General features: G+C 37.4%; 6 protein-coding genes across 10 annotated transcripts in view; 4 read left to right on the top strand and 2 right to left on the bottom strand.

The window, feature by feature from the left end:
• LOC103046005 (major histocompatibility complex class I-related gene protein-like) overlaps positions 1-2,889 on the bottom strand; it is a 9,669-nt gene extending 6,780 nt beyond the window's left edge. The window contains exon 1 of one of the 2 annotated variants that reach the window (XM_007257476.4): positions 2,707-2,889. In XM_007257476.4, coding sequence (XP_007257538.3) covers positions 2,707-2,761 — 55 coding nt within the window. In that variant the 5' untranslated portion in view covers positions 2,762-2,889. Of the gene's footprint in view, positions 1-1,037; positions 2,372-2,706 lie in introns of those variants that run through there. The other variant, XM_007257475.4, reaches the window with a different exon arrangement.
• A 5,207-nt stretch (positions 2,890-8,096) lies between these two features.
• On the top strand, positions 8,097-23,955 carry LOC103045500 (major histocompatibility complex class I-related gene protein-like). 2 transcript variants are annotated; one of them, XM_049466657.1, is made up of 8 exons: positions 8,097-8,814; positions 10,028-10,150; positions 12,760-13,020; positions 14,504-14,815; positions 16,178-16,489; positions 17,803-17,917; positions 18,019-18,079; positions 23,836-23,955. In XM_049466657.1, exons 2-7 carry the CDS (start codon positions 10,096-10,098, stop codon positions 18,029-18,031), a joined length of 1,068 nt encoding a protein of 355 aa, XP_049322614.1. In that variant the 5' UTR covers positions 8,097-8,814; positions 10,028-10,095; the 3' UTR covers positions 18,032-18,079; positions 23,836-23,955. The 2 variants fall into 2 exon arrangements, with proteins under 2 accessions (XP_049322614.1, XP_049322613.1); XM_049466656.1 differs by lacking the exon at positions 23,836-23,955 and having other exon boundaries at positions 18,019-18,918.
• On the bottom strand, positions 23,488-36,209 carry LOC103035368 (saoe class I histocompatibility antigen, C alpha chain-like). 2 transcript variants are annotated; one of them, XM_049466688.1, is made up of 4 exons: positions 35,804-36,209; positions 26,282-26,539; positions 25,664-25,922; positions 23,488-24,073 (listed from the first exon to the last, which is right to left on the bottom strand). In XM_049466688.1, exons 2-4 carry the CDS (start codon positions 26,336-26,338, stop codon positions 23,622-23,624), a joined length of 768 nt encoding a protein of 255 aa, XP_049322645.1. In that variant the 5' UTR covers positions 26,339-26,539; positions 35,804-36,209; the 3' UTR covers positions 23,488-23,621. The 2 variants fall into 2 exon arrangements, with proteins under 2 accessions (XP_049322645.1, XP_049322647.1); XM_049466690.1 differs by having other exon boundaries at positions 25,664-25,913.
• A 1,420-nt stretch (positions 36,210-37,629) lies between these two features.
• micu2 (mitochondrial calcium uptake 2) lies at positions 37,630-65,656 on the top strand. Its single transcript, XM_049466649.1, has 12 exons — positions 37,630-37,858; positions 39,334-39,469; positions 39,964-39,995; positions 40,585-40,660; positions 42,107-42,154; positions 46,553-46,635; positions 53,221-53,268; positions 54,522-54,622; positions 57,264-57,435; positions 59,727-59,835; positions 62,144-62,301; positions 63,595-65,656. Exons 1-12 carry the CDS (start codon positions 37,664-37,666, stop codon positions 63,694-63,696), a joined length of 1,260 nt encoding a protein of 419 aa, XP_049322606.1. The 5' UTR covers positions 37,630-37,663; the 3' UTR covers positions 63,697-65,656.
• Positions 65,657-70,629: 4,973 nt separating this feature from the next.
• On the top strand, positions 70,630-123,805 carry nova1 (NOVA alternative splicing regulator 1). Of its 2 annotated transcripts, none has more exons than XM_007257470.4 (4): positions 70,630-71,362; positions 97,607-97,750; positions 107,317-107,483; positions 111,824-123,805. In XM_007257470.4, exons 1-4 carry the CDS (start codon positions 71,230-71,232, stop codon positions 112,838-112,840), a joined length of 1,461 nt encoding a protein of 486 aa, XP_007257532.1. In that variant the 5' UTR covers positions 70,630-71,229; the 3' UTR covers positions 112,841-123,805. The 2 variants fall into 2 exon arrangements, with proteins under 2 accessions (XP_007257532.1, XP_007257533.1); XM_007257471.4 differs by lacking the exon at positions 70,630-71,362 and adding an exon at positions 80,734-81,384.
• Positions 123,806-132,221: 8,416 nt separating this feature from the next.
• alkbh6 (alkB homolog 6) lies at positions 132,222-140,392 on the top strand. The gene is made up of 6 exons (XM_007257469.4): positions 132,222-132,716; positions 132,832-132,900; positions 134,938-134,998; positions 138,027-138,178; positions 139,040-139,138; positions 139,402-140,392. The coding sequence occupies exons 1-6, from the start codon at positions 132,663-132,665 to the stop codon at positions 139,669-139,671; spliced, it is 705 nt and encodes a 234-aa protein (XP_007257531.3). The 5' UTR covers positions 132,222-132,662; the 3' UTR covers positions 139,672-140,392.
• The last annotated feature ends 3,787 nt before the right edge of the window (positions 140,393-144,179 follow it).

The raw sequence follows: 144,179 nt of genomic DNA, 5'->3' as shown, positions 1-144,179 counted from the left end.
TACTCAGGAAGTCTAGGGTGAAGCAGATTTCGGTCAAATGATGAAAAGTTCATTAATGAGTTTTTTTTTTTGTTTGTTTGTTTGGTGGATCCCGGGCTGAGACCAATAGAGAACCCCTGGTTTAGAACACAGTGTCCTTCATTCCAGTCTATAATCAAAAAATAAACTAGTAGTCAGATTATCAGACTATGAATCCATACTATGAAGCATAGTTCTTCATATTTTAAGTCAAGTCAAGTCAAGTCAAGTGGCTTTTTTTGTCATTACATCTGAGTACAGGTACACAGTGCAGTGAAATTACATTCCTCTGGAACCATGGTGCAACATGGGACAACAAACAATAGACAACATAAAGAGCAAGTGGTAATGATAGTAAGCAGTCCAGTTTAAAAACATATTGATATTACACAGTGGAATATTATGAGGTTTTGTGGCTGTTACAGATTCTAGATCACCTAGCATGACTAGATCACCATGATCAAGCTGTTCACCACGCTGGTCAAAACGGTTGACCAGTTTGGTAAAGCTGTTCTTCCTGTTGGATCAGCATAATCGGTCTGGTCATGCTGGTAATCAAGCTGGCTGGCCAGCTAAACCACTTTGCCTAAATTAATGATATACCCTGTGCTGAATAAGAGTTGAGATGATGGACTAGCTTGACCAGTTTGAGTTCGCAAAGCTGTTCTTTAAACAGAAATAGGTTTTTGATATTCTTTTGAAGCAAATAAATGAAGACTTATGCACTGTATTTACAGAGATAAGATATACAAATTTAACTGTGCCAATCTAACTAATTGATTCTTTTAATTTACAGTTAAATACCCATTATTAAAGGCTCAGTCTTAAGAATAAGAGAAAATCTGTTTTGTGATTAATACATTTTTTTTATCGATTCACACCACTAATAAAAATATGACAAATGGTACATTACTTGTACATTATGTAAAATGTACATGACAGACTGACAGAGAATTTACTAGGCGGTTTATAATCCCAAATTTTAACATTTTGTGTTATAAAAGCAAAATTGTGCTCACTGTGTAATTGTGAAGGATTAATCCTCTGTTTATCACGCTGTACATGGATACATTTCATATTAAATCTCCTAGTTTATCATAGTCTAATCTTATCTATTGATCTGTTATTGTTTCACTTCCCCTCTCGTTTCCTTACTGAAGAAAGCTGACATCACGTGATTTTTCTGAAACACGAACCAAACACTGATGTAGTGATTCAAAGTGAACTGTGTTCGACACATGATCCGAATCTTCAGAATCATCACTATTTCACCAGCAGAGCTAAACAACACTACAGCAGCACCAACTAAACGCTGAGTCGTTCAGCTCCCAAACGACTCTTTATTTAGCATCACCAAAAGTGTCAAAAGTATTCACAATAATTACCTAGGTACAAGTATAGTACTGGATTCAAAACTACATAATGTAAAAAATAAGTAATGTAAGGGAGAAAAATACAATTAAAGACAAAAGCTAAGGCCACACCACAGGAGCTTAGTAGTGCACTACACTCCTCCTCCCCAAAACGCATTTTTCTAAAATACACAATGACTATAATGTTATATTAAAATGTTTATGTTGAAAACTTCAGATGTTTCACTTTTAAAGTGCATCAACAATAAAATAAAATCTCAGTAAGCATTAGCTGATACTAACGATGGCACAGATTGTCTTACAAAACCATTAACACTACAGCGTCACGAGATCTAATCAAAGAAAAGAGTCGACTCAGAGTCTACTCGCGAACCAGTCAGCAACGATGCAAACGAAACTGAAAGTATGTTAATAACGGGAGAGAAATACGCGAAATAGTGCTCGGTTTACTGTTCTGTGGGAAAACCGGTACTCGTCGGTTAAATCCTGAGGAAACCTGACATGCATTAGTCTAAATGTTGAATAAAAAATGATATTTGTAGCTCCACTGTTGGAAAAACACAGTTAACCTAGTTACGATAGTTTAGCTTATCTTAGCTTAGCGTTAGCCCAGCTTAGCGTTGGTTAGCTTAGCGTTAGTTATCTTAGCGTAAGACTAGCTTAGCGTTAGTTATCTTAGCGTTAGTTATCTTAGCGTTAGTTATCTTGGCGTTAGTTATCTTGGCGTTAGTTATCTTAGCGTTAGTTATCTTAGCGTTAGTTATCTTGGCGTTAGTTATCTTAGCGTTAATTATCTTAACGTTAGCCTAGCTTAGCGTTAGTTAGCTTAGCTGCCACAGTTAAATGTCGAGGGGGCTGCTAACGCTGCCTGACTGTGTTAGCTGGTTCGAATACAGGGTCGGCGGGCTAGTTCTGTTAGTGGAGGAGGGTATAAGGTGCGGCATGACGTGTCAGTGTGTGTAACTATATCAGTTATATTACAGTAAGTGCGCGTTTATTGCAGTATTACAGCCTGTCCATGTTTGAGTCACATGACCACCATCTCCCTGTAACTGAGCTCAGCCACACTCCAGCAGTAGAGCGTGAGCTGAAACACTGTGATCAGATAAATAAGATAAAGAGCCCCAGTATCAGTTCAGGGGTGTTCAGCGTGACAGACAGATCTTCAGTTAATCCGACTGAACGCCTACATTACAGTAAAGTGTTTAAAAGTGTATGACCAGTTGTTAGCCCAGCGCTTATAACACAGTCAAACTTTTATATAAAAAAGACCCCCCCCCCCCCTAAAAAAAAAAAAAACTATCAAAGCTTTTACCCGCAGTGGCAGCAGAGCAGAACAGTAAGCACAGAGTGAGGCACTGGAGCTCCATTGTAGATTAGATCAGACCTTGGCCACTTTCTCCTTTTAACAGCTTTGTTTCAGAGGAAGTTTGCAGCGAGGCATTGCGAAATGCAGGGCTCTCAATTTCTGAAGTCAGATAGGAAAGGGCAGGGGTGGTGTTGGTGAGGTCTGTCGGGGAACAGCGGGGGGTGTGTGTTTGAGGGGAAGCTATGATTGGTGCAGTGTTCATTTTGACAGATGATTTGTAGTCTAAGTCTTTTGACTAAAATATATAATAGTTTTAGTCATATTATAGTTATGTAGTTATTATTAGTTTTAGTCGAAAGGAACGAAAAACATTTTAGTCTAGTTTTAGTCAAAGAAGAATAAAAAGTATGTATTGGGCATTTTTTATGGTTTTACTACTTTAGATTTATGTAATTATTTTGAGATTATTTATTGCTAATTTTCATTTATTACAAGGGAGAAGAACAGGCTTTAGGTGCAGGGGCCTCACTTATAAAGGGTGCGCACGCATAAAAACAGGTCTGAAATGTGCGTGCGCAACATCTCACGCGAGAACTGGGATTATAAAGAGATACTTGGCGTGAAAACGAGCGTATATTTAAGCAAGGTTTGAGGCGTCCGTATCCCTTCAGAAGATTTTGGAGAGAGCGGGCAATAGTGACATCGTGTGGTAAAATACGGAATTGCTGGCAAATGCGTAAACCTTCCTCACGTTTATTAACTCATACTGCATAAATCAAGATTAAAAACGCTAGAATAAAGAAGTTAAAATATAAAATATTAATATACGTTTCCAAATATATTTTGTCTGCATGTATATAGTTTAATGCTTGCCATATCTTATTCGCCTTTTATTATTTTTATGCTAATTTGTGTGTTTCACTTGTAGATTATTTCAATTTTGTTTGTATTATCTGGTTTGTTTTATTTCACTATTTAAAACTCTAAAGGTGCTATTATTATTATTATTATTATTATTATTATTATTATTATTATTATTATTATTATTGCAGCAACAAAGACCTAGACTACCAACAAATACTGCAAAAACATGTTTTCAGATATCGTTCAGATTGTGAGGTAATTTAGGTTTCCAGTAGCTATTCTCATGAAACTGTGTGCTGAGTTGGGCACAGATGTTTAGAGACCAATCTTACAGAATCAGGTAATAAATGAACACTTACAGGTGTTCACAACTCTTGGAATTTTTTTAAATCTGAAGACTTTATTTAACTTTATTTAACCTTAAAAATCGGTTGATTAACCAGTCAGCATCAGTCTTCATGATCTTTGAATACACGTTGTCAGTTTATCAGTTGGCTAGGTTTTCGAGTAATGTATGTATATATATATATATATACAAATCAAATCAAAATGCAAATCAATTGGAATACACAAGTTATAATAATACTAAAATGCACTACATAACTAACTTTTGAAGGTATACGGATGCCTCAAACCTTGCTTAAATCCGCGCTCGTTTTCACGCCAAGTATTTTTTTATTAATTTCAGTTCTTGCCTAAGATGTGCCACATGCACATTTCAGGCCTGTTTTTGTGCATATGCAATGTTTATAAATGAGACCCAGGCGCGCTGCTGCGTTCTGGATCATCTGTAGTGGCTTTACTACACAGGCTTGCAGTCGAGGCGTGAGATGACCACAGCTTGGGTGGCCTGTCGCGTTAGAAATGGTTGAATTTGCCCGATAATCACAAAGCGGCAAGACCGATCAATTCAGGCAACATAGTGTACAGGAGAGTTGGTCTTCAATCATAACACCCAGGTTAGTAGCAACCTTGTCAGTGAGAGTGAGTCAATGATAATGGTGTAAAGTTGTGTTGTATGGATTGTTTTGTTGGAAGAACCAGTAGTTGACTTGGACTTGGATAGATTTAGTTGAAGGTGGTGTTTCTTCATGTGAAAGGCACTGCGATATCTGCATAGAAATCAGGCAGGAATAGCAAATAGAGCTGGGTGTCATCAGCAAGCAATGAAAAGAGAAGCCATGTTAGTGGATAACCTGGCCTAGAGACCTGGTGTAGATGGAAATGTAAGGGGTCCTGGTACCGAGCCCTGGGGAACCCCAGTGGATGGTCCACCATGTCTTCCGAAAACCCACGGGAAGATAGATTTTTGATTTTGTAGACAAGCCAGCAGAGAGCAACACATAAGACTATCTCTGAAGACATTTTGTGCTACAGTTTTCCAAGTTGACTATAGAGCGGAGGCAGGTAGAGCCCTTAATGACCCAATGCAGAGCTGTGAAGGGAGCATCCCAGTGTTGTTAATCAGTCAATCAGAAGAGGGATGAAAACAGCATAAAACAGGACCACTGGAGCACTTTTTACAAAAACTGGCTCACATGCATTCATCCATAATTGAATAAACAAAATTGACTGGATATCTGGGGAAATAAGTTGTGTGAATGTGATTTTGTTCTCCATTTCTTTAAAGTACAGTTACTGTCCATCTAGTGTACACTAAGAGATAACTAGCTATGCTATTTAAAACATTAATAAGCAGAGTGGAGGAGGGTTCCCTCTTGAGTTCCAGTGTGTCTCAATCACACTGTGGTGATTTCCTGCTTACAGCAGACACCTACCTAACTTAACCACAACCTAACCAACCAATTATGTGTGTATGAGAAGGGGAAGCACTAAACACCAGCCAGCAGCTGCCTGATTTAGAAATTGTGGTGACAAAGTCAAACAAAGCTTACGTGAAGATTACACTTTAAATTCAAGACCTTTCTATCGTAATCAATAATCTACTGTATATCAGTATTAGTAGCTGGGGCATGCTTTGTTACACCGAGTACAGGCCAGTAGAGGGAGACAGTATTAAAATAATTATTGTTAAGGGACGTTTATTAAATGTGTCCATTTAATAATAATAATAATAAGAAGAAAAAAAATAAAAATAAAGAAATACTGATAAATACAACCATTGTGTATGAGTCGTGGCCTTTCTGAGGTTTGTGAATTGACCTGTTCTATAACTCTGTTTCGGTTCTGCTGGACTTTTTTTTGTATATATAAAAGAGAACCTTTGCAAAGGAAAACAATAAACATTAATTCTGTCAAGCGACTAAAAATTGAATCTAAATAACTACATGCTCTACGATTAATTAATCTAAATAAATCACATTTATCACTTTTGTTAAAAAGTAGCTGAAGAGCAAATGAATGAATGAACAAATAGTATATAGACTGATGTATAAACATACCTGCATCTTTATGCCAAAATTATAACCTGAATAAAACAAAACACAAAAACGGTCTTTTCCACTTTCAAACTACTTCTCAGACACTGTATGTGGCAAAACAAAACTGGGCAACATTTAATTCTATTGACCACAGACCATCAAAATAAATCAAGTTCTCAGTATAGGGTTATTTCCCACAGGTTGACCCATTATCTCACTTCTTGTGTCTACATTTTCACCAGTTGCTGAAACAAACAAGTCTCCATTATGAAGACTGATTTATACTGTTGCTCATACTGTGCTCTACGCTGTTGTGCATTGGTGTGTTTGTGTTGCTCCCCATGGCAGAACAGGCAAGTGTGTGTGGAAACACAAAGCCTGGCAGACCAATCACAGCTGCTGGTGAGCCCTACTTCACATATTTACATTTCTTAGGAGGTGTGCATCAGGCTAAGGTACACAGCAATGTGTAGGCTATGGCAAAGATTCTGCATAGTCCTACTTCTTTTGGACTGTTACCTGCAAGTGAGATAATGTGCCATCAAGGGGGCCAAGCAGAGCCGTTTCATTTACCTTCATCAGGTTATATTGGCCAGAACTGTAGTGCTGGATGAGTGGCGCTGGGTTAATTGGAGTTACTTTTTAATTTGCTGTTTCATCTGTGATTAATAAATTGAAATGGCCGCGTTGATTATTGTGTAATATAACATGTTATTGTAGGTATGAAATGTTACAGCAACTGTTTGCCAATTTGAGTGCTGTTACAGTAAATAATAATGACCCACAGCTAATCATGCTATGTTCTGATAAACGTCTTGTAAATATCTAAACAATCAGAAGCATAAACACTCAGAAGACATCTATTCTGTGATTTATCGCGATGAATCATGATTATCATCACACTACTTCTTCTTCTTTAGACTCAATCTAATCTTATATTAGATATTTAGATGTACAGTGGTATGAAGGAGTTTGGGTACCACTGCATGCTGGAACCACCGCCAAATTTTACTGTGGGTAGCAGTAAAGTGTTTATATTGGAATGCTGTGTTCTTTTTTAGCCATGCATACCGCCCTCCAAATAACTAAAGTTTAGCTTCATCAGTCCACAGCACCTTATTCCAAAATGAACCTGACTCGTCCAAATGTGCTTTAGCATACCTCAAGCGAGGAAAACTTGCAATTGGCCACATTAACCCTTTCTCATAACTGGATTTACCTGTGTATGCAGATCAAGAGTCAATAAGCTTATCAAATACATTTTGTGTTCCAGCAATTAGTGCTAAAGGTATTCAAATCAATAAAACGACAAGGGTGCCCAAATTTATGCACCTGCCTAATTTTGTGTAAAGAATTATTAAACACTTTGTATAAATCCTAAAAACATAATTTCACTGCTCACATATCACTGTGTTCATCTGCTATATGAGATATTTAACTGAAATTTCTGATCCAAACAACCAATGATTTATAAAGAAAAATCATGAAAATTATCAGCAGTGCCCAAACTTTTTCATACCACTGTAAACAAAAGTAGAATAATAATTCTTATTTATTTTACTTATAATATCTCAAGGTGAGAATGGTATGTTTTAAGAGTGGAGCAGCACCTGTGTGTGTGTGTGTGTGTGTGTGTGTGTGTGTGTGTGTGTGTGTGTGTGTGTGTGTGTGTGTGTGTGTGTGTGTGTGTGTGTGTGTGTGTGTGCATGCATGTGTGAGAGAGAGGGACAAAGAGAAAGGGATTAGAGAAGGTTAGTTATTTTATCCATATTTCACTGTAAATAAAAAGTGATCTTTCTTCTCAAGTCGTCAGTAGAAGCACTGGGTTTACACCACTAAACAAACAGCACTGTACAATGTTAAATCTTACTTACAACATAACACCTCACAAATTATACTAAGCCATCCGCTTAGGTAACACCTCACTTCATGATCAGGGTATGAGTCCAGTTGACCTAATAAATTAGTGTATGGGCCTGTAAGTACTGAAACTGATCATAGCTGTTAATTATGTTTATTTGCCAGTCATTTTATTTTGTGGCTATTGGTATGAGACGTTTTTACTGAATTAGACAATTTTTAGTTTGTGTAATCTTTAGATTTAATCTAGGCAAATAAGTTTTCCCTATGTGTTAGTTCATTGTGTGGTACTGCAGTCTCAATGTAAATGGTTACTGTCTCTTTAAAACAAACGCTATTTTGGGGGAAAGCAGTGAATTAGCGTGTGTGGGGAGAGTTTGTTAGGAGCCATCAGCTGTGGAAGCACACGGTTTTCTTAACGTGGTCAGCGTTTTTGTTGGATAATTGTACTTGTGGAAACGTGGAAATAAAGTTCGTTTTTTTCTTTTAAAACATCCTGTGGAGTGGAAAATGGATAATTATCTGACTGAACGACATGGCGCGAGTAAACCGTTGCTTCACCTTAACTAAAGGATTTGCCTCTACAATTAGTTTATTGTTGAGACAGCTGGGTTTGAGGATCACAGCATGTGACCTCCATGTACCAAATTCTCCTTATTTATCAATATCTAGCTCTATATATCTATACATTCTACACCACGTTTAAGCGGTTAAGCATTGAGGAATATTGTGTAACATATAGTCAGCCAAATGATAGAGAGTTTCATTTCTTGGGAACAACACCAACAGGAGTGTGGTATTCCCCTGTTTATCACATGATTTAAAAAGTAGACTGAAACTGCATTAATGTCACAAGCCAGTTTGGCAAAGAATCATGAGGTGCCAACAGTACATTCCTTCCTGGTAAATGATAGAGAAAGTAAAAGTGGCTTGGCAAGTTGATTGATATCAATGTACCTGAAATTCATCCACTCCAGATAGAGACTAAACACAGGCAGACATCACAAGTGTGAGTATAATTTAATATTACTGCTTTAAAACTGCTATTTAAAATTGTGAATTTACTTCTTAAGTATTTCCTTTTTCTGGTTTAGTTTTATTTCTAGATTTTGTTAAATATACAGGTTTTTATACCTTTTATACTTTTTAATGTATTATTAGTCAATATCAAGATCAACCTAATAAAAATAGCAGTGCAAGCTTTGTTATAATATATTTTACAGAGTAGCAATGTAACAAAATATGGACTTAAAAAAAAAAGAAAAGTAAGAACAGAATTATAGCACTACACATTTGTGTATTTAAACTGGCATTTAAGAACTTTGTAAATGCCTGGCCACAAAGTCACTCTCCTAAAAAAAAAAAAACGTGTTTTTAACTCTTTTTTAAAATACTGTAATTATTAAGGCTGTATTTTAAACTGTAGTTTACTTAAAACATTTCTTTTTTTGTTTTAGTTTTATTCCTACATAGTGTTTAATGCCAATAAAGTATGAAAATCCAGAATATTCAGCAACGTTTTTGGTGACACCTATTAAAAACTACACTGTAAACTTTTTATAAAACAAAAAGCGTTTAACATTTTTTACTGTCTCAGACATTTGTTAATGCTTTATTGCTTGATCAACCTGATACAAACAGTCAAGCAATCTTTGTTAAGATATTTTACAGTGTAGAAACGTACCCCTATGTGGACTCTCCTAAAAGAGAGCTTTTTTTCTGTATATGCTGTTTAGTAATAAGGCTGTATTTCAAAGTTTAGTTTTCTTGTTAACACACTTTCAGTTTTAGTGTTATTCCTAGATTTTGGTAATTTATAGGTTTTTAAAGCTGATAAAGTAAACAAGTAAGAAAATCCACTACATTCAGCTGTCCACCTTTTTTGTTTGCATCTATTTAACCTACATTGTAATTTGTTTTAATTTCTTACTGACTCAACTTAAAATGTGTAGTTAGTTAGACTTTTGTTAAGGTGTTTTTGCTCAAAAAACAAAAAAATAGTATAAGATATTATACAATGTAAGAAAAAAATTTAAAATAAGAACATCCTACAGAATTATAGCACCACAAACTGTGTTACTAAGCAGAGAAGAACTTTTTAAATTCTTGACATCAAAGTCACTCTCCTAAATAGAGCATGTGCTTTTTAAGCTTTTTCTGTATGTGCTGTTTAGTATTAAGGCTGTATTTCAAACTGTAGTTCTGTGTTATTCTTCCAACAGCATCTAGAATACAGAAACTAAGCTTTACTGACCTGCAGAGCAGCAGGACTACCTCAGACTGAGCGACAATGAAGATGAAGCTGCTCTTTCTTCTCTTTTCTTGTGTGTCTTATACAGCAGCAGGTAAAATGCCTTTTTATACATATTATATGTATTCTTGTACACTATTGCAAACACTGAGATGTGTATATCATGCATGTGATGCATTATTTGCGAAGGACTAAAAGAAAAGAAAGAAAAACAAACACAATCAATCATGCATTAGAACCAGAAACAGACGTTAAGTGTGAATGTGAACCTACAAGACGTACAAGATGTGGAAACATACAAGACTCAATAAAGACAAACACAAGCTTAGATGTACTTTATTAAAATAAATACGGAACTCTTGACAACAGTAACAACAGTAGCAGGGCTGTGAACAATGAATGCTTAGAGACACTTTAGTAGGAAGGTAAGCAAAGGTGGGCTAGACAGAATAACATTGGTGTGTAAACAAAAATGAACCCTTTAATGTTCTGTTCAACTTTTTGGTAGAGCGCATTTAGAGAATTTATATCTAATCAAAAATGTTATTTAAACTTTTTTATGTTGGATTTTTTTGTACCACATGTATGTTAGGTAAAAACATGCAGCATTTTCTTTTGTCTGAATGCAGATTTTTTTTTTTTTTTTTTTTTACAGTTCATTCTTTTGTATTTGTGGTGTTTTTTGTAAAGTGCCATCTTAAACATTTGGTGGAGCTGTGTGAGGTTTTAAAAATACACCAAGGGTTGTTTTCATGAACATGGTTTTAAGCCTAGTCCTGGACTGTTCAGCAATTGTAACGTACAGTACCCATGATAAACCCATTTCCCCATGGCCCAACAGCCATATACTGCTATAACCATTACTGGTTCTGTTCACTTAATTCAGTGGTTCAGCAGCAGTTTTGAGCTTGCTCTGTTGTTTCAGGATCTGGGTTGGGCTGGAGGCAGGGCAGCCGTCTCTTATAGAAACAACATTTCTATGGCAACATAATGGCACAACGTGTTCTTTCAGTTTCACTTTCATGCCTTTCCGAGCAAAACCTCATCTGCTTTCTTTTGCCTTTAAGTCACCTGATCAACTCAGTATCAGCTCATGATCTACATTATGATTTTGATCATAGGCTCTGTGAGAGCTGCCCAGAGTAAAGTACAGTAAAGCTTCCACCGAGAAACATGAAGAAGTTAGTATCCCCCTGTATTATATGTTCAAATTATTCAAAATACTCTACCAATTTAAAAGTGCTGTATATGATTCCAATACACTATTTGTGCACAATACACACAATACACAATGTCAGGTGTTCTTAGTCAGTCCTGACTCTGTATTAAATACAAACAAATAAAGTTGTTCAACATAAAAAACATAAACATATTATTACGGTATTGTTTAGTCTTATTTTTATCAATCCATTTGATAGATAATCACAGCTGGTTTACTTTGCTCCAGCAACTGTAACCTACAATATAACATCGCTGTCCAATGAAAAACACTTATCTCCAAAACAGCAACTTTACAGGAGAGAGAAAAAACCTTGTAAACTTTCAGTGGAAGTCAATGTAAAAAGAGTTTATTCCAGGTCATTTTGAAGAGTTTCTATTGGTCCGTTCATAAAATTTTGGCAGAGTGTAAGGGACAGTTGACTGTTCAAATGATATATTAAACTAAAAATTGACAAAAATGGAGATAAGTGTTTTTTATAGGACAGCAACGATAAATGAATGTTGAGTTTAAACATTAATAGCATTCTCAAAAATGATATATAGCACCTTTAATGAAAATATTATATGTTTAACTTTTTTAAGATGAATTTTTTACCATTCTAAGATTTGTGCCATTTTACTTCGTAATTACGTTTACTTTATCCATTGCACAGCTGTTTAGACTGATTGTGTAAAAATGTTACTTGATCAAATATTTGATCAAAAAAGAGTACATCCCTCACATTTTTGTAAATATTTTATTATATCTTTTTATGGGACAACAATAAAATTGAAATGAATCTTGGATATAAGTAGTCATTGTAAGGCTTGTATAGCAATATAGATGTTCTGTCCTCTGAATATAACTTAACACAAAGCTGTACATGTCTAACAAATGTGTTATAAAATAGATAAAATATTTGCAGAATATTTACAGGAATGTAAATATGTATTACATATATTTATATGTGTATGTTGTAGTAATTTTATTTGTATTACTTTAAAAAATGATGCATAGAACTGTTTTCTTCTGTGTCAACAAAAAAACGTTTCAGAATGTATGAAATCAGTTGATAGAATCCCAGACCATGCTGTAGTCTCCCCACATTACTCCCAGTGTGATGTTGGTCAGCACAGGTGTCTGTTAGCTGATAGCTGATGTGTCAGAGCTGGGTCGCAGCGCTTTCCTCTGAGTGAGCTGACTTCACATCAGAGGAGAAATGTGCAAGTCTTTGGGGCATTACTACTGATAGAGGGAGTCTTAGTGTGTGTGTTGGTTAATTGCTCTTCCAAATTGTAATAAAAAAATATTATGTAAAGTAATTAAAAAAAAAAAAAAAAAAACTCCCTGCTTTAGAACTGCTTTAAAACTCTAAAGTGTGTAACCGCTGAGTGTTATACATTCAGGGCTATCAAGAGTTTTTTGAAAGTTTGACGTTCTCCCTTTTCCAACAGTTGTTGAACATTTTTTTGATTTATTATTTATATTCTGAAATATTTCAGAAATCTACATTTACAGCGTCAAATACACTGCAGCTGTAGGAATATCAGGCCTGCCCGAGTTCACCGCTACGTCCTTTCTTCACGGAAAACAGATAGATTACTACGACAGTAAAGACCACATTCTCCTTCCCAGAAAGGACTGGGCAAAGAGAATACTGGGCGAGCCTTACTGGGAGAAAACCACTCGACTGCGCTTTTCAGAGTCTGTTCAGTTACAGCAGGAGCTCAGTTCTGTGATGGAGAGTTCTGGACACACAGAAGGTTAGTAGATAAACCTGAAATGCAGGAATGGGTGCATATTAATAAATACAAGTCTGTGGTGCCTTCAGAATAGCTTGTTTTTTTACACCTTGGTTTTACACACCTGTGGTCAGAAAAGTGATTGGAGTTCAATGATTTGAATGGGTGAGTGAATACTTTTGACAATATAGTGTATATCAAAACTGACTTGCATATTGTGACCAGAGCAAAATTTCTTATCTTTGTTTTTGCTTTTTTTTCACTTTAAAGGTAAAGGTACTGTTTGGCTGTGTGAAAACTTCTCAATTAATGGACCAATAGAAATGGTCCAAGATGACAGGAAATACTTTTTCATAAACTTCAACTAGAACAAGAAAGAATGTTTTTTGTATGGAAATACAGAATTCATTTGTTTTTGTATTTATGTTAGTGTCATGAAAGCTGGTGCTTATTGTTCTGATTTAGCTTACACTGTAATGGCCAATGATAACGTGAAAAAGTTATTACAACTAAACTGGAAGTTGATTTTTTTTTTATATTTGTTATAACAATTAATTTGCCCAACAATTCTACTTAATTTCTTGAATTCCATATAAATGTAAATAGTGCTTTTTCTTTTTACTTTGCTTTTAAATTCCATTTTACTTTGTTTTTTAAATATTCATGAAAAACAGACCAACAATTATTTTCGTTCAAAAGAATTTACATGAAATACAACAATCATGTCTGCTGTAGCCGCAATACTCTTATGCAATTTAACAAAGAACAATCCTCAATAAATAAGAAACAATGCCCATTTCCAGCCTTATACACTGTAAGCCTTTTTGAGGAAACCTGTTGCCTTAAAACGTTTAAATAATGTTTACTAAAAACTGAAAATGCTTTAATTAGACTTTAAATATTTAGTTGTTATGCCTAAATTAAATGCATTTCATTTATTTTAATTTTTTGTTATATTAATTGCTTTGCATAGTAATCCTTTATAATACTTTGAGTGTTATGGTCACGTGAATAAAACAGTTTTTTTTTTAGTCTTCTCTTTGGTTTTATTTAAATAAAATATAGATTTGAAATACAAGAAAACACAGAAACCAGGCAGTTAATTATAATATATAAACTTTTACCTAAGGTAGCCCGGGGTAAATCGCTTCACACTGATCGTGAGTCTCAGAAACTGGGAGACACACCCAGTATGTACTTACATTGTGCCAGAGGCCATTGAAAAGAAGCTGCCAAAGGCAACAGACTAAACCCAGTTATTAAAAATTGATTTACCACAAAGATTCCTGTGTGAATGTGTGTGCCCTCAAATGTTCAACTAATTAAAAATATTGTAATGTTGCAATTGTTATGTTTGAAAATATCCAATTTTACATAAACAGACTTTATTTGTTTAAACAAATTGTGGGTTTACAGCAGATTAGCTACATGCAATTACTTTGAAGTTATAAGGAGTGTTTTATCCTAACTATTATATTATTATATATATGTTTATACCCCTCAGGTATGCACACATTTCAGAGAATGTACGGATGCCTGTGGGATGGCAAGACTGGTGAATCTGACGGCTTTGACGTGTACGGGTATGATGGAGAAAACTTCCTTTCTCTGGACGTGAACAGCAGGAAATTCACAGCTTTAACACCACAGGCGAAGTCTATAGTACAGGAGTGGAACCGGAACACAACCCGGCTTGAGGTCCTGCAACTGTACTATAAACTTGAGTGTGTAGCCTGGCTGAAGACTTTCTTTCCTGAGAACTACAATCAAAATGAACCTTGGGGTTTTACACTCAATTCTGAACTTTATGGAATAGGTACAGTTTCAAAAATCTGTAGGGAGAAGTGAAGCACAAAAATATTTGTGATTTCTCTAACATATTTTAGCTGGATTAATATAAACAGCACTACACAAATGAAGGGCTAATTATTGTAAAGTGTTACCCTAGATTGTATTGTAAATTACCCGCATTTACCCAAGTTGTACAGTACATTCCTAATGAATTTGAATATAAAACACTCAGAGAATTAGCCTTTATATATAGGGGAAATTGCACATCTGCTGATGTCATTTCCCTGTAAATGATTACCCTTGTGAAAAGGAAGTATACTTTAGAGCATTAAAAGTGTGTTTAAATTAGGTAAAGATTACTAAAGTGCATTTTCAATTTAATATACTTTATGAAAATACAGATTCAATATACTTTCTTTGTATTTCCATAAAATATATTTTTAAGCATTAAATACTGCTTAAAGTGCATGGTAGTGTATCTTTTTTCCAGTAGCATTAAGGTGTAGACAATAAGGCATTTAAAAACACATATTTAAAATCTACAGAAGTCCGCAGAAGTTGTATTTAAAAAGCACTCGAAAGCACAATTTAATGCTTTTATGTTGTGTTTAAATATAGCTTAATTACAACTGAAATTTAAATTTTAAAAAGTATGTACTTTTCCTTGTTAAGTATACTTAAAAAATATATACCTAATGCACTTTTCTTTTACAAGGGTAGCATGCTGCTTGATTGCAATATGATGTAAGTTTCTCCATTTTTGTTGACTGCTGTCAATGTTTACAGCTCACATATTTATTACTAGAAGACACAAGAAGATGGCCAATCTACTTGAAATGCTTTGGCACTCTACATCTATTTTCATATTTTGTGTCTGCATCGTTCAAATAGCGACTGAGCTTATTAATCTATTTACGCCGATGGTGTGGTGTTCTAAAAGTGACATGTGTTCTGGAAATTGCTATCTTGCCAACGGAAAACACAGGTGCGCCACTGACTGAAAATTAGTCAGATGTTCATTGCTATCTTGGCAACACAGGCACGTACACCTCAGCTCAATAGACATATACACAAGGGCATGCAGCAGAACGCAGTCCCAAAACAGACACGCTAATTGGTTTATTGCTCGTTACACCCGAGAATTAGTTTGTGCTTTTCTATGCATTTCAAGGTACGCAAGATGTACTTTTCACGTCGTTACAATAGCAAAGACGCACTCACGCCATAAATCAAGCTGTGTAGTGTGCAGTTGATGGTTCTCCTACAGATTGCTAAAATTGGCTTGTGCCCAATTTACCGTAATATTCACATTTAGTGCATTTAGCGTAAAAAGCGTGTTCACACTGTAAAATGTTCTAATTCCTTTTCTCTCTTTCTCTCTGTCTAGTCATTCCTACATTTAATCACTACCTGAAGAGAAGTTATCCTCCAGCAGTCATGTGTCACGCAAGAGATCTGTCCTCCAGTTCAGTCCGGATGTCGTGGCAGAGGAATGAAAAAGACTTTAATAATGATGGCTTTGTGGTGATCGGAGACACCCTGCCCAGTGGAGACGGAACCTTTCAGAAGACTATCTACCTGTATGTGGGGGTTGAGGATCTGATGAGAAATCAGTACAAATGTGCGCTGGAATTTGTGAGCTTGGCTGGAGAGTCCATTCTACAGATGTCGCAGGACACTAAACTGCAGTTCAGTTACGGTACAGAAAGTGTAAAGTTTAATGTATTTATTTGATTAGCTAGGATATACAGCTTCTGTAAGAGGGTTACAGTTATTTTTAGTTATTTGTTTCTAGGGCAGATGTGGAAGGACGTCTTGTACGCTTGTGCACAAGTTCATTTATCATTATTTTTTAATTAGGTTTTCTGAAATCAACACAGCATAATAATAAATCCAGTACCATATATACTGTATACATACAGCACAACTAATCTCTGTTTTAATATCCCTCAGCAAGTTGTGTCTTGGCTAGACATCTGTCATTTTTTAGTCATCAAAAAACTTCTGGAAAAATTCTCATTGGGTATAAATAAAAAAAAATTCTTAAGTTTGACCATCAGCATATGCTAATTTGGAAAGAGTCTGTAAGAGAGAGGGGTTTTAAAAACTTTGAATGGCTTCTGATTAGTGTTGGAAAAGGAACCCCTCCTTAGAAGGAGAGATAAGGCAGAAAGTTAAAGGGAGATGATGTGGTGGCCGGTGGTGAACAAGCTACAGATGTGATTTATAAGACATTAGTTTAGGAGAAGGGGGGCTTTAAGCATTTAGCACCACTAAATCAATAAGCTAGCTGGGTGTATGTACTGCATATTATTGATTTTAAAAGATAAAGAAACATACAATTCTATTGTTTTTTTTCTATTAAATATGTATGTGGTAGTTAATACTGCCAAAGAACAAGAACAGTTCCAAAAAATCAGTGCAATGTTACCATGAGATTCATCTCCGTGAAATCGCTATGAGAGAATATGATGAGAGTAAATAAACTTAATGTTTTGCTAAGCCAGTGAGAAAAAAAGGATTTACTGTTTTGAAGCACTCAAAAGTGCACATGGTTGCTCCACCTACTGGTCACTAGTTGTGCATACATTCCAAAACCTAAAATTCATCAGCCTATTTTACTGGTTGTAGTCAGTTTTTATACTAGTAATGTTGTTAGAAGTTGCATGGTCTTGGTTCAAAGGCACTGATTTTATATGTGTTTTTTAAAGTAACTATGTGAAGATCAGGTCAGTTCCTGACCAGTGAAGAACAGAATGAAAGGAGGATAAAATAAAGTAACAGAAGGGCTAGAGCCTGTAATCATAGAACTGTAATCATGCTGTAGATACAAGAAGGTGGTCATAATGTCATGCTTGATTCATGTACATATGTTTTTATGAAAAGTATGTAATAAAACAGTGAAAAGAAATATAGCAATACTTCTCTTATACTCTTTTTCATTTATAAAAATGGTGAAAATAACAAACGTTTGTGTGTGTGTGTGTGTGTGTGTGTGTGTTTGTGTTTCAGGAGCTCAGTCTCACCATCGTGCCAGTCATGATGAGGATGAATATGATGATGAAGATTATGAGGAGGAAGACTATGATGATGATGATGATGTCTGGCAACATCCTTACTTTCATAAGTATGCTATTTTTTAATTATCTTGCTGAGCAGCATTTTAAGTTGTCCTGAATAAACATTTTGCACCAGAACAACTGACTGTGCTGTTTGTTTCTATTTCAGGGAGGAGTTCTGAACGCCGATGGAAAGCAGCAGTACTGATCTGGGGTAACTTCGTTAACTGGTACTTAAGATTGATCGTAAATTTTCCAAACCCGTGCGTAACTAAAGTACTACATAAACTCGCTCGCAGATTAACGAGTAACCTGACCCAGTCGTTATTCTTAACGTTCTACTTAAAGTGAATTTTGCTTGCAGTTCACCACCTTAAACACCAGGGACCGCCAATTTTGAGGGAGAAAAAATATTATTTCCGTGGTTGAATCTATATTGTATTATTTTATATTATAAAATTATATTTTAAAATCACATAATAATATATTATAATGCCATATTTTATCTGTAGCTTGTAGTCTAACTGGGCATATTTAAATCAAACTCACAAATAAATCATTAAATTCAGGTATTGTTATTTGTGAACCTTATTGTAAGGCATTTCCAAGAACTCTCTTCTTTCTGATTGATTTTAGGAATTAACTTCATTTTAATCTTTTTTCAAAGAGGAGTGAATGTGGGACAAACTCTTCAGGGATAAAACTCTTCTTTTATTTCGAAATTTGTGCTTTTCATAATGCATCAATGTTACCTCAGTATATTTACTTTGTGTACATTGTAAAAGGTCTTAAACAGCTTTGTGTATATTTGTGTATATGTATATTTGATTGACTGAATTTTAGACTGATGGATGAAAACCTCTTAATTATTACTGAAAATATACATATAGGTCTAATGTCTTCTGATGTTGCAAAATGTTTTGGTTGTCTCACATTAAAGTGATAATTAAAATATAATGTAAGTCGTAATTAGTGTTTTCATCAGGGCTGCAACTGAGTAAACTTTTGTCAAATAATTTAATGGGGAAATGTTAAGGTCTGTAATAAATAAAAGAAACATTGAGCATTATTTATTTGCCATATTTGTTTAAATGTTTTATTTAAATGTTAGCATTATTTTATTTAAATTCAATTGTGTATGATCAGCCCACATGTCAGCAAGTTTATAATAGTTTTGAATTTTTCATTATAGTTATTATTTTTTTGACCTTTCCTCCTCCCATTCAGTTACATTTAATTCGTTTTTAGAGTGGGTATGCTTGTTTTTATTAGTTTGTATTTTTTGTTTTAGAGTAAATTTCATTAGTTTTAGTTTAATTTCAGTTGTTTCATATTTGAGGTTTAGGATTCAAAGGGGTATTAAAAAGGGTGTAATAAAAACTCAACAAAATAAAGCATTAAAAAAATTAATTCCTGTTAAACTGTTCACAAAAACAGTCCACAGGATAGCAGCCTTAAGCACAAAAAGCACATTTTCACCAACATTTTCAACTCAGAAACAAAGACAAAAAAGAAGCATATTCTATCTATTATATGCGTTTGTTTTAGTTAGTTTTATAAACACTCAATACATCGAGTTACATTTTCTTTCTTTTAATTACTGTTTATATTAGTTTCAGTTAACGAAAACGTTTTTTTCACTTTCAGTTTTTATTATTTCGTTAATTTTCGTAAACGATAATATCCTTGTATATCAGTCACATTATACAACAATTTTCCCAGGGTTAAATCAACACGACTAGTTTTTAAAATCACCATCAAAATGGTTTATATAGCTCTGGCAAATTTATTGTGTTAACACCTTAACTATGTAGAAGCACTGTTTACCATCAAATGCTTTTGTGTATTACTGAATTTATTAATGTAAATACATTACTGCTGCATCTCTAGTTCGAATGTTCAATGGCCAATATCCTGTTGAATTGTGAAGGTAAATGATTTTGATTATTTAATCAGCATCATATTATTATTTTGTAAGATGCTGCACCCAATGCTGTCATAGATTTCTTAGTGTCTCTCACTCCAACAGCTTTTGTGGGTAAAGCTAAAAAAATAGCAAATGCAAAACACCCTTAAAATTACTTGTTTTAATTTGATACATAAAATATAGTTTTAATGCTTAAATATACTGTACAGCACAAACTTGCAAATATGTCCTGACTCTCCATTCTTTTGAATCTTCACAAGATTTTAATAAAAAAGCATGATGAAAAGCAGATAAAAGACGTACCAAAAGTAGACCTGAACAAACATGTTTAGTTTATTTTTAGTTTTATATAAAGATATACAAAGAAGACATATTCACAACAGAAGTTGAAACATTTTATTATTTCAATTAGCTTCTTCAATTAGCTTCTTCGCTCTTGGATAGTCAATTAGCAGTCTTAGAAATCATAAATAGAAAAGGTATAAAAAAGTGCTTTTTTTTATAATTTTATTTCTAATTTTTCCCATTTTCTCCCCAATTTACACGGCCAATTACCCAACCCACTCATTAGGACTCCCCCTATAACTAGTAATGCCCCAACACACCAGGAGGGGGAAGACTAACACATGCTTCCACTGATACAGCTTGATGGCAAAGCTGCATGAGCGGGGGTTTGAATCTGCAACCTCCCGCTCATAGTGCTCATAGATCTCATAGAGCATTTTGACAATCATGGGTTTTAAAGCTTACTGGTGACTGGTGCCAGAGCAATATTCAAGTGTAATAATCAAGTAAAAATAATTAATCAATAATCATGAATAGTTTTTTTTCTGGCTGTTGTCATGGCCAGAACATCAAGACATACTAAAACACTGTTTTATTACGAAACGGAAAACAATAACATTTAACAACACACACCACAGAATATAAAAATACACTCTGTTGTGATAATTTCAGATGTTTTCAAATTTAGCACTTTTTGCTATTTAAATTGCATATCCAACAGACAATTTAGTGTAAACAAATTTGCAAAAAGTAACTGACAACTGAGGGGAGAGGTAGTTTTGGTACTGTAAACTGTAAATCTGAGTCCTACTAGGTCCTAGAGCAGGGGTTTCCAACCTTGTGCAACTCATGGCCCATTTAAACCACCACAACATTTTCCACGGCCCCCAAGAATATTTCATTTGAATATTTTGTTTATTTAAAACCAAATACAGCACAACCAGCAACTTCGTTGTTTTCTGTTTCTGTGCACATGAAGCCTTGTGGTAGGTTCTTGCTGCAGTATAAAGCAGCAACTACTGATTATTTTAGTAATAGACTTATATGATGATTATTTTATTGATTAGTCGATTATTTCTGTCCTTCATCTCTAAAAACAATAGAAACATGAGATTTAAAAGCCATTTAAATGTCTGGATGTTGTTTAAACGTGGAAAGTACTGATATTTAGTGATTAAATATGTAATCTGCTGTGTTTGAAAACTTTTGGAGACACAGACTAAGTTGACTTTAACCTGCGTGAGCGAGCCATATACCCATCTCTCATTGCGTTTCTGTCCCCAGCACTTTGTGTAATGTGTTACTGTTACAAATTTACGAATTGTCGACAATTAAATTTGTAGTCAACAATATAAATTATTGACATTGTTGATTACAGTGGTGTGAAAACGTTTTTGCTCCCTTCCTGATTTTTTGCATGTTTGTCATACTTAAATGTTTTGGAACATCAAACCAATTTAAATATTAGTCAAAGACAACACAGGTAAACACAAAATGCAAAAATGCATGTTATTATTAAGGGAAAAAAAAAAATCCAAACCTACATGTCCCTGTGTGAAAAAGTGATTGCCCCCTTGTTAAAACATACCTTCACTGTGGTTTCTAAAACAACCCAGAGAACCACAGACAGAACCATTGTCCACAAATGGCGAAGACATGGAACCGTGGTGAACCTTCTTAGGAGTGTCCAGCCGCCGAAAATTACCACAAGAGCGCAGCGACGACTCATCCAAAAGGTCACAAAAGACCCCACAACAACATCAAAAGACCCATCACAAAAAACTGGGCAAAAATGGTCTACATGGCAGAGTTCCTAGATGAAAACCACTGCTGAGCAAAAAGAACATTAAAGCTCGTCTCAACTTTTCCAGAACACATCTTAATGATCCCCAAGACTTTTGGGAAAACATTCTGTGGACTGATGAGACAAAAGTTGAACTCTTTGGAAGGTGTGTGTCCCAGTACATCTGCCGTAAAAGAAACACTGCATTGCAGAAAAAGAACATTATACCAACAGTTAAACATGGTGGTGGCAGTGTGATGGTCTGGGGCTGTTTTGCTACGTCGGGGCCTGTAAGACTTGCTGATAAATGGAAACAAACTTGGGTTCTGCAGCAGGACAATGATCCAAAACACACCAGCAAGTCCACCTCTGAATGGCTGAAGAAAAACTAAATGAAGACTTTGGAGTGGCCTAGTCAAAGTCCTGACCTGAATACGATTAAAATGATGGCATGACCTTAAAAAGGCCGTTCATGCTCAAAAAAAACTCCAATGTGGCTGAATTACAACAAATCTGCAAAGATAAGTGGAGCCAAAATGCTGTATAAGACTCATTGCAAGTTATCACAAACGCTTGGTTGCAGTTGTTGCTGCTAAGGATGGCCCGACCAGCAATCACTTTTTCACACAGGGTCATGTAGGTTTGGATTTTTTTTCTCCCTTAATAATAAACACCTTCATTTAAAAAAAAGCATTTTGTGTTTACCTGTGTTGTCTTTGACTAATATTTAAATTGGTTTGATGTTCTGAAACATTTAAGTGTGACAAACATGCAAAAAAATCAGGAAGTGGGTAAACACTTTTTCACACCACTGTATATACTGCAGTATTTTCTTTGTTTGAATTTATTACATTTTTCTCAGTTCTCTCGGTTAGAGATACAGCAGTTGCTGTAGAATGCGAACTACAGAACAGCTTCACTCTTACTAATATCATAACTAGCTTGTTAATCTACTATCTACGGTCATGTGACAGTTCTATGCCAAACCAATCAAAGTTACATTAACTAAATGTCTGTCACGTGTATCTGTAACAAAATAGATAAATATGAAAATAAGAACTTTGGCCTTTGCCCCACTTGCAATACCTCTGTGGCCCACTAGGGAGGGGCCACGACCCACAGGTTGGAAACCCATGCCCAAGAGAAAAGTGGGAATCAGTCCTTACACTGAGAGAAAACAGCAGCAAGACGTTCATTTAACATTAAACTTCTCATCGGTTTTAAAGGAGTCGGTAAAGCAGCACCGAGATTAAAGAGCAGCCAATAAAAATGAAATTATAAAGAACATTAATTTAAAATTAGGAGAAAATGTACATAAGTAGAAGCAGCTAAAATTCTTTTACTTTTACAAAAGTTATTAACTAAGTGTGTCCCTGAGGAGGGGAGGTAATCGCTTGTTTTTTTTCTTCCTTAAATAATTACTCCACTCTGCTGTCTACTTTTAAGCTGTAGAGAGAGAGACAGAGACAATCACAGGGATCAAGTGAGATCGAGATGGACCCTGATTTAAAAATGCTGTCCTAGACCTATATATAATACACTTTACTTACGCCATACTTTCAATACAAAAAACAGAGTAAGTAAAAAGGAGATGAAGGGAACAATGATCCACAAATGTGTCCTTTTCTGGTCACAAGGTTTTAGTTCTGCAAACAACAAATTACACACAACTCTGATCAATATGACTGAAAATGGCAAAATGCACAGAATTAATACAGATAATCCACCAGGGTCCAAATGTCCAGAAGAGATAATTTTTTTTTATTATTTAAAACATTTAATTTAAAATTAACTGTGCTCTTTTTTTGCACTCTCTAATATATATGTGTAGTTTGAGGAAAAGCCTTTTTGCAAGTTGTAAAATGCATGTGAGGGAAATACTGGTTCTTACTTTTGTACACAAAAATGTTTTTGTTTTATGATACTTAGAAACATCTTTACCTTTCTTGATCTCCTCCTCAGTTAGGTTTTTGATGATCTTGTCTTTCCAGTTCTGATCAAAAACAACACAGCTGTACTGGTGGTTCTTCCACTCTTCAGGCTTCACTCTGAGGGAGCTCCTCTTCTGGAAGGTTCCATCACCATTACATAAAGTCTCTCCTTCATCCACATTCTCATGGATGTCCTCACTGTCCTTTTGCCACATCACCTTTGTTGTTTTGGAGTAAACGCCTGTAGCAAGACACACCACTGAGGAATTTTTCTGCCACAGATAGACCTCAGGAGGAACTGTAGTCAGAAACAGAGATACTGCATGAGCTACAGTGTTCCTCTCTTAGCATTTGAGTATGGGCAATTAATGTGACTATTTTAGTAGTCGAATAATCTGCCAATTATTTGTTCAATTAGTCATGAATATTTTTTGCCATGCCCTTCATTTGTACTTCATACTGGTGATGACAGCTAAACATTTTAGGCCTCAATAACAATTTTGCCGTGCATTTTAATAATTTGCCTATATAAAACAAAAAAATTACAAAGTATATTATAGGAAACACTTACACAGACTCAATGTTATTTTCAGAAGAGTGTAGGATACTTACATATTATTAAAGTCTGAAGTTACTATAACATATAATTTAACTCATCACGTGTAATATATAAGTTAGGGTTTAAACTGCACTAGTAAAGACAGACTGTAGAGTATTGTGGAGTTAAATGTGTTTAATGGACACAGCGCTGATATAGACCACTGAAGTCGTGCCTCATGCTGTTGTCCTAGTACGGCTTCCGTGTCTAAGCGTTTTTTCCCTATGAGAAAAATGAATGGGCTTTTCAAAAATCCGTCTCCGTCACATTCTGTGGTAAATAAATCTGTTCAGACTCCTGTACGTTTTATTCTGTGTACATTTTACTCCTGTAAAACACTGGATCCTCTGAATTTCGAGATCGTTTAAGAGTCGTAATGAGAAAAATGCTAACTTTAAGCTAATGCTACAGTGGAGTAAACTGACCTCCCAGCCCAGCTGCAGAGATCAGCAGGGGACCCTTTTTGGCGCAACACCAGCGAACTCCGGCCGTAACTATACAGCGTATTAAACACAGCTGAGCCAACTAATGAACTAACTGCCCTTACTGAGGAGAGCAGAGAGTGTAACAGCCTAAAATCCCTAAAACAGGTCAGTGCTACTCCAGAACCAGCTGTAACACGTTTTAACATTTACCGTCTTTATTACACAGTAAAATAAATTGGTGTTTCTGGTTGGTTGTCGCCTCAGTGAGGGCAGGTAGTTAGTTGATTAGTTAGTTGTTAGGTGATTATTTGGGTCAGGTGTTGTAATTAGTATAAACTAATGACCGTAATTAAATACTAAACCTGCAGGGAAGCGCTGCCGAACTGAGAGCCACTTTCTCTTATTATCTGCCTTTTAAAGCTCTAACACAGACTACACTACTTAACATCACACTGCTCAACATTACTGAAAGAGTTTTCACCTGTTTAAATGCTATTCAATGTTTTTATTTCATCTCAAAAAATATTATATATTATAGTTTCAGTATATCCTGTAAAGCGCTGAAGGAGGAAAGTCTGGGAATTATTGGAATACTGTGAATTAGCTAAATGTAACAGAATTTCATTTAATAAATTATGTATGCTAGGTTTGTTCAGACATACAGTAAGATGAAACAAATTGACCTTAATCATTCATGCTGGAATGATAAAAAAGTGATAAATAAATGTAGAGTTTATTTTACTCTTTAATAACGTTCTGGTTCTGTTGGTAAGGATTTGATGTTAAGGTTTTAAGAAGGCATTACTGCCTGCAAGAAACAGAATCATGATCTATAATATTAGAAGGGAAGAACTGCCCTAAGTACCTGCTCTCTGCAATTTGGGGACAGATATCTTCACTAATTTAGCGCATGCCGAGGTGTAGTGGTGTATTACAGACTCAAGCCTGGCCTTGTCTTTGTTCCATAGGTCTGTGATGTGGATGGCCTCTGGTGTGTGAGAGATGTAGCTTCTCTTCATTACATCCAGTGTAATGAAATCTTTTCCATTGCGTCCGTACTTCTCATACCCGCTGCAATCACCACTTTTATCATCCCATGTACAGTTACATATCCACTGAAATATCTCCAAATCTGAAGAGGGAAAAAATATTGACAATTTTTTTTTTTGTCAGTTTAATTTTTCCACATTTTCATGTAAAGTTAATAAGCAAAACTGATCACTGACCCTAGGCACAGTCAATCAGCTAAGACATGTTTGATATCTGATGTGTGGTCTAGTTTACAACAAGAGATGCTAGGCTAACACTGCAACCCAACACTGGATGTTGCCTGTTTAAATCTTTTCTCCAAAAACAAATACCCATATGCATCATGTGGAATATATACTTCTGTAGCCCAGACTTGACATTAGACGTGGTGCCAACAGGTTTGTGTTTATTTTGCAATACTTATTAGCTACATTCTATAAGTCATACAACTCACCTTCCTTACTTCTAACGTGCTCCAAAGCAAGGTTGAAGTCATGTTCAAGTCTTCCATACTCCGATAAATAGAAATCTTTGAAAAGCTCCCAAGATTTATTCATGGATTCCCTCACCCACCCCCAGGAGCTTTTAAAGGTCTTGCTATTACTGTCATAGTAAGAAATTTGCAGTCCATCAGTAAATGTTGTCGCCATGCATTTAGGAAGGATTGTGGTTCTAGTTGTATAAATGAATGTGGCTTGATGAAAATGGACTCCTGAGGAAAACAAATAAAACAAGCAAGTTACTTTGTGAGAAAACAAAAGGCTTAATATGAGCATAACAGACAGATTTGATGTAATGATATAACTGAATAGAAACAATCACATAATCATTCATAAATCCCGATATTCTATTCTAATACTTCTTCTTTTGTTTACACAAGGTGTTTTACATATTCGTAACATGAGTAAGGCAGATGTTTAACAAGATGTGACAAGTTAGAACCAAAAATGGTTGTCCACTGGGAAACTGCTTCCTGCAACCAGTATCTGATGTACATAGCTTTACAGTTGGTAATAAGAGCGTATTGTTAAACAATGTGTTCCCTTCCCAACATATGGTTGGGCGACATAGTAAAAAATATTATATCACAATATTTATCTCAATACACATGATCCCAGTCAAAATACATCAGTAGCAGCAGACATGATTCAAATACTATTCCAGTACTGAATTCCAGTATTCTTAGAACAGTGATGTTTATTTAAAATATTATGTCCTTTGAATATAATAAAATATACTGATGATATCCTTGAATTGTTAAAAAAGTATATTGGTGATATTTTAATAACATTTATAAGGATAAAAATGGTACAATTATCTTAATGCCCACCTCTATAGCAGCGGTTCCTTAACTGAGGGCCGCAGAAAAATATTAGAGGCTGCATGTTTCATATATATATAATTTTATCATTCCCTGACTTGACAGTTAATTTAAAAATAGTGCCTGGTAAAACAAAACAACGACAATCACAGGTTAGGGGGCTGCAGCCGCACTTACCAACCAGAAAAGGGGGCTTTTAACTAAAGGTTCCAATTTACAAAGTTACAGTTGGGTCAGTGACAAATACGAGTTGGCATGATATCCAAATCAAAAATATGCTTTAAACTTGTTAAAAACAACATGTTCATGTTAAATGTTTATTTAAATGTGTAGTTTGCATTTCTGTTGGTGTCATAGTATTGTTTATAACATTTTTACCATTTTTAACCAATTAAAGACACACAGTCCCTTTAAACTGTCAAATGGTGTAACCACAAAGCATGCCAAATATGCCAATTAACCTTCCTAGAAGTTATGCAAGAGTCCTGATGACAATAATGTATTTATTAAATTTTTATTTCTAAACATTGATAATATAGGGTTTTTGTTGCACTAAGCAAGTCAGTATGCAATAGACATTATTGTTTTCTTTTTTTATTTTTGGGTCATTTGGTTTAAAATCATTTAAAATTTTATTTTTACAGTGTAGTATAGACAGAGAGAGTAATTGTTAGTCTTACATCCAGAGCCTTTATTCATCATTAATTTTAACTTCACATCTTTCACAAAAACTAACCTTTGAAGAAATCTACATCACTAATTTTCATTTCTCATTAAGCACATGTATGAACTGTACCTTTACCTTTTTTAAGTAATTTGCCCTTGCATTTACATTAACATGTAAGGTATTTAGCAGATGCCCTTATCCAGAATGACTTCCATGTTTCTCTATTATTTTTTGGCATTAAAGAATACTTATTTAAGTTTATGCCAATCAAGATAGGGGCCCAAAGAAAAACATATTTAAAATGTTAAATATAACTTTATTACAGAATTTTTACATTTTTAAAGGTATTCAAACTGCAGGGACAAAACAATTAGTGGCATGTCTTTTAGCCGCTTACATGTTTTGTTTGGATATGAAAAAAGATGTTCAGAGAACTAATGTTGTAATTGGACAAGGAACACTTACCCTATCATTATTAAAAATATTAGTTAGTACTTCAGAAAAATATTTTAACTAAGTTTAATCCTCACAGGTCCAAGGGCATTTTTTCTGTTCTTCCATATATTATTAAATTCACCTTAAAAAACACTTGCCTATGCTATAATACCTGTATGTTTAATATAAAAATGTACACGGTAATCTACAGAATAATGAGGTGTTGTGTGACCTAGAGAAGTGTGAAAAGGCAATCTGTATGCCCTAAACTTGAAAAAATTATAACAATTATTCTTAAAATGTAGCAATAAAATAGTATATAAATGTTTATATCTTTTATTTTTATTTTATGTATTTACATTATGAGCCCTGGGGTTTTTATTATAAAGCCCAAAATGGCAGATTAGCCATAACCATGTTTTCTGAGTTGAATTAATTGCTGATGTTGTGCTGGTTAGATTAGTAGGTTCTGGGTTTTGGGGTGGATTATGGTTTTAGTTCACTTCAGTCTTTAGTTTGCTAAGTGCGGACCACGCCTTATAGAAGTAGAAAAGGAGGAAGAAAAAAGGGGAGGGAACTCGGAAATTTGGGCTGGAGTTCTGAACTGCGTGCTGAAGAAGCGTGCAGTTATATCCCCAAAATATGGAGCTTATAATGAAGCTAGTTTGAGATGAGCCTGTCTCAAATCGTCTGGTTTGGAATGGATGTATAAGTGGTACGCCTGAGAAGACCACCGTCCGAGAAGCTTGATGACGTGCTCGGGGATTCCTTGTCTGGAGGCGTTGGATGCTGCACCGATGCGGAATGAGTGGGCGGAGAATTGGTCTGGTGAGTAACCGATGACTGAAAGGATGCGGCGGAAATGTGTGTGGAACCAGTGCCTTGTGATTATACTACCAGATTCCGTAGTGAACAGAGTATCCGAAGGTGATGCTTGTTGAGAGAGCCGGAGATTTAGGTGGTGGACGAGTGGTTCGCACGGGCTGAGGGGTGAGTCAAGTTTAAACAGATGGAGGATCGTGGTTTTGCCAAGTTGGTCAGTTTTGCTTCGCTTGATTTTAAAGGTGAGAGTATCCGAGTCCAGGATGCTGAGATCTGATATGAGGGGGTATGAAAAGGAGTTGAGGGAGATTTTTAGTGAAGTGAATTCTGAGCATCTGAGGAATCCGAAGTATGCCAGGAGAAATAGCGATTGGAGCGTGGAGGATGTTGTCGGAGGGTAAAAGCCTGATCGGAGGGTTTGAATGCAACGATGGAGGATTTCTGGTGAGATGGGAGCTCGTTCGTGTGAGGATGGAGTTTCTGATTTTTGGATTCCTTTCAGGAGAAGGGAAATTTGAGGGTGATTAGAGGAAGGGTGTGGTATGCCAGTAATTAGTTTAGTGAAAAAATTGATAGCTGCCAGATGGACTCTGAGTGATGAGGAACGGGCTGAATGTTGAGTGTGAATGAAAGTAATATAAGCTGCTATTACGGATGGATGATGAGAAGGGAAAGATATATTATGTGTGGAGTGGAAATTTTTGTATGCTTTCCAGCTTGACCAGTAAGTAGAGAGTGTCTGTGGGGAAACGGCTGAAAGGATGGTTTGTTGTGCTTGGAGGATTAGTTCGTTCAGACGGGGGTTAGGTGTAGTGTAGTTAGTGAAAATGGAGGTACCGGCGTTGGGTTGCAGTCTGCATGCGGAGCCAAGGATCTGAATTTCTGGAATTGAAAGCGAGAAAGAGAGTCAGCAATAGAGTTGGATAAACCTGGGATGTGGACAGCTTTAATTATAAACTGATGCTTAATGGAGTGCCAAGTGAGGCGACGGATAAAAGGCATTATGTCTAGCGATTTTGATCGACTTTTGTTGATGTGGACCGCGGCGAGATTGTCTGAATGGAGTAAAATTGATTTTCCTGACCATTCATGTCCCCAAAGGAGGGCAGCGACGAAGACCGCATATAAGTCCAGAGAGCGCAGAAGAATCGCGCGGCTGCGCGGCGGAGCACATGAAGTTCTCCGGCCAAGCAGAAGCGACCAGAGGAAGGAGCGGCATCTGTGAATAGCTTGATATCAAAAGAGCTGGAAGCTGCGTTGGCGTAGAAGAAAAACCCGGTCGATTGCAGAGGAGGCACAGCCAGAAATGGAGCTCTGACGTGCAGTATCAGTTGAGCATAACGAATGGTGGAGGGCTCGGACGAAAAGCCAAGCGGAGGAGACGGGAAATGAAAGAACGACCCTGGGTTAGATTTTGGGTTGTGAATAAAGTGGCCGAGGGGGGGAAAGACGGTGCTAGGTACGGGCGGGGAGGCTTGAAAGGAGGCGGAGTCCAGAAAGATCCCAAGAAACTCGAGAGATGTGGAGGGACCAACGGAGTTCTCCGACGGCGGGGCACGGAGGCGAGTGAAAGCGCTGGTCGTGGCTTCAAGACCCATCAAGAGGGGCGAGGAAGGAGGACCGACGACGAAGTTACCCAGGAGGTGGAGCACGAACTGGGGCCCGTGTTAAGCAAATCCAGCAGAGCGCCTTAGCAAAGGAATCGAAGCTTGGGGTTACTTTGCACCCGAAGCAAGGTGAACTGAAAAACGGACTCTGAAAAGGCGCCAGGAGTCAGGATGGAGAGGGAGGATGGAGAGGGAGGATTTTGAAAGCCGAAACCACGTCAGCCTTAGACAGCCAGGCCCATCGCGGGATGGGGAGCTTCGTCCCGCAAACATACGTCAATGAAGTTCCAGATCCGGGGCGTCTTTGAATGTAGCAGGGTTCCAGTGTTTGAGATGAACCGCAGCGCGAGCTGAGAGGGGGCGGCGCTGTAGATAGAGAATGAAGGTCATGAAGCTCCAGCAAGGAGCTGAGCGGGTGCTGCAGCCCGGTGAGAAACGGCGAGAGAGGAGGCGGGAAGAGAATTGACGGAGTAAAGGAAGGAGAAAGGCTGGCTGGAAGGGACGGGTTGGAGAATAGTGTTGCCAACTGCTCAGTAAGGAAAGTAGCCATTGGCTGCAATTCGTGATGAAAACCCCTTAAATGTTAGAATGTTACAAATGAACTCTAACAAATGAACTACGTCCGTTGCTTTTATAAATAGGCAGAGACTTCTGAAAATAACTCCATTTTAACGTAAATTACATGATTAAGTTTTTTTTTTTTTTTTTTTGACAGTCAGCGGCGGCTTTAGGTATGCGCAGTTCGTTGCAGCGTGTTTGAAGAGCGGTGTGAGTGTGTGGTCTGACTGAGACTGCGCTGTGAGTGTCGTGGGCGGGGCTCGCGGCAGCACCTGCTGCTCGCTGAGGAGAAACTGAAGAGCACGTGTGTTCATTTAAACTCTCAATAACAAACAAAAACTACGTTGGCAAGTCGGCAACACTGTTGGAGAACAGCAGGAGGAACGCAGAAATGGAGAAGGAGGATGACAGAGGGGGTTCGAACGACTGAGGGGAAGAGGGAAACGAGAGAGACGAGAGAAACGAGGCGCTGAGGCGAAGTTGGTGTCGCGCCAGGGGTGCGAGAGCTGCAGCAGCGGCGAGGGGGTTTGGACGACTGAGGGAGGGGGAGTTGGACGACTGAGGGAGGGGGAGTTGGACGACTGAGGGAGGGGGAGTTGGACGACAGAGGGGAAGAGAGACGAGAGAGACGAGAGACGAGGCGCTGAGGCGAATTTGGTGCCGCGCCAGGGGCGCGAGAGCTGCAGCGGCAGCGAGTTGAGCGGGTGACGTCATCAGGCCGCGACGCCGGTGCGGCTCATGTGCGCTGTTCAGAGGTCCAGTGAAAAGTTCCGCTTTTGGAGCAGAACGGGGGAAAGGGACGCCGCGGCCCTTCAAAAACCCGCTGCAGCTTAACAACAGTCCAATCGGACATGCGAGAGAGGGGCCCGAGGCCGGCCGAGGAAGACGGGCGTCCGGAGCGGCGAGCCCGCGCAGGAGGAGTAGGGGAAGGGGTAGAAGAGCGGCGGGAGTGCCGAGATCCGGGGGTGCACTGGTGAGGACGACCGACCCGGGAGGAAGAATAAGCAGTAGCCGGAGTAGAACAGGAGTAGTCGGAATGGAGATTACGGAATTCAGACGACGAGCCCGGCGAGGTGGAGTAGGGGAAGGGGGAGAAGAGCGGCGGGAGTGCCGAGATCCGGGGGTGCACTGGTGAGGACGACCGACCCGGGAGGAAGAATAAGCAGTAGCCGGAGTAGAACCAGGAGTAGCCGGAATGGAGATTACGGAATTCAGACGACGAGCCCGGCGAGGTGGAGCAGGAGTGGAGACAGGCTGGCCAGGAGGGAAGAGGTCCTCGTCGGAGGCGGTGAGTTAAAGGTCCATGACGGAGAACAAGCTAATGCTAGCAGGCGGGTGCGGCAGATTCGACTGATGCGAAGTTTTCGTCACGAGAGGTAGTTAGTTAGGGGAGGTATTTATAGGACGGTTGATTGATACGGGGTGGAGTTAGAACGTAGAGTTCGGGCGTGGTCCTTCTCCCAAAATTTTGTTATTACATAACATCATTTAATGCTCTCAGAACAACAGAACGCAGATATCAGCCTAATACTAGCTAACAACTGTACCCCAGCACTGTTGGGTTTCAGCAGCTCCTGAATGTGTGCTCTGAGTTTGGGGCTGAGTTTGATGTACAGTACAATGCAAAAAAAGAGTTTTGTGTTGATATGTAGAGCCAAGGAGGATCATAAAGTGCCCTTTTCAACGTTTTAGCTGTCAGGGCAATCAGTATGTGTATCAAGCAGTACAAAATATCTTGGGCACATGACAAGTTGGAAGATGATGCTGACATGTATAGGCAGAGACGAATGTTGTATGTCCAAGTAAACATGTTAGTAAGAAAATTTCATTTCGGTTCTGATGATGTGAAAGTAAGTCTGTTTCGTGCCTACTGTACTCCCATGTACCCAGAGCACAATCTCATTCCCAAACATCACCATATGATCCACTACCCCAGCGCTATTAGAAGAATTGGGCCACTAATACACATTTGGTGTATGCGGTTTGAAGGGAAGCACAATTTTTTTAAGAAATCTGTAAAAAACTTCAAAAATATTGCTAAGACTCTAGTTAAGAAACACCAGGCTCAGTTGGCATTTCATTTTGAGAACTTTACTTTTCAGAGATTACAGTTTGGTCCTATCTTAGAAGTCCCGGTCAGCAGTATAGAGGGTGGAGAGGTGCTGAATGAAGTGTTTGATGAGTCATCTGTTTCCACCACTTCCTGGATCAAAAACTATGGCACAGAGTATCAAGTTGGGATGTATGTGATAACTGGAGTTGAAAATGAGATGCCCTTGTTCAACAGGATTGACAGTATCATTGTTAAAGACAGAAATGGCTATCTTTTGATTTGTAAAGTCTCAAATGTTTTTTTTTGATGAGCATTTAAATGCATTTGGCATTGAGGAGAAAAATGAGGTTTTCTCAGTGATCTCTGTAAATGATTTGTTATATTACAGACCTTGTGATAGGCAATTTTCAAATGACAGAGATGATCAAGTGTACCTTGTTCCATATTGTAATTATATGTGAATCCATGCAAACTGTTAATTGTTAATGTGGTGTGGTGGCCATTTAATAAGATAAAATTTCTAAAGAAGTTTTTGCCTTGTGTGTTTTTGAGATGGGTTTAGTGGGTGGTTGTGTTGGTTAAGGGTGGGTGGGTTTATTAGTATAATAAACACAGTAGTGTAACATTTTATTAAAATGACACTAGTGGAGAGTACAAGTGACACTAGCTGGTGTTAGATTTTAACTCCCAACAGTGTTGAAATTACTAGATGTAAGTGTATAAATATAGTAGTGTGGTGTAAAATTAACACTTAAATGTGTTGATTTTTAACTCCTTAAAGTGTGGAAACAACTATGGCTGAGTGTAAAAATATTAACACTTGACACTAGGAAAGTGTTAGTCAGTGATAATGCTAATTCCCCATAGTGTTAAAAAAATAACTCTATCTGAGTGTAAAAATATTAACACTAGTGTTAGTGTAACATTAACACTGAAAAGAGTGGACGCATATACACACTCACTCAGTGTTAAATTTAACACTCTCCGAGTTGATTTAACACTGGCATTTTTGCTGTGCAGCCCCACTATGGGTCAGCTACAAAAAAGAGACCCTGCATACATTTCAAGTAGTATATAATGGCTGGCTGAGGGTATTGCTGAAAAAGCCTAGGAGTTGCAGTGCTAGTAAACTATTTTGTGACTCAGGACTAGGTACTTTACAGGCACTCTTGAGGAACCTAATGTTTAAGTTCATGTGTCGTCTGGATAAGTCTCAAAACTGTATTATAAGGGTTCTCACAAGCCCTAGATGCAGCTCTGTCAGAGATCAATCATATATGTGGAAGCATTGGTATGGCTGCCTTTTAAGACTGTCATGACTGATAGTATGTTTGTACATGCTTATTCATCTTTTTTTTCTTTTCTTATGAATATGTTGTATGTCTTCCTATTAGGCCGAGAGCCTGTATAAAAGTTTATATATATACTCAGCAAATGGATGCCAGATGTTCTCGAGTACTCATGTCTGTGTCCCTACTCTGGTGCTGTGGAATGCTTATTGGCGTTTATGCAGAACTAGTTTGGACTTGCCTAGTGAGTTAGCATAGTTATATAATGGGTTGTGTGCAAGTGTGTAATATCTTTAAATGCTTTTAAATCAGTGACCACCTCTATTTATACAAAAAAGGCCTAATGAATCACAATGTTTACATCAGCATGTGTAACTAGTTTTAATACATACAGTACTGTACTTGAATTGTAAAACTTTGGACAGCAAGTCTCTCTTTGCTTTACACTGTTAACATTAATAATAGCATTAATTCTAATAACATTAATTAAAAATTATTTTTGTCTGCAACTCTGTTCAGTAAAACATTTCCCAAGCTCCCCTCGTGAGAGTCTAGTGTTATTTTTCATTATCATCCAACACCTATCTTGGGATCAGTACCTAATAACAATAAATTATGCAAAATCCATGTGCTCACTGAGCTAATTAACAAGGATTTCATCAACTTTTTTAAAATTGTGATATCATTTTTACATTTTACTGTAGGGCTACTATAGTAATTATAAAGTAAATATTGTTAAATTAGTCATATCTGGTGATTATTGATTATTGTCTTAATATAATAATTCTATGTCGTTGACAATGTTTCATAACCCATCATTTCTACAGTCTTCTCAGAGGAGAGAAAACAATCATCATGCTGTATGTATATATATATATATATATATATATATATATATATATATATATATATATATATATATATATATATATATATATTATTTTGCTGTACTTTTGAAGTTTCCACATCATAAAAGTGCTGAGCACATGAGAAACCCCACTTAGTTACTTAGTGGGCGTATGTCTCATGAGAAGCAAGGGGCTTTACCAAAGGCGCCAGCCATTTTTATGCCCAGTAGCTAGGTTAAGTATTTAAGTGCAAGCGGAATTTAGACATAAAGCTGTTCGTGTAAACTCACATATAGGGTAAATTAGTAGGTACAATTCCCACATCTAGAAAAAATCTGACAAAAGAGAACAAAGCCAAACTGTAACTTCCTCCTACCTGACGATTCAGAAAAGACACTGAGGAGATGCACTGCGACGAGCATCACGGTTCTTATCCTGTCTGTCCATCGTTTCTTCGGGTGTAAGCACCACATTCCTGGATATAGAACATAAAGTATAACGGCTCCTAGCAGGTTAACGGTAGCACAGATATCTAGCTCGATTCAATGGGGCAGCGACAAAGTGAAAGTAAAGTAAAGATTTCTACTTCTAGCGGGGTTGCCAGGTCCAACAAAAATATCCAGCCCAAAGTCAGTCTAAAACACGCCCTTCAGAAGCTAAAACTAGCCCCAAATATCTGTCTGTCACACGAAGCAGATGGCAAAACAACTTTGAGTGTACCACGAATATTTTGAGTTTTTAGGATCAGTATTGCTATTTATCAGAAAGTCATTAATAATATTGTAAAATTAGTGATTTATTCGTTCTTTTAGAACAGTTTTACATAATAGTAACATAATTATAAAAATTATGAACATTTTAACATTTTTTTCATGTTTTCATCTGCTGTTTATATTGTGATCCATCCAAGGAAGATTTTAGTGTGGACTTGTCCACCTTTGCCTGCCGTGTTGACGTAACATCCAAGGCAACACGCTCCTTCTTGTGTTTTTATTTTTGACGGCCGCGTAATTTTAAAAAGTAGCCCAAAAACGCACCTCGCCACTCCTGAATTTTCACACCGCGACTGGAATTTCAAACAAGCCCAATTTGGAGGTAAAACAGCGATCCTGGCAACTCTGTCTTCTCCTCTTCTACCCTGCAAGAAGGTGGAGGAGGGGTGAGAGGAGGAGGAGGAATAGAGAGAAAGAGCGGTGATTGGTCAGCACAAACAACACAGTTTATGAGTGTTTGTAAGTTTTTATAAGTTGTCCTGTTTGTACACATAAAAAAAAAGTAAAAACCTGTGCTCATGTGCTCTGTGGGCGTGGCCACAGTGATGTCACTCCAAAATCCCTAAAGGACATTCTGGGTAGGATACTATGGTGTATCCTCCGCTGGAAAAAAAGCTTTGAAGATGATTTTAAAGCCACTTCTTTTGTCTCCTCCGGTATTTGGACAAGCGGGAGGAGGGCGTGACTAAGTCAGTTTCTGGGTCACAGCGGGGAGGAGTAGTATCAGCATTAAAAAGGAGGAACTTCTGGACGCAGACCAGCTTTCTTTAGATCTCCCTTTAACAACTAACTGCTAACTACAAGCGTTTATTAGCCTATATGCCATCTTGATACATCATTAACATTAGCTTAATAAACAGTAGGCCAAACAATATGTATATTGTTTATTATGCTCCTTACAAAGGGATATCTGAAAAATGCATGTTCTGTGACATAATAGTGGATTTTAAAAATAAAGACTAATTTATGTCATATTGTACGGATAAAAAAAAAATTAAATTGAGTGAACGATATAGCAGTTCATGCTCACGTATTCTTCAATTCGAGTGAACGATTTGCAATTCGTGCTCACGATTTCTGTAATTCGAGTGAACGTTTGGGATGGCTTCAGGAGCATCATGGCTCCCATCAAAACGAATTTCACCTTTTTATATCCATGTCTGGTAAAAAAAAAAATAATAAAATTAAATAGAGATTTTAGTACTGCCCACGGGGGACTAAATTATTGCAAAAGGCATGTTGAGGTTAGTTTTAATGTATATACTCAGGTCCGGGGGTACCTCCTGAAATTATTTTTTGCAGCTTGGGATGTCTGCCACACTGAGAACCTGTGTGTAACTGTGAAGTACAGTAAGCTGAGTGTAGGCATGTCGCAGCTCATTTGAGTCGACAGATGGCGCTGCAGGTCTGTAGTTTGGTGTGAGACTCCGCCTCAGCGGACAGTGAAACTTCCCGCTGTAGAAATGGCGGCGTGGGGCAGGTTGTCTCTGAGTTTGAGGAACTTTCTGAGGCGGTCGTGGTCGGTCAGGAATATCAGTATATACCCCGCTGTGGGCGGGGGGCTCGTGGGCTGTCTGGTAGCGGGTGGTGTTCTCCGGTATGGGGGAGAGCCGCGCTGGAGCGTGTTCCCCCGGGCTGTGTGCTCTGAGCTGCAGAAGGTAAAGTACTGAAGTTCAGTCAGTGTGTTTATCAGACTGTCAGACCGCTCCCTCTCTCTCACAGCAGATCAGGGGCACTCAGTTTCCTGAGTTTCCTCTTAATCTCAGTTTAAACAGTTCAGGAGGATACTGTAGCTGTGTGTGTGGAGTTTAATTAGTCTGGTCTCAGGTAAACACAGTCAGTTTGGTGGTTTAACGGGTTTTACTCACCTGGTTCCTCAGGAACATTCATTTTACCTGACACCTGAGAACTAGTAGCTAGGTTAAAGGTTAGCTAAATTGGCTAGCGTTATTTTAGACGAGATGTGACCGTTGACATCTTTCTATCCATCGATCCATCCATCTATTCATTTATTGTCATTGAGAAAGTACACGCACAAGTGAGTGAAATGCAGTTACATCTAACCACAAGTGCAAAATAGTGAATATGTTGGTAAATAAGGATAATAAAGTAGAATGAATGTATCGGTTCATATTGTAGACAAATGAGATGCATATATAAAACCATGCAAAAGTAAATATTAAATAAAGAAAACAAATGCATGTATAACAGTATATGCATATATGTAGGCAGTAATGGGCAGTTAGTGCTGTAACTTACAGCACATGCAGTTTTGATATAAAGACACAACATATAATTCAAAATATTACTTGTATGTTATATAATTTTTTAACTTAACTTTTTTACTTTGTTAAAAAGTGAATGGGCTGCTCAACTAATACAGTCTTTAGTTTAAAGGTGTAATTTCGCTGGCTACTCGGAAATACTGCATCAGCAGCAGTGTGAAAAGAGGCGGACTCTGACTTCACATGTATTGGAGGAGGCATGTGTTAGTCTTCACCCTCCTGGTGTTGGGGCATCACTAGTGAAAGGGGAGTCCTACTGAGTGGGTTGTGTAAGTGGGCGTGTAAATTGGGGAGAAAATGGGGGGAAAACATAAACACAATTTTTCCAAAGATGACAAGACTGAATAATTTATACTAAAGCATGACTTTTTTTTATTTCACATCATATTTTGCTTTAGTGTCAAAATGTTCAGTGGTCAATACATATTTTCATTTGTAATAGACTTTTCTATGAAAAGCAAGACAAAAACATAAAAATAATATTTAGGGTGTTTCATTTATGTGGTGTTAAAAAGTGTAAAAAACAGTGAAAACCAGTGTTTGTACCAAATACATGCTTTTGTTAGGTTTCGGTAAGTTTATATGGAGGTGACAAGTCCAGTGTTTGTTAGTAGCCATGGCCTGATGAACATCTCTGGTTGTAAACTAAAGTAGCACATATCAAATTACAATCATGTCCAGGCTGAACTGCATTTGGAGTTGATGACCAATCATTTAAATTAGTTTTTCTGTCAAACTGACCCTTTAAGAATATAGTTGTCATGGTGCAATTACAAAAAGTTCTGTATGCTTTTTTTATATCACCTGTGTCTGTGTTTGTCTGTGTGTGTGTGTTCTGGGGCAAAAAGGATGAAGTGGCTCCAGTCCCTCTGGTCCCCATGCGGCGTTTGCGTTTTAACCAGTTTGCCTCCGTGATTTATGAGGAGGAGCTGTATATGACACCCAGAGACTTCCTCTACTCCATCATGCTGGATGATGTGAAACGTGAGTGACTGGACACCACACACACACAGGATTTATCTCCTTGGATATTTCTTCATTTGTTATTTATTAAGGGAATTGTGGTCAGTATAATTTGCCATGGGTATATAAGAATTTTCAAAATTGTTAATGTCAAAGTGTAAACAGATTTCTACAAAGGAATGCAAATGAAAAAAAAAAACAGGAGGGAAGCAAAAACATGGAAAGCTTGGTTAAAAACAAATTGCACACAGTTGGCCAGAGAGTATGCACAAGTCTTTAACATGAAGAATAGAAAGTAATATGAATAGACATTTTTGCTCTCCATATAAGGGATGGATTTATATGGGAATTATGGGCAGATATGTCAATGTTTAAATGTGATCATGTATAATCTGAAGATGCCGATACATAAACGTTTAATACATGTTTTAAATGTGACAAAACACAGCTTGACACACCAGTTATTCAGAATTTCATGGTTGTCCTCTAAGACCTTTATGTTTTCCCTAATGCAGGTAAATTTAAAAACAAGCATCTGACCAAGTCGGTAAGTATAAACTAAATTCTGACATTTTTGTTTCTTCTTAATTAATTTAAAGGTAAATTGTTTTAATCTTGTTGTGTTGTGCTGGTTTTATATCTTCTAAAGTAGCTTATGTTTATTGTGGACTTTGCTTTTTTACACTGGTGCCCAGTCATGCTGGAACAGCAGAGGACCTTCCCTAAACTGTTTCCATAATGTTGAATTAATACAATTGTCTAGACCTTTTTGGTATGCTGAAGCATTAATCGTTCCTCTCACAGGAACTAGGTGGCCTAGGCTGACCCCTAAATAACAACCATGTAGCATTGTCCCTCCTCTACCAAACTTTACAGTTGGCACAGTGCAGTCATGCAGGTAATGTTCTCCTGGCAGCCACCAATCCCACACTCGTCCAGCAGAGTGCCAGATAGAGAAGCGTGACTCAAACCACATATCATGTTTTCACTGCTCTAGAGTCTGTTCTGACTTTTTTGACCTGTAGACATGTGCAGTACATGTAAATAACTTAGTTTAAGGAAAGCAGTATTTATTATTTATATACAGAAATTTTGTCATTGACACTGGTGCTGTAACGTGATTGGCTTCTTTACAGGATGTGGAGAAGATGCTGAACGTGGCTTCTAAAGCAAAGGCTGGAAGCAACCTTTTCAGAGGAATCGGAGATGGTGGTAGGTAGATGGATACTGTATGAGTCTAAAGTTTGGACACACACCTTAAATTCAGTGGTTTCCATTATTTAAAAATATTCTGCATTGTATAATATGAAGAAAAAACATATGGAATTATTTAGAAAACAGGAAAGTGTAAAACAAAGCAGAATATGTTTTATATTTTGATTCTTTAAAATAGCACCTCTTGTATAGATGATAGCTTTGCACATCTTGGCTGCATTTTCTCGGTCAGCTTTATGAGGTAGAGTCACCTAAACTTGTCAAGAGTTAATGTTTTAAATTTCTTGCCTCTTAATGTGTTTGAGATCATCAGTTGTAAAGTTGGTATACAGTGAATAGAATAATTTGAGAAATTATGGAACTAACTACTCAACTAAGTAAAGAAATAAATACTTGAAGAAATAAAGGTCAGGTAATTAAAAAAAATATATAGAATTTTGAAACTGTCCTCAAGTACAGTCGCAAAAGATCATCAAAAATGTTATGATGAAACTGGCTCTCATCAGGACCACCCCAGGAAAGGAAAACCGAGGGTTACCTATGCTGCACAGGATAAGTTTATCAGAGTTACCAGCCTCAGTAACTCCAAGTTAACAGTACCCCAGATAAGAGCACCTAAATGCTTCACAGAGTATTTTGGTTGTATAACTCTTTTAGGTTTACTGCATGATTCATTATGTGTCCCTTCATAGTCTGGATGACTTACTAGTATTATACAATACAAAGACAGTATCAATTTACAATGTAGGGAAAGAAAATTGAATGAGAAGAAACCTTTGAAACCTTTGGTACTGTATGTGCATGTGATAATATGCATCTCACTCAATATTTGCACACACATATAGAATTCACACTACTATATACACCAGTGAGCAATGGCAGTATGATCACTCATAGACTAAAGTTATAGAATATAAAATTACATATCTTATTGTGACTGTGCATCTGAATGTCTGAATTATTTGACCTGTAACTAAAGAATTGTAATGGTACCTTCTCCCCCCAATTTACATGATTGATTGAGGATATTGGGCTTACGATTGAATATTTGAACAAGATTTAAATGAAAGTCTATCCCATCTGATCCAAAACTAAAGAATGTGACACAAGTCTCAAAAATGTGACTTAATGATGATTATACAACACACAGTGCTGCACCCTTTTCTGTATATAGGACTAAGTGCACACAGTCCAGTCAGGTTGCCTTACAGCAAAGTTCCAAGGTCTTGTAAAAAAGTATTGGAAGTAACAATGGATGAACAGGGGTCCCTAAACTTTTGTCCATGTAATGTATGTGTAGTAATGTAAATACATTGTTCTGAAATTAGTCACACATTCAGTTTATATTGAGATTGTGCATATTCCTTTATTACTGGTGATGTCTGTGACTTAAGATTTTATAGGGTTTAGGTTATTTATTCTACCTTACTTCTCTTATAACAGGACTGATCTCCTACACTGAGTACCTGTTCCTCCTCACCATTCTCACCAGTAAGTATCCTGAATAGATTATGTTTAAAATAAGTGCTGATCTAGTCTAACAAACCAGTCCAAAGAGCTCACATGTAAATAGCACCCAATTAGGTCTGGGTGTTCTTTAAAAGAAAACTACTCTTCTGATATGCTTAAGAGAAATTACATTACATTACATTTGGCAGACGCTTTTGTCCAAAGCGACTTACAATAATGAAGTACAAAAGTAATAGGAATTAAGATAAACCATTTTAGATAGGGCTCAAAGGAGGTCGAAGGGAAATAAAGGGATAGAGAAGTGAAGGAGGGGAAGAAGGAAATGGGGTTAGAAGTAGTTAGTGTGTTAGAGGTGTTAGGAGAGTAAGTGCTCTTTGAAGAGCTCTGTCTTCGGGAGTCTCTTAAAGATAGTGAGAGATTCTCCTGATCTGGTAGTGGAAGGTAGTTTGTTCCACCATTGGGGAACTCTGTATGAGAACAGTCTGGATTGCTTTGTGTGAGTGTTTGGCAAAGCGAGGCGACGTTCATTGGAGGAGAGCAGCAGCCGGGAGGTAGCGTAAGCCTTCAGGAGTGATCAGTGCAGGTAGGAAGGAGCCTGTTCTGTCATCTCCTTGTAGGCCATTGTAAGAGCTTTGAATTTGATGCGAGCAGCAACTGGTAGCCAGTGGAGCTCAATGAGCAGAGGGGTGACGTGCCCCTCTGCCCCTCTTGTCACAATATACAATACGATATGTAAGTAAATTAGATTCATAGCTAAGTAACATTTGTTAAAAATAATAAGATAGATTATGTTGTTTGAAATGGTGAACTTTAAGTTGTCATGTCTGATTTTTTTTTTTTTTTTTTTTTTCATTTTATTTGGACATATTGATTCTGATTTTTCCAATTCTCCCATAAAATAGACACTGCCTGGCCCAAAAAGAGATCGCACACGGACTGCCTTTGGCACACATTTGCTGTGGCACCGTTTCCACAAGCTTCTACAACGTCACAAAATGTATTTCTGTCCAGAGTTGTGTTTATTTTCCCCCAAGATCTTGTACTGATGATGGGAGATTAGGACCTCTGCGCAAAGTCTTCTTCAGTACATCCCAAAGATTCTCAATAGGATTCAGGTTTGGACTCTGCGGAGGCCACTGATAAGTGCAAAACTGTTTAGTCCCGATCCCTTGAGTTCCCTTCGCATCGTCTGTGTGGAAATGCTCCTACTTTAGTTATTAAACATATCCCTGAGTACTAGCGTTGTTATTCTACAATTTGATTTCACCAAATGGTTAAGTAATTGCTGATCACAATCATTTAAGAAATTTGAAGATGATGTTTCTCAACTGTCCTTCCACTCTTTAGTAATGTATTAGACTGTTACGATTTTAGTAGTTTTAGCAATCCCCATTCCCTGCTTGATGCAGGCCAATAATTTGACCCTTCTGAAACAGATTAACATATCTACGACCATTAAATCCAGGTAGAGGCCTTTTTTGGCCAGGCAGTCTATGTTAAATACGTTTTAATTTACGTCAGATCCTCAAATCTCATAACAATTGCATTATGGTATTTGACAAGCATTTTCTTTTTACAAACTAAAAAATGTATTTAGTGTTTGTATGGGCTAGGGTCTGGTTTGTAATAAGCTGCACATGGGCCTCGACATGAGATTAAATCATTCTGGTGAATTCTGGTTTGTACTCTTTACATTGAGCTCTGATAAAATATATATGTTTAAACCTTTAAGATTACAGAAACTGTCTTGTCATTTAGTGCTATGAATTCCATTATTTGCATTGCTGTACAGTGTTTGTGGACTGTATATCTAGGAGTTCAGTGTAAATGACTTCTTGAATAAAATTATTTTGGTTCTACAATAACTGAATAATAAACTCTGCTCATTAAAAACATTGATTAGTTTACCCTCACAAATAATTTTAAACAAAGAGAAACTGTACTAACTTTACCATTCATTATAAAAAAGGAAAGCCTCCACATTAACCATATGATTTAGTCATTGTCAGTAAGTTTAATTTTTTAGGTCTAGCAGATACAGAATAAGGACTGGCACCAGGACTTTGCAATAAATAAAAGTAAAAAAAAAAAAAAAAAAAAAAAAAAGGGGAAAGTTAGCTAACTATCTAGCTTGCTAGTAAGACAAACAGCTAGCGATTTTTTTATTGTGCTTGTTAAGTTGAAAATGGCTATAAAACATTGAAACTACTCATTAAACTATGGAAATAATGTGGTAATCAATATTTTTTTTTTACAAAGAAAATACTTAAATTATGAGTTTCTTTGGTTGCTTGTGCTGCCATCTTGCTAGGGATTTCTCATTGTTCTCTGTTTGGAGTGTGCCTCTGAAAAATCTCTGTTTAAAGGGACATGAAGCCCTAACAAGAATCGAAACACCCTACCCCTAGGCATGCACACGCAAAACAGCAGGGTGGGGCTAGATGGTAGGGCACAGGGGTGAAATGGATTGGGGCCTTACTCATCTCTGTTTGTGCTTTTTTAAAACTCTGCTGGCTGGTGTTTCAGCCTCTAGATAGATTCTAATCATTTAGAATCATCAAAGCCACTTTAATTAATGTCTCAGAAACTGACCCTATATGTTGGTTTTGTCATTTTGAAGAACAGTTTGTGGACACACAGCTCCCTCATGTTCTGAATAATGATAGTAATGATGAATCAGAAAGTTCTGCATTTCTGACAGTGACTGTTGCTAATCATGTTTGTTACTTGCTACAGTTGTGGATGCACAGCTCCTTCGTGTGAGCTGCATTTATGACAGTGACTGTAGCACTATTGAGACTTAACTGAGAGGCAGTCAGTCATCTGTGGCACTTCCTTCACTATACCCTGCACTCGAGTTATAAACGGCCAAAACCGCAAACCACTAAATATCACTATACTCTTAAACAAAGGGTTATTTGACCAATGCTATAGAACTCTTGCTTCTATAAAAAGACATTTGTTAAACAGGCCTGTTAGTGTGGAGAACCTTTTAAAAGTTTGAATTTCTTTCACATTCTTCAATTCTACAAATATTCTAAACCGATTTAAGAATGCTTCTTGGACCTTGACTTTAAAAAAGTAAAAAAAATAATACTTTCATATCTCATGCACAAATGCTTCCTCAAAGAACCAGCTCTTGAGGGGAGGTTAACCATGAAATAAAGAAATGCAACACACCACCCAAACACTCTTACAAAAGAGGTTATTCAGAAGGTTATTTCATAAAGGCAGTGGTTTTGCACAGAACAATCTCAACTAAAATATTGTTTAAATGTTTAAATGGTTCTATGCCTCTTGTACACAATGTAAAACCTTGAGTTGTTCTAAACAGCATCTTAAAACTTTTGATAGTTGGGAGTTCATTCGAACCTTGCTAATGCTCTTGTTGCTGACGGCACTTAAATCCTCACAGCAATGCTTCAGAGTCTAATAGATAGCCTCCCCTGTACAGTAGAGATGGATGCTTTAACAAAAGCGGTAAAAACTCTCTTTAATAGCCATGACTGATGAATGAGCAGGTGTTCGGATACTTTCGTTTGTATACTATACAGCTCTAGAAAAAAATAAGAGACCACTTTAGTTTGTGAATCAGTTTCCCTGATTTTGCTATTTATATGTATATGTTTGAGTAAAATGAATATTGTTACTCATTTAAAGCATTTATTTGCAGAAAATGAGAAATGGCTGAAATAACAAAAAAGATGCAGAGCTTTCAGATCTCGAATAATGCAAAGAAAACAAGTTCATATTCATGAAGTTTTAAGAGTTCAGAAATCAATATTTGGTGGAATAACCCTGGTTTTAATCACAGTTTTTATGCATCTTGGCATGTTCTCCTCCACCAGTCTTACACACTGCTTTTGGATAACTTTATGCCACTCCTGGTGGAAAAATTCAAGCAGTTCAGCTTGGTTTGATGGCTTGTGATCATCCATCTTCTCCTTGATTATATTCCAGAGGTTTTCAATTTGGTAAAATCAAAGAAACTCATTTTTAAGTGGTCGCTTAATAATTTTCCAGTGCTGTGTATACCAAAATCTCGTTATTGAACATTGAACATTGCCATTGTTCATACAGAGTCTGATAAACAGTTTATTTTTTAAAGACTAGTTCTGACTGAGCTCTGCCATCTGAATGTTTATTTAAAGTAGTATGAAGATCCATCTTAGCTGGGAGTTTAAATCAGTCATCTCTTATTTAACTCACCTAAACCTGGAATTCAAATGCCCCAGTAGATCTTTGTTCTTGTGCTGGATCTGGTGTGTTGAATTAGGGTTAGAGCAAAAGTCAGCAGCAGTGTTGTGTCCCACATACAGCACTGGACATCTCTGGGATGGTAAATGTTCCAGAAAAGCTTCTGGCTGCCACTCTGTTCACTAAACAACTGAAACAAATGCTTTGTTTGATTGATTGCAGAGCCGCAGACAGGATTTGACATCGCTTTCAAAATGCTTGACATTGATGGGAACGAGCATGTGGACAAAAAGGAGTTTGAGAAGGTACAGTATCTTCTCCATTGCCTCTATGTCACGTGACTTCAGTTGTAGTTTTTTTTTTCTAAACAGCACAACTACATTCTTTGTCAAAGAAATAGTTGCACCCAAAAGAAAGGGTCACATTGAATATTCAATTTGATTTTATTTCTATAGCGCTTTTTACAACAGAAGTTGTCACAAAGCAGCTTTACAAAGAAAACGGATCCATTCCTTTTATGAGCAGCACCACAGAGATATAAATTATTATGGTGACACAGTGGCAAGGAAAAACTCCTTTACATTAGGAGGAAGAAACCTTAGGAGAAACCAAGACTCAGTCAGAGTCAGTCAATACTCTTCGGTAGGAAGAACAGTAAATAATAACAAATTTAGACTGATATGGGCGTCTCTATACGTGCAGTAATTACAGTGTATAACACGTGTAAAACAACATTTGATATAACATTTGAGACGTCTCTGCATGGAGTTGTAGAGGTTCCTAATGGTCTCCTGCAATAATCCATTATATGCAGCTTGAATATTCTCACAGTTCCTGCAGATTTTGCGGTAGGGATGGAGCATTTCCACACATCTGATCTGATGATTTGGTTGGCCATGGCATATCACCTTTGTCTTCAGAGCAAGCTTTCAAGATGCATCAGTATGTGGACGAGCATTGTCCTGTTGGCGTAGCACAAATTGTGAGTTCAAAAAAGGAAGGGCCACCTCATTAACGTAATTAACGACCATGATCTGAACACAAGGTGATCTGGCAACGTATAAAATTACTCCCCACACCATGACAACACCAGGCCTTCTGGTGCGTTCTGTCAGCAAACTGTCATCACCACCAAGATAAAAGTGGGGTTTTCACTGAAGATGACTTGACAGTCCAGCATGACTACCCACCAAGTTTCTTTGCTGTCATTTCTGGTTCTTTCTGAGTGCAGCTATTTTTTTAACGATGAGTGTATGTTAAACAGATTTAATCTTATGAATTTTGTAGATGCATATAAATATATATTTTCAGATAAATAAAAAAAGTCCATGTTTAGCTTGTTTAGTCCCTATGGCATCATATTGGCATTTCTTGTCTCAATTTTGCCACATACTGTCTAAGAAAATGAGAGACAGAAAGAAAGGACATCATCCCTCATTTCCCCGATTCCAGTGGCTCAGTGGTGGTCTGTCTCTTACTCTTACCAAGGTTGGAAATGTTCCCCATGTTCTCGGTCTCCATGGCAACTGTTAAAGCAAAACCCAGGGGTGATTATAATTATTTATTTTTTTCCCCTCTCTCTTGCACCAGTGTGTTGTCGGAGCGGGCCGTCCCTTTAAGAGCTTGATTTAAAGGGAAAGTCTGGACGTAGCAGCGCCATTTTAGCATGGGGCGAACGTACAGCATGCAGGCATGCAGCCTGTTGGCCTTGGTTTCAAATGGAGAGTAGCGCAGCATGCCGGCACCAATGAAGGCTGCATCAAGTGCCTGCAGAATTGAAATAATGAGAGAGAATCATATTTCTTTCATAGCTGTATGGATGTTAACTCGTGTTAACACTCTGAGGGCCTGTGCTGTTGACTTGAAAAGGGAATTCCATCAATTTTTCAAAAAAGCTGCATAATTCAAAATAGGGGTTTGGTGTAAAATGGTTCATGTTGAGACACTTGGTAACTCTAATTGATTTACAGTGGTGCTGACGGGAACAAGGGGTTACCATAACTACAACACTAATATAGCCATTTTGTTTATAATCTAAAATGTTTTCATGTTTTCCCAGTTTCATACAGTAGTATTTATTGCTTTTGATGGTAAAATAAATAAGTGGCAAATTTATGCAAAATCATTTTACTTAGGGACTATTTTCTTTAATGCTGTGAACGTATTCCTCCACCATGAATGTATTATAAGGTCAAAATCTTCTCAGATGATGGTAAATCTTTGTCTTAGACATCAAATAGTTCATTTATTACTATTTGGTGTAATTACTTTGTGAGAGGGCAATAATGGTGCTTTCACATCTACCTTGTTTGGTCTGGACTTTCAGACTTTTCAAATTTGTCCAACATTTAGTCTGACCATGAAGGGTGATTCATAATGGTTCGGTTCATCTGCAGTGTAAAATCATTTTTTTTAGATGATTCAGGCTTTCGGACCAATATATCTCCCATTTATGTGCATCATTATGGATTGAACTGGTGTTGTTCTGAAATCCGACTCGTCTTTCTGTGTAGTTGAGTCACGCAGCAGTAGAAGCAGATCACCGTATCTACTGTAACTGTAGAATAGCCATTATTTATAAACAGACATGAAAGCACGTAGAGTGTGCACATAGAGGGAAGTCAAATCCTTGCAGGGAGGCAAAACTCACATCACTGTATAGGCAATTTGCTGACCTGACAACATTCAGGGAAATGTAGTCCACATATGTGCCCACAGAAAGCAAAGCTAGCTAGATTAAGATCTTTAGTGTGCTCACTAGGAGTGTGCCATATCGTTTCGCACTCAATATCATTGCCAACATTTTTCAATATCGTAAACAATATTATACCCTGAAACATCATACCATATCAACCACCCATATTTATTATATGAGTGTATTAATTTTTTGCTGTTTTAGCAATGGAAGAATTTACACTGTTCTCATTTCCTATAATATATCTACTAGACAGTTAGATATATAATCTAGAGACATATTATATCTGTCCAGTATCATTTAATTTACTTTAAACCTAGATATTCGTTACTTCTGTTACAAATCTTATAAAAATCTTGTATTTTTTAAAGCTGATGTCTGTAAATTTTGGGATTTGGGGGATTTAGGGCCCTCTCTGGTGAGAGTGGGTAATTGCACCGATCACTTTTAAAGGCTGTGCATGTGACGCAATTACATAAAGACGTGTGACGTGGGCATAAGAACTCCTGCGAAAAGCAACTTGACACCCCAGTTTTTAGAATGAATATATTACGTTTACCATGGATGGTCATTCCAGCACACTATTAAATGGTACCAATAAACACAATATTTTATCCCTTCTCCACTCATAAATGCTTCTTTCAGTTTAGAAAGGCTGCAAATTTAATATAGTATGCATTGCAATAATAAAATTTAATTTTTATTTTGTTGCAGTAGTGTTCTTGAAATGATTTTTTTTAATACAATGTTTTGTCATATGGCCAAGAGTATCACCATGAAATATTGTGATTATTATTTTAGGGCTATATAACCCACTCCTAGTGCTCTCTAAACTGCATTGTGAAGCCTAAAATAACTGGCCCAAATTTGTTCAGTGTATTACAAATATGCACATTGGTTCAGACTTTGGTCTGAGCTTTAAGGCGTGAAAACCTCATTTTCCATTCCCCACCACTGTGAACAGTTATGAGCATTTAATTATTAAAAACAATCATTTTAGAAAAATCGATGGAATTCTGAGTGAATTTGTGATCGTAAGCCAGTAAACAAGTAAACCCTGGTAAGTTCATTGGCATGTACATTATGCAGTGACCTCAGTGAGGGAGTTAATGGGAAATGTAGGATTGTGGCCGCTGTAATGTGTAGATTGACTCATGCTGCCTTGTGTCTTTGTTAATGCTGGCGAGGGATTGCTGCGATGAATGAAAGGTATGTGGTCAGGCATGGCTCCTGTTAAATGTACAGTAAGTGTCCACATGATGGTTATAACATGAAGCTGAATTCCTGGAGATCAAGCTGAGTGGTTCAGTGTATGATAGAACAGAGCTTGGCCATGATTAAATGTCCTTTTCCTGATCTGCACAGCTTTCACATTTACTCCAAAGGTAATCAGCCTGCCAAATTTGCCTTTACATTATGGAAAGTGTGTCAGATTAATTCATAATACACAGTTTTATTAAAAATATTATGGCCACCTCCTTGTTTCTACACTCTTTGTCTATTTGATCAGATCCACTGAACCAGGAGAAAGATTGTACAATTACAAACTGTAGTCCTTCTGTTTTTCTGCATAGTTTTTTTTTTATTATTTATTTAATTATCCTTCACCCTGTTCTTCAGTGGTCAGGACCCCACAGGACCACCACAGGGCAGCTGTTATTTGGGTGCTGGGGTCTCATTCTCAGCACTGCAGTGACACTGGAATGGTGGTGGTGTGTTAGTAGTGTGTGTTGTGCTGGTACGAGTGAATCAGACACAGCAGTGCTGCTGGAGTTTTTAAACACCCGTGTCATTGCTGGACTGAGAAAAGTCCACCAGTCTGTCTCTGAATTTACTTTATCTACAAGGTGGAGCAGATAGGTAGTAGTGTCTAATAGAGTGGACAGTAAGTGTTTAACCCCTTAACATGCCTTGTATCATATACAGGCTACAGGTGTAGGTGATACAAAACCCTTTTTTTTCTGCAGTAAAATAAGTTATTTACATTACAGGGCTTTAAAATGTCCTAAAGAGCATTTGGGCGGGAAGCTGCCTGTTCACTCTCTACTCTAAATTAATTTGTATTCAGGAAAATATAGATTTTTTAAATAAAATTCAGTCGATTTTATTCATTATATTTTAGCAGATTTATATTTATTTTTACATTTTTTTTATTACAATTACAATTATACTTTTCAGTAATGTTCCTTATCAATCATGAAAGCTTTTTATGTAATGCTTGAATGGAAATCCTCAAGATTTACTGGTGTAATGTCAGGCAGACAGTTGACAAAAACCTGGCCTGTTGGGGGTTAAAAACTCTAGCAGCACTGCTGTGTCTGATCCACTTATACCAGCACAGAAAAATTGGCACTAAGTGTAGAAGCAAGTCGGTGGTCATAATATTTAGATATGACTGTGTGTAATAGTACTGATGTTGGGAGTTGGGATATATACAGGTGTATATGGAGTATCTTTATACGGGCTACAAATATATCCATAACTACTAATTCAGAAGTCATATTGAAAAAAATGCATATGTATATCAAACCTGCTTCTGATACGGCTCTTTTGCACTTTTTAAGACATTCTGCAAAAGAGAAAACAGGATTTGCCTTGCGTTTATTTGGAAGCAGATTAATACTGACCCACTAGGGGTCTAGAGCTCTTTGTTTGGTGAACAGTATTCTCAGAATAATAAAACTGATAGAAGTATAGAAGACTTCTGTTAAAATCTATTATTATTAACTACACCAGCCTACAATAGCTCTAGTGTAGAATCAGCTCAGACACAAACCATGTTTTGACTAATCAGTTAAATTTTGGGCCATGTGATGAGGAAAAAAGATTTTTGTAAAAGAAAATTTAGTTAACACTGAATGCAGCTTCATGATACAACCTTTAAATAGAACTCCAGTGTAAAATGGACTTTTTGTGTAGTAAAACAGTACTTACCTTTGATGAATAGCACACCTATATTCTTCCACAGCATTCTGAGATCCAGAAATTTTAACAGTTTGTCCAAACACCCTTCAGACTGGGTGACACGGGGCATAATTTGCCCTGATAAATCGCTTTTTCCACCGTTATCCAGCTCAAAGTAGCTCAAAGTTACACCTCCTTGCTAGCATTCGGAGAGCCCTGACATTTAAAATGAGGCATTAATAACTTAAAAAGGCACAACAAGCTTATTAAAAACCACCATCACTGTACTGATAATGACAGACATATATACATAGACTCCGCATAAAGTAGCAGCCGGCACCAGGAGGCAGGCTATGTGGAATCAGTGATGGCGGCGCACAGAGCTGAAGCTCGCATTATAGGATGTAAACAGTGTCTTTAATAAGCTTCTTGTGCACTTTTTAAGTTATTAAAGCCTTGTTTTAAATGTCAGGGCTCTCTTGATTCTAGCAAGGAGGTGTGGAGCTACTTTGAGCTGGATAATGGTGAAAACAGTGGAAATAGTGGTTTATCGGGCAAATTATGCCCTGTGTCACCCAGTCTGATGGGTGTTTGGAAAAACTGTTCATTTTTCTGGATCGCGGAACGCTGTGTGAGAACAGAGGTGTGCTATTTATCAAAGGTAAGTACTTTTTATCATGTTTTACTACACCAAAAGTGCATTTTACACCGGAGTTCTCCTTTAAATTGGAAAGCTGGCTTTAGTTGCTGCAAGAAATTTTGTGAACACCAGACCTGGACTTTTGTCCACCTTGTTTTAAGGAATCTGTAAAGTCTGTCTTTATTTCTTCCCAGTCCAATATTGGCATTATTTGGACATTGGCCGCTCTCCTCTTTAAGTATTGGCATCGTCATCAACCCTTGAAAAAGCCCATATTGACTGGTCACTGGTGAATAACTTGCCGGCCAGATCAGGCAGTTGGAACTATTGGCAAAAGACACTGCTGAAGAGTCCTCTCTGGTGTTCATTAAACATCTGATTGTAAAAGTGCTCCAGTATACCAGTACTCTCTCCATTTGTGCAGAGTGTCTGTGATGGGTATCTGATCTGATCTGGAACGAGTCTACAGGGAAGCAGAAGTCCAGTTCTGGAGAGCCACAGCTTGGTGATAAGCTAATGTGCTGAATGAGCTGCATTAAACAGAGCAAGCTGGTGGCTTCCAGAACTGGAAGGCTCCTGTGTGTCAATGCTAAAGAAAAGTCTTGTGTTTTTAAAGTGCTGAAGTGATTACACTGTTTTTTTCTTTTTAAGCTGAAGATGATCATCGGACAAAGGAAAGTTTCAAAAGATGCTGCAGAGGTTGGTCCATTGTGTTTATCTTTTAAAGATCATTCACACTGTGCTGAAATTATGATTAGAATTTGTTTAAGTTTGATCTGTATGAGCTAGTGTATGATCCAAGAGCAAATGTGAACCACAATACTGAAATTAGGCATGCAGCAAATAGTCAGCAACCAACCTATTTGGTGTAAAACTGCAAAGAAAACACTTTCAGTGTTCAAATAAGTGACATGGCTGTCATATTTGATAAAATAAGATATGTGCTGCAGTAGTATATTCTCGAAATGATTTAAATATTTTTCAGTGTTTAGTCACACCTTAAAAAATATTGTATACCTTGAAAAATCATGGCATTATTTAGGGCCACCCCTAGTATTCAGTATACAGAATTCATCAGATGTTTAATTTTGTTCAGTTTCTGATTCAGACAAAAATGATCATTTCAGTGCATCCATTTTTTTAAGTTTTATTTTCCTTTTATAGTCGTTAAAACTTATTTTTACTGTGTTTTTTCGGCACAAAAGATTTTATTATTGAAATTAAATGTTAAATATATAAATTATTTTTTTATATAAATGAAATAAGAACACAAACATGGTTCCAATTGTGTATCAATTTCTAAATTCCTGTCTGAACAGACCTGAGCTAATATCACTCCCTAAACCTTACAGAAGTCAACCAGTGTCATATAAATGCTATTGATTATACACACTAACCAGTTATAATGACCCTTTATTGAACATCTCACAAAATTAATATAGTTATTTTTTAATTATGTTACCTTTCCCATAAAATGATAGATATAGAATAAAAAGTAAAACATTATGTTTCCTTGGTTAGTGATCAGCATTTTGTAACCTTATTGCCTTAATTTGCCCTAATTGAAATGATTTTTGAATAATATTCAAAAATATGTCAAAATTGGATAATTAAACAGCATATAAAATGGTGCCGTTTATAAATACAAGCTGAACTCTATATGCTTTCATAATTCAGCAGTAAATGAACCAATAGAAATGCTCAAAAAAAACTGTCCTATGCTCTCCCTGTAGTTTACAGATAAGATATTTTGTGTCGACACAACAATGTCTTCATTACAGGGTAGTGTGACCTAAATAAGGCTGGCACACACACAACAAAGAGACCTGTAAAATGTAGTTATTAGCTGTAGTGCAAAGTGAGGGTAGAGTGCAGTGGTTGTTTAGATGGGATCTTGTGTAAATTGTGTTGGGCTAATGAAGTAATTAGGTCATTACGTGCTGTGTGTCCAGAGTGCTGCTGCAGAAGACAGTGATGAGCCCAGCACCACACTCCAGGCCTTCTTCTTTGGCCGCAAAGGACAGAACAAACTTCAGTACAAAGAGTTCCACAGGTTTGTGTTTGTTTGTTGTTCAGCTTAAAGATATTTTACAAAATGGTTAAACTGAAGTGACACATCAATCTGTCCATCAGAAGAAGAGCTGAGGTATTCCTTTAGTTTAATCCTTTTGGCTAAGATGTGCTATTTGAAGGAAGATAAAAGTTACCAGGAACAATAAATGATTTAAAGCAGCACTGGGAAGGATTTTCTTGATTTTTGATCTTTTTAAAGAAGTGAAATCACAGCTTGAAACTCACTGCAGCGCTGCATTGAGGTGTAATAGGAGGAATAGTGGTGCTCTCGTGTCTGTGCCGGAGCTCCTCTGAGCTCAAATCAGACTCTGTAAGTTTTCCGAGGCGGCCGAGATCAACGCTCGCGAGAACTGTGACCTGCTTTCCGACCTTTAGTTCTAACAGTTCTACAAGGACTACTGGTTCATTCTTTACAAACTTACATACAGACACTCTGGCAGAAGCTGGAAAGAGACCGAATATGTCTGTGAAAGCCGGAAAACAAGAAAGAGAAACTAATCCGCCTGAAACATTTATAACACTCTGTAACTGTACCTAGTGGAGCTTTAAAGTACAGATTAATAAGACTCTTCGTCCCTATCCGGTTGGGACTTGTTTCTCAGGGGGTTCTCGGGTAATTTTATTTTTTATGGGGGTCCTGTTTTTTTATTCCTGTCCGGAACGACCATGAATTTTAGTCCTGTCCGAACGGAGTTTCGTCACCTCCCATTTAATAAAAAAGCTTTTTGTCCACTGCCACGCACCGTAATTACACTTTGTATGTGCCTTTTTTTACGGAGATCCAAGTAAACACAACAGAGAGTGGAAATGAGCACAGCTCACACATGCGTTTCCATACAGACTCCCACTCTTTGTGGTTGTGAACTGTACTTTCGAATTGTTGCTAAAATTTGGCTTCACCCCAAACCAAAATAAGAGTCTGTGTCTCTTCTTTGCTCCAGTGTCTTTTAGAGCGCTTAGACGTCGCCATCGTGATCCGTGAGCAAAACCTGATATTACTTGACAAGGCAATATCATGTGACTGAAAAAGCCAAAAAAACTCACTGGTCCTTCTGTTTTTTCAATTGCAGTCCGGATTCAAGAGTTTTATCACTGAATAGAAGTGTAAAATATTTTTCACAGACGCCCATCTGAGAAACTAATTCCATCCGGACAGGGCCTTGGTCATATTTATTGAGCTACACATACAGAAGTAGCTTGTAACACAAGCATTGCCGGTTCTGGGTCTCTGGATCTCTTCAGGAATCTTGCAAGGCAGGAATTTATAGACTTTGTGTAAGTGTATAGTAGTTAATTAAAAATAGGATACTTGTTCATTAATGTGCGCTTGTAATCATTATTAGTTATACTGTACAAATGTATATATAAAAAAATTGTACAAGTACATTTTTCATATCAACAGGAAATTCCTACAATCCTATAGTATATTATGTTTTTCATAATTACCTCCTCTTTTTAAGTATAAAAATAAGGTTTATACTGTAGAAACAATCTGTAAAAAGAACAATTTCTGGGTGCAATTCAGGTGAAGAATATTTTAGAAAACACGTCAAATATAATTAGGTTTATTTTCTTCTTTTAAAAGATCAATATTTTATTTTACTAATCATATTTGTATTGTCACTTAGTTCTATTTATTTATTTATTTTGAATATTATATTATCAGCCTATGTCTGGATACTTTTTTCACATAACAGAGTTGTTCTATCAGTAAATAATCACAATTAGATTAATATGCAATTATTATGCTTTACAGGTTGAAGACACATGCAACATTTTTATTTTACTTCATACATCATTTTTAGCCAGTATTATTAGCTCTAGGTTTAAAAATATCATGCCCACCCATTATGTTCTAGAACTGGGCTGAATACAAGTAATGCAGCGTCGGAGGTCTTGACATGGAGCTGTAGAAGTTTTCTGAAGGTGTCCATGCAGTTTAAATATATTTGTGCAGTTCCTGCTAATTTTGCAGTAGGCGTCTTGATAGAGTTGATTGAGTTTGGATAGCATGTGTAATAGAATGCAATGCATTTTTATTCAGGGATAGGTCTGGTGATGCAGATGGCCATGGTGTAGTGTCTGTCTGTGTCAAGGCAAGCTTAGGTGCACTGTTGGAATTTTGCTGTTGCTTTTAGAAAATGTAAGGCCACTGTCTGCAGGACCTTACTAACATAAAATTAAACTGTCAAATTGCCTAAAATGAAGACCAGACGTGATCTGTCATTGTACAAAATTGCACACCACTACATGTGACACCAGGACATATGTACCATGACAACAAACCGTTGATCTTTGTGCTGATCAGCTGCTTCCACAAATAGAGCTGTTGTGTTTCTACCAAAACAAAACTGGAATTTATCATTGAAGAAGAACCTCTGCCAGTCTGTCACTTTATGACAGTCTGGAATGAAAACCCACTAAGTTTAATTCCAATCAGTCAGTTCCTTCTGCGGGCAATTTTTAAGACGATGAGTGTAAATAAAATATTTTGTGAGCTGCTGTTGTTACAGTTGGACTATATGTATGCTTTGATTAAAGCTCTATTTTGATGTAAAAATTTGATAAATAGTGCAGCAGTAGTCTAGTTATTTGTTTATTTATTTGGTGGTGGTTTGTAGGTTCATGGAGGACCTGCAGGCAGAGGTTCAGGAGATGGAGTTCCTGCAGTTCTCTAAAGGAATGGACACCATGAGGAGGGAAGATTTTGCAGAGTGGCTGCTGTACTACACTAACGAAGAAGACAACGACGTATATCTGGAAAACATGAGGAAAAGAATACCCACAGGAGAGGTGACGCACCACTGACATGTTTTTCCATAATCCAGATTAGACTCAATGCAGTCATAACAAACACACTGAGATTTTACTTTAGAGCAGACAATATGACTGAGGTTTAAAGAGGACATGTGCAAAACTCACTTTTTGTCTGCTTTTGTATTTCCACTTGGGTCTCGACTGCACCTATAAACACTCCAAACAGGAAAAAAAAATCATCCGTAATCTGTGAATTAGATAAGAGAGTTTGGTGTCAGGAATCAAAAGCTTTTAGAAGCCATGTTTGGATGGCTCCCTAATTTTGATGTTACAATAAGAAAACCTGCATAAAACTACCCTGGCAACACCCCAGCCTGTTAACCCGCACCAGAGCCCCACCCACTAGGTTATTTGAAGAAACACCATTTCGATCATTTTGGTTGAGAACCTCAAATAGATCTCATCAGTACACAGACTAGCCAGCAGACTTCGTCTGAGGGAGGGATCTATATTTACAGTTCTTTAAATAATGAGTGTTGAGCTTCTATCACAGTTAAGTGTGAATCTTGTTTTTGTTTTGCCATTCATCATAAGCAAACACTTACGTGTGGCAATAAACCCTTAATTGTTTTATTGGGTCAGATATAAGGCATATTTAAACACTTAATTTATAACTTCTTGTTTTTGCCACTGTGGTGTCTTTTTGACACTGCTTAAAGATATTATAAACACAGCTGCAGGGAGAAGCGTTCTCAAATGGTTTACATTCAACAGTGTGCAACTATTTTACAGTGGAACTTGAAAACTGGTTCTGTATCTGGTATATCTGGTTTTAATGTTCATTTCTGCCAGAGCCATGTTTTTTTCACTTTTGAATTATGACTGATTAGAAACAAAACTATTGCAGACTAATGGACACACACTGTAGAAAAAACAAATCATAGTGCAATCATGACACTTCCTAGCAACTTTACATTGCTAGTAATAATACTATTACTACTGTACACTGTACAGGTATTTAACATGTGGTGACGTTTTACTACAGTGTTTATAGTCACTGGATGCTGAATGATATTAAACATATACTGACATTCAAAAAGCCTTCAGACAGCAGAATGTAAATTAATCATAAAGTGTTTAATCAAGCGACTGATTGGGAATGCACACATCTGTATAAGTTGTGAGGTGTTATCTTGTGAGTGAGGTTAAACACTGTCCAGCATGCTTGTGGTAAGACATTGTGAATGATGGGACCTCGAGCAAGGCCCGATCGTGGGACATTACCAAGTGCATTTCCATCTGCAGTGGACAGAGCAGTGAATGTGATGGGCAACCTCTGGCTAGAATGTGAACACTACATTCGGTCCAGGAGGCTCCACACACATTTATTTTTTAGGAAATTAGGCTTTATTTTATTGGTTTTCAGTTTTTATTACGTTTTTTATAACGAATTAAATCTCATTTGAACACATTCATTAGCACAGTATTTTAAACTGTACAATTAAGTTGAATTTTAGCGGTGGAGCAAAAAAATAAATGAATACATTGCATAGATTAAAAACTTCCTGTAATGAATATCAGTCAGTAACAGATGCTGTAAATACTGTATATCTCTTACAACACTAGACCAGTGTATTAAATCTGCACATTTATTTGCCTAAAAATTGATAGAACACACATTCTAGGTTACTGAAACATGTTTTAAAGAGCAACTACACTCTAATATATATTTACATTAATAATTGATATATGTTGTTCTGTAATAAAAAATATTCCAGCTCTGCTTAAAATGCTTGAAAATGAGATGCAAATATTAGCAACATTTTGATTTTTTACCATATTTTGATTAAAACTTTACTTTGTAAACTCTAAATAAAATAAAATGGACCAAATAAATAAAAAAATGGATGTTCTTAATGTATTAATACAGTCATATTTATATTATCTGCCCTGGGTATTTTTTGGGCCAAATGTGGCTTAATCAGCTAACTGGCATATAAAAATTGTCCCACATTATACGCATATTGGAAGGGAGTTATTATTGTGTATTAAAGTATAAATTAGAGGACAAGCACATCTTGACCAAATTCTATGGTTGATTTGTGCATCAAGAAACATCCAATAGTATCAGATCAATATCAGGCAGTACTCAACATTAAGTGTACTCTGGTCTGATCAGAAGAACTATGCTTGAATCTATGCATAAATAATATAAGTCTTGGCGTTAATAAATACATATATTATAGTATTACAATTTTATATTGTGTAAGTCTCTGTTGTATTAAAGTTATTAATTCTCTGTAATTTTCTCTCTTTCTCTTTAACAGAGTATCACCTTTGAGGAGTTTAAAGCTTTCTGTCTCTTTGCCAATAACCTGGAGGACTTCATCTTATCTATGAAGATGATTGCTGAAGCTAACAGGCCAATCGGAATGGGTAACTCTGTCCCACCTCTCTGCGTTTTATTGCAGCAGCCATTTTCTCACTGGTGCTCTTAAAGGTAGAGGATTGGTTTATGACCTTATGGCATGAAGAGGTCATACATAGGTCAGAATCATTACCAAGATTTAACATTATTGATCTTATGGTTTCTAGTAAAGGATTTGAAGGATTAGCCCCTCAAAATCATTACACCTTCATATGCCGAAAAGTAATTTAATCTACCATATCAATCATCTACCATATTTTTCTCATTTTGAGGCGCACTTAAAATTCTTCAATTTTCCCAAAAATCGTCAATGCGCCTTTTAATCTGTTTAGTCTTATGTATGAATTTTACCAGTCAGATTGTAAGAAGCAGTAAAACCAATCCACCAAACTGCAATGTTATTCAGGAGTTTCAGTTTAGTTCTCTAGCACCGGGCAGGGCCGCCGCTCTGCATACGCAGACAACGCAGCCAGCGTTAGGCCTCAACCATTTTGCAGTTGCAGGGAGCCAAATTGACTGAGAATGAAATGTGTTGAAATGATGACATTATTAAATTTAAAACCCAATGTGAATTATTTATGATACGCTCATCTTTTTTGTCTTTAAACATTGCATGGGGCACCTACTCTACTACTTAAAAGCGGCACGTTATTATTTTTGTGCATAAGATAATGCCCCCACCCCTATTGCCTGAAATGGCACGGCTCGGTTTGCTCTGTTGGTTGTTGCCAGATTTTCCAGTCAAATAAATAATCAAAAAATGCATGGAGGCACTAAATCTTGCGCATGTTTAACCATTTTTAAAGTGTATGTGGCCATTCTATACAAAAACTTGTCCAGTGCAATATTTGTGTAAGTTAAAAACTTAAAATAAAATAAACAAATAGGATGAAAAATCGTAACTTATCTGGCAACCTTAGTCCTAACTAAAGTAGCAACGCTACTTGAGTTTGGCAGGAGACAAGTTCACTGCGCGAAGTTGCTACTAAATGGTAATTCAACTATGAAGCGACGGTTTGAGTCTGGAGCTGAGAAGAAGAAAAAGAAGCAGAAAGATGAGGCCCATGCATCCCTTTCTGGTGAGTAACTTCGATGATAAAGGTTTAAATAGTTTTGATTACTTCATGTTCAGTGGTGTTGCCTGAGCTAGTAACGTTGGCTTTGCTGATTTGGTAGCTTTAAACGCTTAACTAGAAACTAATCTGGGTATTGCAAGGCACGTGGCACGTTTGCAAATAGTAGTAGTGTAGTTTGAAGATTTTTAGTGACTTTAATAAAAAAATAATAAAGTAGCCTACCTATTGACTAATGCCGTCAGTGCACTATCCAAATGGTCTGTATGACAGCAGGATCAGACAGCTCTATAGATTTTGACAGGCTGAAATAAATACACCACGAATATAAACGATAATTTCATAACCTTTAAGGCTGGCTTGTGTAAATGACGTGTCCACTGCTTAAAATAGACATGCATCGTTTCATTTATTATTTATACATTATAAATAGTACTCTTGTGCTGTTCTTCACTGTTATTGGCCTTACTTATAACGTTGTAAATATTCACAGTTACATGTGTAATTTTAATAAATAGTAAAATTTTGCGTAAACCTTTTGTGTTTGTGTGTGTTTTTTTTTTTTTTTTTTTTTTTTGGGGGGGGGGGGCCTCCCTGACCAGTTATGCTTAGGGCCTCCAAAACCTTAGCAGCAGCCCTGGCACCGGGGCTGGAGTAGCATTAGCATTAGCCGCTAACCACTATTTCCCAGTTAAGAGGTGAGTATTTTCGGCCCTTAGCCTGCTCCTAACCCTGGCTAGCACTGCTTCTAGCCGCTAATGCTAATGCTCTAGCCTTAGTGCTGGAGAAATTTGGTAATCTAAGCTTACTGTAAATAAACCAAAGCGCATTACTCACTAAAATAAACATTTTTTTTCAGGAGAGAAATCTGTGTAGATTAACACCCAGCGCTCGTTTGACTTTAAAAGAAAGTATTTTTTTTATTACTGTTTTGTTTACTTAGCTTAGCTTTACTCACATTCGTTGTTAGTGCGCCTTATAATCCGGTACGCATTATAGTGCAAAAACATTATGGTACCTTGAAGACACAGAGACTTTTTGCAACAATCTCATTTTGTTTGTGATGCTTTATATAAGAAAAAAGCTTGTGTGGGTTGTATCTGGTTGTAAGAAAAAAAAAAAAAGAATACCGTAGTGACTGGATTCATAGTGGATGTGATCTTTAATTTCTTCTGATAGCTTGTTAAAGACCTTAGGAGCATCCAGTACATTGTTGTAATAACCAGCATACTTTTCCCTGCAGCTCAGTTTGAGAGAGCTGTGAAAATCACCACGGGCCAGGAACTCTCCGAGAACGTTCTGGACACAGTATTCAAAATCTTCGACCTGGACGGAGACAACTGTCTGAGCCATAAAGAGTTCATCGCTGTGATGAAAGACAGAGTACTGCGGGGTCTGAGGGTGAGTTATAGCGATAAATAATGCCATTTCAGGCTAGTTTGGAATACTGCAAGTTACTCTGGTAAACTCACTCGTTTCCTATATGTATACAGTACCTGTCAAAGGTTTGGACACACCTTCTTATTCTGTGTTTTATAAATTACATATATACAACATTGTGTATGAATACTGAAGTCATCCAGACTATAAAGGAAACAAATAAAAAATCATGTAGTAACTACAATTGTTAATCCAAAATACTCATAAATAAGCATTTAGGTGCTCTTATCTGAAATGCTGTTAACTCTGATAAACTTATCCTGTGCAACTGAGTTAACTCTTGGTCTTCCTTTCCTGGGGCGGTCCTAATGAGTTTTTGATGGTATTTGTGACTGTACCATTTCTCAAATAGGGCTTTTCACTGTTCATACCAACTCTACCTTTTCACAACACAACTGATGCTCTCAAACACATTAAGAGGACAAGACATTTAAAGCCATTAACTCTTGACTGAAAGTCAGTCCAGGTGACTCTACCTCATAAAACTGACAGAGAAAATGCCAAGATGCGCAAAGCTGTCATCTAAACAAGAGGTGCTACTTTGAAGAATCTAAAATATATTATGTTTTTGTTTACTCAATAATTCCATATTTATAGTTTGGATGACTTAAGTATTAATCTACAATGCAGAATTTAACATCTGAATTTCAGGTGTGTTCAAATCTTGACTGGTGCTGTATATTTTATATATTATTTGTTTCGGGACAACTTTTACTGAGTCAGATTTATACGATTTTACTTACTTGATTCATTATTTAGTTTTGCTGTCTGTGATAATGTAAGTCCTTGTTTTTCTACCATCTATTTAGAAAGTTGATTTATTACTTTGCCACGTTTCATAACATAGTGAATCACAGGTATTTAAATCTGAAACTTAAGTGAAATCGAGTTATTTAGTACAGGTTGGCGATTATATAGAATGTATAAAATGTATACAAATACACTTGGGATATGGGACTTTACATAAATGGGTCTACTTCATTTAATACATTTTGGATAAGGTGATTTACTACATCTGTTACATTTATATTTTGTTATGGGAATGTATGTAAAGGTTACGTCTGCTACATTTATAATATTTGGCGTAGGTCTACACAAATCAATCTATTGTATTTACTATCTTTTGGGAATCTATTTACTATCTTTTGGGAATCTATTATCTATTACATCTATTACTTTTTTGTAAGTGGATCTGCTGCTTTTGGTGCATTTTAGTAAAGGGATCTACTATACATTTTCTGTGTGTCTATGCAGGTTCGATCCAACCAGGGTGTGTCTGGTTTCTGGAAGTGTGTGAAGAGAGAGACGCTAAAAGGAGCACAGGAGGCTCTCAGCCGCAGTGGCAGCCCCTTCTGAGGGGGCGGGACCAGTGGTACCTTACCCTGCTCTTGTGAATCTTCCGTTCTGCAGACTTTTAATCTTTGATTTGCAGGAAAGTAGATTTCCTGGACACAGGTTTGGGCATCTGTGTGTTTTATAATAATAATAAAAACTAAAAGCGTGTGTTACTGTGACTGCAGCATGCGCAGACTCACAGAGAGTGAACACCTGTTTATGTACGATACATTTACTTTTGCAGCTTTCTGACTGAATATCCACATGAAAGCACAGATATCATTTCAGTCTAAAATGTTTACACAGATCTCAGTTCATTACTTGCACAGCGGTACACTGAATAGTTGTTTAGGGATTGTGGCCTTATGCTGATATCTTGTTTTTTTCCACACTTCAAAAAGTGAAAATATCTTAAATCTGGTCAATGTAGGTGAAAGTTCTTATTTTGTATGATGTAGGAACATTAAACTGTAATTTAGGATATTTTTTTATTTTACCTTTTTGACATATTGATTGTTTGAGCTAACTGATATCTAAAAATATGTTGAAGCATTAGATACATTGACAATATTTAGTAGGATATGAAATCACATTCAGTTGTACTACTACCTGGACCAGAATTTTAGAGAAATATATAACTTTTTTTTGTTAAGTAAATTGAATAAAATGCATATATTTCAGCATTGCCTAAATACATAATTAAATATTGATGTTAATCCTGATTTAGGCAGTTATCTGCTGATGATTCAGATAACTTGGTAAATCCATGAATCTTTTATATAAAGAAAATGTTTGTATGGTATCTTGCATCACTCCTTTTGCTACAGGTTACTAACAGGGGCACTTTACTTGATAATTTTTAAATATATTGTTTGGCTGTGAGGCATTAATAGTTTGGTAATAATTGAGGGTGATATGCTTGGCTTGCATGGAGAGGTCTTGGGTGTGGTTTTGTTTACACGTTCCTTTATTTATTTATATATATATATATATATATATATATATATATATATATATATATATATATATATATATATATATATATATATATTGGGTGATGCTTTGGTGATTTACACTCCACTGTGAAGAGTATTACTAATGTGATGCTTTTAGGTGATAATTCCTGTGGATTTTCTGCACAAACTGCTTTTATACATAAACTCCTTGTCCTGGAGCTGTTATTTGAGGCTTGTTTACTTATAGATTGTTTACAAAAGACTGTATGTGTGTAGCCTTGCTGTGAACATGGTTTTAGACCATTTGTATAACAAAGGGAAAATTAAATTTTTCCGGATTTGTGCCGTATGTATTTATTGCAATTTGGATTAATGCAATGTTAATAGTCACTTAGAGTGAATTGGTGTAAAATACTCCATTGTAGAAAAAAAACATACCGGGACCTAGTCAGAATAGTGTACAATGGATCCAGGCATGAAATTGGGAAAGCTTTGAGAAGCTTTGGAACCATGGTAGAGGGTTATTTGCAGGATATTTCGAGGCAAAATATTTCCCAAAGAACTAAATTATTTACTTATTACATATACAACTCCACAATGAACTGTTTTATATCAAACTCTACTCTAAATAATTGTTTATATCTGTGCTACTGAAATTTAAAAAAAATGGAAAATGGAAAATGTGATTTTTTTTAAACATTTATATTTTTCAGTTGGAGTTTGCTTGATAGCTTAAGTTGGCTAACAGCATAACAAGACTAGAATTGATGTGCTGCATCATACACACAAACACAAAAATGTGTTTTATCAAGGGTTCATTTTGATGTGATTTGAATGTGGTTGTTTTCACATGCATTTTTGTATTTGTTTGTTCTATATACAAATTATTTTTTAATTTAATCTATTTTACAGGTGTGCTGTTTGGGACTGTCATTTAATCTGCTTTTCTTGTTGGTGCTGTTTTTTTCTGTGGGAACCAGATAAGGATTTATTTTGTTCAATAAAAATAAAGTTTTCAAACTTAATTTGTGTTTGGCTCAACTGATTTTTTTTTTTTTTTTTTTATGAGTTGATTTAATACCGCATTTTAGTATTTAGCATGTGGTGGCCATCTTTTTTATAGGCTGTTCTGGAAAAATGATTCCCTAAATGTCCTATTTTTCTGTAGCTAAGTACATTGTGTGTCAATGTTAAATTGACTATTTAGATGTACTCTGTATGCTTTTGTTTATTTGAACCACTGTTCCTTACTGGTACTGCGGAATCATTAGGCTTGACTATCATCAACCCTGCCAGTTCCTACAGGCAGAACTAGACAGGCAGTGAATGGTAGTGGAAGTGGTACCTGTGGCTCTGCTATATAGCGTTATTTGATGAACAATACAACCACTGATGGGTGGCAAAACCCCTAAACACGTTCAGTGCTAGGTACAACCCCACTGCACTAAGCCTTTTCTCATTCTGTTAAGTTCACTTTATTGACACACATGGGGAAAATGGTCTGTCAGTTTTAGTATGACAGTGGTCAGGTTTTTTGTCATACATACAGCTCTGGAAAAAAATAAAATACCCCTTCAGTTTCTCTGATTTGCTATTTGTAGGTACACGTTTGAGTAAAAGGAACATTGTTGGTTTATTCTATAAACTACAAACATTTTCTCCCAAATTCCAAATAAAAAAATAGTCATTTAGAGCATTTATTTTCAGCAAATGAGAAATGGCTAAAATAACAAAAAAGAGCTTTCACACCTCAGATAATGCAAAGAAAACAAGTACATATTCCTAAAGTTTTAAGAGTTAAGAAATCAATATTTGGTGGAATATCCCTGGTTTTAAAATCGCAGTTTTCATGCATCTTGGCATGTTCTCCTCCATCAGTCTTACACACTGCTTATGGATAACTTTATGCCACTCCTGGTGCAAAAATCTGGTGCAGTTCAGCTTGGTTTGATGGCTTGTGATCATCCATCTTCCTCTTGATTATATTCCAGAGGTTTTCAACTTGGTAAAATCAAAGAAACTCACTCTTAGGTGGTCGCTCATTTTTTCCAGAGCTGTAGGTGGCAAGCGTAGTAGTAGTAGAGCATCTCATCTCGACATTCACAGTGATTAGCCTATTAAATTAGCTGGCTAACAGCTCAAATTTTCTTCCAATTAGTTTAGCTTTTCAGACTTTTAGATGTTTGCCCAGTTTTCTCCCAGTTTAAAGTGGACATGAAACACTAATTATTAAGTATAATTCACACGATGTATTTTCACTCTAACAAATGTTATAAGTTTAAGAGTTGTCAGATTTATGGAATAGACTGAATTAAAATAATAAGCAATCAAATTTCTATTTTTTAAGTAAGTGTAGCACCATCTTGTCCCAGCGCTAAAAGTGGTCAACAATGAGGTTACTCAAAACATAAAAAGTAACAGGACTGAGTACCAGTAACAGAAATGAGTGCCATTAACAAGAGTGATTTTTTTTGTCATAAATATCAATTATTTGAACAAGCAATCAACCACTCCCTTAAAATAAACACTTTCTTGAGAGAAAATCAAAGGAATGAACAGACTTGCTTTTAAACATGCTTTTTAAATGTAACATGAGTTTTGTGATTATCCTCAGCTTAGAAACCTTGAAAAAAAATAATTAAAGCTGTTTTTGACCAGTACATGTTTTGAATTGTTATTAGATTCAGAGTTGAAAAAAGAATAAATAAGTTTAATCTGAAAGAAAACAAACAACATACAACATACAAATGGCACCCATTCGGTGGAGTGGTCCAAATATGTTTGATAGTGGGAAATAGATTACAGTGATTTTTGCACTTTAATAAAAAACACCCTCTTTCATTTGACTCAAAGATTTTCCCATGTTTTTTACACACAACACAACTGTTTGCATTAGTGTTTCAATAATTAGACAGTCTCCTTACATAATGTCTCCTTTTTTAATTATGGTTAATTTGTCCCCCCAACTAATTCTTTCCTACACTCTTGGTCATAATCATTAAACTGAAATCAAGTAACGTCGCCAGCATTTCATTAGGCATTTCATTTGGCATTTCATTAGAAGAAAACATGCAACAACCTAGAAATTAAATGATCTTAATTAGAAGCATGATTGCAGATCCTGAGCAGTTAAAGATCTCTGTATTGTAGCTCTCTTGTGTACTCTAGTATCTGTGTGTTCAGCCAAGTTGGGGAGTTTTCTCAGTAACTTGGTGGTATAACAGGCACTGAAATCACATTCATTATTTCTATCTTACCCCTGACTTGTGTGACCCCTGTTTCTGAGGAGACCTTTTAATAAGGGAACAGAATTCCTATTAAAATATTCAGAGCCATTTGTGTTAGCATTACATAGTCTGTTGTTTTAACAGTAGAGTTAAAGAGTTTATCAGAAGTCTCATTTTTATTATTACTTAACATGTTGTATATTACTTTCTGAAGGAGCACTGAAAGAAATATGCTAAATATAATGTGCAAGGTGGGAAACTGTTCAATGCATATGGCCAATACCTTTTAATAGTTTAATCTGTAGTTATTTGCATGGCAAAATGTTAAATTATTTTTACAGTTTTATGTCTAGGAGAAACATATTCATGTACACTAATATGTTATTTGGGGGCACTGGTGGCTGAGCCATTAAAGCATCAAGCCATTGATGACAAGGTTGCGGGTTTGATATCCAGGTTTGGCAGGCCACCAGTGTTGGGCTCTTAGGCAAGCCCTTATCTTTCACTGCTCCCCGGACACTGCAGTCAGGGGTGCAACTACATACGTTTTGAGGTGTATGCCAATGTACTATCGACACCCCCCCCCCCCCCACCCCCAAAATGATTTCTAGATGCAGAATATCAGTTATGTAATATAAAAAACAGCGTTGGCAACCCCTATTCTATAACTTATTAGTTTTATGATTCTACTTACTTGTTATGATCAGTTACATTGTAAATACAGCACCTGAACTGCAGGTGCGCCACGACAGAAAATAAATCTCTATGGGACGCGTTCTCAAGTGCCTGTGTTTGGGAGGAAGTGACAGGAGGGTAGATGGGGAAGGAGTGGATGGGCGCCTGATTAGTGCTGTGCTTCTGTTTTTTTATGTGTATTATCAGGGGCGTTGCCTGGGTATGTAAAAATCCGGGGCTCAGCCCAGTTAATTATATTAGTTTATTAGCTGATCAGTTGGATCCGGTGGAAAACATACAATTTTAGGGCAGAGACCAGGGTTAATAAACTCATTTAAACTAAGTATTGTACTATATTCTGACTATCCACAACATCCAGCTTCTAGCTTACTGTTAAGCTAAATACATTTTTGTTAATTATAGCTTACATTAATAAACCCTAAATTAATAAAAACACAGTATTCATTTGAAAATGAAATAGTTATTAGCTGATCAGTACATTCTCAAACCTTGATCTGTGTGTTTTGATTCAGAGACGAGTCTTTTTAACCAGCTATCAGAAACATCTCATCACAGTTTACATGGTTAGCTCTGTTACTTTTCTTTTAGAAAAATCGCCGTATATCCAGATATGTTTTAACTGAAACCCGGTGCAAGAACTCAAAAACACTCAAAAATCCTCCCCAGCGATGCGGTGGGGTGGGGGCTGGGGCTTCCCTACTAGCCCACCGGGCTCCGCAAAACCAGCAAGCTGATCCTTTCTCCTGAAAGGCGGAACTTTATCACTGAACTGGCTCCGTGATTTGCGTCAAGAGGTTTTCTATTCACAGCGGACAGCGGCCTGTCTCCTCACTTATAAAACAGCTGAGCTGAGCAAAACGATTCGGGGCTCCTGGAAATTTATTAAGGGCTAAAGCCCCGGAAGCCCAGGCCAGGCGACGGCCCTGTGTATTATCATGAACAAAGAGCTCTTACAAATAATGCCGACTAGAAATAATTTTCCGGCATTGATTTGGCACCCCCTCTAGTGCAGTGCCCCCATGCGGCGCATACGCTGCATACCCTCTTTTTGCACCACTGACTGCAGTGATGCCTGCTCTCCGCTCCAGTCATGTGTGCTCACTGTTTCGCTGTGTGTGTCTTCAGAGTGTAATCACTAGTGTGTATGTGTGTGTTCAATGTACGGATGGGTTAAAGTTTGAGGCCAAATTTCATTTTTGCCAGGCACACAAAATGGTATATGTATTCATGTCTTGTATTGTTTTATCTAGTGCCACTCTTTCCTGACATAACAAATGAGCATTGTTAGGTGCACTGGTGGAGTTAAAATACAACCAATCACAAAGAGAACATATTACTGTTAGTAATGGATGGATTCAATATAATAGCAGCACATTCTAAAATCAAATATTACTGTACACTGGCATGTTAATAAAAAAGACAAAGCTTCTACAGTTCAACGACAATCCTAAACACACCTTAAAATTTACACAGTACACAGTTTAGAGTTTGTTTCATTCTTACTACTGCAGTGACACTGACATGATGGTGGTGTGTGTTAGTGTGTGTTATGCTGGTAGGAGTGGATCACACCCTCTAATCCTTCTTCAGTGGTCACAGGGCGCTTCCCACAGGAAGCTTTTATTTGAATATTGATGTGATGGTCCTGTGGGGTCCTGACCACTACAGAACAGCGTGAAAGGAGGATAATAAAGTATGCAGAAAAAAAGATACAGGACTACAGAATATAAATACATTTCTATAACGTGCTCTTACATGCTTAGTGATGCTAAAAAATGGGTAATGAGTGTAGAATCAAAAAGGTGGTCATAATATTCTGATAAAACAGTGTGAAGCGCCTACGCAACAAGCCTCGCCCTCCTGCGCTGTGATTGGCCAGTAGTTCTTTCTAACAGGCAGACCTCTCTGCTTTATGAACTACTATTCAATATTAGTGTAGGAGCTGCGTGCAACTGACCAATCGCAACCCAGAAGGGCGGGGCTTGTCGGAGGACAGGCGGGGAAAAACCGTTGCGCTCGAGATGTCAGCAAACTGTCTCCAGGCAACAGAAATGTTCACTTTATGAAATAAACTAACAGAGAGGCCGTGTTTCTGTTACGCGCTCGCGTATCAGCCCACAAAACTCGCAGACAGGCGAAGAAACACATTTAACTATTTTACACTTTCGTATATTAAAAACTATTTAAAAAGCTCTGAATTATTTTGCTGTTTACAGAGTTTGGTTAAGCCTCCTGAAGCCTCGGCGGATTTATATATTTAGATATTTAGAGAGAGAGAAGTATAGAGAGAGAGGGAGGGAGAACGCGATATAGAGAGAGAGATAGATAAAGTGAGAAAGAGAGAGAGAAGGAGAGGGGGAGAGAAAGATAGAGTGAGGGAGCTTAAGGGCGAGCGATTAAGAGAGAAAGAGTGAGCGATATAGATAGAGAGTGAGGGAGAGAGCGATATAGTGATAGGTAGAGAGAGAGAGAGAGTGTGCGGTATAGAGAGAGAGAGGGAGTGAGAGCTAGAGAGAGAGAGAGAGAGGCGCTCGCGCCGACACAGTTGATTTTCGCGCGTTATAAGATCTGAATTAGCTGCTGGGTACAGCGGGGTGGGGGTCTCTCTGTTTTCGTTTGTTTTTGGTTTGTATCGCTCCGGCCGGTGAGTTTATGCCCCCAGGGCCAGTGGGAGGATGATAGCCGGAGGGCCGCTTCAGCACAACGGGCTGCAGCCGCTCACCGAGCCGGAGAGCCTCGACTCCCGCAAGAGACCGTTAGAAACTCCGGCCGAGGCGGCGGGGAGCACCAAGAGAACCAACACCGGGGGTAAGTGACCGAGGGCTGGGCACATAGAGGAGGCAGTTACATATACTAAACCTCAGGGTGTAACTGGCTAACTGCGAGTTGTGAGGAGGTAACAGAGAGGTGGAGAAGATTTTGGGGTACCTGCGTGGTAACCTAGCTATATTGCTGAGAGTTTAAAACTACTAGTGCTGGTCGATATATCGCCTGTACTGAAATATCGGTCGTAGTGTCACACAATAACTACTGTTTTTTTCCTGTTAAAACATTTTTAGTTGTAGTGGTTTATTTAGTTTGTGCTTATGGCTGTTTTGACAGTTTAAAATATTTGCTTTGCTTTCTATAAACTTCTGCTTTACAGCATTGTAGAGTTCCTAGTTAAAAATGTATGAAAATATATGTATGGAAAATGTATGGAAAATATGAACACATTGCACATTCAGTGTTAGGTATAAACTATTACACTAAAAGTTTATCTTTTTATGTGCCTAAAGTTAAGTGTATCCCTAAGATTTAAATGTGTTTCTAGAAAGTTCTGCTGTACAGTATTCTGTACAGTTTTTTATTTTAGTTTTTTTTAAGATTTTACCAAAGATTAGAGGAGAGAAAAAAAACATCAAGAACTTGGGATGCACTGAACTGATTTTTTGTCCAAAGCTGAGTAACTTACTGCATATGTTTTTTTAATGGAGAAGCAATTACAAAACTATAGTTTAAAATATATATTTGAACATACTAGAAGCCACACAAACAAATTACAGAGCTGTTAGCTATAAACTATTTTAATTATTTAAGCAATTTACAGAATTGTGTACAGTTCGTTTGAGTATAACTAAAAATGAAAACACCAAAGAAAAAAAGAGCAAGCTCTGTCAGGTTTATAACAATTATTATACCACAAAATAGAGGATAGCATAACACAACCCAGCACGGGGAACAAATACAGGTTTGTTGTTTTATTAAACAGGTGCGTCTTTAGTAGGTGTTTGAATACGTCCCTGTTTACACCTGGTCACCTTAGGATTTTATCTGGATAAGGCTAAGCCTCCTAAAAATGCAAGTGTAAACACACTCAAGACACATTTATGACAGAAATAAATCTGATCACTCAAACCACTTTGAGAGGTGTTTAAAACAGATTTAAGAAAGTTTTTGCTGTCTCCCCAAGACACACTGAATAACAAAAAACACATATTACAGACAAAACTACCTAAAGTTAAAAAGATGCACAACAGCATGTAAAATTTCAAGGCAGCATCAAGTGAATCCAGACACATGTAGTCACCTGTTGTAAACATGCTGTTGTGTTACATCCATCCATCTGCAAATATTGACAGCAATCAGACATTCATAAATCAGATATTTTTCAAGATTGATCTCAAAAACTGTGAACTGTTTGTAACCTTTTTCATCATATCTGTGTATTATTTATATCTCCCTTTTGCTGGCTGTAATAGAGCATCTTTAAATGGAAGAAGATCAATAACTCACAGTGAGAGCTAGCCAGACTAAAATACAACCTCCACACCACAGGGTTAGTTAAGAAAATAACTAAAGCTAAATAAGAGTGTCAAAAGTAAATTATGAGAGAAGCTGCAGCTTTTGAGAAGAGTTTGTGGACTTGGATTTCTTTTACTACAGGTTGATCAAAAATGTACTGTAGACTTGATAGAAATTCCTGATTTTTTCCTCTTTTTTTCGGTCATGTAAAATAAATGTTTAATACAGCAACCTCCTTTCAGTGATAATTACTGAACACTGAACTTATGTTTTCTGTGTTTATAATTGTGGTGCTTTGCACTCCCTGTGGGGTAGTTCTCAGTAGTTCTGGGGTAATTTTACAATAGCAATGGGGCAGTTCTGGACTACTTTTACACCAGTAGTGGGGTAATTTTCAGTAGTTCTTTGGTAGTTTTGCACTAGAAGTAGGGTAGTTCTTAGTACTTGCTAGGTAAATGTTCAGGTGCTTTGTAGGAGTTGTACTGTAGGAGTTGTACTTTAAAGGTGGGGTAATTGTATAGTAGTTGATGGCTAGTTGTACTAAATAACTTTGGCATCTTATACAAGTTAAAACTTAAGCTGTAAATTATCAATGGCAAAAACCCAGAGAATGGTAGGAACATGGAAGGCTCTAAGATGACAGAGAACAAAAGCATTTTTTTAAATAAAGCCTCTGTTATAACAATACAAAACCTATTTAGTAATATATAGTGTTAAACTCATTTTAATTCGGTTTATAGCCATATACTTTTACACAGTGAAAAATGCTTTATTTACACTAAAAATGATGCAGTGTCACCTTTTCACTTTTTACTACTGCCTAATACCAGTATAATTGTCTAGGGGTGCACCCATGTGGAAATTCTGGGCCGATGCTGATATCCAATATGAAGCATGTATATATCTGCGATGCTGATTTAAACATTTATAAAATACGAATCATTATGATTCTACTAAATTTTTAAAACTACTAAAAATAAATAATAAAAAGTATGAATCAAATAAAAATGAGCATAAATCAATTAGTTATAAAAGTAGCATGGTCAGTGTTGCGTGGTTATTTTCTGGCATACAGTATATACATCAGCAAATATTGGTTTGAAATATTAACCATATCAGAAAAAAAGCAATTAACAGCTAATACCAATCATTCCGCTATTATCGAACATTCCTATTATTTTTTTTTTCATTTAAAAAAGAATAGCACTGTAAAGTGAGCTGTTTTAAACTGACTAAAGCCCTTACTCTATACCCCACATAAGGAAACACGCTGCTAACACCATTAAAACACACATTGTAAATATGTGCTGTTTCAGGATACATTTCTTACAGGATCAGATTTGATTAATATATTTTTTCAATTTCTAATCGAAAATTCTCTGCTGACATCAACTTCAACCCTCAGTACACTAACACGTCCACTGTATGCTTAAAAAAGTACCTGAATAATTTAAGATACAAAAACTACCAAAAAAGTGGTTTCAGAAAAACAAATGTAATAAAACAATACATGAAATATTAGTTATATATAACATAACAGATAAGATCAAGCATCAGTGAATAACAGTGAATTTTTATTTGAATAATTGTTGTTTTAAAAATAACAATTATAGTCTTGTAGAAAAGAAAAAGATATTAATGTTGGCAGAAGGTGTTAATGATCAATATACAAATAATCAAAACCTTTAGACTTTATTTCAACAAACGTTTAAAATAGACAGCATATTTTTGGCTTATGACTCTTCATCTATTTTTTATTCAAAGTGCAGCGTCAGAGTGTATAAAGTCTCCGGCCTGACTCGGGCCGCATCTGTCCACGTTGACCTAATCTCCCCCGGGCCTGCCGTGCCGGCGGGGGTCGGTGTGTGTCAGGCAGCTTTGTGTGCATCAGGCTAAATTGGGTGGAAAATGAATGAAGCGCTTGATAGCTCACAGCGGCCGCCGAAAGCGAAGCCTATTCAGGAGCGGTAATGGACTCCAGTGGAAACAAAAGGTTTAATTCGGTCTGTGTGAGAACTAAAGCCACCAACGAATCAGAAAAAAACAGACAAGAGCCTTTTTGAAGCCCACCATCTGAAGTCTGCTGGTAGACATGGGGAAGTGGTGGAGTGTTTTAAACACTTCCACAGCATGATTTATTTTACTTATTGATTCATTTTGGTTTGAAGTGTTTGAGGATCTGAATATGAACTTAAACATTAATGTTTAATAGTTTAAAACATTACACTGTGGCTTTATAGTGAAGTCATTATATCGATCTGCATTTCTATTTTTCCTTTTATTCCAGTTCTATAATTGAAAATTAATCTCTGCCTGGTCCATCTACAATAATTTCTATGCATTTATGAAACCATTTGAAATAATTCACATAGTAAAATGTAATGGCAGTTGCTTCAGCATCTACTTTTTAAAAATTAAAACGATTAAGTTTGATTTCAGAATATTCTCCGTATTAATGCAATAGCATAATTTACTTTGATAGAGAAATATAAAGAGTGATATAGAGAGAGAAAAGTTCAGGCATTATTATCACCTAAGCACATAATTTTACCTGTGTTAGTAAAGAAACATTTCTGCCAGGTGTGGGCTAGGGAGGTATAAACCACCCCAGCTTTGTTCCGTGCCCTCATCCCTCAACATGCTGACTTCATTTTTCATGTACTTGTGACAGAATGCAATGAAGTCCTTATAACAATGCTCCCAAATCTAATATAATTCCTTCCCTGGACAGCAGAGACAGTGACTCCAACAAAAGAAGGATACATAATTTTTATAGCCTTAGTTTTAGAACAAACAACAAGAAACATTGTATAAGCAAGTTTCCCAGTACCTTTGTCCATATAATGTATGTGTCGGAAAAAATAAAATGTTTGTCAAAGTTTTAGTCTGAATGTGTGTGTGTGTGTGTGTGTGTGTGTGTGTGTGTGTGTGTGTGTGTGTGTGTGTGTGTGTGTGTAAAGACGCATTGGAACAACAGCACCCGCTGAGGAGAGAGTGCAGCTGTAGCCGCACTTGTGTCATTGTAGCAACATCTCTACAGAATGCCAGAGAAGAATGTGGCTGAGGAGAAAGGCACACACACACAGACTCCCCCTCACACATACACACACACTCACAGTGCTGCGTGATACCACCCGCGGATATCATTGTTCAATGCTGAGCAGCTTTTTAGTCAGACAATGCAGAGCCCACACAGAGTTCAAAAGAGGGGAAAGTTGCAGGCGTCTCACGCAGACTTCTCAATTATAGTTTGCTGTAATTTAAAGACGTCAAGGCTGCATCTTTTATTAATGCGTATAACTGCACTTGAACGTCCCTAATGGATGGATTCACAGCAGATACTGATGTAGCTCTGTGCTGAATTTACCTGCATTGCAATTTGGGCTGTCAGAGCATTGCATTGGTACACTTTAGACTGCAGCAGCTGCTGTGTACTTAACATATCTGTTAAATAAGTGTCTGTACTGATATCTGTACTGCTGCTGTTGTCATACCGTGTCATTGATTTTTGTTTTTTAGCAGTATTGATTGCCTATAAACGTGTTTAACTGCAGTCTGTTTGCTTGGTGGTTCAGTTTGCTTTGAAGGAACAATGTAAAATAAACCAACAATAATGTAATATTATACTTTTTATCTTTAAAATGATGTGCAATATTTGTTAAAAAATACTGACAAAACACTAAAAGTACAAATTATTGTATTTATAGTTGCATGCAATACTTTGCACTGAACCCAGTTAATCGTCAGTCTTTTTAAAGATATTGCATAATATTACTTATCATAGGTTTCTTTCAGTATACCATTAAAAAAATTGTAAGGTCTAAATCAAATCAAATTCATTTATATAGCACTTTTAACATTAAATGTTAAATGTCATGTCATTAGAGCTTTACAGAAATTAGTAAGAGAAAAGATCAACAAAATATGAAACATAAAACCCCCCAGTAAGCAAGCCAACAGTCATTTGCTTGAAAGCAGTAAAGTAATGGAATTAGTTCTGAGTTAATTTATTTACAGAGAAAGAGTACAGACAAAATGAAATATTATCAGAGTGTGGCTAAAGATTGATTTGACTATAACAACCAAACTAAAAGGGGCAACCAGAAGGTAACATAGACATGAGAGTTCCCTGAAACACTGTCATCCATCCATCAATCCGCTCCACTGTCCACAAAACTCAGATTTTAAAGTCAAAGCTAATTAGGGTAGTATGCTGAGTAAAACAGAACTGGACCCAAAGATAAAAGTCAAAAACTCAGACCTGACTGAGGGATGAACGATGTAGCTTAACTGTCTGTTATTATTAAAATGTTACTTCACCTCCATTTTGCTCTCCTGTATGGAAATTCTGTGTAGAAAATTCTCTCGCCACTCGTGTGTGTTATTATTACACAAGTATTACACAACTGATTACCATGCTTTTTATGTGTTGATCAGTAATGTAAGATTTGTATAAATACAAAACACATCAACTATTTAATGTATTTTACAATAATGTTATTGGACATACAGTCAAGCAGCATACAATCAGAACATGGCATGGTGTGTTTTAAGCTGTAGTGTTATTTTGTTTAAGTTGTTCATAATATAACAAGGCCAGAAGTGAGCATGGTGGCAATGCCTGCAGAGAGATCCAGGATCCTGAGGTTGTGGCTTTGATCCTTGCTCTTGTATCTGACTGTGAGCAGCTTGGTGTGTTCTCCACATGTCCTCCCACCCACCCCTTTAAAACATGTCAGTAGGTGGATTGGCTCTAGAAATTGCCTGTAGAGGAGAGTGAATAGAAATAGAAAAGTGTTTCCCTGATATTATAGGTATTTCTGCATTTTGCCCAATGTTCCTTTGGACCCACTGTGGCCCTAATCACGGCAAGTGTATAAAACATCTTAATGAAAAAGGCTTTGTTGAAGATCTGTAACAATGTTGTTTGGGGAAGTTCTTCATTGTGTTTTTTTTTTGTTGTTAATATGGCTATGATAACTTATAAATATCAGTTTATTCCCAATAATAATCAAAAATCTAAATCTAGATTTACTCTACTACTGTAGCTCTACTTTAAGAATGACTAAAAATACAACTAATTTCAGCAGGCTTCACATTATAATATACATAGTAACATTCGCATAGACATTTAGCTTTTTGTTTTTTCTCTGTTTTTTTACATACTTCTGCATCCCTTCTTTGATGAATTTTCTTCACAGGCAAATATTCATTTAACATATGTTAATATCATTCTGGAGTTGTTTTAGTGTTTCACCAGGTTGTATCAATTTGCAAAGGCAGTTGACAGTCAATGAATCAGTTTAGCTTTATGAACCTAGTTTGCTGTCTATGTGTTTTAGACTCAGGCCATCAGCCTGTCAGTGAATGACTGAGAACATGCTGAACCTCTTTGTGGTGAATTATATTCGGCAGTGAGAAAAAATATATTGTTAAATGTTTGTTATTACTTAATGTTTATTATCTCTTACTTTACTTTCTTAAACTAGTAAAAAATACTTGCAGAATTGTAGCTGGTGCTTATTACAGTGTGGGCATATGCTATAGTCACATTGCAGTATGTGCAATGTCATATTAGACAAATTCAAATAAATGTGTTGCTTGTTCTGATTTTATTTTTTGTAACAAACCTACGAGAAGCATAATATATTTGTCAAATATAATGTATTTTTCTTATTTAATCTTTTATACACCGAACATTGTTAATATAATGACATGTAGAAGCAATTACTTTTGCTGAAATTACGTTAAAAAATCCTGGCATTTTGAGTTCATATTAGAAATGATGGGTGTGGAATCAACTTCTAAATGTGACATATTTCCCTTTTCTGATTTTATACTACTAGTAAAGTATCATTAAACCTGTAACAACAGCAGATAGGTTTTTGTGTACTGTTCTGCAATACAATATGAAAAAAATAATAAAAATACAGTAAAGGTAACTAGGGCTCTGTAATACTGTAAAAAATCTCAATATTCTTTTTTTTATGTAAAAGTAAATGTAAAAAGTAGTATCCATTGTATTTGTAGATGTGCCAAAATAGTAACAAACTGCACTGTTTAAAGCTATCACAGGCAAACTACTCTTTTTTTTACTTCTTTATTTATTTTTTAACTTTTTTCCTTACCAATATTTTAATCCAAAAGTTTTATTTAGCTATTTTTTAAAAACCCCACATGTTCCTTCAACATTACAAACCGTTTTTATATTTAAGATGGTGCAAACATAACCACTTTTTTATTTTTGTGAAGGGAAATCTACTGAGATTCCCTCTGGCTGGTTATATATGTAAAGACATACAATTTCAATTATACCCCACTCTGAAAATTGCAAGACAAATACAGTAATTAATTAACCAAATTAATTTGAATTAAGCACTCAGCACTAAAAATAGCAAATAATACAGTTATCTGATATTTACAGAAATGCAGTGAAAGCAAAAAGGGTTTTGTATATACTGCAGAAAAAAAAAACTTTTTTCACAATATTGTAAAATGTTACACAATGCACAACATGCCCTTATATTTGAAGATACATTACACAAGACAAAGAAACTTCGCCTTTAGTAAAGAACCATTGAGGAACCCCTTATTAAATGAGTGTAAGCAGTTTAGCTGGAGCCTATTTTAAGACAAAGATGATTTCTTAGATGGTTAAGTAAGCATCACAAGGAACACTCTCCCTCTCTACCAGATCTCACTACTGTTGCTTTTCGGGTCCTGTTGAATATCGCAGAACCAGTTCTCAGGGCACACATGGATGTCTGATGGTTCAGTGCCTCCTGACCTGTGCTGATAGTATACATATGTAAAATATGACCTTTGACCCCTTGTGACTGACAGAGAGGGCGGATGCTGACCGATGCTTTTTTTTCTTCCCTCTGTTTTTTTTTTCTCTTTCTCTTTTACACAAATGCGCTTCATTGACTGCCGATGCTAATTTAGTCACAGTCGCTCAGCCTGCTGAGGCAGGTGTGTGTGCTGTAGTCTTGCACAGCAAACGGTACATTAATGTATCTGATTCAGGGTTTTGGCACAGTTTCCAATTCGTACCTCTGTCTGTTAGATCGCAGGTGCTGGGAGTGTATGAGAGCATGAGCATGCGTGTGAATATGTGTATGTATGTGTGTGTGTGTGTGTGTGTGTGTGTGTGTGTGTATGTGTTAGAGAGAAGGACACAGGTGCCCTTGCAGTGTATGTTGACGTGAGTAGACTGTGAATGGGGCAGGTGGTGAAGAGGGGAGGGGCTCTTGGATTCTAGAATGTCCAGTCTGTGCTCTGAACGTGATTGGCTTGCCTGAGCATTCTAGCACATCCTGCCCTGCCTCTCTCTCTCTCTCTCTCTCACACACACACACACACACACACGTACACACTGCGCAACACACACACACACTTGCACATATACCCGTATAGACAATTTGTCGCTCTGAGATGAAAAATTACACTATGCAAATGGAGGAGTGACTGTGGGGGTTAGAGACAATGCCCCTCCCCCTGAAAGAACCACACACACACACTCATTTTGGTCGGTATAGCTGTGTAGGATTTATAGGCGGTCATTTAGTTGGCCGCACGCTACACACTGCTCTGCGGCAAATCCCCCCTTTAATTTTCACATCTTTCTCTCTTATCCTCCTTTTCGCGCCGCCATCTCACGGCCTTCAATTTCTTAAACCGCCCCCACCCAAACTTTCCCTCTGTCCCCTTCTCTTTCCATCCCTCCCATTCTTTCCGTACACGTCCTTTTCCTTTGTCTTTCCCCGTCTCCTTTCCCCACTTTCCCCATCCGCCTTTTCCAATATGGCCGTCCAAGGCGTTCGCCGCCCCTTTACCCCCGCGCCTCACTCGTCGCACCTCCTCTCCGCCTCACGCAAGGTCACTCCCTCGCTCTTTCTCTACCTCCGCAACCTTCCCTCCATCATCCCACCTTTCCGTCTTTCGCCCGAACGTGCGTGGGGCGCTATGTCTTTTGCCGTGCTGCGTCAAATAGGGGGGTGAAGAAGAAGAAGAAGAAAGCCTGTGTGTGTGTTTGTGTGTGTCAGTGTGTAAGAGTGTGTGCGTATGTGTGTGACGTTGGGGAGGGGTGCAGGGTGATTGGACACGCTAGGTGCCTCTCTGTACAATGCTGCAGAGCGCTGGAGTTGTCCATGAATATGGATGAGAGAGAGCAGAGAGGGTGATGCAGTAGGAAGATTCCCCCCTTCAGTCCTCCGCCGCTTGAACAATACACAGCCTCTCTGCCTCCAACACACACACACATACACACACATAGACACGTACGGCAGCAGCATAAAGATCACACAATAAGAGAGAGAAAGAGAAATAGACGGGGTGCTTTGTGGGGATGGAGAGAAGGACTCTTTGACGTTGTCCCCCTGTATCTCGGAGACTAACCCGGGGAAAAAGAGGGGAAAAAAGAGGTTCGACCGGGCAAGTTCTTCGACGATAGCCGTCCTTCTCCATGCCCATCCAGCCGCCAGCTGCTTCGCGCCCCATGTTCATGGCCGTCTGAGCTGATCCGGACCACAAGCTCGCCACAATGGGTGAGAGATCCAGCCCCCCTTTTGTTGACTTGTTGAATGCTGTGCGTCCGGATGGATTTTTTTTTGTGTGAGCGTTCCCATCTTTTCTTTCATCGCTCTCCATCGGCGTCCATTCATTCATTCCATGAGACGAAGTGGCTTGTTTGTCCTTGCCGAGTGTCCAGGACGGGCCCCCCTTTTCACATGTCGGGTGTGTGCGTACCGGGGTGCTTACAATGCAATCCCTCTTGACCCACCCCCCTCATGTGCTTGCACAAAACTCCCTTGACACATTGAGTGTGTGCATATATATTTATATATTTGTACGATTGAATGTGAGTGTATGTGTGTGTGTGTTTTTGTGTGAGAAAGAGAGAGCATGTGTAAGTAACTGAGAAATGGTTTGGTTTGGAGTCTCCAAGCCTCTGCCTGTGTTTGCGACTCCGTTAGTTTGGTTCCCTGGTGGATCACAGCAACAGATTGTCATATTTACTCTGGAGCAGGATGCAGAAAAACCTGTTACTCATGCCGCGGCTTCTCCTCGCACCTCCCCTCTCATTATCCACACGCGGCACTGTGCCGCAAGCAGGAGGCGGAAGATGGCTCCCCCCACGCTCTGCTGCTGGTCTGGGATCAGCCTTTTAACACAGTCTGCTTCTGATTGCTTTTAGACCACAGGTAACAAAGGTGCATCTGCCGTTGCACCTCTGGACCATTCGCACCTTTGGACTGATGGTACAAAGCTGCCAGGGGTGAAGTAGAAACAGAAAAGCATTCATGACATGACCCACAATCAAAACCAAGCAAAATGGGACCACAGTTGTTCTTATAATCTTGGAGAAACATCTTAGTCTTTGGAGCAGCAACCCTGTTTGAAAACAGTCATTCCAAGAGGAAGGCGGGAACTTGACCATGGTGGAGAATGCAGAGTGAAATCTTCCCCCCGATTTTCAGGCACACACCAAGGTCAAATGCTTGTCCGAATATTGGTTCATTGTGCCTTGTGTTTTGCCTGCTATGAGGCCACGATTTTGTGGTCACGTGAGGTGCTGGCTCACGCAAGATATGCGTTTGACAACTAAGTGCGTGGCAAGATGGCACAGCTAAAGTTTAGACTTGGGGTTGTTGCGCATTTTTTTCTTCCTTTTTATAGTTCATGGTACATTTAGCTTTGAGTGAGAGTCATGGCCACAATCATTTTGTTGGTCACACAAGAAACCCTTACATTTTACGGCTGTTTTTAGTGACATGACCACGGCCGTTTCATTGGTCAGATGATGGATAAAGTCATGGCGCAGTTGCGGGTCACGTGAAACATGGGATTGTGGCTTCGTGATTGATTCATGCCTCATTGATTGCAAGAGTGAACGTGGTCCCCTTTTGATTAAGAGCTAGTCTTGATCCTTGTTCCTTAACCCTTCTGTCATGTCTTGTACTCTTATTATATCAACACACTTCACTTTGCACAAAGAAACCCACATACTGAGACAACCCTACTGTCAAACCTCTGGATTGCTTGCTTCTGAAATTACACGTACCATCCAGAAGCGGTCGTCCAGAACCCAAACCAACAAAAAATTCTTATAACCCTCTGAACTTCTTGAATCCTTACAACGACCTTCTAGAACCCTCGGAAGCTGCGGATCTCTACATCTCCTGATTGACCGCTCCTTTAACAGAGTCCGCATTGATAAAGCTCACCCATACACTCCCCCATTTAACAGCTCTCTCATTGAGAAGATTGAGATCTGCCCTCTGTGTATGTGTGTGTGTTATTGCAGCTCAGAGTGTGAATCAGAGTCGTATCATTAGATGTCAGTCAGGCAGGCAGTGTGAGGCGGAGAGGGTTGGAAGAGGGAGGAGGGGGAGTGATGCTGGAGCGATGATGTAATGCATATCCCACTGCGCACCTGGGCTGCTGCAGAGGACAGGTATGAGGTTTTATCTCCATCTCTAGCTCACCTGCAACCATGGCAGTCCTCGGTGGCCGAAGCATCAGCCCCGTCTTTCCCCTTGACCCAAGGTAGATTAAAAACATCATTATGAGGCTCAGACTCGTGCCAGAGAATCGCCTCTTGGCGGCCGACATTTGCATTGATTATTTAACAAATGATTTTCTCAAGAACGCAAAGAACAGAAAGAGCAAAAAAAGAGAGAGAAAAAGAGATGAACAAAAGAATGTCAGCAATGCTGATGGCTTCTGTCAGATCTGAAAGGGAGAAAACGGCTGTTCAGATGCTGTTGAGCCGTAATGAATGAATTGCATTTCAATCTCCCTGTTTGGCAAACAGAGAGACTGTGATTGTGGAAATTTCTTTTGCAGTTTAAATTCTGCTTGAGTATTGCCAGCTCCTGCACAGCTGCGTCTGAGAAACAGGTTTATTCTCGATCTGTCCTTTCTTTCTTTTTTTCTCCTTCCAACCAGGCACTCGCGCTCAAGGGAACTGTTATTTGCTCTGAGGTGGATTGATCTCGCCTTGATCGGCTCACCCACTCGGAAGTCGATTAAGTGTGCCTGCGCTGACCGCATTCATCGTAGGGTGGTGTCAATTAAGTTTGTCTAGATTTTCCAGATCGTTCTGGTGTTGATTAGATTTGTCTGGATAGGGCCAGTCGCTCTGTTATCGATTTGAGGTGCCTTCCAGGGAGAGAAGGAGAAGAAGGACTTGCTCAAATGACCCCCTCTGAGGATAAAGGCTGCGTTCTCAGCTCTCGGCTATGCAGAGCTCATGGAAGTGATGTGAAGTGTGTGCTATTTAGGGGACTTGGATGGGATTTGGAATGCAATTATCCCATCCTCTTTTTAAAGACTTTACCGCTCAGAGAGGTAATCAGAGTTGCTTCGAGATTGTAATAAACCCCCTCTGACGATCACCACCATAACCATACACACGTACACACTTTGGTGATGACCTTTCCAGCACACTAACTATATGCTTGAGAAGCCTTCTCAGGAAGAGTTTAGAGAAATTATCAGTATGAATGTGTAGCAGGTTTCCCACACAGCTGTGGACTACACAGGCTTTTAAATGGAGATTTGCCATTGAAAGAAAAATAAAGTCTGTGACTAGGCTTAATTCCTACTGTTAAATATGTCCAAATGGTCAACATGTCATTTACTTAGCATTTCCAAAAGACTGAAATACACTCTAGGAAGTGTTGGGAGTGAAGTAGCTCCTGTTGCATCAAGAAAGAAGGAGCTGCTTTAATACACAGAATGAACTTGGAGTAATGGAGGTTGCCAAGGGAAGCACTACAGTGATAAAACATGTTTTACAGTTTTAACTTCTCTACTGGGCCATATAATTTTAGCTATTACAGAATAGCTGTGTATTATCTCTGTTCTTGCAGACCCATTTCAGTTCAGGAAGAGCTTGCTCATTTTTTTCATTAGTTTGATGAGTTCTATTAGAACAGGAAGTCCCCCAAAAATACACAACGATAGGATACTACAAGAAAAGACGTCAAAACCACTGATCCAGAATGACAAATATGCAACACTGTGCTCTTAGTCTCTCAGTGCATCCCAACCAATGTTCTACTGATCTCCTGACCTACACTTTCCTCTGCCAGTACATCAAGAGGCGTATAATTACACCAATAAAAAATTCTGTATCAGTCTTGAAATGTAAAAGAGCCTTTGATAACATTATTTGCCTATAACCCAAAACTCACACACACAGAGTTTGTGAATGATTCATTAAAGAAAGTAAGTGTTATTAGGAACTTCTCATTCTCCCTCAGTGTGAACTGATGGACAAGTTTGAAAGAGATCCTAGCTGTTTAGTGAAAACTTCCCCATATAAAGCTAGCTTAACCTCATTCTTATTATTATTATTATTATTATTATTATTTTAATTTTGTAAAAAAACACAACTGGATTTTAATCTAAATGTAACCTGACAAAATTCTCAATATACTTGTCTATCCTGAAAAAAATTGTATGAACACAGTTAGACAACAGAATTCTGTCCAAGCTCGACAACATTGTATCAGTACTTGAGTGTCGCCTAAAAAATAATTTAAACCCAACTGTAACCTGACTGTAACTATAACTCAAGACAAAACCTGATAAAAATCAGTTTAAACTAGACTGTATGCCAACAAAATATCTACAGAAATTTGTTCTGGTCAGATTGTTTTCCAACAAAGTTCAGTTTGTGCCTGGCAATAGCTCAAAAATGTTCTTGATTCTAACCCTAAAGCTTTCTGTATGTATGTAAAAGTAGTTTAACCCAATTCTCTTCAGACTTCATTATAGGCTGATACAATTTTATCTATGCTTGACCTTATCCTAAATTATGAAAAATTCTGACAACAGAATTGTGTCAAAGCCCAACAACAATTTATCAGTACTTGACTGTAGCCTGACTAATTTCACACAAGTCCAACTGTAACCTAACATTCTCTCTTATATATATACTTATATATCCTACATTTAAATAATACAAAATCTGTTCTGTTCAGACTGTTACACATTCTGACTGTGACTGGCTTTAGCAAATTGTTTTCTTATAATATTCTGTCAGAAAAAAATCTGTTCACTTCACTGTAGTCTGATAAAATTGTCTGTATTTGAATGTAGGCTACGCACTTAACTGTATCCTGATAAAAATGTGTCCTGATCATACTGTTACACAACAGAATTCTTTAAAGTCAGACAATACAATTCCATTCAAACCCAACTGTAACCAGACTTCCTGTCTTAAAAAAAATCTGTCCAAGCTCAAATTATTTTTAGTGCATGACTGTAGCCCAATGCCATTTAATTCAAACCCAACTGTAACCTGATAAAAAGTTGTTCTTTTTTAACTATATGCCAACAAATTCTGTCTGTACTTGACTATATCCCACTTTTTTTCTTTGTTCTAATCTTGCAACATTCTCCCTGTACTCGATTGTCCCACAACTAAATTCTATCTATACTCAACTCAACAAATGCTTTCTGTACTTGAATGCAACCCAACTAAATTCTGTCCTTGCTCAACTGTATGCCAGCAAAATTATGTTTGTACTTGACTTTGTCCAAACCAAACTTTATTCAGACAACTGTAACCATACCCGACTTTAGCCTAACACAGTTCAATACAAAGCCAGTCCTAACTCCCATTTTTTTTTTCACTTACATCTGATTTCACGTAAGTGTCACAGACAGGCACATTCCTGTTTGGGTCAGCATTATCTGATTTTTAAAGCATGCTTTAATCAAAAACAAAATTGGAAAAGGAAAGGGATTAAATACTCCATCGTCTTGCATTCAGCAGAGACATGTGTTTTTGGTGACTCCACTGCTGTGCTCAATTTTTTTTCTTTTTTTATTATATTTGTATTTTTTATTCATCCTAAAAACTTATTTATGTTTAATCTTTCTCTCTCTCTCTATCTATCTCTCTCTGTCTCTCTCTCTCTCTCTCTCTCTCTCTCTCTCTGTCTCTGCAATAGGAGGGTCAGCTGCAGTAGATTGAGGGCAGGAGAGAGTGTGTGGAACTCATCTTATCTCTCAGATTTATTACAGGCACTTTAACCAGCCTTCAGACTCCGTACACATCCCCTCTCTCTCGCTCTCTCTCTCTCTCTCTCTCTCTCTCCCTCTCTCTCTCTTTCTCTCTCTCTCTCTCTCTCTCTCTCTCTCTCTCTCAATCTTACACACATATACACACACCTGTAGCCCACATTCGGCACTTCTGAAACTACTCAAAAATAGCCCTCGCTCTTGCATCTCAGGCACAGATTACCAACACTTGAAATCCCTGCAGTAGGCCAAATGAAAACCACTTCCCAAATGCCTCCAAAGGCACACTTCTTGATGTGCTTTTTTCTGAGCAGTAGAAGCGTTAGACAAACACAGCGGAAGCATCGCAAAGCTCAGCACACAAAGACCAGGGGTGCATTCGCGCAGGCAAACTGGCCTTTGTTTGCAAACTCACCCAAAGAAAAGGCTGGATTTCTATTACTGTTAGCTTTAGGAAGAAAAGCGAATGTTTTGGGAATGCAGTGCTGCAGTTGTTTTATGACTCACATGATACTGCATTTGTATATCCTGACTGAGGACCAGAAGAAAAATGTGTGATTTGTTAATTTATCATCATTTATAACGTAAAATTACATGACACATGACTAAATCATATATAATTTTTTTAAGGGGAAAATTATATAGCTGCTTTTTAATAATGCAATGTAGTTATTGGCCTTGTATATATTGAACATTTTTAAACACAGTTGAACCTTACATATTACTGAATAATTTACAGAATTTACAGTAAAATAGCTCATAGTAGTTGATAAATATTTATAGGTGATGAATAATTATATTCATCTCTAATACTAATTCACTGTGCTTTTCTAGTTCAGTGTTCAGTGTTTTCTATAGTGTTTTCTTATCTAAACGTTTCTTTTCAATGTAAAATTTCCATTCAAAATGCTGTGTAATCCAAGACTAGGCTTAATCATTTAATGACTACTATGAAGTATTCAGTATCTATTATGGATTGTTCAGGAATTACTTATGAATTATTCCATATTTATTATGAATAAATCAGTATCCACTAAGAATTTATTATGATCTATTTTAAATTAATTTGTGCCCTCTAAGAATTACCCTATAAATGCTATGAATTATTCTGTAACTACTATGGATTATTCCCTAACCACTATTAATTCTTCCAAAACTACTATGAATTATTAATTAGTTATCATGAAGTATTCATCAACTACTATGAATTATTATGCAATTACTATGAATTATTCCATAACTACTATTAATTATCCATTAATTTACTATGAGTTATTCATTAACTAATATTAATGATTCATTAACTACTATGAATGATTTAACATCTGTTATTAATTATTTTATAACTACTATGAATTATTCCATAACTATTGTTAATTTTTCATTATTCCTATGAATCATGTATTAACTACTATGAATTATTCTGTAACTACTTAGAATTATTGCATAACTTCTATAAATTATTCATTAATTACTATGAGTTATTCATTAACTATTATAAATTATTCTGTAACTACTATGAATTATTCTGTAGCAACTACGAATTATTCTGTAACTACTAATAATTGTTTAGTAATTACTATTAATTATTTAATAATTAATTTGAACTATTTTGTAACCACTATGAACTATTATTTAAGTTCTAGGAACTATTCATATTCTCTAAGAATTACTCAATAACTATAAATGATTCAGTAATGCCTATAAATCGTTTTCTAAAGGGGTTAATCTGTCTGTGTCTTTTGTACGCTGCTCTTTTTTTGGTTGACTTGAGGACGTCCTGCACTCTGTGGAGGTCAAACTGCTTCCTGGAGAGCATTACAGCATCCTCACCGTCTGTCCGTTCCTTCTCACTCCACAGAAGTGTGTGTGTGTGAGAAAGTTTGTGCCAATGGAGCTCCAGTGTGTGTGTGTGTGTTTGTGTACTGTGTGAGTCTGTGCTTTTGGATCCCTCTGTGTACGAGTGTGTATGTGTGTGTGTGCGTGTGTGTGTTCTCTCTGGGAACGTTCGACTGACTCAGTGCTGGCTGGATCCTCCAGAACAAATCTGAGGATTTAGCTTCCATACGCTGCGGCTCTATCTGCCACCCAGTCAATTACACACGAGCCCACGGCCTCAGTGCAGCCATCCACACAGCACTGCGGCTCTGCCAGCATGCCAGCAAACATGTTCAGTCAATTTTAATAAATTACTATTATTAATATTATTATTATTATTAGTAGTTGTAACAGTAGTATACGTGTTGTTGTTTTTTTGTCTTTGTGCTGCTGCTGTGTAAAAAGACAACACATATTTGTATAGAAAAAATATAATAATAAAACAATAACCAAATCATTGTGAGGCCCTATAAACACACTTCATACAGTGCTGTACAAAAGAATGGACATCTGAAAATGATCTATAAAATGATTTATAAAACTATATAACTGGGTAGTAGCCATTTGTTAATTCTAAAAACAATGACATTAGAAAGTTCCTAATTAAAGACAGCTAAAAATAGATCAATTGACAATTGTCCGAAATGCTCATAATGTAAAACCTGGAAGGTTTATTTGACATTCTTGGCAATTTCTCAGTCAGCTTTTTGATGTAGAGTCACCAGGAATGACTTTTAGTTAACAGCAGGTAATTACTTGAATTTCTTGCCTCTTAATGTGTTTGAGAGCATCAACTAAGTAGAGAAAAAAAATACTATAAGAACTGAAGATCACCCAATCAAAAAAAAAAAAAGAACTGTGAAAGTATCCTAAAGCACAGTTTAAAAGATCGCCAAAAATGTTATGATGAAACTGGCTCTCATCAGAACTACCCCAGGAAGGGAGGATCACCATTTACTTCTGTTGCACAGGATAGGTTAATTAGAGTTACCAGATATTGCAAGTTAACAGCACTCCTGATAAGAACCACCTAAATGTTTTCAGAGTTTTTTTTTGTTTAACACTTTTCAGTTAACTATGATACCTTATGTGTTCCTTCAAATGTGGATTAGTATACATATATACATATATATACATATACATATGTAAATATGTTACACGCTGTGTACGTTTAAAAGCCAGGGTTTCCATACTGACCAGGGCCTCCCTTTGCTCTTAACAGCCTCAGTTCTTCATGGCATAAATTCCACAAGGTGCTGGAAGCATTCCTGTGAGATTGTAGTCAGTCTTATCCTGGTTGCATCATACAGTTCCTGATCATTTTTCAGAAGCACTTACTGTAGATGTACATGCTGCGAATCTTCCATTAGACCACATTTTACTTTCAGATCTGGTGACTGGAAATACCACAGACGAACACTAAACTCATTATCATTCTCATAAAACCAGTTTGAGATTTGTAACATGGGGCATCATCTTGCTGGAGTTAACTGTTAGAAGAATGTAAATTATTGTGTCTGTACTGAAATAGGCTTTGGCGAGTAATGATTGATGTCAACAGGCCCAAAATGTGCTTAGAAACGTTCCTGTATCTGCGTATACTCCGTATATCTGCATGGTGCAACACTATTGGCTTAATAAATAAATGTACAGTATAAAGACAAAACAAACACATTAACTACACACATACACACAAGTAAACACACTCACACAAACACACACACAATGACGTACAGTGAGCACATGTGCCCGGGAGCAGTGAGAGTTAAGGGCCTTGCTCAAGGGTCTACTATCCGATGGTAATAACCCGGTGCTCTATCCACTGAAACACCACTGCCCATAGCCACCACTGCCTCATAAATAAGTATATGCACAGGTGTTCCTATTGAAGTTCTTGGTGAGTAAATATTTGCATCACCATCTAATTTTGGCATTAGCACTGTTTGATTGTTATATTCAAATAAATACATATGAAAAAACAAATGTGAGTAAAGCACAAGGCGGAATTTTCTGGCTTACCTGTAAGCTTTCTCCAGTTGTGTCCAATAACAGCAGTTCAAAAAGATGTGGGTGGAGCATATGCATTATCTCAGAAAAAAAGATACCGTCACTTTTTTACAAAGTGTTTATATTGTTATTTTCACGGTTCTTGACTTTTTAACATAATTTGATTCTGATAATTTGTTTCTCACACTTTGTCTAAATTTCATGATGAACGGACCAACAGAAATGTTCCAAAATGTCCTAAAATATCATATAAACCTTTTAACATTGACTTTCACTTACTATATACAATTCTCCTCCGGTAAAATTCCCATTTTGGATATACAAGGTTTTTTAATGATAGAACCTGTTTTAGCCAATTAATGGTAGCATGGCTTGATTTCTAAAACATTTGGGTTGAAATTTAAACAGTTTGAATGAAAAGTGTACCCTCACTATAAGTAATGAAAAAGGTTTTTTTCAAATAAAAAGTGACATATCAAGACTTAAAGATTTCAGCATTTTCGTTAATAAAATGTATCGTTTTATTAGTTTCATTATTTTTGATTGACATACAGCGGGAACACAACTATAAATTGTTCTTGCACTTACAACAAACATATTGCTCACTATTCTACACACTACAGTGTTAAGCTTGTGTAAAGCAGTAGCCATTCTCTTATTACTGGCATGGATGACCAGTAGCTGGAAACAACTGGCCCTACAAATCAAAGGTTGTTTTAGACATTATGAAACGCTGAATCCAAAATTTGTCTGATAAATGGCTCTGCACTGCTCTCCTGTGAGTTTGTGCTCCCAGATGAATGGGGGATGTCATCTGGGTGGCATGGAGATTTCGGTCCTCACTAGGTGAGCCACTGCTTGTTCTGCACAGTGTCTTTGAACTGCAAAACTACACAGCCATAAAAACTACATTCGTTTTTCATGATAACTCTACTAAAAGCAAAGACCGAGGTAAACCTTGCATGTTATGACGCCACTCCCGATTAGTGTAGCCAACATCATTAAAATATTCTTAACATAACTGTAATGGATGAAAAAACAACTTATTCACATTGTTTTCCCTGCCAAAATGTAAATCTAAAAAATATTTAGATTTACATTTAAAGGTGTGAATTTAGAAATTTAGAAACACATATTTGCACAGCAGAACATTGGAATTTAATCCATCTATGGCAGTGATCACACATACACACACACACACACACACTTACACTAGTAATTAGGGCAGTGAGAACACACATGAAGCAATAGGCAGCCACCTCAGTGCCCGAGGAACAACTGGAGGTTAACTGTCTTGCTCAAGGGCACCTCTGCTGTGAATATTAAGAGGGGAAAATGCGATGGCTCTTCACTCCCCCACCCCGACATACGACTGGTCCAGGAGACAGAGGAGTCTTCTTCTCCTACGTTTAGGCTTTGGCTGACACTGAAGAGAACCTATAAAGCTCTTTTTAGAAATGTACAATTTAGTCTAAGGACAACCATCTGCCAATAAAATGAGACCTTCCAACATATAACCATATATCAACCATTTTTCCCTTTTGAAAGAAATCAGTTATTATGCCTTTCATAAAAATCTAAAATATTTTTTGACTAAATAGCTAAAAGGTGCTTTATAAAAATGTTCTTTATTTATTAAGATACTTGGACTTATTGTCATGAATTGAATGCCTTTTTTTAAAGGGACAAATTATTAATATATGGTTATTCATTTAAGTTTAAATGTTGTGCATACAAATCTAGAGTTAAACCTGTTAAAACAGAATATCATATAATATCATATAATTTACTACAATAGAAATTCATCAAATTACCTTTTTTAATTGAAAACGTGAGGGATAAATTAGAACCTGTTGCACTTGCCATGCAGGTCCAGTACCAGCTTTTGTTGAGTGTGTGTGTCAGGTACATTTTCACTAGGCGTCTGTGTCCGAAGCCGAGGGGTGTATATGTGTGTGTGTGTGCGTGTTTGTGTGTGTGTGTGTGTGAGAGAGAGAGAGTGCATAGGACGCAGCGCTGCTGTGATGGTGTGGATAAATTTAGCCTTCTGCCAGCCCAAAGCAGGTCACTCTCTTCTGCAAGAGAAAATAAAAGTGGGACAGTGGAAGAATCATCAGGAACTCGGCAGAGAGAGAGAGAAAGGGAAGAGAGCGAGAGAGAGAAGTGTGCAGGAAAACAATAAGTACAACAAAGAATGTGCATCTGTATCTACAACGGCTGTGTTCATTCTACTTTAACCTCTTAAACTGAGGGTCTCTGTGTATCCACACATCTTCACACTCAGAAGAAATACACAGTGTTAAAAGCAGCAAAGAGATAGCAGGACACACAATAGTAGAAGTATTTAGTGTATAAACAATAAAAAAATCTAAAAACGTATCTAATAATTTATAGTAGTTTTTTAAGGCTTGGTGGTATGGTCAAAATGAATGTATTACTGTGTATGTATATATATATGTTTTTTGCATTTTTACAAAATTACACATTCAAAATAGTTTATATAATCATTTATATTTTTTTATACTAATATTACAATGCCTCTTAAGAAGTAAAATGTTTTAGCTATTCTAGTAAATTATATCACAGTATATCAAACTGAATTTAAATTGAGTAAACTGAAAACTGACTTTTTTTATATAGAAACCAGTTAGAAACAGTAAGCATGTATTTACAGGTGAATAGTGGCTTATTTTACTACAGATACACATATTTCACAATTTGCATATATATTTACTGAAGTGAAAATAATAATTAACACAGAAAAAACAAAATGATACATATATGATTTAAACTAATAATTAATTTGGTATTCTGATTATTCAGAACAGGAACGTGAATTTGCCTAGAAGTTTAAATATGGAAAGTTCTGATATTTAGTGAGTAAATACGTAATCTGTTGTGTTTAAGCACTTTTGGAGACCCAAATCTAGTTGGGTTTAAGGTGAGCCCATTTCATCTGTTCAACTGTGCTTCTGCCCTCTGCATTTTATGTATTGTTACAAATTAGCGATTAAATCTGTCATTACTGCTTCTCTTTTAAATGAATAGTGATGTTCAAAAAGAAAATAACAATGTTTTTAAAATCGCAGTTTTGCTTAACCCTAGAACACTAACATTAAAATTAGTAACACTATCACTAACGTTGGGTAAACACTGTATGACAATTTGGAACCCTTCTTTCATTTACAACATACAACATCACATAAAATAAAAAGGTACCATGGATAACCCTGTAAAAAGCAGAAAAATGATTGGAAAATCAGGTAATCCTTAACAGGTAATGTTAAGGATTAATGCAGCTGGGAACTTGGTCTTTGGTCCACCCATTCCTGTGACATGTGAGCAACAGTTACATTCTTTTTTAAATATTATTCAATGTAGCTTAGTTAATTGCTACACTGTGTTTCACATCCCTATACAGGTCTGGAATGGCCACTTTACTCAAATGTTTACATGGGATAGTTAGGGTAGTTTAGCGCGCCGGCCGCATGTAAGGCTAGTAAACCTGGCGAGGGATAAGCTTCTCCCTAACGGTGGATTCAGCCGGTCAGGTCTTACTTTAAATAATGTACAGGCTAAAACAGCACTGGAAAACAACTTAAAACAGTGTTATATGTACTAGCTTGTTAAACACAGGCAGCACTGAGTGAAAGTACAGAAGAAAATTACTTTAAAATGACCTGTGCTCCAGCCTCCAGCTCACTCCAGCCAGAGAGCGGTGCTTGCGAGGAAGGTCTCGCAAGATAAAATGCGAGACCTTAAAACTGAGATTTCTAAAGATCGATTCGGGTTTATGTGAATTGATATCGGATCATTCAAATGAAGATCGATTTAAATCGAAGAATCGTTTTTTTAAACACACCCCTAGATGGGAGGAGGGAATCAACCATAACATTAATGACATCAAGGAGCGCTCTGAAGCTACCCAATAGCTTCCCATGCAGCTCAGACAGCAGCAACACAATGAAAATCAAATGAAAAAATTGTGTGGGTGAAAATCATATGCCGTTAGCATTCTAGGGTTAAGATAGCATTTGGTTTCTCCGCATTTTTTAATGTGTTCAGAAAGCGTTTGGCTTTTTTAACACATCCTGTCCAGATGTGTGTGTGCATGTAAAGAGCGAAGGGAGTGATGTTAGTAAAGCTCTGTTTGTGTGTAAGAGAGTGTGTGAGGGGCTTGGGGGAAATTACTGTGTGTTTTTGCTGTGATACATCTAAAATAGGCAGTACTAAATTTTGTTGCTATTATAGTAGATAAGAAATGCAATAATATTTACTAATTCACAGAATAGAAGGCTGAATAATGTGACTCCAGATTACAACATTTCTGTATTTTTCTATTTGCCAGATTTTCTTTCTGTGGAACGTTATTTGCTTTTCGGTGGTAGCCATTTTGAATTCTTATAAGAATAGTTTGATGAAAAATGATGTGAATATGATTTATCACTGACCCCAGATGCAGTAGAATATCAGATATGTGTATCTATAGTATAGAAGGCTGGACTTAGACTGTCTTTTATTTAGTTTTGTAAACACCCCTAAAAAACGTCTGTAACTTCCTAAAAGCACATTCTACTCTTCATTTGTTGGTGCAAACAGACAAATATACAGTAACAGTATTTATATATTAAGAGGTTAAAAACACAGTTTTGAGTCAAATGACTTACTTTATTCTATAAAAACTAAAACTAAATAACTGCCATTTTCAGTAAGCAGAAGCACTTTTACCTCAGAGAAGTATGTGGTATCGTTCTGCACATTGTTGTCCAGTTTAAAAGTAAAATATCACTACAAAGTTTTATTAGCTTATGAGGGTCATGTAGTTAAATTTTTAGCTTTAGCTTAATTTTCAACAAGTGTGTTTAGTGTGTTTACAGAGATGAGATTAGTTACAAACTACTGTAAATCCACTGTTAGCGAAATAGCATTAGCATCTCCTGTTGCAATTTAAGAAGCAATTTACAGAGACTAAAATCTGATGCCTGTTTAAAGAACCCCAAAAAATAACATAAACACATAAATAATGTCTAAAGTAAGGGGTGACTGGAAGGCAGATCAGCAAAATCAAAACAATGAAAACAATTTGCTTCTTGGTTGCATTGAATTGGTCAATATTGTAACAGAAATATTTAGATTCTTTATGTAAAATATTGCTTTTTTATGTAACAAATGAATTTTAAATAGCTTTGTTTGAATTGTTTGTTTGAATCTCCATGTTTTTAAGTCTGAGTAAAATTGTTCCTATTTTTTAGGTTAAAGTTACCATTTTTACAGTGTAATTAAAGGAATTACAGGAAAGAACTACACTTTAAAACAATACAGTTGTGAACAGAATTTATTTGGGTTAATTAATGGGTAAACTTAACCCATTAATGTTATAAAAAACTCCAATCCTGAAACTAATAGTCTAAAATAACTAGTAATTATAATAACTGTTGACTGAGGTGCATAAATAAATATAAAAGTAAATAAATAGCAGGTTCAGTTTCTTCTCTAGGCTCGATCTGCTGTTGAAAAAGTGTGTTGGCAGTGGGGTTCACTCTTGTCGTTGGAGCGTAGATGATGTAATGCACTGTAGGTGCGTAGTGAGTTTGAAGCCTGCGTGGCCTGTAGAGAGCTATAAACTACATCAGTCCTGTGGGCTGTTACATAACTTTACTACAGCTTTACCTCCAATCACTGAATACAGTCACAAACTCCCAAATCCCTTGTGAACATCCACAGGGCCGTGCCATTTCACCACATGTCACACTGTTATTAATTATAGCAATATGTTTCTTATATGCGGCTTCTTATTATGGATTTTACACCATGTTCCTGCTGTGTGTTCTTTTTCATTTCATACTAATGTTTTTGTCTACTTAGGGGTACCGACATTTTAAAACAGCTCTTGCTGTTTAATGGAAGGTAGCCGCCGTCTCTGCTATCACATGTCTTCTGTCTTAAAAGTGATCCCTTCTTGCTTCTCACATTTCTGACTCATTGTTCACTGAAACAAGCCCATACATTCTGCAGAACAGTGCAGAATACAGAACTATTAAATGTATACTGTTTGTATTGGTATTTTATTACGATTATTTTTTCTGTACAGTTTCTACGGGGCTAGGGTAGTAACATTAGCTAAGGTAGATTGCTAGCTTTGTTTAGCTAAACACTGTCAGCCTTTCTCTGTTTAAATTTAAATTCCGTTCTAGTGTGGCTTTCTGTGGTCTCAGTATAGCTTTAATTTAGTGTAGTACTCTCAGTCTGCTGCATAGAGTATTGTGACATGCTGAGTCAAGACAAAAATACACTTTTACGGTTATTTAATTGATAAATTGTTGAAAAAGTCTAAAAAATATAAAACTGTTCTGCATTTGGTATTCGGCCTATGGCTCATACCAATTTTCATTTCGGTTCATCACTAATGTTGGATTTTATAAACCTGTGGCAATGTGACCAAATTAAACACCTGAATTCAGTGATTAAAAGCTGTGTCTATATAATGTATACTGAGTGTGTAGCAAACAACGACCATAAAAAAGGGTAAAGAAATAAAGGGTGAATTCCACAGGGTGTAGGGAGTCTCTGATGATTTACACACTCCCTCTCCCTGTTCCAAACATTACATTCCACAATGTTCTGATATTGAACAGAAACAGATCTTTTCTCATTTGTGGCTTCTTTTTAACATCATAAATTATGACTGAACAGGAATGTGCTTAAATCCCACTGATGATTTTCATGATGTGAGATGTGAGTATGTTGAAGCCAGTAGTGAGTTCACATAAATGTAATATACTGTAAATCATAGTCAGATTTTTACTTTAATCTGGTGTGTCTCTGTTTGTTTGTGTGTTCTTGTAGAAGAGGGTGAGTACTTCCTGAAAGTGCTGATCCCCAGCTATGCGGCCGGTTCGATTATCGGTAAGGGAGGACAGACCATCGTCCAGCTACAGAAAGAGACCGGAGCCACCATTAAACTGTCCAAATCTAAAGACTTCTACCCAGGTAAAATACACACAAACACACACAGGATAATGTGCACCTGTGCAGTTAATAAATGGCTAAATCAATGTGTATGTAAGGGTGTGAGGATAAATCTCTATTTCAGACTCGGAGATAAATAATAACAGTAAAAGTGATTAGAGAAACCTTTCTCCACAGCTTTGTTGTATGAAGATCATCCTAAATGATAAAGAAAATGTTCTATAAATGTTATGTATGCTCCACCATTTAATTATGACCTTTAAATTGTGCTAAGTTCAAAAGCCGCAGTATTCCTGATTGTGGAAGGGCAAAATATTATGATAAATAGTTTCAGTGCGCTTCTGCTACCATTCTGCTACCATTACTGCAAAGCTCTAAAATTTTATCCCAATATTTTAGTTTTTTGTCAATAACTATGTTCTTGGCAATTAAAAAAAATATATTTAATTTAAAAAATATAAAAAAAAAAGAAAAAAGAATACACTACTGCAGCACAATAAACACAACATACTAAGCTACTTATATTGCACTCCATGTACCCTATATTAAAATAAAATCAATGATACTGGACAGATATAGTAGATATTAGATGGGAATTGAGAACAGTGTGAATTATGCTTTGGCTACAAACAGCAAAAAAGTTGTACCCTGATAGCAAATATGGCCATAAAAAATATCACGCTATTTCAGTTTTTTTTTTTTTTATTCAAATATTTTTGCGATATTACTGCATATAATAAGATATGGCACACCCCTAATGAAAACATATTTGGTCATCACATGTTTGGGATTTCAGCTGTACGAACTGAGGTATGTACCGAATGGGTAACCTTACACCCCTCAGTTGGTCTGACCTGAATTGACTTAAATTTTATGATGCATTGAATAAAAAGTAAATCATCAAATATTATAATATATAATAATCAAATCATATCTGAAGGTCAAAAACTCAAGCTGCTAGTCGACATTACGTCATGCCTTTCCATTCCAATAAAGAAAACACAAATATGTTTAAACATTCTATTCTGGTTCTACTTTGCCCTCTGATCACTTTCACTCACATTCATAAAGATCAATGGTTTAAAAAAAAACATTAAAAAAATCGTTCCTACTCTCGAAAGACAAAAGTCTTTTTAGAAAGGTTCACAGAACACAAATGAAGGTACAGCTTAGTAAATAAAGAGGAGAAAATCCCTGTTTATTTAAATGGTTGGACAGCATGCTGGACTTCGGCTCGTGATGAAAGGGAAAAGTGAGTCTCAGTCCATATTTCAGCAGAACTGAAAGCGGTTGTGCTTCTGTAACACTGTTTCTTAAAAAAAACCCTGATGTGGAGAGTGCCACACAGATCAGCTGAAGCAAATTGGATTTTTATATTCTTCCTAAACTTCATCTTCGAGAGTATTACTCACAAATAATGCAGGCTTTGTTATAATGGAGGTGCCTCTCAGTACGACGTGTTTCCAGGCCCCTCGCTGATTGTTAGAGTGTTTCTCTGTGTTCTCCACTCCTCTTACAGCTGAGTCACACACGCTCAAACCGCCACTGATCTGAAAATTAGGTTCAAATTTTAAAAGCTCAAAGAATGTTTACTGCATTAGACACATCAGCTAATTCGTCTGTTAACTCTGTCACACCTGTTTAAATGTGACACACACACATACACACGCATATTAACTACAGACGGCTACAGGTAGCGAAGAAAATGCCTAATTTTATTTTAGAAACCTGAGCTGACATTGATGAATGCTGCAACAATATTACATTTTATGCTAATAATTGCTCTTCATTATTCATGTTGATGTTTGGTCATCCAACATTATAGCCTTAGTAATGATCTTGTTGGTAAATGCAATCAGATCCTTACAACAGTGCTCCAAAATCTAGATAAAAGCCTGTCCTGGAGAGTAGAGATATTTGCTCCAACAAAAGCAGGATTTTTCTTTTTAATTTCAAGGGAAGCAATGGATTAGCTGACTTTCATAACTTTTTTCTTAAAATTCTGAACACACACACACACACACACACACAGTTTATTGCCTTATTTTGTCATGAGTCGCTGGTGTAGGAACGCAAAAGTTAGGTTTATTATTACATTTCCAAATAAACAGAATTATGTTATGCTAGTCTTTATATTAAGTTTTTTTATGTACTGGAGCATCTGGAGGTCAGAGCTCTGGATAAAATGAAATGATCTTCCATTTTTACCAAAATTGTTCACAACAATTTTGTTTTTACAGAATTGATGTAAAAAAACAATTTATTTAATGGGTGTAGCTCGTTGCAGCTTTTGTGATGTTCTGAGATTAGCACTGAGATTGTGTATGCACTGTTTGAGTGTGTGTACGACTAGCAATTCAGGTCATGGGGCGCAATTGTACACCCTGCACGTGGCCATTGCGAAGCTCATTGCGATCTTACACATTAAAATAACGTATACGTTTAGAAATAAATCTACACTGATGGGTTTGGTGGTGTGAAGTGAGGTGTTTTTAGGTAAATTTCGGGTGTGTTTCTATCTTGGCAGCGGAAAAACACAGGTGTGCCCCATTACCGATTTAAACCCTGACAACAGTCATAGTCATCTGTCCGTACCTATCTTAGCTAGGCTCAGCGCTCATACTCCTCCACCCCTCCACACACATGTGCACACAAATTCACCTTTTACATCAACAATAAACAGAATACAAAATAATATAACATAGCTGTTCCTGTAAATTACTTGCTGGTGTACCTTTATAGTGTGAACGAGCAGGTCAGTTTCCTCTGCTGAGATGCGCAGAAGTGCCGTGCAACGCTGATTGGTTTATTTCCTGTTACACCCCAAACACACCCATGATCAATTAAAAGAATTAATCATGGGTGCACTTTTGTGCACTTTAAACGGCACAAGGCATGCTTTTTGCGTCCTCACAATACCAAAGACGAACCAATACAGCCTAAATCCAGCTGCAGGATGCGCAATTGATGTCTCACTTATTGATTGCTAAAATAGGGCCCATTTTTTGTGATTTTTATCATGATATCATGATGATGTAAAAGCATCATAATACAGGTACATCCTTTAAAACAAATGCATTTTAATATGTAGACATTGCAATAAAATAACTATTAAAATCCTAAATAAAAAAAATCTGTTCTTAAAGTAAGCATATAAGTTCATTTTTGCCAACGAGCTCTACATGCTAAGTAAAACAATGAATATTAGGTCAACAAAAATGACTGAGGTTGTGCCGGTATATTGTATGATAAATTGTTAACGTAATTATTGTGACAGAGCTAGGTTTTGTTGCTGATGTTATATGCTTCTTTAAATGAATGTTGTGAGAATCTGAAATGTAAGAAAAGCCAGTCTAGGATGGCGTAATCTTTAATGTGGTAATGAAAGTTAATCAGTGGGTTCTGTAATTGTGAGTGTTTTCTCTGAGAAACCCGAACTTCAGTCGGAATCTCTCAGCCGTGATTTTTACTGTGCAGGAACAAACGAGCTGCTGCGCAAAGAAATCAGCAGAGGATAGGCGTGTGTCTGAAATGATGTCTGTAGGGTGTGTGTGTGTGAGAGAGAGAGAGAAAGAGAGAGAGAGAAGCTGAATAGGGGGTGTTTGTGGTGATTGCTACGAAGTGTGGAAGTGAAATGCTGTTTTCTTATTCATAGCTTTAATCACACATACAAGCATAAACACACAAACATGCACACACACACATACACACACACAAGTATTTTTCAGTGAAAGGGTTAGACACACACTTTCAAACACACACATGCACATAAAATTGCCAGCATAGCCCACACGTAGTACAGTACTATATACACAGGGGGAATGTAACACACAGCCTATTGTATTATTCAGTATGAGCACACACACACACATATACCCAGGAGCAAAACGTGCTCATTTGAATACTGATTACACTGCATGAAGTATAATAAGAACTAAACAAGCCCACTACGGAGGCAAGCCCACCCTCCAGTGAACATATCTCTTCCACTGTATCTCAAAGTGAAAAGTAAGGAGGACTTTCACACCTCTCATAATTATTAACTCACATATAAAACAATATTATAAAGTATGATGTGTTATAATGTTTAATTATCTAATAAATTGAAAATAGAGAGAACCAGTATTATATCAGCTTATCTTATTAAATACAACTTGGATTATTTTGGATTATTTTGTAAATTGTTAAACCTTCACTGTATAGTAACAATCTAGGTACCTAAAAAATTATTAAAAGTTATATTTAAAAAAAGCTTTTTATCTGATGAGAAAGAGTTTATTTGATCAAAATGCAGTAATATATGAATACAGAATAAATACTAATACCTTTTATTTATTATTTTAAGTTGAAGGTAATCCAGCACAATATTTAGAAGAAATATATCATTTCTGTTATGCACCAACCTTACGTACACAAAAACCTCGTTCATTGCAATATAAGCCAATATAAAAAGATTCAGATCACATTTCTGGTCACAGCATTTCTTATAGCACTGGATTTAGTTGTCTGGTATCACAGTATTTCACAATTACTCTAAAGCATTAACAGAATAATAACAATAAACAGAATTACTGTATTAAAATGCACACGTGCACTGGGTGGCTGCTACTGGATAATATAACTGGGATTTAATTTCTGGACACTAGGGGATTTTAGCTGTTTTTCCTAGCTGGATTTCTCACTGATAGTCGTTGACAGGCTGAAGGCTGGTTAAACACAGTAAGCTTTGCTTCTTGCTTTGTGTATAGTTTGGAAAGGAATAAAAATATTGGCACATGTGCTTATTTGACATTTCCTCTGAAATCAGGGGTATTAATATATATATATATATATTTTTATGCTTTTGTTGAAATAACTGGCTTTTAACTAGATTTTTGAACATTGCTGTAAGGATTTGATTGCATTCAGCAGCAAGGACATTGTGATGAGAAAAGCATGTTGTATAATTATCTCCCCATCTCATCCCAGAAGTACTGTATGAAGAACCATCCTCCCAGAGAATGCTTTATACCCCCCTAAAGCCTACCCATGGTCCCAATAGGTTCATTAGAAGTGGTGTCCTCAAACATTTGGACATGTTGTGTATATTACTGTTTATATAAACATTATTTTTACCTCACATTGCCAGCACTCTGAGCAGTGGTCAGAACTGACGTTGGCTAATAATAGCCTGTAAGAAATACAGATAATACTGATTTATGCTAATATAAATTGGAGCGCTAGGTCTTCAGACATGCCCGAATCTCTCTTTTATGCTAAAGCGTGGCCTGTCACTGGTAGCCTCGCTAATAAAAGCAGGCAACAATGAGGGAGATTTTGCGGGCGTCATTTGTCTTGGGAGCTGCTGAGAGGAGAGTATGTGAAGCTCCTCTGGCTCACAGGCCACCTATAAAAAGAAGCCCCCTCTAAGCTCAGGCTTTACTACCGCTAGCGTCCAGGAACCCTTAAAATGAGTGCGCGCACACACCCCCCTACACACACACTCACACAGACTCGTTTTTACACAGAGTCAGGACGCAGGGTCTTATGGTTTTAAAATGTTAGAGATAAAGTCAATCAACAAAATATATATATATTACATTTCTTATGATAAAATGCAATGAACGTATAAACATAAAGCAGATTAAAATCATGTTAAAAAAGTAACATATCCTATATTTGGCAGTTCCCCTATTTACTATATACATGCATTTAATGTATGTATTATATAACTATCTATATATAATATGTAATATCTAATAATATTATGTACAGTATGAATTAGAATAAGCACCCACACACACCCACATTCACTCACACACACACACACACTTACACACACATAGTCGGGACGCAGGGTCTTGGGGTTTTAAGTTGTTTGGGATAAAGTCAATCAACAATAATATATATAAAATTATTATTATATCATTGTATATTATATATATAATTTATAATGATAAAATATAATACACATATGAACATAAAGCAGATTAAAATAGTTACAAAAGGGAATATATCCTATTTATAGTATAATACTTATTTATTTCATGTATGTATTATATAAGTATCCCTATATAATGTCCCTATATCCCTATATAATAATATTAGTATGAATTAGAATAAGCACCTCACACACACACACACACAGACACACACACACACACACACATAGTTTTTACACAGAGTCAGGGCACATAGGATTAGGATTTTAAGTTGTTGGAGATCAATCAACAAAAAACAAAAACAAAACAAACAAAAATAAAATATATATATATATATATATATATACATATATATATGTATGTGTATATATATATATATATATATATATATATATATTGGATTTCTTATGGTAAATGTAATGAATGTATGAACATAAAGCAGATAAAAAAATATAAAAATATATATATTTATCTAATATTATGTCCATTACAAATTATAGTAAGCACACCACACACACACATTCACACACACTAGTTTTCACAGTCAGGACGCAGGGCCTTAGGCTTTTAAGTCGTTGGAGATAAAAAAAAAAAATAATAATGTCCAGTAGTTTTCATATTTATTATATACATGCAAATATTATACTATTTCATGTATTAATTTTATCATATATATATATATATATATATATATATATATATATATATGATATCTAATAGTATTATGTCCAGTATGAATTAGAATAAGCTTTATATGTATGTGTACTAATAATATGTTAATTATGACTAACATGTATTAATATATGTAACGGTATGTTTCAATATAATACTGAACATTTCCGCCTATTACATTACACTAAAAATGTACTAATACAATTACACACAAACACATAGCATACACACACACACACACACACACACTCAGAAATTGAGGCATACGCACACAGTTCTTACTATGTTACTAACACAGTGTAGTTTCTGTGATTGATCCAGGCTAGACTTTCGCACACATCATACCCGCTGAGCACCCTCAGTCCCAGCATGAATGAATGAGTGTGTGGGTGTTATAGTGTGTGGGTGTTATAGTGTTACACACACACACACTTACACACACTTACACACACAAAAGTACAACAGAAACATGAGACCCTTTCCACTTTACTCCAGTCGTCAGACAGTCAGGCACGGAAACTGAAATTACTATTTTTAACAGCCTCATGCCGCAAACACACACACACAAATATACACACACATACACAGACACTGCCACAATCTGTTAGTTAGCAGACAGATCTTTTAAATAGCAAATATTATAATAATAATTGTGGGCACATATACACACCCACACCCATACCCACACACACACACAAAGTATAAATGGCACGGTTTAAATGTGAACAGGTGTTATTGAAACAGATGTGTGATATCCAATCTGGTGAGAAAAGATGACATCACAACAGGAGTATCACACACACACACACACAGCCAAGTTTCAGCACTGTTTCTCACAGCGCTGCTTTTCTCCCCTCTCATTCCCCCTGTACCGATATATGCCTTTATCTTACTATCTCTTTAGTCCTCCCTTCACCCACATTTTATTTAATATCTAAAACTTGTAAATATGTGTGAGACACTCTGTTCTTTTATATGCTTCTCTGCTCCACAGTTTCATATTTTAAATCAAACAGGTTTACAGTATAAATACCATACTACTGTTTTTGCATACATTTGTTTCACCATTGCATTAGCACTACATGTTATTGGGGAAAAAAATAGTTGTGTCAGACAAGTGTAACATTTTTCTCTGCCATTGTTAAGATTTTTTTTATATACATGTCTGGAAAAATAAGAGACCACTTAAAAATGATAAGTTTCTTTGATTTTACCAAATTGAAAACCTCTGGAATATAATCAAGAGGAAGATGGATGATCACAAGCCATCAAACCAAGCTGAAATGCTTGAATCTTTGCACCAGCAGTGGCATAAAACCATCTAAAAGCAGTGTGCAAGACTGGTGGAGGAGAACATGCCAAGAAAACTGTGATAAAAACCAGGGTTATTCCACCAAATATTAATTTCTGCTGAACTCTTAAAACTTTTTGAATATGAACTTGTTTTCTTCGCATTATTTGAGGTCTGAAAGCTCTGCATCTTTTTTGTTATTTCAGCCGTTGCTCATTTTTCTGCAAATGGATGCTCTAAATACTAGGGGTGGGAATCGTTTACTATCTCACGATTCGATTCGATTCCGATTTTGGGGGCCACGATTCGATTCAAAATCGATTTTTGATTCAAAACGATTTGAATTATAAAAATTTCTGCTTCTGGCTTATGAATCTTATTGAAAAAAAACCCTCCATAATATACACTGGTCCTGGAGCAGGTAATGTGTTACAAAAACAATAAAATGTGCAGGAATGTGGGTCCTCAGTGACAGAGGAATCACTGGGATATCACAATGACGTTAATGAACAATAAATAAATAATAAATAACACTGCTTTATTACCAGGCTACTAGCGGTGGTGTGTAGGTGACGCTGCTGGGCTGATGTGATGATAGCAGTGGAGCGCTAAAGTTCAGGAGCAGCTGCTGATTAACTAGTTAATTTAAGGTCGTTGTATTTCTTCAGAAAGGGGGCAGGAGGTGGAGAAATTAATTCATATGGTCCATTCCTTAATTCCTCTGTGATGAGGAGCTGAAATTAGCTCTGATTAGCTTATTGTATTTTTCCGTTCCGCCTTAAATGCTGCAGCCCGCTGCCACCTGTAGCGTTATTTAAGGTGGAACTGGAAAGTTAGCTTGTTAGCTAGCTAACAGTTACTGAAACTAACTACTAGCGATCTTTTTTATGCTTGTTATGAAGCATTCTGCCATAAAACATTGAAACTACACGTTAATCTAATGTAATATAGTGCTTGTTCTGCCATCTTACCGGTGATTCTCAAACACCTACGCTCTGTGTGTGTCTGGAAGATCTCCGTTTGAAAGGACAAGCGCTATCCCCAGGGTTGCCAGGTCCAACAAAAATACCCAGCCCAAAATCAGTCTAAAACCCGCCCCTCAGAATCGATTTTGGGACATTTTAAATCGATTCTGAATCGTAGTAAATGAGAATCAAGATTCTTATGTGAATCGATTTTTTGGCACACCTCTACTAAATACAATATTTTTATTTGGAATTTGGGAGAAATGTTGTCTGTAGTTTATAGAATAAAACAACAATGTTCATTTTACTCAAACATAAACCTATAAATAGCGAAATCAGATCAGAGAAACTGATTTACAAACTAAAGTGGTCTCTTAATTTTTTCCAGAGATTTATATTTAAATCTTAACTATAGCAGAGAAGAATTATTAGACCCATGACAGATGACAGAGAACAGGCCTGTTTCCATGACAAGGGCATTGAGGGTTCTCCAGCCTTAGCAACAGCATCCCAGGCAGGTCAACACCACCAGCTGCCGGCAAGGGGTCAAGAGCTATGTGTGTGTGTATGTGTGTGCGTGTGTTTTCAGCAGATGTGCAAATAGTAAATAGCAGCCTTTTGCTTAAATTATGCAATTCTTTTCACTGAATTCTTTACGCTTTATTTAATCTGTTATGTAATAAGCAGTATTGTAAGCTAAAATACTAATTCTGTCTCTGCTTGTGTTTGTGTGTGTAGGTACGACGGAGCGTGTGTGTTTGATCCAGGGCACTGTGGAGGCGCTAAACGGAGTGCATAACTTCATCGCTGAGAAAGTGCGCGAGATGCCACAGAGCAGCCAGAAGAGTGAACCAGTCAGCATCCTCCAGCCCCAGACTACTGTTAACCCAGACCGCGTCAAACAGGTCACACACACACCCACAAGTTTGCTTTCTCAAACCACACTGACCCTGCGCACATAAAATGAGTCAAACACACAAACATAAACACACACACACTTCATGAACCGGTCGACATTCTCCAGCCTGAGACTGTTGTTGACCCAGACCTCATTAGACAGGTCTCTCTCACACACACACACATACACACACACACACTCTGCAGTCTGCATTCTCAAACTAGCACTCACCCTGAGCACATCAAAGGGGACTAGCATGCAGAAACATACAAACACACACACATACTTATCTACTGTGAACAAACACACAAAAAAAACAAATATACACTTATAAATACTGTGTATGGCCTCTTTTTGCTCTCAAGAGAGCTTCACTTCTTAAAGGAGAAATCTAGAGTGAAATGGTGTAGTGAAACAATAATTCCAAACTTTTGTCCAATAGCCCCCCTCGGTTCACATGATTGCAGTCTCAACTTTCTGTTCTTTGCTGACAAAAGTGCATCTCAATGTCTTCTTTTTTTTAGTGCATTTTGAGATAAATTATGATTGGTACAGTGTAGGTATCTGAGTTACTGTAGCCTTTCTGTCAGCTCCAATATGTCTGGCCATTCTAAACTGACCTTTTTCATTAATAAGGCATTTCTGTCTGCAGAACTGCTGCTCACTAAATGCTTTTTCTGTTTTGCACCATTCTGAGTAGATTCAAGAGAGGGTTGGTTTTAAAATCCCTGGAGATCGGCAGTTCTATCTGATGAACAATATAAACCCTACCTACCGATAGACCGTTTTTGCATGTAACTGCGGCCACATTATTGTCTGATTAAATAATTGTGTGAATAAGTAGGTTGTGATCTTGGCAAACCGCTCTCAGAAACATTTATTCACACATTGCATCAAAACATAAACAAATGAACATTCTACAATACTGAACTTGAGTCTTTGTCCAAAACTTCAAAACTTTTGTGCTCTCACTCACAAGTCCTTCTCTTGCTGGCTCCCTAGCCCGGAGGCTAACATCTCTTTGTGGATAGCGAGAGCTGTGCGGTTAATACAGAAGATTGCGTCTACCTGATGAGCTGCAACTGTCTGTGAATAAGGGAGCGCTACCTAGCCTGAATTAGAGATGAATTTGACAGCTCTTTATTACAGATCATGAACTAGCTATGGCTTTTATTGTTATAAATTAGCTATTAGTCACTTTGTTGATTATGTCGACTAATCGTTGCAGCCCTAGTGTACTGCTTGTTAAATCAGGGCCTATGAGTGTGATATACTAAATCATCAAATGTTCTCTGGAGCTCCAGGGTTCAAGGGAGGCAGGCTGGGGGTCTTCCCCAGAGAGAGAGGGTCTGGCTGGGCCTGGAAATTGTGAGAGTGCTGGGTTATTTTTACCAACTGTTCTAGGGAAAGAGAGGGAGGAGGGAAAGAAAGAGAGAGACAGAGAGAGAAAGAGAGAGACGGAGAGGGCAGCTGCACAGTAAGCCCTAGGATCAACAAATGGCTGAGATAAGCAGTGACCGGACGGTGAGACCTTACACACCAAACTTCTACTAACTCTCTCTCTCTCTTTTATACTCTCAGATACACACACACACACACACACACACACACACACACAGATACATTTGCCAACTCACGTACTTGCACAACTACACACAGGCCATGCTGTGGTCTGGATGGTGTATATATAGTTGTGAGTAGACTCTTGTGGGTTTTAGGGTTGCCAGAGTGCCATCACTCAGTTACTACCTGGAATTATCCCATTCAAATCTCTGCAATAGGGTTAGAGAAGGCCAGAGCTTCATCTGTTTAATTGCTGTTTTGCAAGTCAAAATAAGTGACAGATCTGTCACATCAGAAGCCTGGTATACAATGAACAATGACTTAAGTTAGTGCTCTATGGGTAGAGCTGAGTATCGTTTTAAAATGTTCGATACTGGTACGATACTTTGAATTTGAATTTACTTTTTCAATACCTTTTTCTAAATTGTAACCAAAAAATAAAAAATATGATAATTATTCTCGCACAAAATATTTATTTAACAGTTGACATGAGTAATCTCATTCTCATACTGTCACCATGAGAGACTCCATCTTGTTGGATCTCATTGAAACAAACAGTGAGCATGTTTGTGGCGCTTTATTAAGAACAAAAATCATTGCTTGTGCTTAAACTACAAATATTTTTCTATGCATATTGCTGTATGCATTTCAGTTTTAAGGGTTCTTTTTAAAAAATATCAGCATTAAATTGACAAAATAAAATGTAATTATATTAGTGGTGTCAAGACTAGAGCTTTTTTACTGTATTCTATTAGATCAGGATAAAGAGAGAGAGGGGGGGCGAGTTAGCAAGAGACAACGCGAGTAAAATGGAGACACAGAGCGAGTTATGCAGAGACAGCATGGATGAGAGAGAGGGAGAGACCGCGCAAGTAAGAGAAAGACAGCATTAGTTGGTGAGAGACAGTATAAGTTAGCAAGAGAGCACCTGATATTTTAGCACAGTGGAAGTGTATCAACAATTTAAATGATCACCAATTTGAAGGATCACCACGAACATGCGCACCGCATTTCTGTGCATGCTCTCCGCTTGTGTGCGCCAGGGCACCAGCAGGATTGTATTTACCTCGCTTCGTGCGTGCAAAATTTTCCTTTAAAAAGAACATATAGTCTACAACTCAGCAGGGCTGGACAATATTGCCAAAAAGTAGAGGAAGTAGAGGCGCTGATGGGCTTTCTTGGTTATGGTGCTGGTGTTGAGGGACCAGGTGAGGTCCTCTGCAATGTGAACACTAAGTAACTCTGTGTTCTTCACAATTTCCACTGCAGAGCCGTTGATATTCAGTGGGTGCTGGACACCACTAAATATTTTCAAATTTCAGTCGATACAATATTATTATGATATCGGTATGAACAGTATAATAGCTTGTGTTGATGGTTACAGAACCCTATAGTGTTCTGCTCTTTCTGCTTGGCCTGAATGCAGAGAACTGACAGCAGCACCCTGTAATTAACATCAGTCAGTAACAGGTGCTGCAAAAAGTATATCTATCTATCTTAGAATTAGGGATGTGAAGAGATCTCATGCCGTGAGATCTCGCAAGATTAAAGCAAACAATATTTCTCGTCAGGTGTTAAATTTGTCTCGCAAGACTAATGCACAGGCAACCAAAACACATACACATACACACCTGCCTCTCTGTATCTGCTGACTTTAACACGTTGTTCTGTGTTCCATTTATTGTGTCGTCTGCCGAGCCTTGTGTGGGAACATATTCTCGGTTTAAAAAGCAGGCAGCATGTTGACACAACACAGAAGTAGAGATTCGGTCATAGGTTGCCAGGTCTGTATAGAACCCTTAAGAGGGATTGCCAGTGTAATACAGAGCCCTTGCTGGGGGATTCTGACAGAACATGCTGTTCTGTATTTTACTGCATATGATAATTCAAACAAAATTCATAATCAGGGTAAAAATTGATTGACATCCATTATATACATTTTCACATATTTTATATAAACGGTTTCTTAGTAAAGTCTAAATAATATTAAATACTCCAGATAACATAAAAAACCTTGAATACCAGATCAGTCATCAGATAGAGTACATTCTTTTATGTATATTTATATGCATTTCATGTCTGTAGATTACTCTAGTCCTCAGTTATGAAATTCACACCAACGGAGTGTTGCTACTGGTTTAGTAAGGGACTCAAGGTGATATTGAAATATTGAACATTTGATTAAAAATGAAATCACCATTATTGAAACATTTTCTTTCGCAACAACTATTGACAATGAATAATTGTCCAGCCCTTCAACTCTCCCAGACTGGGTAACTGCTCCATATATATATGGGTATCTAAAGGGTTTCTAGTCTGTACAGCAGCATTTTACTGTACCAGCTAATTTCCTGGCTAGCACCAACAACTGACTTATTTTTTATGTCTACAAATTTGTACAGTTCACATATAAATAAACACATAAGCAATCATTCAGTACAGATGTTGTTTACTATATGTGCACCCTACTGAGAACAGATGTAGTAGTTTGTGTAGGCATGGCCACATATATAAGTCCACAGACTCAAACTACCATCTGCAGCGACCTATTTTGGAAGCAGTGCACACACACAGATCTGGGACAGTCCTCCCCAAAGCATCATTTTGAAGAAAACATTGTAACAGATTGTTCAGAAGTGTGTTTACGATGTTTCCTAAAGACGCTGTAGCCTGTCATCTCCATTATGGTAGTTGTTAGTGGTTTTAGGGACCACAGTGGAATGTGAGAAAAAGTGGATGCTGTTCTTTAACACTTCTCTCTCTTTCTCTCTCTGTCTTTTGCAGGCCAAGCTAATCGTACCCAACAGTACGGCGGGGTTGATTATCGGTAAGGGCGGAGCCACCGTGAAATCCGTGATGGAGCAGTCAGGTGCATGGGTGCAGCTCTCCCAGAAGCCTGAGGGCATCAACCTGCAGGAGCGCGTGGTTACTGTCAGCGGTGAGCCTGAGCAGAACCGCAAAGCCGTGGAAATTATCGTGCAGAAGATCCAGGAGGACCCGCAGAGCAGTAGTTGCCTAAACATCAGTTACTCCAACGTCACAGGCCCCGTGGCTAACTCCAACCCTACCGGCTCTCCTTATGCTAACAGCACCGAGGTCTTACCCAACGCCGCTGCTGCCACAGCCTCCACTCTGTTAGGTCAAGCAGGCCTGGCCGGAATGGGTGGCTTCCCAGCGGCCATGTCCAGCTTCTCCGGGAATGACCTGCTGGCCATCACGTCAGCCCTGAACACTCTAGCCAGCTATGGCTACAACACCAACACACTGGGGCTTGGCCTGAATCCAGCTGCTGCGTCTGGTGTGCTAGCCGCAGTCGCCGCCAGCGCTAACCCTGCAGCTGCCGCAGCGGCTAACTTGCTGGCCTCCTACGCCAGCGAGGCTTCAGGAGGAGCAGGTCACCCTGCTGTACCAAGCCTAGGGGGCTTTTCCTTAGGTTCTCTAGCGGCCGCGACAGGGGCCTCCAATGGCTATCTTAACCCATCATCCCCACTGGTGGCGTCATCACTGCTGGGGACAGAGAAGCTCGGAGAGGGAGGCAAGGAGGTGGTGGAGATTGCTGTGCCCGAGAACCTGGTGGGTGCCATCTTGGGAAAAGGCGGGAAGACTCTGGTGGAGTACCAGGAGCTGACGGGGGCACGCATTCAGATCTCCAAAAAGGGCGAGTTCATCCCCGGTACGCGCAACCGCAAAGTAACCATCACAGGGTCTCCTGCAGCAACACAGGCCGCCCAGTATCTCATCAGCCAGCGGATCACGTATGAGCAAGGCGTCCGCGCCACAAACCCGCAGAAAGTGGGCTAGAGACAGAACCGGAACGGGGGGGAGGGGAACAGCAAGGAAAAGGACACAAAAAAGAAAGAAAGAGAACGGACAAACATACGATCAGAAGAAGAAAAGGCAGGGAAGAGGGTGGTACTGACAAAGGCATACAAGAACAAGTTCAAATTTCAGAGGCAAGAAAACAAACAAACAAAAAAAAAATTGAACGGTTGTGGGGAAATTGTGTGGGGAAAGAAGTGTGAATCTGTGAATATGAAATTTGTGACTGAAATTCTGCTGTTTTATTTTATTTTTTAAACTCGTGTCAAGTGGTGTGAATTGTGAGGGTCTGAGTACTGAACCCTGTGGCACTCCGAGAGGGAGGAGTCTTAGAACCTTACCTCCTCTCTCTCCCACAGCCAGGGGCCAGATAGGTTCAGTTTTGTTTTTCCGTCATTGGCAGAGCTTGTACAAATTAGTTGAACTACTTGACAGAGGCCTCAACCTGGGAGATGGGTTTACCTAGTGACCCCTTCTTTGGGTCAGTTTAAAATAAGTGATAGCACTCTTTACAGATAACACACAGTATAGGTTTTCGGCCTATGTTTGAAGCAGTCTGGCAGTCTGGTTGGGTTATCCATTTAAGCAGAAGCTAAGCAGAACCTTAGAAACATTTTGTTGCCTCCTGTTCTCGCCAGCTTGTGTCAAACAGGGCATGAACAGACGCGCTCGCTAGCCGCTTCAGATCAACATTACCGGCTTTCTTCTGTTAATCGGACAGCTCTGATTTTTCTCTACCATGGTTGGTTCCATATGACCTCACCCTGACGCTTTTAGATATTACCTAAACCTGTGAACCCAGGTTGACCTGAATGTATAAAGACTTACTAATCTTGATATTTTTTATATGTGAAGAGAGGATCAAACCGAGTCTCCGTTTAGCATCGACAGCTAAACTCAGTCGCAGAAAGGCAGACAGACGACCGCTGTCGAAAGGTCAGGCGCTCTGTTTGAGAGTACGGGAATGTATACACACACAAACACACATCCACACACCTTGCAAGTGCAGTTTAGTTAGTGGACCCCTCTTTGGTGCTATGAGAAATTCACTGATGATTAAACTTTGGGGAAATTTCATGTTCTTATCTATAGATTTTAGCATTTGAGGGGTTTCTTGCCTCTAATTATTAATTGAAAGCAATTTTGTGATTTGGTCATAATGCCATTTCGGAGCAAACAAGCCACACATTAGAGACATTAGACACATTAGACTCTTTCTTGCTATTCAAACACCCACTAATCTCTATGTGAGAGAACTGACACAGCACTGAATCAAGTCGGTTGATCTAAGACTTTCAAATCTTGCACTTGAAAAATAAGTAGACCTGAATGGACACAGGTCACACCTCTAAACTGCTCTTCTTCTTGTGACTGGAGGCTTCAGGTGACAGCCAGGCACAGTAATATCACCTTTATTCAATTAACACCTACAGTATTACACCACAGTAATCACTCGTAGGTGTTAAATACTGGTGATTTATAACTGTGGGTTCTTTCTTTTCGGTTTTTAGGTTTCTTTTTTGTACGAACTGAGCTCAAGCTGATATACCTCATGTTTGGACAGAATGGGAAAGGAACAGATTTCCAGTTTGTATGCAGTTTAATGAAGCCCTCGGTTGCGTTCCAGTTGTTGCCTATTTCACTGCTGAGCGAACTGTTCTTGATGTCAGGCTGTCTGCAGAGGTCTGACAGTGGAAGGGAGTAAGCGTATACAATGAGACACAGCCTTCATAACAATAATAACAATAATAAGCTGTTATCCACACTGATGCTGGTGTGAGCTATCTGGCCCAGTGTAGACCCGTGAATTACCGAGTTGAACAGAGGCCATCCTCGTCTGAGAAACTGCACATTGCAGGCTTTAGCCTTTCCTGCGCAGGTCTCCATGTCTTGGACACTCTGCAGAGCGTTTAGCCCAAACGCTGTTGTGACGTTACACCCCCCTGCCCACAATCGTCTCACCGTCCATAGTGTTGTAGGATGCGTTCTCTGAAAAACAGCATGGCAGAGTAATAAATAGCTTTTTTTGAGAACAGTTGCACATACAGGATCAATGTTTCTGCTGCTAACTGCATTTTATTTTAGTCCAGCTTGGGAGATATGAGATACAGAACGTGCAGGGACTCTTGTACAGAACAAAAAAAATAAGGCGATCTCTTTTAAACCACACTGTGAATTGAGCGGCCGATGCCATCATAAACTCTGGAATGTACTGTACATATTACACCGTTTGTTAACACAGCACGGCAGGGCTAAGCAAAGAACCAGAGTGAGCACAAAGACACCGTGGTGGCAGGGGCTGATCCGGTTCGCCTGTAGATACGTCTCTACCACGGAACTGTAGCCTGAGACAGTTCTTCTGTTGTGCCATGGACAATTTTGCAATGGAGGCGTGGTCTGAAGCGGTACTGCCGTGGAACCATGGTCTGAAACAGTCCTGCTATGGTTTTAGATAAGACGGTTCAGCAAAGGAATCCTGGTCTAAAACTGTTTTGCTGTGGTAAGACAGTTCAAACACAGAATCCTGAACTCTGTGACACTTCTGCCATGAAACTGTGGTCCAAAACAGCTTTCATGTAGAACCATGGTCATAGATTATTTAACCATGAAATCCTGGTCTCTGACAGTTCTATCTTGATGCCATGGTCTGACAAATCTGTTTTGAAACCGCAGTCTGAACAGTCATCAGACAGTTCAATCAAGGATTCCTAGTCTAAACTGCTCTGCCATGAACACATGGTTTGAAGAACTTCTGCTTTGGAACCGTGTTCTTAGGTCCAACTGTAGAATCCTGGTCTGATGCACTTTTGTGGAACCCGGGTTAGAACCAGTTTTGTCATTAAACCATGATCTAACAGTTCTGTCAGACTGGTTGTCTTAGATGGCTCTTCTATGTAGCCTTGGTTCTACCATGCAACTGTAAAACACCACGTTTTTTGACATGGTACCATGCAAAAGTGACCTGAGATGGTTCTGCCACCTAGTACGAGAGATGTTCGGGGTCACTGTCTAACCGCTTGGCATTCAGACCCATCATTAATTAGCAGATCTTCATTTGAACCGTGGTCTTCTATATATAACCGTATGGCTATGCCCAATCTTCTACTGACCTAAATACACATGCACAAAGACATTCATCAACTGCCTCCAATTCCCAGACCCTAATCTGCTTTGCAACGGGAGGGGGAGCGGGGTGACAGAAACATCGGGGGAGAGAGGGAAGGAGAGTGAGCGAAGGAGAGAGAGAGAGAAAGAAAAAGATCTATTTATGTGCATTGCATAATTGAGATAAAGATTGCCATAAGAAATCATATCCCCATCTTTCTTGCATGGCGCTTTTGACAGGCAGTTTATCAACAAACCATTTTACGATATTCATCCTTGCCACGACTCCTTGTTGCCGAGCGAGGAGCAATTACTGTATTTTATCGGTTTTGGGCTAAATAATTCATTTTTGAGATTGGAGATGAAAGCGTGTATGCAATTTCAGAAGCACAAGCACAGCACGACTGCTGCAGCAGTTTGAGTCCTGCATCGCTGCTGTGCATATTATTGGCAAAAAGGAAAATTTAACAAGTTGGGGAAATAGAGATTTTTAATAAAACTGCAAGCGTGTTAGCTACTCTAACAGAAGTGATGGAGAGAACTGTCTCATTCTCCTATCTCTCTCTCTATATATACCTCTGTCTCCTTTCTCTTTTACTACCTCTTTGCTCTCTCTTTACTGGTGGCCTCCTTTCCTCCTTCGTTCTGTCTTGTTTTTGCCCTCTCTCTGTCTCTGATCCGCAATTGCCTTGTTTTTTTTTTCTTATGCTTCTCTTTTCGCTACTTCTCTCCTTTCATCCTCCTCCCTCTCTTCTCTGTACTCCTCCTCCACTCTCTGGTTAATGCTGGCAGCTGATTTGCTCTTTCCGGGGCTGAACTGCACTCGTGTTCAGACGTTCCAACCCAATCCAATCCGGGGCAGCGGACGACTGTTGGAGCCCGACACCGCAAGCACTTTGCCATTAGACTGTGCCGCCGATCCACAAGCTCACATCCTGTCTGTGAAAACTCGAAACTTTTGTATCTCTACCTAACACCATCTCCCGGTAGATGTTGGCCTTGTTACGGCTGGTCTAGGATCAGTTCGCCCTACCCAAACCCTGACCTTCATAACCACTATTCGAGAAAACCTCTAAACTGGACTCAGATCAATGTGAAAGACTTTCCGTTGTCATTGTGCCGGCACCCTGAAACGCAGGGCCTGGACATCCGTCAGAGCCGGGAGCTAAGCACCAGAGTGTAGAACTCTGGGTTGGAAAAAGGGACAAAACCTCAAGCTCAAACGATGACGTCAGTGTCGTTTGCATCCTGCGCTCACTTTCTCCTCTCGCTCTAGGAGAACGGTCTGAGGTCAGTTTTTCTTTCTCCCTTCTCCCCGCCCCCCTTTTTTAATGAAAACTGTGGATTCCGTCCTGTCCCATGGTCTACGTGGAACTTAAGTGTCGTTCTCTAGTTTGTAGTCTCAATGCAGTTGTCTTGCGCCGTGGGTTTCAGTGTGTGAACTCCGTTATACTCGTGTGTATGACGACAGTGCCAATCGAGCCAGATTAAGATTAGCTTTCGCCATTTGTTCGTGCATTAGAAATGCTCTAATCGGAGTGCTGGTGTCCACATCAACGTCACTGATGATTTTAGATCTACATAAAGAAAATGTAAAGAAATATTGGAAGCAATATTGTAGCATGTTGTCCAGTTTTTTGTGTTTTTGTTATGTCCGTTGTATGAACCCTTGGATTTAATACGATTTTGAATGAATAGGTTTACATGTACTTTTTTGTAATACTGTAAGTTAAAAAATAAAAAAATGCTGCTATTTGATAAGTGAAATATACGAGAAATATTTTAGTTGAAAAGATGTCTGATCTGTTCATTAGAGTTATGCTCGTTTTTGGCAGGAGCACAAACGAGGTGTATCGATACTAATAACATAGTCAACCTGTGCCAGATTAGAGCCATGCAGCTTCTCGACATGTAGACGTGTGATCAAGCATTTTAGATATCGATAACTTTAGACGCATCGATCAAGTGCCAATCAATCAATACCTTTTAGTTTAAACAAAAAGATAATCAAAAGAGTAAAAAAAAACATGAAAAAACATGAACAAAGAGCAATGTCAGTGTTGTTTTTAACTCCATAGTTGCATAGAGAATAATAATAATAATAGTTCTTTTATGCATAAACATGGTTTTTTATACACTCGGTCGAAAAAGCATCCTGTGCATTTGTTTGACTTGTGGCTTCCACGCAGCTCTTCCTTCATATTCTCTCTGTAGGTCGGCATGGAGTAGGCGTAAACATGTTATAATCATGTCGTAAAACGCGTTATTAAGCATTCATAACATGTCCCATTTATGAAAGTGTGTTTCGTGGAGTTAGATGTTTATCTTTTTTGCACGTCTCTATTGCATGATATCCAAGTGAATTAATGGGGGGCGGGGAATCAAAACTAACATTTAAAAAAAATCTTAAAAAAAAAAAATCCAGAAACTAACATTAAGTTGACTGTCTGGGATCATTCTGAGAAACAGTTTTGCATGTGGCACAGATCGAAACACTTTCTTTCCGTTAAAAGCTTCATTTATATTTTTATGCATTCTTTTCTGACAGAGATGGGAAGAGCTTTTATGCCTTTAAAAACTGTACTGTAACCATAGCAACTGGAACCGCACTGGAAAAAAAGAAATGTTGGATCAACAAAAAGAAGAAAAGATAACATCACAGCCGAAAGGTTTAAAGCAGATCAATGATGATTAATGACTTTTTTTAAGTGATTCATCTTCATTGAGCCAATTTAGAAATCTTTGTTGTGATGTTTTTTAAAAGAAGTGTATTAATTTGTTAAAATCTGCATATTTTACAGTGTGGGGACAGAAATATGCTGGCCTGCCATTTGCAGGAAAGATTCCCATGCATGCAAACATCTGTTACGTAACGTTATACAGCGTAATGTTGTAAAGCTTAATGCTATACAGTGTTACAGTGTATGGTGTTACATTATGCAGAGTTATGTTATGCAACGTTGAAATGTTACACAGCATTGCGTTATAAAGCACTACATTATACCATGTAACATTATGTTATGGGTACACAGTGTAATGTCATACAGCACTGCATTGCACAGCATTGCGCTCTTCACCTTTACGTTAAGATACAGTGTTACATTATATAGCATTACCTAATACAGCATAACATGATAACAGCATTACTTTATTCTTTGTTTGATTATACAGAGTCATGTTATACAGTATTACACACTGCAATATGTTACATTGCATTGGATTCTACCTTTCGTCACTCGGTTTTAAGATATTGCTACTTATCTCGTGGTTTGATTCTCCTAACCCCAGATGTAATTTATGAATGTATTTGCATTTTTACATAAAATGATAACAGAATGTTATTTCAGTGTTCCGTGTCTGTAGGTGGAGGCTGTTTTAAACTCATGTAGCGGTATGTGTCAGTGTACGAAAGGCCCGACGCCACATTAGCGCCCGTTTTTTAATCTCCTGACAGCCATTTTCTCCCTTTCCTTTTTTCTCGTCGTCCGCTGTGGCATCGAATGCACTTTACTGAGCATTAGGTTCCCATCCCAACTCACACACACATACATACATACATACATACATACGCACACACACATACAGTTTGAACCTCCTGGATGCAAAACTGAAACCAAGCAACCTGTTTTTAAAACATTGGAAACCTTTGACAGTGCTGTTTTTCTTGTTGCTCTTGTTGTACTTTTTTTTTGTTTGTACGTTTGTTGCTGTTATTGTTATTATTAATATTATTATTATTTGACTGTTTGTACAAAAGAAGAAAATCAGTTGTACTTTTTTTTAATGTGTTGATTTTTTTGTATTTTTTGTTTGTACGTTTGAGGGAGATTTGAAGGAGTGTGTGAGAGATTCCAGCATCCCGCCCCACCCCTGCCGTCTCCCCTACTGCATTCCCTTCAGTATGTTTGTGTGTGTGTGTGAAACAGAGAGAACGAGTGTGTGTATGTGTTCGTGTCTGTAATTTACTGACACACAAGCGCTTGTTTTTTGTTGTTGCCTATTGTCTAAATCAAATGCTTTGAATGTGAAAGGTGTTTTTTTTTTTTTTAATCTGTAAGTTATGTTCATTGAAGAGGAATGGAAAAATAAAACAGAGAAACCTCTCGAAAAAAAAAAAAAAACTAACTAAACACGTTTCGGCACTATCGATCAGCACAATGAAAAATGGAACGGGTTAGGATATGCTGCTGGATCATGTTCTTCCAGATTACAGTTATTTTTGTCTGTCTCACACAGTGATACAACAACACAACAAACCTAGTGACCAAAACCACAGCGGTCTTTATGTTAACATTGACAATATTCAAGCAATAGAATATTATTACTAAAATGTGAAGTGAGATGGTGTGGATATAATGTGCTGAATAAAACCTGAGTGGCACATTCAATTAACCATTGACCCAATCATCAGGAGATCGCCGGTTCGACTCTTGGTGATGCCACAGCCATACGTGGCTGGGAGTTCCAGAGGGCATAACTGACCTTGCTCTCTCTCTCTGTTTCGTTCACCGTGTGACTAGAATGGCTGGTGTCCAAAAATGTAGCGCCGAATTTTCAGTACTCTGTAACAATCCCACAAAGCACCGTAAAACGCTTATTAAAGAAAATATTTTTTTTATGCCAATGATGTTGCATTAGCAGCAATATAAAAAGACATGAGCTGTGTCTGAAATGGTGTCCTATACCTTATTCTCTACATCTAAAAAAAATCCAGAGTAAATGCAAATCTTTTAACTAAATGGTTTCATGTAGTTTCTCTGATTTCGCTGTTCATAGGTATATGTTTGAGTAAAATTATATTCTATAAACTACAGACAACAATTCTCCCAAATTCCACATAAAAACTTTGTCATTTATTTGCAGAAAATGAGAAATGGCTGAAATAACAAAAAGGATGCAGAGCTTTCAGACCTCAAATAATGCAAAGAAAACAAGTTTATATTAGAAAGTTTTAAGAGTTCAGAAATCAACATTTGGTGGAATAATCACAGTTTTCATGCATCTTGGCATGTTCTCCTCCATCACTCTTACACACTGCTTTTGGATAACTTTATGCCACTCCTGGTGCAAAAATTCAAGTAGTTTAGCTTGGTTTGATGGCTTATGATCATTTTCATTATATTCCAGAGGTTTTCAATTTGGTAAAATCAAAGAAACTCATCACTTTAAGTGTTCTCTTTTTTTTTTCCAGACCTGTATGTACTGTCATTGTTAAAAATATTTGGGCGGGTGTCTGTATCTTCAAGGCAAGCTCTTGAGATGGCAGCAGTATGTTGACTAGCATTGTCATGTTGGAATTACACACCAGAAAAGGAGATTAACTATTAGTTTAAATATTTTTTTTATGTAAGGTGGTTTGTGGGATTGTTGCTGGTTAGGACACCGCTAATCCCAACAAAGTAGTGCACTATACACAATAGGGCACATTTTTGGACATCATAGCCTGGCTTCAAATGAGAGGAAGTGCATGCTACCCACTCACTCTCCAGCGCTGGTAGCACCTATCATGTAATCATGGAAATACTAGATAGTAGGCTGAAGAGAATATTAGTGAAGAAAAAAAAACTCTGATAAGGGGTGTAGAGAGGCCTGCAGCTAGTGTGTAAGGCCAGATCATGCTCTCACACACACACACAGGTGACACTGCTGCCGCACTGCAGTGTGGCTGTGTGGTGAGGACATAATTATGATGAATGGAGCGGCGTGTGTTAGTCAGACACTGTGTGCGTGTGTGTACGTGACGCTGCATCTGAAAGCGAATATAACAGCACATTTAACATTACGGCACGATAAAAAGGAGGAAATACACGTAGTAGTAATAATAATAATGATAATAATAATAACATAAATAATAATAGCTGTGGTACTTATTTTGTTCACATTCACTACTACTGCAAACAACCACCCATAAAGGCACTATTATGAGGTTATATGAAGCAGGCTGGTGTTGAATGTAATTATCTATGATTACAGGGTACCACAAGCATACCTGCCTGCTTGATTTATTTGGAATGTCATTTTTATTTCTTCAATTATTTCCCAAAACATTTTTTTTTAACACATACAGTATATTTATATTTATTTTTTATTTTGTAGTCAGACCAGAGTATGGGGTGTTCTCCTGAAACACGACAAATCCTACCAAAAATGTGTTTGAATTAAAAATTTAAATTGTTGAATTTGATATTTGCTTCAAAATAATAAATAAAGAGACTAGCAGCAGCAGATTCAGATTTTACTGATATTTTGGATTGATCCTTGATGATTCTGTTCCAATTTCTTCTCGTTTATATCAATTATATCATATGTTTGAGCAGGTGAATGCTTAGATCTGGCCGATATTTGAAGCTAATATTAATGTATTAAACTACAAAAGAGCAGAATAGTATTGTAAAGCTTGACAAGTGCTTTATATTTATTTTACTGCATTTATAACAGTAATAAATGCTATATTTCTTACTTAATGCTGATCCAAAGGGTTTTTATCCCAGTTTTTACATTTTAAATTTACCATAACAGTGTATTAGCGAGGTATTAGCATTGAAAAAAATATGGGCTATTATAATATGGGAGATATGGAAATAGAACTAGGGTAAGCGCTTTTTGCTGTCTAAAATGTTGCTCCTGCTGATATTTTATGTTAAGTTAAAATTAATTAGTATCTGTATGATAGAAATACAGTATGTTTCATGAGAATGCCCCACATATAGCTAGCTACCTGGGTGCTAGCGTTAGCACTCAGAGCCTCATACACTGTCCTTATTCCTGCTCTAACAGACTGCACCCAACCCACACAGAGAAACACACACACACACACACTGAGTGCTGAAGTAGAGCAGAACTATTTCTAGAGTTCTTTCAGAGCTCAGTGTGTGCCATATGCAGCTGCAGTCTCTTTATTTCTACAAATTACAAACACACATTCTGGCATGCTAAGGAGATTAGCATGCTACGTTTGTTATTAGTATGGAAGCTAGCTGCTCCTTGTCTGTCTAGCTAAAGTACCAATAATGAGCCAACCTCCTCTGAGCCGAGTTGTGCTACCCATTGTTGCGTGCTACTTAAGCGGTACTGCACATGCGCAGACCCACAATTGTTAATGTTTTTTTTTTTCTTTCATGTTAGTGTTTTTCATTATTGTTCTGTCTTCCTCTGGTACACTCTAGAATCTGGGCAAACTGTGATTATTTGCTTGAGAGAAACAAAAGTGGAACTGGTGATTCCATATAAAAAAAATACACTGATTCAGGCTGTCTAAATATCCTACCTAATCTTCTGCTGGGAGCATTTTCTGAGATGGTGCTTTTAGCCTATCGAAATATCCTACCTGCTGTTTTAATCAGGCAGCTTAACTTATAAATATACACTGTGGTAGCACGCTTTGACAAGGTAGCACAACTCATCAGAACACCGGCTATGTTTGAGGAATTAATACTTGTACGCTAACTGTGGCAGAAGGTGCAGATGGAAGCTAATGCTAACATGACTTGCATTTACAATGTCCACAATAGTGTCACTAGCTGACTGTTAACTATGCGGTGACACCTGTTGCCATCCTCGTTCATTCAGTAGTCTTTACGGTATCAGCTGTTCACGCAGCTCCCTGGAACGCGCCGCGTCTCGACGCCCACGAGGAGCTTTGACCCTTCACCTCATGAACTCATTCGACTCATTGCTTCGCCTGACTTACTAAAGAAAACTAAAGTCTTTGCTCTCATGCTGCTTTCTTCTATTGCATCCCCACAAAACAATGGACTGGCAAAGGAACGTTGTGTTGCTGATATCAATGGTGTGCTTGTTTTTGCCATCACTGTCTGATGGCAGTCAAAACAGAATGGGACCGTTAGCATGAACGTCATTGTCGCCTGTTGGAAAAAATGCAGACCAAAGTTAATACGTCACTGTGGTTTATAAGATAAACGCCTGTTGTTAGCGACAACAATCGTACATTTTGTCAAGCTCATTGCTGTGGCATCCTTTTGTTCTTAGTTGTCGTTTTTGTTTTTTCCAAGCACAGAGAAAGGAGTGGGCGGCTATAGCACGGAAACAAGTGATCGATCCCATCAATCCCATTTAGAATCCTTTATAGCCTCACCAATTCTGCTCCCACTGTCTTTTCCCTGTGCCTACTCCTCTCCTCTGCGCAGAGGGATCTTACTAATATATGCAGCTGCATTCAAAACGAACATACGTGCCAAATCTTCCTAAGCATACCTTTAAAATAATGCCAGGAGAAGTCCAGAATGAATGTACAAGGTACACACGCCGTACCTGAATGTGAGGATGCAGATTCAGATCCTCCATGAACTCCATCCAGAAGCTTTTTGGTTTAGCATGAGCTTTGGCAAACAATGAGCTTCTGCTGTCAGTCCCATTCCACAAAACTCCAACCAGCTTCTTATAAGAAGCCGTCTCACTCAGCGGAGACGGCGACTGAGCGGACAGTTTAGAGCTTCTGATTGATTTTTACTTTATTTGTGTATTTATTTTATGTCATTGTTTAAATGGAGGGTGATTAATATCTACTGTTGCTGTGATATTGTGTTTGTAAAAAACAAAAAAAGACAATAAGATGAAAACAAACAAAGAACAGTGTGTTGAGTCTCTTGCCCTGTCAGGTTTTCAGTGTTGAATTTTAAGGGCCTTTTTTCCATATATGGTGTTTAATTAATTAACCAAAAAATACAAACAAAACCAGTTTTCACACTTTTTGATTTTTTTTTCCGAAAAGGCAATACCAGATCAAACAGTACATGAGTAACAAGAATAGCCGAAAAAGCAACGTATTGATATATTGACATATTTGTCTTTGTACATGATGTTTGGAATCATGTCTTTTCAGTGTCTGAAAGTGATAAAAAAACTTGTGGAATCAGGTAGGATCTATTTGGAGCTTTTACACATAGCTCATATTAATGAGGGGAAGTGGGGGGTGATCACCCAACACCTTTACCTCTAATGCATTTGCCGCTGAATGCAAACAAATCCTCTCACAAATCCTTAAAGTTTTCCCTGGACAGGAAAAATAAATTATCAGGTGTCTAAATAATGTTGTCTCTATAGTATATACTGTATGTAGAAATGACCTCTGATTTGCCAACCCCTTTCGAAATGTTCTGCTTTGCACCTACACCAGTGTGCTTCATAGAACCCATCTCTAGTGAATAGGGCTGTGAGAACACACACCTGGCGTGATGGACAGTCACCTCAGTGCACAAGGAGCAATTGGAGGTTGTGTGCCTTGCTCATTCCAGTGACCTTTCCGTCCCATACTGCTTCTTTCACCTTCGAGCCGTAACTGCAGAGGTCCATCTACAGTTGACCTCTCCTGTCACAGACCTCAAGGTTGAAAAAGAGTTGCCAAAGTGCCCTATAGAGTGGCAAAAAAGAGACAAAGTGCAATTGTGGCTTCTCTTCTTGTGGGAAAAAGTGATCCCACTAAGGTGCCCCTTCTTGCAATAAATTATAATGATGCCATCTAAATCAAGAAATTTAATGATGTGTCTTAATGAGTGCCCAACTATGGTTGGTTTTTTGCTCTTTCTTTAGAAAACGGTGCCAAAATAAAGTGCCTTCTACACCAATCCTTTAAGACTGTCTCCCAAAAGGTGCCCCTTTGAGTAGAGAAACTGGATGCAATGCTGAATATGACCCTCCTACAGGTTCCCACCTGGTTAGATGCTCCTCTAATGGAGAAATTGGGGTGTAAATGAGACGTTGTTACCTATAGGTGCCCATTATAATGAGATAAACTGTATTTGATAGTACAATAATAGCACAACATTTTAAAACCTCTTTTCCATTGTTAAACTTGCATGTATCCATCCTTTTATCTTCTCAGTTTTAGCCACACCATTTCTAGAATGTACTAGAAGGCCTGCTTTGTGCAGTAGGTGCCCTTTTTTATATATATATATTTTTTGCCTTTGCCCTTGAAATAGCCCAATAGTCCATTTATCTGTCTGCTATCTTATTATAACCCCGAAACATCTTAATTTCTAGAATACTTATTGATCTGATTGAACGTTGCTATAAAATATGATCTTTTTTGTGCATAGACACGATCACACATACTGTTAAGAGTCCTCAGTCGCACATCTATCTCACTGTTATAGAGGACACACAGGCTGTCAGTTTTCTAATCATATTACTGAGGTTGCCCCACACACACACACGGGCACACACACTGCACCAAAGCAGCCTAATTCAGCCTCCTCCAACCAATGACATCACACAAATGACAATCAGACACTCTTTTTCCGTGCATCAGTAAAGATGATTGCTGTCTGATCACAGTCTGATTCCCTTGGTCAGTTCACACCACGGTCTTGCTAAACTTGCTCTGCCGCAGTTTCATCAATCAATGACATTCCAAGGTCATCCGTGTCCCAACTGCAAATAATCGGAGCCCCACTGTTACCAGCAGCCCCGCCTGACATCACTTCTGCCGACTACGCCACAACAAAAACGGCCAAGATCAGACTGAACATGTATTTGTACGTTGTATAAAAAAGACGGGACATATAGATTCAGGTCTTCCATTTCCCTCCTTCGCCTCCTCCCTCGCTCCTTCTTTTCTTTCAGAGTAAGATAGTAATAGAAGAGGAATTGATGATAAAAATCACGTTGTCAAGGCGACAGGTTTGCCGCTCTCAGGGTATTCCTGTCACGACTGCATCGCTATGCCTTCGTAACCCTGGCAACCCAGTGCTCCTCAGCATCCGCACCGAGAGCACCAGGTGAATACAGTGGAGCATCGCCCAGCATGCTCAGAAAGCACAGTAGCTAGTTAGTGACATCACTGCACGTCCAGGTGCTTAGAATCGCAGCAGCTAATGAATTAAGCAATTACCGTCACTGACGATTCGTTACGTTAATCCCTCCCAATAATTCAGCTATATGTGCAAGTGACTAAACTGCTAATCTGTGAACTAATGCACAACATACCCACCGGCCACTTTACTGGAAAGACAATATCTAGTTAGTGACATCACTGCACATCCAGGGGCTTATAAACCCATAACCTAATGAATTAAGAAATTACTGTCACTGAAAATTTGTTACACAAACCATTCTCAATAATTCAGACACATCCGCAAATGACTAAACTGTAACAGCTATTTGATATATCTACTAATTTGTAGATATTTGTATTTTCACTCACTGGCCACTTTATTAGAAACCCCTATCTATTTGTACTTTCACTCACTAGCCAGTTTATTAGAAACAATTACCTACTATGTGCTTCCCCTCACTGGTCACTTTTTTAGAAGCACTCACCTTGTTTTTGATTGGGTAGCAATGGATTTACATTAGATGTATAATGACATATTGCCCTTTATTTGCATCAGCATCAATATAACATACCTTTGTTTAAACAGCATAGTTGTTTAAATTTTACAAACAATACATATTGCAATATTTATTCTGAGTGATTATTACAAATATAGAGGAATGGTAACATTCAAGAGTAACATTCAAACGTACAAGAGTATGTTTTATACATTTTAAACAGATTTCTTTTATTTGGGAGTGAGGTTTGCTTTATCTGCAGTGGTAACATAAATTTTTCAATATTTTCAAGTGCTGATGATTTTTCCATTCCAAATAGTCATTTATCTGTTTTCCTAAAATGATCAAGCTATTTCACTGTCCAAGAACTCCCTGTCCACCATTTCATCTTGAGATAATAACATAACATCTGTGACTTCACAACCTTCTTACGTTCTTAATTTAAAGTATTTTCATGTGATTGTCAGTAGGCAGACTTATCAAAACATGAACGATTTGTGGTATGACTTATCGTACAATAAATGGACATGAACATATATAACATGGTGAACAGTATTTTAGCCAGTCATGCAATACCCGACCAATGCTTCAATAACTATGACACCATACACACAGAGTGTAGTATATATTTCCCAAACTATGATTAATTAGAAATGTTTCTTCATTAAAAGGGTACAACCGGCATTCAACTATTCCTTAAATGACAATAATATTGTTAATAATATTGTCAGCAAATAATAATATTAATTTCACCAAATATTTCTCATATGTTGTGTACATATTTCACTGAGGTAAAGCTTAAGCTGTCTGCTCTGTCATGGTAAAATATCAAGATGGTTACAATTATTTTGGAAAATCATAATGTATCATGGAACCAGAACAACATTATCATCAACAATTCTGCATGTTTGCAATTCCAGGTCGAGCAAGTTTTCATCAAATGCCAATTTTTGCTAAAATTGTCCCCCCTCTCATGGCAAGGGAGCAAATGCATGCAAGTAAAAATATGAAGTGACTAAGTTGGAATAATGGGATTCATGTGTAGTCGAAAGGTTTAAAACATGATGAATACTGAAAAACATTAAGAATCTTGAAAGTTTTGAGGGTAGAAAGGCACAGTGATAAGGAGCCCGTTCATGACTTACGCAGCGCACTATGTAAGATGTGGGGAGCTGTTTGAGATGCAGCTCTAGTTTGTCACATTGCCATGCTCATAGACTCTTCAGAGGATGTGTGGCGCACAAAGAAAGGAATGGTGAAAAAAGGAAAAAGGTCTGAACACACTGCAGTGGCCAGCACCACCATGCTCAGGTCAAAGGACTGTAGGAGCAGGATCCGTGTTTTGCACTTGTTCTCCTCAGTGCAGTCCTGCAGACGCACTCTAGCGTTAAGGGCCGTGCTGCAGTTTCTATCACAGGCTGATCAATAACTGTTAATGATGGCACACCGTGCCTGATTCAAGATGCGGCTCGCGCGCTGCCGTTGCCATGGATACGGCTAGCTGCAGTGCTGCGGGCTGAAATTGGGAGTTGAAGAGAGGGAAGAATGGGGGGGGGGGGGGGGGGGTTGCGAGAACAGGAAGGGGGCAAGCCATTCAGCCTTTAGGTGGGATTGGTAAATCAGAGATAAAAGAGGAAAAACACTGTTACCAGCTCTGCTATATTATTTCATATGGTTTAGTTAGGTCTGTCACCATAGCTGATTTCTAATGAACGATATATTGTGGCAGGAATTATTGCGATAAACAATATCAGGGTCATTCTATAGAAATGTTCTTAGTCTTTACAGATATATTACACCCAAAAAACACTTACCATTTTTTACATGAAACAAGAAGTATGAAGATCCTTCATTGGCCATTAATTAAACAATATTTGTTTTTTTTATCAGTTATATAGTATTCCAAGCACCACAGAAGAGCTCATCACCACAGTAATGTGTAAAAGATGAATGTCATGTTTTTTACACATGACTATGAAATACAGCTCTGGAAAAAAATAAGAGACCACTTAAAAATGATACGTTTCTTTGATTTTACCAGATTGAAAACCTCTGAATTATAATTAAGAGGAAGATGGATGATCACAAGTCATCAAACCAAGCTGAACTGCTTGAATTTGTGCACCAAGAGTGGCATAAAGTTATCCAAAAGCAGTGTGAAAGACTGGTGGAGGAGAACATGCCACGATGCATGAGAAACCAGGGTTATTCCACCATAAATTGATTTCTGAATTTTATGAATATGAACTTGTTTTCTTTGCATTATTTGAGGTCTGAAAGCTCTGCATCTTTTTTGTTATTTCAGCCATTTCTCATTTAATTTTTCATTAAATGAGAATATTTTTATTTGGAATTTGGGAGGAATGTTCTTCGTAGTTTATAAAATAAAACAAAAATGTTCATTTTACTCAAACATAGACCTATAAATAGCAAAATCAGAAAAACTGATTATGAAACTGAAGTGAGCTCTTAATTTTTTCCAGAGCTGTATATTAGTTGTGGTTGCCAGGAATTGTGCCATGTCTGGTGATGACAATCAGGATACATTTATATAGTGCTATTCTAGACACCCAGTGACACTTTACAGTTATGTCCTACATACATCATTTACACACACACACATGAGCGCTTATCCAACACACACTGGTGAAAAGGGGCAGCCAATCACACACAACATACTCTTAATTGAAAATGACCATCCACCTGCCGGTACTGACCCAAGACAGAATGCCAATCCATAGCTAGGTATACATTTATGCACATAAGCAGACACCTACATACAAACCAGTTAAATTTTATCCTTCATCAGTTATCATTTTACTTGATCTCCATGTTTTTAGACTGTGGGAGGAAAATCACAAAGACTAAAATAACATGGAAACTCCACCCAGATAGGGACTTAAACCCAAGACCCCAGCGCTGGGAGGTTTACCTATTTTCTAAAGAAAAACCTCATGAAGTGAAGCACATTATGTAAGTCCGCTGTCCTCAGTTACCTGAACTTTCAATTGCAGTCACTGGTGTGACCTACTTTATATTTTTTGGGAATTGTGAAACAGATAATTATTAGATAAAACAAAATACTTTAGCAGATATAAATTTTAGATTACAAAATTCACGGTCACAAATTAGATTATTTTTTCAGATCAGCAGAGGATTAGAAAATATCTGTCTAAACTCTGTGATCTGACTGCCATTAAAACTAGTAACAAAGCAGCCAGAAACAGTTCACATGTTCCACTAGTTTGTGCCTTGTGCTTAAGTGGGTTAGCACTGGATTATCAATGACAAATCTGAATTTATGTCTAATTAATTGAATTAGTTACATCAGCACATGACAGTAGTTGTCAAAATACGGGCAACATCATATCTTCCTGCTGCCTTCAAGAAGTTTCTCTTCATTACAATGTTGCCTCTAAAGGTGCTGGCTTATAAAACAGTATAGGCTTAATAAAATTGACAGGTGAACAGAATATTTTTTTAGTTACTGAAATTGACATATTAAACAGACAATTTATATTTTATTAAGTGAATATTTTGTGTGTAAATTGTGTCTAAAATGTACATCAAGCATCATTAACCATTCAAACTATACATTCAATAAACAAATTTTTGGAAGATGAACATAATGCTGATGTAGGAAACGTGAAGCGTACCCTTAATTCTAGAATTACCCATAAGTGTATTTACTACTGACAAAGAGAGCAAAATATGAGGCATGTATAAACTACCTAGACTTGAGTAAAGGTACAGGTGCTCTATCAAAAAAGTGGCTTGAGTAGAAGTTGAAAGTGCTCTTCAAGCATCATCCTTAAGTAGAAGTACTAAAGTTTCAACATTTTTGTAATTAAGTATTGTAAGTAGTTTATTGTAGTGGAAAGTAGGAAAGTGTAGCAGCACAGTCTTCTTATAAGATCAGCTTGACCGCTTGATTTACTTAATGATGGGTAGCTTTATACGGGTCACTGTGCAAATCATCTACCGCTCTGACTTTAGTGATAATTTAGTGATAAATAATGGGTTTGAAATGATTCCTAACATTTTTAAAATCGAAATGAGTAAAGATGCAGTACAAAAAAGATGTCTAAAAGTATTAAACTCATCCAAAATCCAATAGATACTCCAGTAGATACAGCATTTTAGTACTTAAGTACAGTAAAAATAATGCTCCAGTAGATACAGATACAGTATTTTAGTACTTAAGTACAGTAGTGAAGTAAAAATAAAACTTCAGTAGATGCAGATACAGTATTTTAGAACTTAAGTACAGTAGTGAAGTAAAAATAATACTCCAGTAGATACAGATACAGTATTTAAGTACCTAAGTACAGTAGTGAAGTAAAAATAATACTCCAGTAGATACAGATACAGAAGTTTAGTACTTAAGTACAGTAGTGAAGTAAAAATAATACTCCAGTAGATACAGATACAGTATTTAAGTACCTAAGTACAGTAGTGAAGTAAAAATAATACTCCAGTAGATACAGATACAGTATTTAAGTACCTAAGTACAGTAGTGAAGTAAAAATAATACTCCAGTAGATACAGATACAGAAGTTTAGTACTTAAGTACAGTAGTGAAGTAAAAATAATACTCCAGTAGATACAGATACAGTATTTAAGTACCTAAGTACAGTAGTGAAGTAAAAATAATACTCCAGTAGATACAGATACAGTATTTAAGTACCTAAGTACAGTAGTTAAGTAAAAAGTATTACTCTGGTAGATACAGATACAGAAGTTTAGTACTTAAGTACAGTAGTGAAGTAAAAATAAATACTCCAGTAGATACAGCTACAGTATTTAAGTACTTAAATACAGTAGTGAAGTAGTTCTACTTCATTACTATATTTACATCTCTGAGTGTTTCCATTGACCCCAATCTTTCTACAGCATTTAATCTAGTATCACCTTCTCTATAGAGGACAGTTCTGCTCCAGACCTGTAGGTGGGAGTGTGGAGCTTCAACAGCGCACAAACACGACCGAGCCAGCTGCAGTAGCTGAAGTCTGTGTTGGGACTTTCTTTAGTTAATTAAATCGATATAAATCATTCTAACGAAGCGGTAAAGATGCAGAACATCACAAATACATTTCACATTTTACATTTCATCTCTACATTAACTCTACCGAGGTATTAGTTTACTTATAAAATCTCAGGCTAATCGGAGCGGGGCACTCGAGCACAAGCTGTGTCTCAAATTGTATACTAGTGCCCTAGGTAGTGAGTCACTACCTGTCTCAGAACAGCGCGGCTGAGTTCACGGTTAGTGTACTACATAGAGGATAAGGGGGTGATATGAGACAAAGCCAGTGTTAGTTCTAGAAAGCTAGTTTAGCTAACGTTAGAGAAGCGACGCTAAGTTCATATTAAATGGTATTAACTACAGCGGGGTTTTACGGCCACCATGGCACATCCAAGCAGGATTTCTGAAGAACTGAAGGAATTCATAGTGAAGGACGTAAGTGAGCGCCGTTAGCAGACAGTCTGGTCTTTTTTATAAACGTTATTTTAGCTAAGGTGGATAAACTGGGGTCCCTGATACAGCTCTAATGACTGGCTTTCTGTGAACACAGGCGCCTCCAACCGTTTACTACGTCCCGGATTTCATAACAGAAGCAGAAGAGGAGTATCTTTTACAACAGGTAAAACTGGATTAGTTATAGCTCTATCCGGACGGAATTAGTTTCTCAGTTGGTCCAAGGGTAATTTTCTATTTTATGTGGGCCCTCTGTGATTTTATTCTCGTCCAAAACAAACATGTTTGTGTGTTTTTTCAGACGTCAGGCAGCATTACCTACTGTTTTTTGCTGAACTCCGGTCATTTTAGTCCCGACCAGATCCACATCTCTGAGATTCATCACCTCGCGTTTAATAAAACAGCAACAGCAACAGCAGGTGGAAATGGAGGAGCTACTGAACTTGATGTCATGTGACCGTGAAAGCCAAAAAATTGACTGGTCCTCCTGTTTTTCAATTGCAGTCCGAATGCAAAAAACTATTCCCGTCCAGATAGAGCTTTAGCTAGCTTTTAAAGTCCCTCAAGCACCAAGTCACCTTACATTCACCTCCTCAAATGTCCAGAAGTGCTTATAAATCCCTTCACCAGCTTTAAAAGACCAATATGTAATAGCTATATGTTTTGTACTAACTCTAAATGATACTAAATTATAAAATTATCATTAGATATTAAGGTAGTTTAGTGTGCTAGCTAGTGTCCCTTGACAGCAGTACTTATTGAGTAGCTTATGTTCTTTTAACTTTAATTAGGTAATGAAGATGACATCTGTTTAATGAGTTGCCGCCTTTGACCCCACCCACTTCTCATTTCCTAGTCCTGTTTCCTCGCCCTGGTTTGCCAGGTATAAAACACAGTAACATGCAAATACTGTGTGTTACAGTCTCATTCTCTTATTAAACAAAATCGATTCAGGAGGAGAAAAAACAATGCCCACCCACACTAAAAACTGATTGGCTGATTCATAGACTCTTTGCAGTGAACAGGCTAATCAGAACCCTCTCTTTTTTGCATGCATTGCAGGACTTGTGGGCATCAGGGAGCCGTTATTGATATGCAGTAGACTTGGCAAGTCTGTCTTAAAAAAAGCTTCTAAAGCTGATACACCAGCAAAAAGGAGCAAACTATCTATTATACCACAGTTAGTTCCAACCCTGCGATGTGATAGGCTGAGAGGCGTTCTATAAGTGCCATTACAATCAGCTAGTAATGCACTATAACCGAAGCTCTCCATTACTCATTACACCACATACAGGTAACCTAGCAACAATGCAGCACTTACAAGCCAAACAGTGCAGCTACAAACAGAGCAGCAATGTCAATCAATAAACAGCAATAATGGAACTGTGTTATACTTGCAATAATACACTCGAGGTTTCGTACTATACAGTGTAATATCGGCACTGCCACAGTCCAGACCAAGAGACCAGTAGAGGTGGTCAATGTCTGGATTTACTAAAAAGTGTGAAAGCACATTTCTAGATGGTTCGGAGTTATTTTTTTTTTTTAACTAACGAGATAAAAAGAATTATTGTTGTGCCAAAATCCAACTCGGCTTAGTGTGCAGGCGCATCTTGCATCACAATGGATACAAACGCTTAGACTGGGAATTAATTTATTCACTAGAACAGTAAATCAATCTTTTAGACTGCTGCAGGGCACATGTGTCCTCGAAAGGGAATCAAATTCTTACAGAGAGCTAGAGTTCATCACAACACCTGGCAAAGCAACTCGCCGAACCCATAACATCAATCAAATCAATTAATATAAAGTATAGAGAGACGCAGCTCACGTAGCTGATAACGACAGAATGTAATAAAGCTATTTAGTCAGCTCAATAAACTGCAGAGTAAAACCAAAACTAACTGGATTAAATTTACACAATGTAACAAAATCGGACTATCAGGTGTGAGAACGCTCTTAATAACATTTGTTTCAGAAAGAAGTTGGTGTCTACACACTTTTGGACATATAAGGATCTTTTCCCAGACAGGGATAAATCCTATTCCAAAATTAAATTGAAATTAAAGCACAGTCCAGTGCTAGGCTTAATCATTGTCTGTGAAACAGATTAATGTTCCACATGAATCTATTTTGTCACATTAACTTGATGATTAGAAGGTGTCTACATTCTGACCTGTGCATGTGTTTCTGTGACTTTTAGGTTTGCAGAGCCCCCAAACCCAAATGGACACAGTTGTCTGGAAGAAGACTGCAGAACTGGGGTGTGTCTCTCTGCTGTACAGGCATATCACATGATGTCCTGCTCTACCTGAATATTCACTAAAGCAGGGGTGGGGAATCAGGGCTGAAATCCTAAAGAGTTTCCTCCTTTACCTTCTAAAACACACCCATTCATCTCATCTTGTAATTTCTAGGTTTATTCAGTTATTTTATTATTATTTAATTGTTAGGTTTATTCACAAACGGAGATATTTATGTTGGTACTGCTGTGGTGTGCCATAAAGACAGATGAATGTTACATAAATTGCAGCAAATATATGCACAGCTTTGCAGATGTGTCTGCCCATGACAAGACAACTATATCCACCATAATTGATGCAGTTGGACAGCATCACTGCAGCACCTGAGGGACTTGCTTAATGATAGCAGCTTGCTGAACCTTCAGTATCAAACACACAACCCTGTTATCAATTAACGGGTGCTCTGACCTCTGATCCACCACTTCTCTATAGCATTGCATATATCTTCCCTAAGCTACGCTTAAGTAATAGCAGTAATACAATTATGAAATATCAAAACTATAAAAACAATATAAAAAGCAATATGCATGTTAGCACAAGCAAGGCTAGCAGTTGATCAGAGGAGAATGGACGCTTTACTCTTCCAGGAATGATTGGTCAAAATATAGTTTTATGACCTGTTTATCCATCTTGTCTTTCCTAATTCTTAAATAATACAATATTTTAGCGCTCAGTTTTAGCAATTGAGTTATAATTGAGTGAAGATTCTCCCTTTGATGCCCCAATTAGTAATTTCAGTGTACAGTGTAATGATCTTCAGTTAAATTTTCATTTGGTTCTATTTGGGGCTAAATTTGAAAATAGAAATTTGGGTGTAGAACATTATTTAATTTTGTTCATTTAGTATAGTAAAAAAAGAAATACATGTTCATGCGTTTTTTTCTATTTTGAAGTTTTTACATTTCTGCCTCTAACAGTTTTAAAAATATATATAATTTTTGCATTTTGTTACAAAAATCTGATGGTATAATCCAAACTACATGTTACAAGATGAAAAAAAGATGTTCATATCAAATAAAATTTATGAGGGGCAGATTATGAGGGGCAGAAATGAAAAAAATATATAAATTGGATAAATGGATGAAAAAACAAAATCTTACACCCAATTTTCTATTTTCAAATATCACCTCAAACAGTCTGGTATTTAAACTGATACACGTTTCACTGACCCAGCCATACCAAGCCATACTGATGGGTCATTCATACAGATAATAAATATGTTTAGTTCAATATAAATATGTAACCCATCAGAATACTGTAGTAAAGAATCTATGATAATTAATCTTTGGTAGGGTAAGAGTAGGTTCAGGCTCAGGTTTCACATTTAGAAGAATTAGCTGGGCCAGGCCGGGTCGGCTCTTAAATTGTTGGTTCCGGTTCTGGTTTTATTTTAATTCCTGGGCAGAGCTCTAACTAAAGCTGAAAAAGCAAAAATCAAACAACAGCCATGACTTGGCCGGAGGACTACTCCTTTAAACTCAAATTGGCATGACTAATCGGAGGCTGTTGGTACAACAAAAAAGTGTGTTAGATCGTTATCCAACTCTTGTCCTGGCGCGCCAGGTGGTGACAGTTCAGAGATGCTTTGGAACATCTAATTGTAGAGATGATATAATTATTAAGTAAGGTGATGTTCCCTTTAAGGCCTGGACTTGATCATCTACAGTGACATTGGAAGCATGTACAACTTTAATTAACTGGAGCAGCAAAAATATGAAAGAAAAAAAACTTATTTGCACCATGCATAATATATAAATAATTAATTAATAATCATTAATACTATATTATAATAATATATTAATAATATTGAGCTGTGAAAGAGTGGAAATGTGTCACAAAAATGCTCCAAAATCTAGTTAATGCCTACTAGAGGTGTGCCAAAAAATCGATTCACATAAGAATCTTGATTCTCATTTACTACGATTCAGAATCGATTTAAAATGTCCCAAAATCGATTCTGAGGGGCGGGTTTTAGACTGATTTTGGGCTGGGTATTTTTGTTGGACCTGGCAACCCTGGGGATAGCGCTTGTCCCTTCAAACGGAGATCTTCCAGACACACACAGAGCGTAGGTGTTTGAGAATCACCGGTAAGATGGCAGAACAAGCATTATATTACCTTAGATTAACGTGTAGTTTTAATGTTTTATGGCAGAATGCTTCATAACAAGCATAAAAAAGATCGCTAGTAGTTAGTTTCAGTAACTGTTAGCTAGCTAACTAGCTAACTTTCCAGTTCCACCTTAAATAACGCTACAGGTGGCAGCGGGCTGCAGCATTTAAGGCGGAACGGAAAAATAACAATAAGCTAATCAGAGCTAATTTCAGCTCCTCATCACAGAGGAATTAAGGAATGGACAATATGAATTAATTTCTCCACCTCCTGCTCCCTTTCTGAAGAAATACAACGACCTTAAATTAACTAGTTAATCAGCAGCTGCTCCTGAACTTTAGCGCTTCACTGCTATCATCACATCAGCCCAGCAGCGTCACCTACACACCACCGCTAGTAGCCTGGTAATAAATCAGTGTTATTTATTATTTATTTATTGTTCATTAACGTCATTGTGATATCCCAGTGATTCCTCTGTCACTGAGGACCCACATTCCTGCACATTTTATTGTTTTTGTAACACATTACCTGCTTCAGGACCAGTGTATATTTTGGAGGCTTTTTTCAATAAGATTCATAAGCCAGAAGCAGAAATTTTTATAAATCAAATCGTTTTGAATCAAAAATCGATTTTGAATCGAATCGTGGCCCCCAAAATCGGAATCGAATCGAATCGTGAGATAGTAAACGATTCCCACCCCTAATGCCTACTCTAGACAGTAGACACAGTTACCCTACTGCTGAACAAAAGCAGCATGAACTCATTTCATTTCATTTGGAAAGACAGAAAATGAGCAGGTGCCCCAATACTTTTGTCCATATCAAGTATATTGTGTAACTGGAAAAATAAAGCTTTTTTTTATATATATTTCATCAGGTGGGCTGCCACATCCTAAAGGAATGCTTGCAGAGAAGCTCCCTGATTGGCTGCTGACATACAGTCAGAAAATATCTGCCCTTGGTGCGTTTGCTGGAAAAGCTGCCAATCATGTACTGGTGAATGAGTACAAGCCAGAGGAGGGTATTATGGTATGTTATACATCTACATCCATCTTAAACACTGGTGTTTGTTGTGTTGGTATGGTGCAGAACTGTTTATGGAGAATGACAACCTGTATTACAAACAGCTACAGTAATGGGTTTTTGGAAAATTGAGCAGTAGTTTTATTTATTATGTGAAATAGCAACATCACTGTGCCTGATATACTTGTACCAGTGCCTTACACTCTACAGTTTCAGTATGTGTGTTTACATGCATGTTCATTATCGGATTGCTGCAGTTATCTGATCATTTAATTTGTCATGTAAACATCTTAAATCAGAGTACAGGGTTTGTACAGTCATTAAAAACCTTAAAAAGTCATGGAATTTCAAAACAGCAATTTCTATGCCTAGATAAGTTTTGAACAAATAAAAATACCCCCAAAATTTTGGAAAAGTCATGGAAATTTGCTCTATAAATCTTTGTGTTTCCATATATTGACGGAGAAAAGCTATTTTAAGCTAACAAATACATTAGCTCAGAGCTAGTTCAGTCATTTAGCCCTACACAATGGAGCTCTCAGGATTTGATAAATCAAATTAAATTTAGACCTACTGTAATCAATTTGAATTATAGTTGTATTTTTATAGTTGAAAATTGTATGGTCGAGAAAATTTGCCTTGAAGTCGTGTAAAAGCCATGTAAATGTATTGGTTAAAAAACTGTATGAACCCTAAGAGTAAGATCTAAAAATCTAGTGTCATTTCTGTGCTGAGAATGCAGATACATAGTTCAGTAACGGATGTACTGCAGTCAGCAGTTGTGCACCTATATGGTAAATGCTCCTGATCAACTGGCAGCTTATTGAATATGTATGGATTTTCATTTCTCTGCGTTTATCCTCTCAGCCTCATGAGGACGGCCCACTTTACCACCCAACTGTAACAACAATCAGCTTGGGCTCACACACACTTCTGGACTTCTACACACCTGTCAATCAGACTCAGGTACACAGTCCCAATGACCCAACAAAGGTCATCATTTCAATTGCAGATAACTGCACTTTATTTCTTCTGCTCTTTGAATGTAATTCCTAGCCTATTTTTACACCTTATAATTACAAAAAATAACTATAGCACAGTAATGTGCTATAATATTAATAGTAGTACTTAAAAAATATATAAATCATTTAAAAATAATAATCTCTCTCTCTCTCTCTCTCTCTCTCTCTCTCTCTCTCTCTCTCTCTCTCCCTCTTTCCCTCTCTCAGGATGGAGTTCCTCAGACTGAAGAAAGCCGTTACATGTTGTCTCTGTTGGTACGGAGGCGAAGCCTGTTGATCCTGCAGGGGGAAATGTACGAGCGCTATCTGCACGGTATTCAGGGTGTTGCTGCAGACACTTTAACAGAGCGGGTGGTAAACCTGTCAGTGGCGGGAGGGCAGGTGGGCGAGACACTTCCCCGCGGCACTAGAGTCTCCCTCACTATCCGTCATGTGCCCAAAGTGTGCCGAGCCAACCTGCTGCTCAGCAGGAAGTGACGCACTCATGGAACCTCAGAACCAGAAAGAGAGACTTTCTCACGGATCAGTGCAGTCAGGAAATGACTGCGTACGCATTTCCTACTCCATACTCACGAGGTCGATTAGCAGCTGTGAGCCTAAAGACATAACAAGAGGAGTGCTGGAGGATTGAGATGTCCATTACATGCTGCATCCGTATCACACGGTTGATACATTTCCAATTCTGTGTACTGTAAAGTCTTTAAAGGACTAAAAATATGCCTGGTCTCTCTTGTAAAAGTGAGTTTTTGATCTCAGTGGGACAATGCGTGATGTAATAAATGTAGTAATAATTAATGTTGCTTTGAATTTCACTTGTACCTGAAGTCAAATGGCAGTTACTGACTGTAAAGTGTGTTTTGTAAAGCATGACTACAAAACAAGATGCAATTCCAATTCATCCCCCTGGAAATCTAGTCTTATATTTAAAATAAAAATGAAAAATGACAGCTCAATTTACTCTCATTAGCCATTACATTAAAACCACCTATCTAATATTGTGTAAATCCCCCTTGTTTCTCTACAACTGCGCTGTCACTGTGGATAGTACTGCATTTTATGCTGTATTCCCAGTAAAGATATTATACTGTGGTTTGAGCAATATAAAAAAATGGCTGCAGAATTCCTGATCCATCTGGCACCCTTTATCAGGCCTTGCTTAAATTCTGAACACTGATAATAAACATAATTTTGCCCTGAGCATGCTGGCCAGTGTTTAAACTCACAAGATAACACCTCATAACTTCTGCAGATGTGGGTTTCCCAAGCTGTTCCCTGAGGTAGCACTTCATGATTAGTTTGCATACTGCTATCTCATGGCTTTTGGCATGTCAGTGTATTTTTTCAATTTTTTTTGCTGAGTTTGGTAATTCTCTTATTACACATGGCAATTTACGGACTAGATTCAGTAACTGGTCAGAAATGTCAAACATATTTATTTGAACGCTTTTCTGTTCTTTTATATGTACAAAGGAACTCTGAAATATTGCATGTGCTAACCGACTGTAGGCTACAAAGACTGCAGATAGAGATTGGGTGGAAAAATGCTGATGCACTGTATGTCTTTAAAACCTGCATTCTGCAGCACTGATCTCCTCTTGCAGGCCTGGAAGGCTACAGTATTGAACACCTGACTCAGCTCAGTCACGGCTCTGAGTTTAATCAGACTCACCGAACGAGAGACAGCTCTAAACTATGCAGTGCAGGAATAAAAAGAGGAGATCCCTCTAATGAAAAAGCCTTATATACCATTACAAAGACAACGATGATGTGAAGTTCTGATGAGCGTTCTCAAACTAATAATGTCCGTAGAGTAGCTGTCTTCACTGTCAGGTTATTGGATGATCGCAACCCCACCTTATTCCTAGCTCAGAGTTCCACTTTAAACCTCTCTACCCATGTCTAGAATTAGGCATGGTACTCATTCAGTGGGCCAAAAAAGTATTTAGTGAGCCATCGATTGTGCAAGCTCTCCTGCTTAGAAAAATGAGAGAGGTCTGTAATTTTCATCATCCATACATTTCAGTTGTCAGAGACAAAATGAGGAAAAAAAATCCATGGAACATGGCTGGGTCTTCCAGCATGACAATGATCTCAAGCATAATGCTCAGGCAGCAAAGAAATGGCTGTGTAAAAAGCATTTTAGGGTCCTGGAGTGGCTTAGCCAGTTAAAGCCAACTTAAAGTAGCATGCATTCATTAAAGGGGTGTCCACAAATATTTGTACAAATATATAGTATTTCACAAATACATATGCTGTCAGCATAATGCTGAATACACTGCAAATGATCAAGTCTAGTCCTTGAGGAGCATGCCTCACTTAATAATCATTAACACAACATAAACATTTGGACATATTGTGACTCATCTGATTAAAAAAAAGAAATCTAAGAGTACCAGTACCATATTCCGACTCTGACCACATTCACACACTCCTGAGCATTGTTCTGTCAGCAGCTTGTGCTTGTGTTGTTGAAAGTTTGGCTTATTTGCTTTTTATGCAAATCACTGCTATTGCCTTTATTCTTTGAAGTGATTAAAAATCAGTGATATCTCAGTCAGCAATAACAAGAGGACTCTATCTCTTAGTTTTTACTTTCAGTTTTGTCATTTACTGCTACTGGAACAGTAATAATGCAGTATAACCATGCATTTTTTTTTCTTTTTGTAAGCATTTAGCTTACAAAAGCCATTTGACATGATGAATACATGTAATTTACCATGGTTTGTCCACATGAACACTAGTGTTCAAAACTTCACTTTTCATGTTTACACTATACAGCACACTGATCATAATATTAAATGGCCTCCAATAAGAACTTCTACAATACAGGTTATTTTACTCAATATTTCATATGTGTATATAAGAAATGAAGTATATTGTCAACAATTTATACAATACATTTACTAAGATTATCTATTTATACAGTTTTTGTATCCCTTTTAAAATAGTTTTCTTTTGGAAAATTATTTTACTATAACTTCATTTTAGCATTGCTTAAATCTCTGTCCATCATTATGGATTAAGCGAAACCAACACTATTTCTATTTTTGTGTCACAAATTTCTACAAATCATTTGCCCTTATATAAACTTGTAAAAATGATAAGAATATTAGAATGTTTTTGTATTTTGGTCTACTGTCATGCTGGTCTTATAGTCTTGGAAACATTGATTATTTTTAACAGTATTCTATATTGTAATAAATATTAGAAAACGTTCACTCAACATAGTCAAACACATTTTAGTCTCTGCATTGTTTTTTGCTGGCTGGTAGAACAAAAAATACTTACTAAAATAAAAACTGTAGCCTCTGTAAATCTGTATATCTGTGTAAACGTACATACATACAAGATTATTACAGAGCCCCTAAAGTAGAAATATAGAAAAAATATTGAGGGACATAAAACATTTTATCGATTGAATAAACCATTCCCTCAGTTTAAGAGTTTATATGTTTAATATAACTGAAGTGTTCCCTCTAAACGAAGGGGATTTAATCAATTGAAAGAAGGAATACAAGTTAAATGTCACTTACATGAAACCTGTACTTTTTTTTCTTGGGGTTATAGGCATATAGGCCTTGGGTGAAAATAATGAAGAAATTGAATGGAATTAGTTAAAATTTTAATTTTTAGTTATCATGGTTTTATTGATGTCAAGAATTCCCTGCTAGTACACTATACATTTCAAGGTATAGTTGCTAACAAGAGTTTACAAATTCAATTTACCAATCACAGACCTCCTCTTACCTATTTAACAACAAACTAATCATATCAAGCATTTTTTTTTCTTTTACATAAATTCCATCCTTCTTTAGTGAACTACAGGGTTTTCAGTGATGAAAAGAATAAAACTTCTTTTCTGTTTCTCCTGTTGAAAGAACATCCAGAAACAAAAATAAGGCACTGTTTAAAATTGGCAGATTTGCTGCTTGCTAGGCCTGCCATGTTTATTATTTTATCGATTTATTGGACAATATATGGATATGACCATAAAATATTTTATCCATTTAATTAACCATTCTCTCAGTTAAACAGATTATTTCCCTTAATATAACTGAAGGTCTGCCTTTAAATGGAGGGGATTTATTAAATTGAGTGAAGAAAATAAGTTAAAGTCAGTATAACTGAGAGAAGAATTTATTTTTATTAAAATAATGAATGTAATAAAAATATATAATTTATATATAATATCATAGTATTATGTGTATCATGTGTTGATACTTTGTGGCCTCTGTATATCTAGTCAGTCCATGAGCTGTTGTGTATCACAACAATCATTTTAATAGAATTAATTCTGTATTATCATATTGTAATATTATTCTTTTATTTAGATATTTTAGAGATCTGTATATCATGTCAGTCCATGAGCTGTTGTGTATGTAAAGAACATACCTGTCAAATTTTAGATTAAAAAATAAGGGATATTTTCCTCTGTCCGCTTAAAGTTGTCCCACCAGCCCAACGTAGGTTCAGTATCCCTTACATTTTAAGACAGGTTTACAAAAAAAATCTAAAATAACGACATGTGAACCACTTACACACAATTAGATGATCAGAATCTGAAATGTTGCGGACATTCCTACATATGTCATTCTTTTAATACAGCCAAATTAAAAACACTTTTCCAAATATTTTTTTAAAAGTTAAGATTTCATGTCTTTTTGGCATAAATGCACTCTTTTTTATAATATATTTTTTATTTATTTAATGGATTTAAAATTGAACAAAGGGTGCACAAATTCTGCAAACTGAATCTTTTGATCACTCCACCCCTGATCAGTTTAGTTAATTTTTAACATTTCTAGTTCAAGCTGTATTTTATTTTTATTTTAAAAGGTTTAATCTGTGTGTTTTATTTCAGAGACGAGTATTTTTAAGCAGCTATCAGAAAAATCTCATCACAGTTTACATGATTAGCCTACTGTTCCCTTTCTTTTAGAAAAATCGCTGTATATCCAGATATGTTTTAACATCAGCTGCTCCGA

This window comes from Astyanax mexicanus, chromosome 1, assembly GCF_023375975.1.
Source record: "Astyanax mexicanus isolate ESR-SI-001 chromosome 1, AstMex3_surface, whole genome shotgun sequence".
NCBI classification, from domain to species: domain Eukaryota; kingdom Metazoa; phylum Chordata; class Actinopteri; order Characiformes; family Acestrorhamphidae; genus Astyanax; species Astyanax mexicanus.
This window is presented reverse-complemented; position numbering and strand designations above follow the sequence as displayed.

Excerpts from the sequence above, each read along its gene's own strand:
- LOC103045500 (XM_049466657.1), top strand. The coding sequence starts at position 10,096 with ATGAAGATGAAGCTGCTCTTTCTTCTCTTTTCTTGTGTGTCTTATACA. Across the intron at positions 13,021-14,503 it reads GAGTTCTGGACACACAGAAG|GTATGCACACATTTCAGAGA; the intron begins GTTAGTAGATAA and ends TATACCCCTCAG. Across the intron at positions 16,490-17,802 it reads TAAACTGCAGTTCAGTTACG|GAGCTCAGTCTCACCATCGT; the intron begins GTACAGAAAGTG and ends TTTGTGTTTCAG.
- LOC103035368 (XM_049466688.1), bottom strand. The coding sequence starts at position 26,338 with ATGGAAGACTTGAACATGACTTCAACCTTGCTTTGGAGCACGTTAGAA. Across the intron at positions 25,923-26,281 it reads GCACGTTAGAAGTAAGGAAG|ATATTTCAGTGGATATGTAA; the intron begins GTGAGTTGTATG and ends TCAGATTTGGAG. Across the intron at positions 24,074-25,663 it reads CCCCAAATTGCAGAGAGCAG|TTCCTCCTGAGGTCTATCTG; the intron begins GTACTTAGGGCA and ends TTCTGACTACAG.
- micu2 (XM_049466649.1), top strand. The coding sequence starts at position 37,664 with ATGGCGGCGTGGGGCAGGTTGTCTCTGAGTTTGAGGAACTTTCTGAGG. Across the intron at positions 39,996-40,584 it reads ACAAGCATCTGACCAAGTCG|GATGTGGAGAAGATGCTGAA; the intron begins GTAAGTATAAAC and ends GCTTCTTTACAG. Across the intron at positions 40,661-42,106 it reads CAGAGGAATCGGAGATGGTG|GACTGATCTCCTACACTGAG; the intron begins GTAGGTAGATGG and ends CTCTTATAACAG.
- nova1 (XM_007257470.4), top strand. The coding sequence starts at position 71,230 with ATGATAGCCGGAGGGCCGCTTCAGCACAACGGGCTGCAGCCGCTCACC. Across the intron at positions 71,363-97,606 it reads CAAGAGAACCAACACCGGGG|AAGAGGGTGAGTACTTCCTG; the intron begins GTAAGTGACCGA and ends GTGTTCTTGTAG. Across the intron at positions 107,484-111,823 it reads ACCCAGACCGCGTCAAACAG|GCCAAGCTAATCGTACCCAA; the intron begins GTCACACACACA and ends TGTCTTTTGCAG.
- alkbh6 (XM_007257469.4), top strand. The coding sequence starts at position 132,663 with ATGGCACATCCAAGCAGGATTTCTGAAGAACTGAAGGAATTCATAGTG. Across the intron at positions 132,901-134,937 it reads AGGAGTATCTTTTACAACAG|GTTTGCAGAGCCCCCAAACC; the intron begins GTAAAACTGGAT and ends TGTGACTTTTAG. Across the intron at positions 138,179-139,039 it reads AGCCAGAGGAGGGTATTATG|CCTCATGAGGACGGCCCACT; the intron begins GTATGTTATACA and ends TTATCCTCTCAG.